General features: G+C 40.8%; 11 protein-coding genes across 20 annotated transcripts in view; 7 read left to right on the top strand and 4 right to left on the bottom strand.

The window, feature by feature from the left end:
- Positions 1–11,983, top strand: part of LOC115764398 (cyclic AMP response element-binding protein B) — a 15,697-nt gene extending 3,714 nt beyond the window's left edge. The window contains exons 1-6 of one of the 8 annotated variants that reach the window (XM_030707384.1): positions 5,569–6,273; positions 6,868–7,316; positions 8,274–8,459; positions 8,621–8,789; positions 11,167–11,328; positions 11,436–11,983. In XM_030707384.1, coding sequence (XP_030563244.1) covers positions 7,002–7,316; positions 8,274–8,459; positions 8,621–8,789; positions 11,167–11,328; positions 11,436–11,644 — 1,041 coding nt within the window. In that variant the 5' untranslated portion in view covers positions 5,569–6,273; positions 6,868–7,001 and the 3' untranslated portion in view covers positions 11,645–11,983. Of the gene's footprint in view, positions 1–5,568; positions 6,274–6,643; positions 7,317–8,273; positions 8,472–8,620; positions 8,790–11,166; positions 11,329–11,435 lie in introns of those variants that run through there. The other 7 variants (XM_030707382.1, XM_030707378.1, XM_030707383.1 and 4 more) reach the window with 7 other exon arrangements.
- A 2,467-nt stretch (positions 11,984–14,450) lies between these two features.
- Positions 14,451–17,206, bottom strand: LOC115764362 (protein-serine O-palmitoleoyltransferase porcupine). Of its 2 annotated transcripts, none has more exons than XM_030707322.1 (2): positions 14,905–17,206; positions 14,451–14,648 (listed from the first exon to the last, which is right to left on the bottom strand). In XM_030707322.1, exon 1 carries the CDS (start codon positions 17,017–17,019, stop codon positions 15,373–15,375), a length of 1,647 nt encoding a protein of 548 aa, XP_030563182.1. In that variant the 5' UTR covers positions 17,020–17,206; the 3' UTR covers positions 14,451–14,648; positions 14,905–15,372. The 2 variants fall into 2 exon arrangements, with proteins under 2 accessions (XP_030563182.1, XP_030563184.1); XM_030707324.1 differs by having other exon boundaries at positions 14,451–14,643.
- A 1,612-nt stretch (positions 17,207–18,818) lies between these two features.
- On the bottom strand, positions 18,819–19,611 carry LOC115764371. The gene has a single exon (XM_030707332.1). The coding sequence runs from the start codon at positions 19,469–19,471 to the stop codon at positions 19,259–19,261; it is 213 nt and encodes a 70-aa protein (XP_030563192.1). The 5' UTR covers positions 19,472–19,611; the 3' UTR covers positions 18,819–19,258.
- Positions 19,612–22,799: 3,188 nt separating this feature from the next.
- On the bottom strand, positions 22,800–101,138 carry LOC115764261 (mannosyl-oligosaccharide alpha-1,2-mannosidase IA). Of its 2 annotated transcripts, none has more exons than XM_030707181.1 (6): positions 62,860–64,210; positions 24,058–24,670; positions 23,771–23,995; positions 23,435–23,573; positions 23,109–23,370; positions 22,800–23,038 (listed from the first exon to the last, which is right to left on the bottom strand). In XM_030707181.1, the coding sequence occupies exons 1-6, from the start codon at positions 63,568–63,570 to the stop codon at positions 22,892–22,894; spliced, it is 2,097 nt and encodes a 698-aa protein (XP_030563041.1). In that variant the 5' UTR covers positions 63,571–64,210; the 3' UTR covers positions 22,800–22,891. The 2 variants fall into 2 exon arrangements, with proteins under 2 accessions (XP_030563041.1, XP_030563043.1); XM_030707183.1 differs by lacking the exon at positions 62,860–64,210 and adding an exon at positions 99,850–101,138 and having other exon boundaries at positions 22,801–23,038.
- On the top strand, positions 25,340–25,924 carry LOC115764262. The gene is made up of 2 exons (XM_030707184.1): positions 25,340–25,650; positions 25,708–25,924. Exons 1-2 carry the CDS (start codon positions 25,429–25,431, stop codon positions 25,786–25,788), a joined length of 303 nt encoding a protein of 100 aa, XP_030563044.1. The 5' UTR covers positions 25,340–25,428; the 3' UTR covers positions 25,789–25,924.
- An 823-nt stretch (positions 101,139–101,961) lies between the features above and the next one.
- On the top strand, positions 101,962–103,909 carry LOC115764279 (activating signal cointegrator 1). The gene is made up of 5 exons (XM_030707208.1): positions 101,962–102,076; positions 102,157–103,242; positions 103,319–103,440; positions 103,497–103,691; positions 103,748–103,909. The coding sequence occupies exons 1-5, from the start codon at positions 102,009–102,011 to the stop codon at positions 103,816–103,818; spliced, it is 1,542 nt and encodes a 513-aa protein (XP_030563068.1). The 5' UTR covers positions 101,962–102,008; the 3' UTR covers positions 103,819–103,909.
- Positions 103,910–104,126: 217 nt separating this feature from the next.
- LOC115764276 (migration and invasion enhancer 1) lies at positions 104,127–104,812 on the top strand. The gene is made up of 2 exons (XM_030707202.1): positions 104,127–104,391; positions 104,463–104,812. The coding sequence occupies exons 1-2, from the start codon at positions 104,366–104,368 to the stop codon at positions 104,722–104,724; spliced, it is 288 nt and encodes a 95-aa protein (XP_030563062.1). The 5' UTR covers positions 104,127–104,365; the 3' UTR covers positions 104,725–104,812.
- On the bottom strand, positions 104,746–107,151 carry LOC115764275 (cactin). The gene has a single exon (XM_030707200.1). The coding sequence runs from the start codon at positions 107,113–107,115 to the stop codon at positions 104,827–104,829; it is 2,289 nt and encodes a 762-aa protein (XP_030563060.1). The 5' UTR covers positions 107,116–107,151; the 3' UTR covers positions 104,746–104,826.
- Positions 107,152–107,504: 353 nt separating this feature from the next.
- On the top strand, positions 107,505–110,347 carry LOC115764274 (molybdenum cofactor sulfurase). Its single transcript, XM_030707199.1, has 3 exons — positions 107,505–107,727; positions 107,799–107,943; positions 108,002–110,347. Exons 1-3 carry the CDS (start codon positions 107,517–107,519, stop codon positions 110,124–110,126), a joined length of 2,481 nt encoding a protein of 826 aa, XP_030563059.1. The 5' UTR covers positions 107,505–107,516; the 3' UTR covers positions 110,127–110,347.
- Positions 110,348–111,920: 1,573 nt separating this feature from the next.
- Positions 111,921–120,797, top strand: LOC115764314 (small G protein signaling modulator 1). Its single transcript, XM_030707252.1, has 7 exons — positions 111,921–112,021; positions 116,420–117,075; positions 117,144–117,858; positions 117,917–118,216; positions 118,279–119,698; positions 119,772–120,049; positions 120,588–120,797. Exons 1-7 carry the CDS (start codon positions 111,958–111,960, stop codon positions 120,674–120,676), a joined length of 3,522 nt encoding a protein of 1,173 aa, XP_030563112.1. The 5' UTR covers positions 111,921–111,957; the 3' UTR covers positions 120,677–120,797.
- Positions 120,798–127,282: 6,485 nt separating this feature from the next.
- LOC115764380 (small G protein signaling modulator 2) lies at positions 127,283–142,696 on the top strand. The gene is made up of 9 exons (XM_030707341.1): positions 127,283–127,411; positions 136,976–137,441; positions 137,911–138,130; positions 138,198–138,915; positions 138,988–139,287; positions 140,306–141,369; positions 141,436–141,740; positions 141,814–142,091; positions 142,157–142,696. The coding sequence occupies exons 1-9, from the start codon at positions 127,393–127,395 to the stop codon at positions 142,243–142,245; spliced, it is 3,459 nt and encodes a 1,152-aa protein (XP_030563201.1). The 5' UTR covers positions 127,283–127,392; the 3' UTR covers positions 142,246–142,696.
- The last annotated feature ends 1,483 nt before the right edge of the window (positions 142,697–144,179 follow it).

Raw genomic sequence — 144,179 nt, 5'->3', positions numbered from 1 at the left:
ACACGTAACTGTACATCAGATAAATGTTATCTCTTAAATGCTGTTCAACTATCTAATGTATCTACCATGAACCGTTTCGGGTGCTCTCTGATAATTAGCATGAGCATGACAGTGTATTCCGTTGGGGGTCTTTTCTGGCTCGCATTAAATCTCTTGTTCTAAACTCTTTTATTTTTGTTTTAGTTTTAGTCTGTATTTTTAGTTTCTATTAGTTTTTGGACTTTGCGACTTCGTGGGGGGGGGGGGGGGGGGGGTTGAATGGGATCGACTTTGTAACTTCGGTAGCACTTTCAACATTGTCAATTTTACCCCCAAACAACGTCGGGCAATTTCTTTCAACAACAAAGCGATTCTTCATTATATTCATTTAGGAAATCTCTATCTAAGATAAACATAACTATTTTAAAACCTTCCCTAAAATCACCTGATACTATAGGGCTACATTATTCAGTTCAAGTATGTTTAGTAAAGTTTGAATTAGAAAACGTTGGAGAAGTCACTTTTTTACGATATTGCGATAATTGAATATTTACCTTTACAGTATGGTCCCTTCTTTACCCTTCTCATTTATAGTTAAGCTCATTTGAAAGTACATTAAAATTCAGATTGAAAAGTTGCTTGCAACAGTTTTCCTACCCATTTCCCATCATGTTGCCAGCATTTTTTGGCATTCAGCTTAATCATCAATTCGTCAGTCAGCTAGTCCTTTCGTAATTCCCAACACTTCTTATCGGAGCCCTGTCTAGTGCTGCATCAGGTTAACGGTAATTGATGTACATGCATAGATCATTGAACGTGTGTGTGTGTGTGTGTGTGTGTGTGTGTGTGTGTGTGTGTGAGTTATTTACATGCTTTGGTCGCATCATGTTAGTCCCTTATTCCCAGCACCAATTAAGCTGCGAAGTTGAGCTGTTTTCCCCGCCCAACCGAATACAACACAACGCTGATAACGTTGCCTCCTAGCTGATAACAAACACACATACGTATACTTATGCATTTATATGTACCAGGGCTGCAAAAGTAAACAGACATCGGTTCACGGTTCGAACTAACAATCCATCTTTAGGTTCGGTTTGTGAACCAGGCTTTCGATATTCATGAACCCAGTTTTGGTTCCAAATTGAAAGAACTGGTTCTTATATGTACATACATGCAGGCATGCACATATACATACATATATTGTATTTAGACCCTTTTATGTTTGTGTAGCCGCGAAACGGTTGTATTATCGAATTACTGCTAGCTAATAATCCGCACATAACTGTTAAGTGGCTGGTGCAGGCAGAGGGGGTCGGTGGGCATGTGCAACCGATTCTGGCAGCAATTGTTGCCTCCAAACAATTGGTTTGTTTTGTTTCTTTTTTTTTTTGACAGCGACACCTGCCACGCCCATCTCCCACGGACTCACAGTGGCACACACATAACCGTTCCCGTTCCCATTCCCATTCCCATTCCCATTCCCATTCCGTTTCTCGTTCCCGTTGCCGTTCTGATGGCAAGTATTAACTGTTTTCGCTTATGATGGCTATTGTTGCGATTGCTTTGCTGTAGCGCTCTCATTTTAGCTTTAATTAATACAAACAAATACAGCAGCATTCGCGTTAAATGCAGTGCATGAGGCGATTTAAAAATAAATAATGCTGACGTCACATTTTGCGTATGAGCGAGCGCGAAACGCTAAGAAGGAGACGGCCCCAGCCACAGAGTCACAGTCAAACTCGCAGCCAAAAGCGAAATGCGAAATGCGAAATGCGACTGATTGGAATTGATTAAAATGCAGCAAACAAATGTTGCCGTTGCCGTTGCTATTGCTACGGCTTGTCTTCGTTGCGACTTACACACATACGTACATACTGCTAATGTCAAAGAAAACAGCAACAATAATAAAGCCAACGACACAATTTGATGTGGCGCATGTTTTGGTTTTTGGGCTCGCGTAACCATAAGCCGCGATGATGTCAATGACGTTGATGACGTTGCCAGATTTTTATTTATGCTTTCTGCTTTTCGACTTTGTTACTTTGTACGCTTTCGTCATTCTGCCTGTCCACCGTCCGAGAGAAAATGTCTCTCCCTCTTCTCTCCTTCGCCCTGTCGCCATGTCTCTCTCTCTCTCTCTCTCTCCCTCTCGCACTGTTTGGCTTTTCGGTGTCAATTACCTTTCTGAACGGTCACCACAAGTATTTTTAAGTTGCGCTTACGCAGTGATGATAAGCACAACACAAAAAATAATATAAGAAAAAAAAAAGGCGAGCTTGTGTAGGTGGGGTGAAGTGATTGTACAGCGGGTGGGTGGTGGAGGCATGAAGCAACAGCAGCAGCAACTGCAGCGACAGGCACAGCCTCGCTTGCTCGGGTTGGCAACCTACGGTGTATAGTGATGATCGCGTGACTATCGCTGCGCGATCACGACAATTAAAGTAAACATTTTGAAGTGAAAAGATCAAAAGCTCAAATTGACTGCCTGAGTCGCTAGTTAATAGTTATTTATTCGCACTGTCATGCTCGACACATGTAACTGCACAGAATTAACAAAGCTGTATGACAAAAAAAAAAAAAAGAGAGAGTAGCGACATTTCACTGCTTTATGACTGTTATTCGCGATGAGCACGTGAAGCTCACGCAAGCCTTAAAGTGATGAATTCTGTTTTCGCATGTGATCATTAAAGCAAATGCTAGTTAACAAGAAATTAAGTTTCGTTTACTACTTGCGAAGCCGTTAAATGTAATATTCAACTTTCAAATGGAATCTGTGTTGTGTCTACAGCTAGCTAAATATCTAATAGATAAATGTAAACAGAAAGAAAAAAAAACAATAGAAACCGAAATTGTTTCTCGTCAAAATGGCTGTTAATTCTGACAAGAGCGCAAACAACTATAATTCGTTATGCCATGCAATTAAATCAGATCAAAGTATCAAAAAGAATAGTATGCTCATACTCATAATACCTACTTTTCTCAGGTACAAATATGTAGCATAGCCAATAGACGACCGAGAGTTGCTCAAACACATTCGCTATTCTGAAATGACATCCAAATGAAATGCGTATCAGACTTGTTGCGGCGGCCCACGCACTTTAAGGTTGCGTGCGTGTCACGCGCTCATCCCGAACATTGCGAGCAATCAGCTTGGAGTGAATCAGCGCACCTCTCTCTTCCACTCGCAGCATCGTTAAATTCGCCAGTATTTTAACTGCAGCGTCACTGTGCTCAATGTTTTATGCTGTCTGCCTGCAGAGCGGGTGCAGTGCAACAAACACACAAAATTTAATACTTAGCAACAACAACGCAATTTTAATCAGCTGCGAACAATAGCAAGTAACAGTGATTTAGTCTGGAGTGTTCCACTTGCAGATACCCTGTACTGCATGTATGTACATACATACATACATACATATGTACATATGTAGGGTGCAGACACAAACATGCTTTGACACATGCATGCGCATGCAGAATAAAACACACATGCACACACACAAGCACGCGCGCCGCATACGCTGCGACAGTGCTTCTTCTTGCCAGTTAGCTTCAATAACCTAATCTGAAAATCGATAGCAGTCGAATTATTGATGATTTGAAATAAAGTTTATGTGCAGGTGCAATTGACACAGCGCCTTCTGCCTGTCAGACACTAGAAACATCATACCCGTTATTACCCATTTTCAATTGGCACAAGGGTATGAAAAAGTCTCCTTGAAGCTCGCTTTAAGAGCGTGGCGACAAGCGAAGGACAACACCAACTAAAACAATCGAATTGCAGTGTATCCATGCATTTTAATTGCCAATCATTGGCATTCGTGTTGGTCATGCATGTATGAATGCATGATTGTAACTATCATACACACAAACATGTGCACAGACATGTATGCATGTTGTATGCATGTTCGCCTTTTTAAATGCAAAACCTATTCAACTTGCAAATTCTTCTAAAATTTAAATCATTTGCACTTGGCTGATGCTGAGAGTTTCTTTGAATTGTCAAAAAAAAAAAAAAAAAGAAAAAAGAAAATCGCAAGCATCAATTCAAATTACCTGTTGAAAGCGAGTTATTGACGTTTTCAGAATCAGATTTTCATGCTATTCATATTTGGCGATATTTTACAAGCCAAAAAACGAGTCATGACTCGTGCTATAGTAATAATTTACGAAATCTTTAATAGCCATTATTCATCGTAACAGTCATTAGTTTCGTTTCGATACCCAGCTTTCTGTCTAATAGCTGTTTCATAGGATTGATTCAGCTAATTGAAAGTGTGCTATTAAATGAATTTACAATTACGTTGAGGACGTCACGTCAAGATCGTTTCTCGTAACCAATTTTCACCTAACACAACTTACTAAGAAGAGTATAGCAGTCGTCGGTAATGGCCGTAATGGTGACTAACAAGGCGAGTCCGTGCTCAAGACTTGGGCAAAGTTTGGATGTTGTACTGTCTAGACCGGGGGCCGCAGTAGCGGCTGCTATTCATAGTTTAGGCTTAAAATGTTCAAATATAACTATAATAATAATAATAATTAAACACCCATACTAATATATTTGCTGTATTTGTCAATTGGGTATTTACTTGTTTTAAATTTTTTGAACAAGCGGCGCCAATTTCGTTCGTGTTGTTGACCAGTTGAACAGTTGACCAGACAACAACAACAAAAACAACAACAGTAACAAGTAAAAGGCCTGCATTGAGTCAGTCAAACGGTTACGCGCTGCCCCTCTCTCTTCTTCTCACCCACTCGTTACTCGCTCCCTCTCTCTCCCTCTCTCTCTCACACACTTTCATTCTGACTCGTGCAGACAGCACGGCGTTGTGTGGGGCTGGGTAAATGAAGCAAGAGTCACAGTGGGATGTGCCAAAGAAATGCGTGCAACGGCGCAATTAGTGATAATAGAATTTTTTGTCCTATTGTAATTCTAGATTTGCACATCTTGTTGTTAGCCAAATGATTTTCGGTTTAGTTTCTTCTTTATTTTGGCAGTGTTAAGCTATGAGCAGCACAGAGCTCCAGAAGAGTTAGTAACAGCATTAAAAATAACAGTCATGTGTTTTGAACAATAACGGCTTAAACAATTTTCTGGCATTTACTTTTACTACATACATAGACATACATAAATTACTAATTTACTTGCAGTTGGTTGCCGCCAACTATTTCCTTAAATACCTAATGAATAATCGTTATTTAAAACTGATTAATCGACCGCCAGAATGGCTTGACATTCCAGCCCTGGTGCCAGCAGTGTCGCACGACCGAACAGCTGTTGGCCGTGCTGCCAGCTCTAGGCAAACTCGCCGCGCGCCTTTTTTTATACAATTATTGGATTGTCTTATTTATTCAAAATGTATTCAATTAACACACAAATTAATCATTATTTGTGATTTATTTCTTTGTATTTGGTTTTGGCTTGTGTTAATAATGTTAATAGGGCAATTATCAGTGCCCAATTTGTATGGAAACTATCTGGCAACACTCGACTGTGAAACGGGTTGTCGTCGCTGCGTGCGCATGCATATGTGTGTTTCATAGTGCGTGTTCTCTATGTGTTTGTGTGCATATGTGTTTGTGTGTGCTGTAAGTGAGCTTGTGTATGTTTGCGCCAGTACTGAGGCAGTGAAGCAGCGCGAGCGAGCGAGCGAGCAATACAAAATAAAATTTTGCGCAAAAAGGGCCAAGAACCTGATCAATAAATTGTAGTTAAAGTTGAATGTGACCCAAAACGCGTGTGCTAAACCAAAAATAAACAAATTGTGTCCTTATACTCTGCCATTGGCCAAGGCAGCTAACAAACAAATCGCTCAGCGCTGCTCTGAAAAAAGAACGTAAGCAACGATAACAGCAGAAAATTTTGGTGTGCTGTGCGCGCGTGCTGCCAACTGTGTAAAAAGTGTTTTGCCTTTTATACCGCCTGCCTGCCGCTGTCACCACCTCTACCGCCAATCGCCAACCAATCGAGTCCAATAACAAATCATTTGGCTCTGCAGAGAATTAGGACCAAATTCGCGGCCACTAGCGATGCCCCAGCAGCAATCAGCTACGTAGTAGCGTGAAGCAAACGGAGCTAGCTCTCTGCTCTGCTCTTGTGTGTGGCGTGCGTACAGTTGAATTTTTCAACAAGTTGCCAGCACAGCGCGCAACGCGACACAAACACACGTACACAGACTCATATACACGTTAATATATGCACACAAACACAAGCAAGCGCGCGCAGAGAGAAGGGAAACCGAAACGGCAAAAACAACAACAAGAGGAGCAGCAACGTTTTAGTGATGTCATCAGAAAGTAAGTTTGCTTTTTTTTTTTTTTTTTTTTTTTTGTTTTGTTTGCCTATAGCACAACGTCGTCATGACGTCATTTCATAAAAATACACACAACAGTTGAGACAGTATGCTCGTTGCTGTTGTTGTTGCTTTGTCGTTGTCATCGTCGTCGTCGTCGTCATTTTTGTAGCAAGCAAACAAAACAAACCAAACAACAGTTGCAGCAGCAGCAGCAGTGACAGTGACAGTCAGCGAGTGTGTGTATGTGTATGTGTGTGCGCGCGTTTGTTTTTGTTTTAGTTGTTGTTGTTGATGATGATAATGATGATGATGTTTGTGAGTTGTGTTGTTGGAACGAACAATTAACAATTAGCAATTACCAATCAAGCAATATTGTAACCAAAAACCAATGAAACCAATTTTGTGCACATCTCTCTTTCTCTCTCTCTCTCTCTCTCCCTATATTTCATTTTCTGTGCCTGTCTCTCTATTCTCACTGTGTGTGTGTGTGCGGCGCGCGCGGTCCATCTCCTGCATTGCTTTGCCAACCGACCGCTCCGGCCGCTCGTCCGCCCGCCTGTCCCGCTCGCATGTGCGTCGCACGACTGTGGTGCAGCAACAGCAGCAGCAGCAGCAGCAGTAGTCATCGTCCAGCATCATTTAACTTCAAACTGGCAAAACTAAAACGGAAAAGACGCCAAACTGAAGCACTTATCGGAGAGCGTAACGGTGCTGCTGAAAATCGCTAAAATGGACAGCATCGTCGAGGAGAACGGCAACTCGGCCTCCAGCGGTAATGTCAACGATATTGACATCGCAGCAGCCGCCGCCGTCGCCTCTGCCGCGGCGGCAGCAGCAGTCGCAGCATCGGTGGCAGCAACAGGCGGCCAACAGCAGCAGCAGCAGCAGCAGCAGCAGCAGCAATTACAACAGAACCAGCAAAGTACAACGAGCGGCGTCCCGGCGACAGTTAACACGAACAATGCCAGCGGCACGGCCTCCGTGTTGACCACAGCCGCCAATTGTAATATACAATACCCTATCCTAACACAGCACGGCCTACAGGTAAGCTCCGAGTCGACCTTTTACGCACTTTCACAAGATCAATTGACAGGACATGCAACAGGATCCACCAGTCCGATTTGACCCAAGCTTCTAACCAATGCAATGCCAATAACTTGATGGGATCCGTTCTCAGTAAAAAGTTTTGTTTAGCAACAGCTATGATTATGTTCACTTTGCTTTCACTAGGATTCAACAAAATGTACATCCTTGAAGGGTTCCGAGATGTCTGCTTCCTTGGATAACATCCATCGAAAGGAGTTTCGCATGCATAGCTCATAGACACACAGGCAAATGACCTAGGATTCAACAAAATGTACATCCTTGAAGGGTTCCGAGATGTCTGCTTCCTTGGATAACATCCATCGAAAGGAGTTTCGTATGCATAGCTCATAGACACACAGCCAAATGACCTGGCCTGGCGAGAGTATTTCGTGTTTCGATTTGCTTTTGTGTTGCATTCGTAAACGTTTTTCTGTTTCATATTTAATACGCTAGTTCATTTGAACTTTGCTCGAAATTAACCAGCTGGTATTATCGATACAAATAATTTATTTATGCACGAAATTGGCGCAATTAGACTGGGAGTTCTGTTTGTTTGAGAGGCTCTATAAAATTCCGACTGCCTTCCATTTGAAGAAATGCAAAATTTACGCCGATAATTTTCTCTCTAATGAAAATTGGTTGTCGTTACCTCAAGGTTAAAGCTGGTTAGTTTTGTAATTTAAATATTAACCAACAATGAAACAATGAACAGCAAAAACTTATCAGGTTGTCTGTTTAGTTATTTCAAGAACCTGCCGGCTTTAGCATCAGCAGACTTAGCTATCGACGCTTGGAAAACGCCTTGCGTCGTTTGAACTTGTTGAGAATTGTAAGGGCGTCCATTTGCTGCGTACTTTTGATAGGAAGACTTTGATTTGTAATGAGTTAAACGTTTTTTTTATTTTACTTTCACAGGTACAATCCGTGATACAGGCGGCCAATCACTCGGGTGTCATACAAACCGCTGTCGGAACACAGCAGCAACAGCAGCAGGCGCTGGCCGCCGCATCGGCGATGCACAAGGGCGGCAGCGGCGTCGTCTATATGACCAAGCCGGCAAATACGACGGTCATCCATACGACCACGAGCAATGCAGTGCAAGTGCGTAACAAAGTGCGTAGCAGTCGCTCACAAACACATATATATGTATAAATGTATATACACAATCAGACTCTCACACACACACTAACACACATACATGCATAAATACATTATATATATATGAGACTATTCGTGATGCTAACCGATTTAACATTTTGCAGATCCCTCCAAATTTTCAATGTAAGATCAAACCCGAACCGAATACCCAGCATCCGGAGGATAGCGATGAGAGTTTATCAGACGATGATTCACAGCATCATCGCAGTAATCTGACACGAAGGCCATCGTACAATAAGATTTTCACCGAAATCAGTGGACCCGACATAAGCGGTAATTTGTTTGTTAACAACAATCTAGAACGCCATAACTGCCAAGCCTTCCTATCTCAGACTTTGTATCTACATATATCTATCTATCTCTGTTCTGTACTCCTGCTCTATATCTCTTCTCTCGCTATATCCATGTCCTGTACATCCTGTCAAGCATAGTTGAGTTCGATTTGGACTCTGTTGCAGTTTGTTTTCAATATTTTCTTGATAGCGCTACAGATGCACACACACACACACAGCAGCACACATAGACAAACGCACAAATTTTAAGAAATATTTATGTAAAATAACATACTTGAAATGTCAGAAAACCAGCTTATCGTTAACATAGTGTTAGCGTAATGTTAACTTTATACCCTATACCCATTTGAAGTGCTTAACAAGCGGCATGATAAACCTATGCAAATGTATGCAACAGGCAGCAGCATAAATATTCGACTTCTTAACTTGTATAAACTCCTAATCACAACGAGCCGTGCGCAATGCATAAGATATTCGGTTTGGAATCGTTGTACTCTTATGCATTTAGCCTCTGATTCTTAAATATCGATTACCAGCTGAGCAAGTAGATCACAGAGATAGTTTATTTAACACCTAGACCTGTTGAACAAACATTGTATTTCTTGATTGAAGCACTTGAGTTTTGCACCTGTATTCTTATACACATCACCCATAAAAAATTGCTAAAAAAGTATGCATGTATGCATGTCTATATAGTCTTGATCCGGACGAGAAGCGGATTGGGTTAGCGATCTAATTTACTTACTTTTAATAGGTCGTTCGCTTTTCATGATATCGATAAAGATCGAATTTGAGACATGGTTTTTAAGGGACAACTCGATAGTTATAAGACCTAAGGCAATATTTTACCTTATGGATACCTCAAACTGTTCCCCCCAAGATTGAAAATATATCATTTTTAACGGCAGACCCCTGCGCCTTGGTAGATATATACCCCAACAATTTCGATCAAGATAGAACTATAAACACCGAAGTTAATAAAGAATGCATTTCATATGCAAACATAGTGAGGAGAAAAGGCACAGAAGACAGTTGGTCAGGGTATCTTCTAGTCGGACACTCCCGACATGTTTAAGTGTTGCTTTGTGGTAAAAGTTTAACGACCATGTCATATTGCTCCTTCCTTATGTAGGTGCCCCCCCCCCCCCCCCCCCCCCCCCCCCCCCCCCCCCCCCCCCCCCCCCCCACGCATCTGCAAATAAATATGCATACATCCATTTTTCATCAAAACTTTAAGCTTATAAATTTCCTGTTGTGTTAGTTGTTGCTTCTGTTGTTCTTTGTGTTTATGTATAAACATCATCAACATTCACACACACATGCGTGCACACACATATATACCCACATACCCCCACACACACACACACACACAGATAGACAGACAGACTTTGAGCGTGGCTAAGGAGTTGCTTAAACTCTGTTTTCCTAGATAATCTATCTCTATATCTACTCTGTCTCTTCCCCTTTCTCTCTCTCGCTCTCTGTCTTTCTCATGTACATTTCTCATGAGTGTTGTGGTTGTTGTTGTTGTTGTTGCTTCATACATATGAGAAATCTAAATTCAATAAGTTTTTTAATAATTAAATGCAAAAATGCCATATGCAATTGTTGCTAAAGTTGATAAGGATGATAACGCGCATCCTTCGTAGGTTTTTCTCTTCTTTTTTCCTTTCTCTTTGTCTGGTTGTACTTATTAATACTGTAACTGTAACTTCACACACCTACACAAATGCATTGTGCATATTTATTCGTTTGTTTTTTATCGCGCGTCTCTTATAATTTTTGTTGTTGTTGTTGCTGCTGCTGCTGTTGCTGTTGCTATTATTATTGATGTTGTTGTTGTTGCCGCTGCACATCGTTTAGGTAAAAATACAAACGCACAACAAACACCCCCTGCTGCCCACTCCAACCAACCACCCAACCACCCAGCCACCCATCGCTCATATACATACCAACATACATATGTACTTATATAACAAACGTCGCCCGTTGCCGTCGCCGTTGCTGTTGTTCAAACTAACCAAATATCGCCTCTCTATCTCTCTCTCGCTCGTTCGATCGTTCGCTCGCTCACTCGCACTCACACCGACACTCACTCAAATGTACAAACAGACAAAAGTCCGAAAAACAAAACAGAAATGTGATCTCTTATAATTTTTATTGTGTTTTTTTTTTTTCGTTTTCTTTTTGACTGGCCGCGAAAAATTCAAAAATCCAATAAAATCACGCAACGAAAATCAAATGACAACAACAACAACAACAACAACAACAACCCCAACCCCCCTACAACCATAATCCCAAATATATAATTGAAAACCGAAAACCCGAAACTCGATCAAATCTCCTGGCGATGGCAGCGGGTGGAGCACTGCAAATGCCCGACGGCAACGTACTCAGCTCACAGCTGGGTAGCGGGGCGGGGGGTGGCGGCGGCGGCAACAACACATCAAGCAGTCCCTTGCTGCACATGGCGCCGGACTCGGCCTTCTATTTATCCAATCGGATAGCATACAATGCCAGTAAATGCAACAAACAGGCCACAAATCCAAGCAAAAACCATACTAATTCTTCCTCTCTCTCTCTCTCTCTCTCTCTCTCGTTCTCTCGTTCTCTTATACATATGTAGATAACAGCGGCATTGCGGAGGATCAGACACGCAAGCGAGAGATTCGACTGCAAAAGAATCGGGAAGCGGCGCGCGAATGCCGGCGCAAGAAGAAGGAGTACATTAAGTGCCTGGAGAATCGTGTGGCGGTGCTAGAGAACCAAAACAAAGCGCTCATCGAGGAGCTCAAGTCGCTGAAAGAGCTTTACTGTCAGACCAAGAACGATTGAACGTGGCCCCGTTGCTGGAATGGGCAGCACCGGCGGTTGGTTCTGGCAGCAGCAGCAGCAGCGGCGCCGGCAGCGGCAGCAGTAGCTTTAAGTCTACACTGGCTTGGCAATGACAATGACGCGAACGACAATGCTGCTGGATGCAGGACGGGGGCAAGGACGAGGGCAAGAACGCGGACGAGGACGAGGACAGGGACGGGGACACGGACACGCACTGAGACAATGACTTTGACGGTGACGACTGCAACCAGCCGCATATCATGGTTTACATACATAACAAAAACACAAACGCTATATGTAGTATAATTTATATACAATGATCATGTTGTTGTTGTTGTTGTTGTTGCCATAACACACACACACACACACACACACACACACACGCCACACAGACAGACACACAGACACATACACAGCGAGTACTGTTGGCGAAATGTTGTGCACAACATTTGCGACACAACAGGAAACAGCAGCAAACACGACTCTCAACACACACACAGGCACACGCACACACTGACGACACACACACAGACAGACAGACCAACACACAATGTAATTATGTTTATAATTTAAATGTGTAATATTATTTTAAAGCTTATGTTTATGCTTTAGTTGTATTTGCTAATTAAATTATGCTACACAGTAATTTTTACTGTTTATTAATTATTATTTGTATTTTACATTTTTCTCTTATACCATTTTTTTTTGTGTGTTTTTTTTTTTCTATTATATACTACTTTGTTATATATTAAGGAGAAAATTGAATTGAATTTAGTGCATTGTGCGAAAAACAGTAAACAGAAAGTTATACTATATGAAAATGTGTTTAGCTAAATTTTAAAAGAGCATCTAGCAAAATTCTCTCAACAGCCAGCAACTTGTAACAGAAAAACAAAAACATAATTAAAATTAAGTTTTAAAGTTTGTAATTTGTAGAAAGAGTAGCATATATATGTGTATATATATATATATATATATATATATATATATATATGCATGTGTATCGATGATGAAATGAGCTTTTTTTATGTTTTGTTGCATAATTTTAGATATGGCCGTTTCTTTGAAATAAACAAAAAACAACAACAATCTGTCTAAATCAAGCCCGAACCCCCGCGCCCCCTTCATCCTTAGCATAGGCTACACAATTCTTTTCCTCTGTGCGCACGCGATATATATCTATATATATATGTATATATATATATATAGATATGTAAGATGTAGTTAGCGAATAATTGTACACTATTTGTATTTTCACTTTACGTTAAGAGCTAAGCGACAAAAAATTAAACAAAAAATTAAATACTGCAAAAACAATTATTCTATAAGTTTTTTGAGGCGCTTCGCATGGGCCAAGGCAGCAAAACAAACAACAAAGAAAAGAAAAAAAACAACACAAAATTATGAAACAAACACAAAAAAGATAAATCAACGAAAGCTTCAACATATTTTGTAAATGTAAAAAGAAGTGCAACAGAAGCGACTATGAAAATGTAAACAAAACAAAAAAACAAAAAAACAAAAAAAAAAAACATACATATAAAGCAAAAACTCTCGTTATCTCTTGTGATCAACTCAGTTGTTGTTATGAATGAAAAATGATTAAGAAACAAAATATGCGCAGGCAGAGAATAAAATATGCAAAATATATGAATGCATGCAACTTTTTTTTATATATATATATATGAATAAAAAAGAACTATGTCGAGATGCATAAGGAACGGAAACGGAAACAATGTCAAACACAGTAAAAAACAACAATTTATATACATATAAAATATACATAAACACTTTAAATTGCATAGATATATATATATGTATAAACAATATATATATATATATATATATATATATATATATACACACAAACAGACACACACACACACAGATATATATGTATATATCTATCTATTTTTGATGTCAAATCAAATGTGCAACAACTTTTCTGAATATAAAATGGGGGGAAAAAAAGCAGCGCAACTTTTTAGCAGTTCATGAACGTGTTGATTGTAATTAACAACCAGGCGAAAATTGCATAACAAATATTTTTATTGTCATTGCATAATTTTTAAGGTAGTAATTTTAATATTTAAAACATAAGCGACAAAACAAATAAAACTGACAACCGAAAACAAATGCAAATAAGTAAAAACAAAACAAAAATCAACAAAGTAGTAGTTACAATATTGTTATAAATATTTGTCTCAATGAGAAAAACCACAAACAAACAAACAAAAAAAAAAAAAAACAACAAAAAACAAACAAAAAAAAATCGACATAAAAAACCAATAAAAAAATAAAATTTTATTTGGACTTTTGTTCCTTTGACATTACTGAACTTCGTGAATTGTGCTTAAGAACAAAAAAAATTAACTGACATTACCCGGCTTTGCCCGGCTTAATCGCCACATCGATATATTTGCCCCTAAATTGTTCATACAAACTGAGCCCAAGGCTCAACGAACAAGATTTAATCGAAGCTGATCTTGCCGTTCACGAGCGGAAACCACTTTAGAAAATGGAACAATCCGTGTTCCTAATCTTCAAATAGCTGCGATAATGTTGCATAGTCAAAAGTATTTTATACTGAATGCTCTTTGTGATAATATCACATTTCATAAAGATTCTCTTATGACTGGAACAGATCCATATATATATTTTTTTAGTTTTCTGATGATGAGTGCTTAAAAAAACAAATTAAAATAGCAGCACAGAAAGCAGTCGCGATTACCATGCTGTTAGAATGCGAAGCAGACGCGCATGATTGTGTGTGTGTGTGTTCATGGATACAGAAATTCTTGAAGGATTTGAAGTTAGTAACTTTTTCTTTGTTAAATCAATTGAAATAAATTCACAAATTCCATCCGGGCAGCAAGAGACCTTGTGTGTAGCTGTGTAGTCGGGAGACGACAGCTGGAACGCTCCAGAGTCCTCCAAAAGCCAACGTGACGATTCAGCCTGAGAACCCAACGGGCTTGGTGCAACATCATCTTAGCTAACTATGCTGTCATAAAAATGTATGTTATGGATTGAACATTATAAAAAAAAAAATAAACGAATTACATTCAATTTAATATATATGCTATATTCTATATATATACATATATATTCTTTCAGGTGTGTCACAATATTTTCTATCAAAGCAACGTTTAAAAAATTGACAATGATTCATTCATTCAATATTATCAAAATGAACGTTTAAAGGAAAACGTAGATTTCATAGATATAGAGACTCTAGCAGCTCCTGAAGTTTTCCTTACCCAGTTTCCACAGGAGTACGGAGATGTGAGTCGAGTCATTTCCGACAGATGCTTGGATCCAAGTGAAAGCTCGTCGCCTTAATATATAAAAACGTTTAGTTTACATTTATTAAGTACAGATGCACAGACATACAAATGTTACATATATATATATGTGTGTGTATAAATAATAGCCAATCGGTCACAACTACGTGGTAAAAATACAAATACAGTTTACAAAGAGATTCACAGTTGTTAAATCAGTTCCGTTTTTCCTATTGCCAGATCCACAAAAAGCCACACAGAAAACATGTGCGGCTGGAGCGAATGCATTTATAAATATAAATATGCATATATGTATATCATGTCATATATGTTATTAGTGTAATCACATGGAGCAGCTGCCAGTGCAGACAGTGGTCAGCGTCGGGAGCGAGGAGCAAATGGTGCAGTCTCTCTCAGGCAGTCTTTAGATGGACTGGGTCCAGTTTACGATATGAACAGATACAGCACAAACATGCCGATGCCCACGTAGTGGCTGAGATAGCCCGCCGATGCCCAGTGGTAGAGGAAGGGCAGCTCGTTATCCGCTTCCATGACGAGTGTCTCGTTCAGCAGCACAACGCCCAGATAGGCCAGATGGAATATGGCAAGCAGTGTAAAGGCCAAATTGGTAAGCCCAACCAGCCAGGAGCTCACACAGAGCCAGCCACGTTGCTGCGGGCAGTGGGCATAGCGACAGCGTTCAGCGCCGGGACAGGGATTGGCAGCGACGCAGGCATTACAAAGCCTGGCCAGATGACGACGCAACATTGTCTCGCCCTCGGCAAAGGTGGCCAGCGAGAGTAGCACCAGATAGATGCGGAAGTCCATGCCGTGCAGCAGAGACGACACCACATATGTGCAGAAGACGGCCACTATGGTGTTTTGGCGGGAGCGCTGCTCCAGCTTGGATGTCGAGTAGACGTAGCGCTTGAGCCACTCGTGCATGGGCACATTCCAGCAGCGCACCAGGGCACTCAGGGAGCGCGGCCATTCAATGTGCCACGGACGCACGACCAGCTCACCGAGCAGCTGCTTGGAGCTGCTGTGCGGCGTCGTTGTTGTGTCCAGCTGCTGACCGGCTGCCGCCAGCTGCGCTTGGCTGAGAAAGCTCACAAAATAGTGGCTGGTCCGCACGCTCATCGCGCCCGTGTACATGAGCAGCCAGTGTGAGAGGTCGCTGTGGCGCGTCGTGTACTCCACCTCCGGCACATGCAACTCGCCCAGGGCGGGCGCAATGCAATTGGAGATGACCAGCGCCACCAGGCTGAGCAGCACGTTGACCATCATATGAAACAGATTGCGCCGCAACGGCGGCTTCTTGTGCAGCGAGTCCAAGTAGCGGGCGTAGCTTAGCCAGGGCCCCAACGCGCAGCTGGCCGGATTTAAAATGTAGCCCAGGTAGGCGGGAATGCTCGGCATGCGTAGTCCTGGCGCGCCACTCGCCGTCAAGTCGAAGGCCAGCGATATAACCTTCATGTTGGTCACCATCTGCAGTCCGCGCAGCTGCGGCCAGTCGTCGCGCTTCTGCCAAATGGCCAGCTCGTAGAGGAATTGACTGCCAATGCTGAGCGCAGCAATGGCCACGGCGGCGCGCTGCCCTTTGCCCAGGCGCACTAGCTGCAGCAGCACAAAGCTTATGCCGCTGAGCAACAGCAGAATCAGCATCTTCTGGCCCAGTGTCGCGTATAGCACACCAGCGCCGCACAGCGCGTTGATGAGGTGCAGCGGCGCCAGCTTCAGACTGTTCGCCTCTTGCCAGCTGCAGCTGGAGCTGGTGCCGACGCTGGCGCTGGTCACGAGTCGTGCGTGGCGTGCATAGAGCGTGCTAAGCAGCCGGCACAGCAAACAGCCCAGCAGCAGGGGCACGATGTAGCTTGTCACCTGGCTCAGCGAGGGCAGTATGCAGTGCTCGTAGCTTTCCCACAAACGATTCGCCACATTCTCGAAATCGTCGTCATCGTAATCACTGTTGGACTGACTCTTCGTGGAGTCTTGGTCAACGTAGACAACGTCGCTGCCGACGCCGCCGCCGCCGCTGCCCTCATCCTCCTCATCAGCATAGTCTGGCTCGTCGTAGTACTGATAGTCCATAATGCTGGCTCTTCTTGTTATTTGCCGGCCGTTCGGCTACACGTTTGCAAAACAGTTAACTGGGCCACGTACTTCAGTAGTTGCACCTGCTGGCAGCAGCTTTCCAACTAAGTAGGTCTCTTCTCAGCTCAGCTCAGCTTTTGCAAAGTAAATTTCATCTTAATGTTCACTATTCCGCAGCGACGACATGGTTCATTGCGAACCACTCGTTCCAAGGGCTTCAACGCTAGCCGGCGATAGTTTTGTGAACTGGTTCCATTTGCCACGTTTCCACTGCATTGCGTCCGGTTCGCATGTGTAGCTTAACCGTTTTTTCATGCCTGCCAGTGCTGCCAGACCGTTTGCACAAATAACAAAACATTGATGAATGCATTTTTTACTTTCGTTAGCTGAAAATTTATTTAAAGTTGCAACTCCTAACCATTTTATGAGTTGATTTAAAATTGGTTTGTTTTAAGAGTACAAACAAATAAACCTTATCAAATATCCTTCTTAAAACAATAGACATTATGTATACCTTATGATAGATTCTTGCAGTAAAGCGAGAACTCCATTCGATTCAAGAAAAGTTTGAATTATATTGTGTGCTCTTATTAGTTAGAATGTTTGTGTGGGTAGTTGTGGGGCCTCTCGATAACGCAATGTTCACATGTTTATGTACATGAAGCGTAATCGAGGTAAAAATAGCGGCCATAACTTTTAATTAGGGGCAATACTTACCAATTTCTAATATAATAAGCATACAAACATAATGGTATGTGTGTGCATAGGTACTATTTATGAAGTTACCATGTATGTATGTATGTATGTATGTAGATACGACAGCAAACCTAGTCTGGCGATGTTACTTTCAGTTTTGCGCACCCGAAACGATAAGAACAAAATGATGTACATACAAGCATACATATATACAGCCTGATATACATACACACATTCATATACTATGTACGCTTGTATGCACGTGTTCTTATGTATTTGCATCTGGAGTGCAGAGAGCTCTATTGTTCTGCGTGTGTGATAAGGTGTGATACTTTTACCGCTCCTTCTAGCAGCGACTAGCGGTAGTTCGAAATACATATGTATGTACATACGTATGCATGCATGCCGGCACGTACATACATACATATGTATTTATGCACATACACATGTATGTATGTATGTGTATTTGTAACTGCGAGTGCGTATTTATTTTTGCACTTAAGCAGTTTGTTGAACTTTGTCACCCATCCTCAGACAACTCTCTTGCATTGCAGTTGCGTGCGGCAAGCGAGCTAATTAACCCATTGGGGGCCACACGAGAAATATAACAACAACAATAACAACAACAAAAGAATGAAAACAGCGTAAGACCCGAATTGAAAACCGAAAATGCTGGATTAAATATGTATGTATGTATGTGTGTATGTATGTATATATGTATGATTAAATTCTGCTGGATTGTTCTGTTTCGTTTCATGCTTATCGCGGGTATGCTTGAATTTTTAATGCCTCTTGCCGTTGTTGCTGTTGCTGTCTACTGACCTTGAATACTGATAAAAAGCAGCGCACGATCCGGAACAACAACAACAACAGCAACAACAACAACAACAGCAGCAGCAGCAGCAGGCAAACAAACAAGTCCCAAAAAAGTGTGCCGCTCAAGAAAACAAACCACACACACATCGATGCATCTGCTCATATTTGTGCGTGTACATATACGTATGCATTCGTGTGTGTGTGTAAAATAAACTTGTTTTTATATGCGTCGTGCGTTTATTTTGTTGTTTATTTTTTTTTTGATTTTTTTTTTTTACCAAATTTAGTTCTCAAGTCTAAAAAACACATGTGTAGAAAAATCTTAGCTTAAGCATTTTAAATGTAAAAAATATATACGTATATTTATATACAATGATATAGTATATAGATCATGATACTTATATGCATGTAGATATCATTGTGATTGGCACATGAAACAAAAACGCAAAGTAAATGACGAGCAGAAGGCAAACACATACGAAATTCTTATAAGAATACAAATCAAATTCTAATTCGATATATTTAAAAGCTGCACTCATCGCGGCTGGCCCACTTGAGATAAGTTGGGAGCTCCACTGTCATTGTGAGTGGTTCGGTGTGGCTGGTGGTTGGTGATGTTTATGTGGATTCGTGAGTGGGTGACGAGTGTTTTTGGAATGGGTGGATTCAGTGCGTGGCCCATGTCATCGGCAAGGTGAAAAATGCGTGCAATTGGTAGCTCCATTCAATCCTTACTGATGTCGCCCACATCCTTGCCAGCTGCCTTGCAGTGGGCACAGTAGCGATAGGACACCGGCTCCGGTGGCTTGTTAACTGGCGCAACCGTATCGTTGTTGCTGCTGCCAAATGGCGCCGGCTTGCTGTCAACCGGGCTAATGGGAAAGTGCTGCCAGTGTGGGCAGGGCATTTGCTTGGGTGGATGTATGGGAAACGGCATACTGCAGCTCTGGCACTGACACGGCACTTGCGAAACCACACACAACAAAACTAAGATGTAGAGAAGAACAAACGCTCTGGACTTCAACTGAATGCAACCGCTGGAGCTACTGGCGCTGCTGCTGCATCGGACGCTCCGACTCGCTTGAAACCTCGCAAACAACTGTGCGGTTGCTTGAAGCGAGGCCGCGAACGTCAACGACCAAAACAAAAACACAAAGGCGTAGTTTGAGGGCAGTTCGCCGACTGTATACTCTATACGCTGATGTCATAATGAGCTGTTGTAATACATGTACTGTATATGGATGTGATATATGATGAGAAATTGTTATTCATCCGCTTTTAATGCTTGATATATATATATATATTCATGAATAAACATATAGTTTTATTTATATATAACAAATAAACAATACAATTACATTACACTGCAAGTAGCCGCAGTAGTCTGATTAGGTTAGGGTATAACAGCAACAAAAATCAATAAGCGCAGTCGCTGCGACCGGCAAAAAGCAACTCAGCTGGTCTGGCGGGCTCGTCTAGCCAACAAAGAAGAAGCAGCAGCAGCAGGAGTAATGCGAACAACAAGAACAAAAGGGAGCGCAAAAGAGCGCTAGAACGAGAGAGAGAGAGAGAGTGAGAGAGCAACAGCCAGTGAATGGCTTCGACTGCAAGCGCAGAGTTGTCTTTGTTTGCGCTCCGCGGCCCGCGGGTGGAATGACTTTTGAATCTAAAGTCTTATACACTCTTGTTTTTTGTTTTTTTTTTCTTCATTTTCTTTATGAGTGGGCGGCGACTAGCGTCGGGTGGGCTTCTTGTTGGCTTTTATGGTTATGCTTTGTTTGCCCAGCCGTTTGCAGTAGTCTCTTATGCTGTGCGCTTCGGACTTTGCCCGCTCGCATTGCAAGCTGGAATTGGCGTTCCCGTTCCGGGTTCTCCGCCAAGTGTGAGTTTGGGTGCGAAATGTTGTTAACCTCAGAGCGCTTTGTTCGCCTTGTGCAAGTACTTACATATGTATATGTACATATTTTAATAGAGAAAATCATGATGCAGACCGGCAGTTAATTGAAATTAATACATACATACATACATACAAGTTAGCTGGAATAGACCGCTCGGGATTTTCCATGCGTATGCAATTTCGGGTAAGATTAAGATTTTCAAATTATAAGCAAATGTTCATCTCAGAAGAAGGAAACCAAAATGGGAGTAGGGGATATGAAAACCTCAAATATGCTGTTTTTCCAAAAATTGTCATTGTCAAAGACTTTACCCACCCATTAAGAGCATGATAGAGATTGTATTCGCTGGGTTTGGTTAAGTTTTCTTGAAAAACAGAAGAGAATTTCATTGAAAATTCAATTTTTGCAACAGAAAGACGGATCTATACGAAGTTTCGTAAAGACAAAGGGATAAACACGCCGGGCAATTATCAACGTCTCGTGCACTCTTCGAGCAGTTCTTTAGAATCTTCTACAAAAAGAGTTAAATCATGAATATTCAATATTGCTTGCCCATCATCAGATTGGGGCTTAAGTAATACTAATAGTGTCTAAAAACTTGTTCAGATGGAATTAAACAGTTACATCGATTCGGGTAAAAAATTAGGAATTAACATGCATATATACCATTTTCGAATAGGTGTCTATGTCGTATGAATATACGCAATATAAAATCGATAAAGTATTCCAGGCATGGTACAAAACTTAAAATTCATTAACCTATTCAAAAATGTCGCAAAACAGATCGCATTTGTTTTAATGTTATTCATTAGGTTTTTATTAAACTAATGGGTTAGTCCAATACAATTATGTTTAAGCATTTCTTAATATCCACTTGCACTGTCCCTAGGGAGAGTCGCCCACCTCGTCGTGTTCATCTATCATGCATTTACAATTTTATTAGACTCACAATTATACAATATTCACGTTCTGTCTTACAAGTACGTTGATATAACATAAAAAAAAATATTTATTTATATTTAGATATATATATATATATATGTATATATATAATTTATATAATGATAAAACTATGTGTTCACCTTAGAAAATGTATATTTTCGTAATGCTCTTCATTATTTTTATATTATAATTTATGTGTATGTACGTATATTTCTAATATGACTTCTCACAGCTCGAGAGCTGATACAAAGCGCTGAAGATTACAAAAATTTAACATTTTCGACTTTGTGTTTGTTTTCTTGTTATTTATATGTGGTTTTTATTTAATATTAATATCATAATTATCATCATATCTTACGCTTAGGATTATAAAAAAAAACCCTTTACATTGTTAAAAATAAAATTATTTCGCTTGTTGTATAATTGTATAAATATTTAGTTTAAACAATTGCCTACATATTTGTTTATGTGTTTGTTTTTGTTGTTGTTGTTTTTTATGTGTAATATATATATTTAAGATTCGTTTCGCTTGATGCTGATGTAAAGTAATATGCGTTACATTTGTTTAAAGTATGCTAGGTGCTATTACAATAATTATTAATCATTATATTTAGACTACAACATAAACAATAACTTGACAATTACTTGATTTGTAAACCTTCTCATTGATGCCTTCATTTTGTCGCTAGGGAAATATTTACAAAACAAAGCTCTTAAATATGTCGATCCCAGAATGTGCCACTGAATGTTGAGAGTTGTGTCATATTCATATTCAAAATGCAAGTTATTAAGTTACATACAGGGTGCTCTACACAAATATGCTATGTAGATAGATAGATCTAGTACTACAGACAGAGATAGAGATTGAGAGTGAAAGTGAGGAGTCTGAGAGAGTTAGACAGAACGATATTGAGAATCCAAGTTGAAGAGTTTTCAAGCTGATTCCGTTAACGGAGACAATGCAAGAAATCATAATTCGAACACCTGAGTTTACTTATATAAATCATCTATGGGTGTGTGTGTGTGTGTGTGTGTGTATGTGTGTTTATCTATATATACCATATAACTGTTAGGGTTTTCCTTTTTGTCAAACACCTGAAATTGTAATTAGCCAAGTGCAACCTACAAATTGGTGTGAAAAATTGTTTTGCCTTTTAGCTTGTTGTTTGAAAAATTGTGCCGAGCGTATTGAATACGAGCTAGAGGATGTTTACCATATAATAACTACTTGGGGTTCTTGTTGCTATCGTTAATAAGAGTTGCATAAATATGTTACATAGAATATGGTCGTCCGTTGATTGCCCGGCGAACTAAAGATCAAAATTATATAGTTGTTGTCATTGTACATTCAAATAATGTAAGCATACACACATTAAAATATAAACTAACTAAAACAACAGACAAATAAAAATTAAAAAAAAAAAAAAAAAAACATTACAATATTTAAATAATAATCATTATATTAAATGATATATAGTCAATTAAAATGACGCGGTCATCCAACTGCGCCCAACTGCTTATGAGGCATTCGATGCGGGCAGCGGCACCGGAGCCTTGCGGTAATAAATGTTGGCACCCTTGATGGGCAATGGATGCGCCTCCGTGTTGAACACCCATTCGTCCAGAGGCAGTACGGAGTCGTCTGAGAACAGCAAGTACAGGTACTAGGGCATAAGAAAAAACGTTTTCAGTTAATTGTTTCCGATTTAAATTTCCGTAGTATCAGCTAAATACCTTGAGTGTTTCAGCCAGGAAGAAGCTCTGCTGCACATCGTCCTTTTGGGGCTCCTGCTGGTAGACATTGCGCAAGCCGCAGTAGCCGTGCGGTGTACGGCAATGCTTCTCCAGCGCCAGCACCGCCTCCCAGCCCCAGTCGCGATACTTTTGGTCGTGCGTGAGGCGCCAAAGCACGAAGTAGCTCTCAAATGTCTCCGGCCTGAGTATATAGTACTTCTCCTGCGAGCGCAGCGCACGCGCCTCTGCCGCATCGCTGAAGCTAAAAGGTAACTCCAGAAGGATTAACATATAAATTAATGGATTTGCCTGAACCGAATACTAACCGGAATGCCTCCGGTCCCAGTTGGGTGGGCGCGCGTATATAGCTCTCGTGGCAGGTGTTGGTAATGCCCTTGCCCACTTCCATGTACTTGTCCGTGTGCTGGTTCTGGCGCGTAGCAGCGCCCAGTGCAAAAAGTCCGCCTGCGAATTGAATTTGGATATTTAATATGTCTGTATAAATATTAATAAAAGAGGTTCCGGGTGGAAACTGAAATGGGGTGCTCTGTGAACGCGACGCTCTGAGCCTGCATGGCTTACGAATCGAGCGTCGGACTAGCGAGTGGAATGTCGCCGGCTCGAATCGAGCAGCAATTGTCAAATATATATCAATAACTTACCCGAGAAGCATGCCAGATGATCCATTTTATGCTCCAGTCGATCAAACTTCAGATCAGATACATAGGTCAGCCCATTGGGACTGGTGCGCACCATTTTGTCCATAATGGCCAGCATAGCCTCATCGTACATTTCGCGTGCCTCCTCGTCCGTCTGGCCGGACTGAAGCCATGCCTTCAGTAAATACTCGTAATAGCTGTCACCCAGAGCGCCCAACGACATGTGCTCTGCAATGGTCACAGGAGTTGGGTGAAAATGTTACTAATCGAAAACAGTTCAAGCTACTTACGCTGGCCCCATTTGCCCGTCTTGGGATTCAGGAAGTTGGGATAGAGCCCCTTGGGCTTCTCGATCTCCTTGAGCACTTGGCGTATGGTCTGCACGCGCTCCCGATACAGCGGATTGCCAGTTATATCGCTTAAATAGGCAAACTCCAGATGCAGTGTGCCAAACTCGGAGAGAATCGAGCTACCACCGGATGCCCAGCCATAGTTCTTGGCCATGCCAGTTTTGGTGTTGACCAGCGCATAGGGTATGCCCGTGGGCGTTTGAAAAGCGGGCAGCAGCTTATCCGCAATATGCTGCGCCTTCTCCTTGTACAGTGGATCCCCAGTGAAGGCGTACAGTGTTAGCATGCCGCCCACAAAGCGTATATTTGTCTCGAAGACGGACAGCTCGGCGCTGATGTTGTCCAGCGAGAATCTGCGCTCAATCCAGTCGCGTCCCTCCTTGTACTCCTTCTCCAGGCCCATTATGTACAGCGTGTCCAGGCCATCTACAATTGTGGCGCCCAAATCATATGATCCAAATATGCTGCCCGAGTGCGGACGCTGCGACAATGGACGCAGCTCGTTCTTGCCCCAGGCATACAATTTATAGTTGTGCCAGGCGTGCTCCATCATCTAAAAAAAAAAAAAAAAAAACGGTCAATTGATACGGAAAGCATTTTAGTATTGAATAAGTTGCAACAAACTGCAGCACACAGGCTTCTTTGAATAGGAGGCAGCATATAGACAAAGAGTTTGCCCCAAATCCCCCCCTATCCAGCACCAAGGACAATAGACCGTCTCGGTCGCAGGGCTGTTTCCCTTTTCTTTTCTGTTAGACTTCCTTTACATTATTATTACAGAAAGCGGACGCTGTTTATCGTTGCTTTGTAATTCGCAACAAGTTTAAGCTTCGACAGTTTGCTGCTTCTTTTCTCTGGTTAAACATGGTTTCTTGATTGTTAGAGCATAAGAAAAGAGTAAGAACACTGCAGTCGGGTCCAGCCGACTGCTTAATACCCTGTGCTAAGAAGAATTCTTCCCGTTTGACTTATTGACTCTAAGACGGTAATCAGCGAGCAATATATTTCAAACTATTATTATGATTTGTGTATTGTTCTTTGAAGGAGCCTTCCAGACGCCATGTATGCATAAATGTACATCAATGTGTACAGACATTAAATTGGCATTTGATAGTAGCTTAGTAGCCTGCTAAAATAGCTTCACCTGGCGTTTCAGAACTCCCTCGTACAATCAATCAGTCATCAGTCACAGTCTAAAATTCGTAGTGAGCAAATAAGCATAAAACAATACAAAATTTAATAAAAACATCGTTTGTACATTTTACATAATTCTTTCTTGTTTTCCTTTTTTTTGTTTACCAATTTTTTTCTATGGACCTTTTGCCAAAAATGTCGGGCAAGATCGATAATAGCGATAGCGTCGAGAGCAGCATGCGTTCTCAACGGAGTCAAGTCACGCACAGCGGGTTTCTTAACTTTTTAACCGAATTCCGGGAACTGCGCCCCGATCTGTGGGGCAAAGAAGCGATCTCTTTTGCCGTCAATATATGGCACACGCTCCAGCCACCCGAGCGAAACGTTTTCACCGCGCAGGTAAGTTAATCCTCCGTCCGCGCAGCGCTTCTCTAATGGATGCCAACTTTCACACAGGGCGCGTGCAGATATCAGCAAATTGCCCACTGGATATTTAGGGCCAATTGTTCGCTGGCCAATCGCAACGATGACTCTTAAAAGTTGATAGCTATACGACAATTCTGAAGTACGATGCATATTAAAAAGCTATTCATGGATCAAACGCCATAATTGTAATATTTTTATATAGTTTGAAATGAAGCAAAATATAGGCATCTATTTGAAGCCGACTATCGACATTATCTCGGGCTTAAGTTTTATTCTTAACTTTTCTCAGTGCATTGCAGTTTCAGTTTGCATTTAAAGCGACTTTAAAGCACGAGCTTGGCTCGAAATTTTATATATTTTTAGAATTTTCAGCTAACCAATGCAATGGAAATTGGACACACACACACACACACACACATCGTTGGAGAAATGTTAATAAAATGGACAACGCGAACGTTGTTGGCCGTTTGTTTATTTTCAGCCCAAAACAGCGCTACCTTTGCCTGCCGTTGCATTACCTACACGTTATTCGACGCCTGCACCGTGCCACATGCCACATGCAGCACCCCCCGGAGGCCTGTGCGCGGCGGCACCAGCACAACATAATTTGGCATTGCATACTTTTGAGCGCATTTTTTTTCCAGAAATTAAATTTCGAGAAACACGACCAAAATATGGAAAAATGAAGGGAGCAAAAATAAAATGGAGAATATATAAGAAACGTTCTAGTCGAGCATGACCAACTAAAAGATACCCTACAGTTTGCATATTGTGAATTGAATACTTTCCACACCAATATCCATACTTGGATGCTTCATCTTTGTAAGGATACTTTGCATGGATACTTTCTGGAAGCATTTGACATGAGCACTTCCCTTTAATGGGAATTGAGTCAAGTTTGTCTCATATCGTTTATATCTATATTTAGTTATGTTTATATTCCATTTGATTGAGCAAAAAGGAACTTGTAAATTTGATTTATATCTGGTCTGCTCTCAAGAGCTTCAGTTCTTTAGGTACTCCCAATGCTGGTTTGCCTGTTTACAGGGTATATACGCCTGCTGGGGACTACACCGATTCGCCATGGCCCCGCGCCGCTTGGCGGCCATTTGGTGGCGCCTCGCGTCGCTTTCTGGGCCTCGTTGCGCTCTTTGTGTTTGCTTAGCGGATCTACTGGTTCGGTCGGTTCGGTTGCGGCGCTTTGAAGGCAATGCAAATATTAACGGTATTCCGGTAATTAATTAAAGTCGGACACATGCGCATAACTCGTTCTAGTTGGTTTTGGGCGGCCCACAAGGAGTTCAAGGCCAGCCGCCTATTGTCAGCGGACACTATGGCAATCCCCAGCTGTTGTTGTAGCTGCCAAACACTTTCAATTTCTTAGCCGAAAAACTACGCACACATAAAGAGATTTCACATTTTCAATTGGAAAATATTTAGTATAGAGTTTTCAACAATTTCTTCATTATTGTAAAGGTATCAAAAGTGTTCGATAGATGTCAAGGTAAAACACAAAAAAAAGAGAGAGAGAGAAAAAAGAGGAGAGAAGAAAGAGAGAGAGAGTACCCAGCGCCGAGCTAGCTTTTAAATTTGACTAGCTCGTAAAGTTTAGGAGATATGCCCAAATAAGATATGAATATATAACTCATAACTCTGAAAAATTGGGAGATTATCGATATTGATTATCGACAATTCGAACTTGGATACTCTTGCTTATAAACTCTCTGCTAAGACCTGTTATGTGTCTTCTTTACAAAACTAATATGCCGTTCTTAACCTTTTTACTTGAGAGTAGGATGAACTAATTAAAGACTATTGATAGTGGGGCAGGCACTATCGATACTTATCGATACTTCTCTCTAGTCGGTTTCCTTTTTTTTTTGTGCAGTGCCAAACAGCACTAACGTTTTCGCTCAGTGTAATTTTGTCGCATTTTTTGCCTTGGTGCTTAATGAGTCGCATCTAATTACAAGCTGGACGGTAAACTTGGCTGGGGCGATTTCTTGATGTTTATTTAGCCAATTCCGCAGTTCAACTAGCCACAATTAAATGGAACTAAAGAACGGGTGGGGGGGGGGGGGGGGTGTGCGGGGTTGGTAATGGTTTGTGTGCGACCTCAACATGACCTGCTCCACATGAGGGCAGCAGCAGTAAATAATCAGCTTGACTAATTTAACGGAAATTGCTTGACGGATTTGACTGATTGATTGAATGTTTTTCCCAGTATGGCAGGCAAAATGGAGTTAAGCGCACACCAATGCACACGCACACACACACACACACACACACACACACACACACACACACGCGCACGCACGTAGTTTCAGCTTGCACGTCTTCATTACGAATTTAGTTACATCCTTGAAATGTGCAAACGTCGCACGAAACGTGCCGCGCTAAACGTGTGCAAGTAGTTTTTTTTTCTTGCCTGTGTGTGTTGTTGTGTGGTTAGTGTGGTTGGTGTGGTTGGTGTGGCTGGTGTGTGTGTATGTGCGTGTTAAACATCATTTTCGAGGAACGCAACGTGAAAACGTGCAGATCAATGAGGCGCGCCTCGTCATATGTCACGCATGCCCCAAATGCCTCACATGCCGCACATAGCAGTTGCATCCTTCCGCATGCCACATGCCACATGCCACATGCCACAGGCCACACGGCAAACCGCTCCACCTCCCCCTCCACTCCCCTCAGGCCCATTATTAGGCCAGCGAACGGAACGTGATCGTTGAGAATTGTTTCTTTTCGGCTTTTACGGCTGATTTAGTACTTGACCGGGCAAGGTCCATGCGGCTGCTGCAGCGGATGCAGCTGTGCAAACTTGGCGCCAGGCAGGTGGCAGGTGGCCCAGTCATTAATTTGATCAGCCTTTATTTGCCAATTCTAAACAGGCGATTGTCGCTGCGATTTAGGCGAAAAGTTCAAATTGACTCAAAAAACGCAGTAGCCAGCGCACCAGGGGTGTAACGGGTGTGTGTGTGTGTGTGTGTGCTTAATTTAATGCAAATTTTAAATGCAACTTTAACAACAGCAAAAGTTTTTGTCAAAAACTTTGCCGCTTAATGCCGCAGGGCCGCAAAACAATGCAAATGGCAACGAACTAAATAAATGGAACCGAAGGCAAAAAGGACAGCATGGCTGGGCTGAGGAGGCGTGGAGCAGAGCAAGGGGATAACTTTGAAATTTTTTGTAAAATTATGCAAACACCAACACCAACAAACACACACATATTCAAGCACACACAAACGCCAGCAGTTCGCACAAAAGTTTTTGGCTAACTCTTTGGCCGAAGCTAAGGGAATATAATTTGCTTAAGGCCATAAAATAATGCAAAAGACGACGTCGCTGCTGTTGAATATCCTGCAGAAGAAGAAGAAAGACGAGAGAAGCACACATACACACACACACACACACACACAATCCAACTATTTGCCTGATTCAGGGAATTTAGCATGCTTTCCAGGAGAAGAAGTCGAACTTGACTGAAAAAATGAGCAGCAACAACTTTGTGTGTGTCTCTGCGTGTGTGTGCGTGTGTGACAGGATGCAAAGAGGAACTGCCAAACTATTACGAAAATATGAGATTGTATTGAAAGAACAACAGGGACAAAGTTTGCCAAATGGAAATACCAGCTAAGAGAGTCATGAACTAGAGATTGAGCATCGGATTGCTGTAAAAAACAAAACATACCAATATGAGAGGACAGCAGAAACTCCACAAAAAAAAAACAAACAAAGATTTTTAAAGCATACCAAAGATATTTAGTTTTCTAATAAGAATATATATATATATATATATATAAATTGAACAGCAGCACTAGATTGATCAGAAGGCTTTTTACGAAATAAATAACCATATTAGAATAAACAAAATTAATGCAAATGTCACTTGGTTTGAGTGACATTTTCAGTGTGACATTAATATGAAGCTTGGCTGACACTAAAGGTCAATGTTAACTATTTATATATTTATAATAAGGTATGCTATATAAATATTTTTGCATGCACAAAACCCACGCATACAATAAGCTACTAGCTCTAGCTATTTCTGGAACCTTTCTTCAACTTCAAACATATTGCCTCTGTTTCGCTTTAACTTTTTGAGAATTAAAGGCGAACTCAAACGAAAGATTGCACTTCATTCTTGATGTATTAAAGTCGGGGACAAGCGTTTAGTTAATTACTATTTAAACAAAGGGAAAATAAAATTGAACCATTTATATCGATAGTATCGTATATATATTACAAAACTATCGTTGGTTGCTCAAGACTGATTTTAAAGACGGAAAAAAATAATGCCTTTACACATGAGACCTCAAAAATTGAATGAATTTCATCATACACACATTCAATATTAAACTAGCATCAGCTCATGCTAACAGAATGCGTATATTCTATCTTATTAAAATTGTAGATGCACAGGCTGCTTCTTATGAGCTCTCTAATGCTAACTAGATTACAATACGGACTATTTGTACGTACATTTCTGAATAAACTGTAAACTAATCTGCAGTAGAATGTGCCTGGTGTGTGTTGGCCGAGTTGAGTTAATGCCACGTACGTTCTACGCATTGACGGATTCCCAATCCCGTGACAATGCCAAGCCGCATCGATGGCCGTTTCTGGCCCAGCCAGGCTCAGACGCGGGCGTCCATTGACAATGAAACCGGGCGAACTGGCAAACGGTCAACAGCGTTGACCAAACAAAAACAACGGTCAAAAAGTGGGTTATTGTCAACGTCAGCGTCAACGTCAACGTCAGCGTCAGCGTCAATGTTGTTCTTGTTGCCGCTCCACGGTATTGCATTGCCAAACGCGACATTGGCTGCACAGTGGGGCCAGCCGTTTTTTTGGCCGTTTGGAAAAACCAAACCAAACTGTTCACAAAAATTGCAGTTCCTTTAATAAAACCCATTTGAGCCGAGCTGGTTCAAACCCACTATTCGAATTTACGTTTTAACCATACTCTAAACTTTGAGTATAAAAACTTTAATGGATAATCAAAGCATAACTAGCGTGAGTTCCAAACATTTCATTTATCTAACCATATTTGTTAGGAATCAAATTTAGCCCGCATCTTGTATATGAAAATATCTACGGCGCGCAATATTTTCAGTACAACGGGCAATTATTATTTTTAAATTGAATACAAATTTTGAATTTCGACCCAAAGGCCAGCTGTACGTGCCGAAACTAGAGACAGCGTGCTGGTTCAAACCGTGAACCTTTGGCTGGCTTCTCTGTGGACAGCGATGCGACCACTGTTCAAATTATTGTTATTGTTAGTTGTTGCACTTTTTGGCGGCCAGCTAAAGGGGTTTACCTTGAATTTGATGCCCGTTTGGACTGCAGGTTGGGCGAGAACAATGCGCAGCATTGAGGAAAACTTGACATCCGTTGTTGTCGCGGAATGTAAAAGCGATTGCCCCACAGGTGTAAAATAAATCAACAAGAAAGAAACGAAAAAAACAGAACGGCAAGGAAACGCAAGGAAAGGAGAAAAAGAACGAAACATAGTTGAAGCAGCGAAAGACCCAACGACTGACAGATTGAATGAATGAAATTCGATTATTAGTACCGAGCATGTTTGCAGCAAGGTTTCAACCCAAACCCATTATCAATGTGAGCGCCCACTCCCCCTCAGACCTACCTGGCTAACGTGCTGATTAACTTACCATTACCTTTACCCAGTTGTACAGGTACTGGAATTGGCTGCCGAAGTGTTTGGCAATTTCGTGTAGCTGCGTTTGCCATTTTAACTGGCAGTTAGGTTTAGCCATACATCTTAAGTGCTGACAACAACAATCGATGTTACGCAGCTCAGCGCAGGTGTAGTTGGCGGGAGCGGGGGGAGCGGGGGTGGTGCCTTGCTAACGGCAGTGTATGCCATTACATTAAATGAGCCACATTCAACAAACTGCTGCTGCCCCACCTACCCCCTCGCCCAGCTGGCTGGCCGAAATGTGGCATGTGAAATGTGAGGCGTATCCAATGTTTGAACATGAACATTCATGAATCTTGTACGCATTCGCAATTGAATAAACAAATGAATATATTCAAATTCGAAGGCCGAATCGCCTGCTGCAGCTACTACAATTTTGGGCGTATGTGTGTGCCAGTATATGTGTGTGTGTGTGTGTGTGTGTGTGTGCGTACAGTCAACAAATCGTATTACAATTTGTTGACATTTAAGTATTGATATTTTGGCGATATTAACTTGATTTGTGAATTTAGCTCGGCTTTTAAGTTAAATTGGCCAAAGACTTAAACTTGAACTTTTAAGAACAATAACATGCAGATTTTGTATACTTTTGTTTTTTTTTTCAGAAAATAGATATTGTTAGCTTAAAAGACATTATTAGCTCAGCTTGTTAGCATTTATGTATATTTGTGTTCCTTAATTAAATATTGTTTCATCTTAAAGCTAGAACATTCGTTATTGTTTGTATAAAATATATAAATATTGCTGCCCAAATATATAAGTATGCAAATATAATAGGTATTACGTTTTGTGGGGCATAAGTTTTCGGAACTAAATTGTTGGGAATAATCAAGAAATCGTGTAAAACAGACAATATATAAAAAATAAAACTATATTATTATTACTTTATGCGATATATCTGCCTTCCGCAGGCTGTTGCCATAAAATCCTCACAGTTTATCTGATGCCAGTATATAACATAAAATCTTTTTTTCATTTTGCGAAGAAAGTATTAATTAATACAATTGCAAGCCAACTATGACTGCTGCAAGGGGGCAAAGGGGGCAAGGGGGGCAAAGGGGGCACAGGGCCAAAGGGTGGTTGCAGAGGCAAATATTTGAAATTGTTTGTTGCGGTCATAAAAGCCAAATGCTGGGCAGAAAATAAATCGCTTTCGCGTATCCTGGCAATGCGGTTATTTATTGTTATTGTTATTGTAATTGTTATTGTTGCAGGTTGCAAGTAGCTGGCTGCTGCTTGAACGAACCTTCTTGTTGCAAGTGCAATTGCAATTTCTTTAGCGCCTCGTTGCGCCAAGGTCCCAACACGGCACTCGAGCCGTGAAAGCGTAAAGCAATTGAGGGCCTTCCGCATCCCGGAGACGCCCCTCGCCATGTCGCCAATTGCCATTGCAATGGGCCAACAAGCCTGTCCTGGGACAGGCTGTTGACTGGCTGCTCGTAGGCCTTTGCCGGTCGAGCCGAGCACCAGGTTAGCCAAGTGAGCGTAATAAACGTGAAGATTTAGACCACAAACTGTGGACAGAGCAGTTGTAAAAATGTTTCTGCTGGTGCTGCTGTTTAGGCCTTTGTTCTTTAACTATGCTGTGACGATTATCACTTCAGACAACAATAACTATTATTGCAATGCATTGCCAGATCATATAGCACCTAGTCGAGGATTACATCCAGTGAGAACCGCAAGTTTTCATTAGATGAACAGAATAAAGCAGTCTCAGACATATGCTCTGATAAGAAATTGAATACAATGCAATTGGCCACGAGATTTGAGATTTTCATGAATTAAAGTACAACAAAATTGTCATTATATTTTATGTAACATGTCATTTTTATAAAGGAAACTCTGTTTTTGTCTTAGCTGCTTATGCCTTCCATATTCTTTCTCTGTCTTAATATAACTCGCTCTCTCCTTGGCTTAGCACAAGTTCCCATCCTTATGTTGAGATTAATAATACTAGATAATAAAGGATAAACATATGTCAGTCATATAAACAAACCAACCCGCCAGAAAGCTACATTTCTGTCAGCCTCTTATCTGGAATCTGAAAAATGTCTAAGCTAGTTTGCAATTCAAGTTTTGGTTCGCATATTTAAAATCGCAGTATTTTTCCAACTGTACCAATTGAATTTACACTACCAAAATATGAGCTAAGCTCTGAGACATTTGAATAACTAAAATATATATTGAAAATGAAATACAATGGGGAGGTAAAATTTTGTTTTCGGCTCCTTCTCTCTCTGTCTCGCTGTCTTGTTGCCTCCCTTGCTCTCTTTCTCTCTCACTGTCTTAGATAAATATTCATGACCTTCCGGTCGCATATTTTCCTTGTTTTTTACCTGTACCCTGCACTGTGACATACACTCTTGCTCATGCATAAGCACAAAAAACAACCAATAAGGAGAACTTGAATCTATGAAAATCGCATAGAAAGGTGGCATTGCAAACTTTAAAGAGACCGGAGTAGACATTCGTTTTCGGATACCTTACTTTTGCCTGGTCCATTAATTTTGTACATCACATTTTACAGGAAAATATCAATTAGTTGCCAGCTATTTTTAAACGCCAAATCTTACACTCACAAATTTTATTTAACGATTGCAATTACGATAACAATTTCTCATTTAAGACAATTTTGCGTTAAGGGCTTCACTGACTGATTTAATTTGTATTATCAGGGCTTTCTTTTATTGTCGTTTCGCTATGGAATCTACACGTTTTCGTTTTATGGTAAATGAATCGCCCAGCCCTGGGCTGGCATGCCACACGCTTGTGTCAGTCCGTGTGGCATCAACAGCTGCCACATTGCCTTGGGGCCGTGACAGGCCCCCAAAGGTCCGACATTTGAAATTGATACGCAATTGGAGCTCAGCCCCCTACGGCCACCCCCATCTCCACCCGGACACACATACAACCAGCCCGCGTAACTCACCTTGACGATTTGGGCGCGTTTTTCGTAATCAATCAAGCTCACCGCCTCGCCGCCGGGCGTGACCGTTGCACCGCCCAAGGGCAATGCCAGCGTTGGCGACTTCATGGGCTCGTCGAGAAATTGAGACTTTTGGCCATCTCGCCAGATGACCGCCGACAGTTTGGGCTCCGGCACAACGGAGGACATCTCATGCCGTATTTGCTCCAAGCTGCGACTATCGCCCGCCTCGTTAGCTTCGTTGTTGGTGGGCGTGGCATCTGGTAGCTTGGCAAGCAAGTTCTTTGGATGATTGTTAACGTAGTTGAGCTCCTTGATCTGATTATCATTCGCACTGACGCTGTCGCTGGCCACCTTCTCGTTCAGCCGTATTATGTTCGACAAATTGATGTTGTTGATCAGGGTGACGCCCGTGATGGCCACCAGTATGATGACGAACACGATGCCGCCGATCAGCAACAGTGGCGTCGTTTTCGACGTCTTTGGGCACATCTCGCACAGCTGTTGCGATTTTTATAATTTACGTATTTACAATTTTCACAGCTTTCCCTTTTTATCGAATTGTCTTTGGCGCTGCGGCCATCACATGGTCGCGACAGGGGACTTCTATTGATTTATTTTAATTATTTCTTAATTGAACATAAAACATTGCGGCACGAGACAGGCACGCACACACAGACACACACACACACACACACACACACACACACACACACACACACACAGTTAAACCCATACAATCGCGCACATATACAGTCTTGAGTGTAGGCAACAGTTCAATGCGATGGAGTTAAATAGATTTCATGTAGTTGAGGGGACAGCAGTTAGAATATTCCGCAGCTCAGGTTTTCAAAATGTTAGGATTATTGATAGGTTTTGTATTATTAGATACAAATATTCACTGTGGACTATTCCACCCATATTACGCCTGTGAAGGTCGATTTTGCCAAATCAATGAAACAAGAGCCAATGTTTCTTTCCCACTTGCCCATCTTTTCCATCATGGAATCCGCGAAAAAGTCTCGGTTGACATTGACATAACAGCTTTTCGCGATTGTAATTCTTATTTTCCTTTTCTTTGTTTGAAATGAGTTTTAAGCTGAATATTGAGCTTTCCCCATGCAATCTTGGAGCACCCTCTCAGGGGTTGTCTATACCGAAATTAAGTCAATTCTACTGTCAATCAGTCGATAAGAAATGAATATATATGTATGTACACACATATATATGGATATATGAATATTTCAGACATTTTTTTTATTGACTGTGCTTTCTGAATACCGAGCCTGTGACTCAATTTAGATTGTGCGCTTGGCGTTTACTGCAATTAAAATGCTTTACAACTTAAAAATAGTAATGTGCACATTTCTAAGAATTGTTTATAGCTGCAATGTCTTGATGAAAGTCACAAAATGGAATGCAGTCTTCCTGATTAATAGTTTTGTTATTCTTATGAATGCTTCATGCCTCGCTTGCTTTTCTTTTAGTCAAAGTCAAAGTTAGGTAAATTTCGTTGCTCGCTGGCGGAATATTTAAGATGATTTGCAAAAGTTGAAGTTAAGTTGAAAACTTCTCAGCCAAAAGTTGGCCATAATACCAAACTACTTTAAGCAATGTAAGTAGAATAAAATATTGTTGTAATATAAGCTTCTTATCAAATATTTAACAGGGGCAGCGATGATTAACAATAAGACGAACACGAACATGAACATTAAAACATCAAAGTTGACAATATGTTAAAGTGGTTTTTAACTTTCCAAGGAATGGGCGAACGTAGAAAACTGGATTTTAAATTGAAGTGTATCTGGTTTTCAATAGTTTATATATATATATACATATATATATAGAATTTTGTTTGTTTTTTATTTATCGCTTTATAATTGTTACGTGACAGTTGACTATTGTCTGGCCCTACAGAATGCCATTGGCGCTTGAAGGACGCTGACGCGTCGTGACTGTCTGACGGTCATAATGGACAGTTAAACACCCACTCTAGGCAGCAGAAAGGATAGTTGTCCTCCCCCTCTTTCATCTGAAAGAGCGAGAAAGAGGGAGGGAGAGAGAGAGAGAGAGAGAGAGAGTTGCGCTTGTTTTCAATTGATGACATTTTTGTGCCCATTTTTGAATTGATGAACTTTAGCGATTGTTTCCGTTTCTATAGATGTTAGAACAAATTCTTGAAGCACACTCAGACTCGAAGACAAACACACACACACACACACACACACACATACAAGCACATCATTAAGTATAAGTGTGGATGCGTTTGTTTGAGTGCAGTTTCCACAAATGCACTTTTATTCAAATAATCAATAGCTTGGCTGACTCTATGTGCTCGGCTTCATAATAAAAGCACATATTATGCCATATTACATTGTAGTACATATTATTATTCATGCCCCATTCCCACTCTATGCAATTGGCAAAAATGTCGCCAAAGATATTGCGTATACGCATCATTTATGCAGCAGAGCTGCAATTTGCTGCCAATTGGGGATTGAGGCGCCACATGAACTTCTGGCTCTATAGTTTACTGACTGAGCTTTGAACGGGCTAACAGTTTTAGGGCCGGCTGTCATTATGGATAACTCAGGAAGAGCGAGGTGTGAGTCATCATCAAATCAAGTAGTATTTGACTTTGACTAAAAGCAACATCTGTCAAAAGTAAAAGCCGCAGCTCTGAGCACAATTGTATTTCATTTATGTGGCAAACAGCCGGCAATCGGCAATCGCCGCGCCAATCGTTTGCCTTAATTCAATTCACATCAATTCATATCAAAATGTGGCACGCAATTCGTAGACACGGCCATGGGAGGAGGGAGGGAGAGAGGAACGGGTGTGTTTGCCTGCTTGAGATATTGTCAGCTCGCGCAAACAGCTGAATTTCAAAGTAAATGTATGTGCATGTGAGATTTGTGCTGCTGTTGATGAGTATTTTCTTGTCTTTGCTTATTTTTTTTTGCGCTCAACTCTCGAGAGATGCGTTTAAATATAAACACTGGGCGAGATGCTGGCTAAATGCTCAAGGACATGGCTATGCGGCAATTAAAAGAAAACAAGCAAACGTGCTCCAGTCGGGTGTGTCCGACTAGCAGATACCCTGTACAAGGGTCAATCAAAAATGATAGAAATACGAAAATATACTATGTATATACGCTAATTCGGCGTCGATATGCTCAAAACTCATGCGGCTGTTATCGATATTTATCGATTTCGAGCAGTCGAAACTCTTTGAGCTCTACAGGGTCACACGCAAAGACTGTACTGTTAAGACTATATATATATATATATATATATATATATATATATATATATATATATATCTGTTCGGATATGCTTCTGCTTATGAAGTTGTTATCGATATTTATCGATGTGGATAATGACTCGTTCACACGCCAGTGGAAAAGACAGACAGACTCGACTGGCCAAGAATATATACATATAGCTTATGGTATTTACCCGTTACATTCGTTTGCACACAATGATTATACCCCTTTCTCAATGGGTTCTAGGTATAAAAATATAAAATAACGAAACGCAAATAAAATATAAACAGACAAACTCACACAAACGCGCGCGCACACACACACACACACTCACCCACGCATACACACAACTTGCCCAGGAGGCTGTGCGGCAACGGCCAATGCTTTGGGAATGGAGAAGAAACGTGTCAAGCGGCCCATGTGCTTAAAGCCAACACTAGAAGTTCCCACCCCCACTTTACACCCCCTACTACGCAGCACGTTTGCTAGCGCACCTTTGGGGCTGCTCATGCAAAATATGAGTTTACTTTTGTTGTTGTTGTTGCTGCTGCTCTTGTTGTTGATTAGTTTGTGTTGTGCATAGAAAAAAAGATGTGTATGGAATTTTATGCCACCTGGTTGAACTGTTGCGCGTACACCCACCCACACACAGACACACATATGCACACACATACTTAGGCAAACTTCAAAACTTGGTATAAATAAAATTGTATACGTGTGTTTGTTGTTTTGTGTTGCTGTCCTCTACAGCTGTTTTAGACAATATCAATTATTTAACAAAATACGGCGTGATGCGCGTGTTTACTTTTATTTTATGTGCGTATTTCTTTATTATTGTTTCACATTGCGAATGCTTCGTTTTGTTATTGTTTTTGTATTTGTTTTTGTATTTGTTGTTGTTGTTGTTGTTGTTGCGAGCAACGCGTGGCCATAGCTGAGCAGACAACAGGCGAGTGCGGTAAGTGGAGCCAACTGTCCAACTGTGGCAGAACAACGGCAATGGGATTTGCCAATGAGAGGGCAGCGAAAAGCATAGATTGAAACGAACGGAAACGAAACGGGATGAAACCCCAACAGTTGAGCGTGCAAGCACAAAAAGCGTGAGCGCGGAACGTAATGACATTGCAAGAAACACCAAAACAGAGCAGCAACAAACTGAAAAACGAAACGCTTGCCACTGCAAAAGCTCTCTTGAGTGGGGTTGGCGGGCAGGGTTTGGGTTTGGTCGGGTCGGAATGGCTGTGCATCGGGAGTAAGCAAAACTTGCACTCGCGTTAGCCTTGACAAAAATTCAAACATGCGCGAAACAATAACAGGATCAGCAATCCATTGAGCGATCCATTGAGCGAGCGAGAGTGCGTCGACTTAACCGTAAACGAAATGAGGAACAAATGAGTTTCAATTATTTACATGAGTAAGCGAATCCAAATGCAAACAACAACAACAACAACAACAACAACAACGGCAAGAACAACGGCAAACAGTTTATTCATGAATGCAAGTCAAGGAGCAATGCAAAAACAAAAAAAAAAAAACAATTGCATTGAGTGTGCGCGTGTGTGTGTGCGTTTTTTTTTTTTATTTTTTTGCTGCTCCATTTACATTTTAATTATGCCTAATTAATGGCGAGCAGCAAAGGGCCACTTAAAAGGCAACGGTAAATGTGGATCAAGTATACGCAGTGTGTGTGCTCGTGTGTGTGTGTGTGTTGAATGAATGAATAAAGAGAGCCCGCTAAGCCTTTGCCACCTGCATCAAGTTTAACTTTTAATCGGGCCAAGCATATCCTGTAATTAAATACTTTGAATTGCAAACAATTAAAATAATTGAGTAATCGCACAGATTAAATGAACAACAAATTTAATTAGCCAGCTTTTCACAAGTACACAACTTTAGGCACAATCAATTTCTATTTGATTGTGGCATAACAAACGTATCTTTTTAGTAAATTGTTTACTTGGAATTTAGTAAGCAGTGAATTTAATCAGTTGTTCTAATTGCACATATTAATTACATTAGCTTATCTTGTGTGTAGCATTGTTTGGCATGAATTGTTATTAAAACACTTGCTAAATCAATCAAGTATTTTTCATATAATAAATCCAACTGCAAGCAATACTTGGACAAAATTAATGAAATAACTAATGAAAACATTTGAATTAGCCCTATAAGCATTTCGCTGTAATCACACTTGAGTTTCAATGGCTCCAGAGCATTTCAATGCTGCAGAATTGCAAATAACTGAAAATGGTCGCGTGTCGTTTTGTGAGAAAAAATCAAATTATAACACATGACAAACTAGCTTCTAATACGCCATTTACACTGAAGTCGCAACGTCGTCACAAGCAAAAATGTCTTGCATTAGCCTCTATTTGCCTCGCAGCCCATGCAAAAATATGACAGTTGCGTTTCGAATTGGCGAAAGTTCTGGCAATAAAAAGTTTCCAGGGCCGACCGATACATTATTTTGCAAAAACCTGGTAACTTTGTGGTGTTTTTTCTATTGGATGTCATTACTAATTAAAGCAAAACCAAGGGATTTGTACAAGTAAACGCCAAGTGTGCTTTAATAAGAGGCCTCATTCGGATTACTTCTGAGTTTTCTTCATTTAAGAGACTTTACAAAATTTGGAAGTCACCTCCTTTTGAATTGCCGCTTGTGCAGTCAGTGTAAGTAGCCTATAAAAGTGGGCAGCGTATACGTAATTTTTGTGCACATTTTATGCAGTACATTTAATACCCTCTTTGATAAGCGCTAAGCCTTTCGATGTATATCGATACTCTTGTCCTCTCAAGGGTAGCACAAGATACGAATATCCATAGTAGAAGACTACGCATCGATATCAAGATATTTCCATTTATTTGGATTATCCTGCTCAGACGTGTTAAATGTTGTTAAGCACGAGCTGTGCCACGAAGAAATACAAATATCTTTTAGCCCAAATATAAATGCAATTGTTTTTCAACTAACAACTGTCTTTACACATTTTGAAGCAAGAGCATATTTGAGATGATGCGTTCGCTCTCTTTCTAACGCACGGTTCATCTTTCACCTTGTGTTCTTTCTCTTCGCTAGCAAAATTACTCCATTTGCATTCCGTCAGGCCCTGACTTCTAGCTAAAGCCTTTCGCAACAAGAAAAAAAAACCTTCAGGCATCATTTTCATATTCATTTTTTTTTTTTTTTGTTTTCTACAAAAAAGAAGACGCTTGCGTAAAGGATGCTAACTGTTGTTATTGCGGGCGCTTCGCTGCCAAAAATAAGACTGGGCCGTTAAGTAAGTACGAAGGATTCTTGCACTTGTCACTTGCTTTGCGCTTCGGTGCCTTTCAGCTGACAGCTGACGAGGACATGACAACGGCAAACATGGCACAAAGTAAGACAATAAACAACCATAACAATGCCAACAACAGCAAAAACAACACCATCAACAACAACAACAACAATGAGGAACACAAAAACAACTGTAGCTGCTTTCCCGGATAATATGCGAATCGTTATTGTATAGCAGGGAGGGTATCAAAAGGCTGTGTATGTCTGTACGCACATGACGTCGAAATCCGTTGATTATCCGGACGATACGGATAAGCGGATACGGACACATAAATCTCGATTGAAAAAATGTCATAGTTAAGCATTGAAAAATGTATAAAAACTTTGTATTTCTTTTTAAAAAAGGATTCATTTGCAAGAAATGGATTAAGATATAGGTCAGTGCTTGATTTTATACCTCTGTTAAACATTATTATGCGTAATTATTATCCGTAGGATAAAGAGCAAGCTACTGGATATGAAGGTTGGTTTAAATAAACCACTTCGAATCCCGGTATATCGAAAAGTTTCCGGTTAATAGAGTTCCGGAAATTTAACTGTATTGCAAATGGTTATCTTTCAAGTGATAACATTTTCACTGCCACATAAAAGCTTGCCGATTTCCGGGTTGGAAGCAGATGCTGTTATTAAATTTGACACATTGCCTTTTGCAAATTTGAGTTCACTTTCAATAATCATATCACTTGCTATAGATAGGTTTGAAGACGTGTCCACAATGTCTTCAATGCTATGTCAGAGGCATATGTGACGCGTTCAGCGACATGTCATCGGTCGTGTCGTTGAAGAATACTTAAAGACAACGTGCCTGGCATATTATGAAAAGGAATATGGAATGAATTTCAAATGATCTCACCTCAAAAAACAAACATTAGAAGATCAATACAAAACATCTTTGCAACAAGTTATGTCGCACTACATTGTAACAGGGTATAAACTAGGCGACTACTCTCGAGCGGTGTCTTCTAAATTTGTTGTAGTTGCTTTTTTTCTCGATGGCTTCCACTCTTGAGTTGTTGTCTCAGTTTTTTAATAAAAAAGGTAACGATGACAAAAGCAACTACAACAACAACAACAACAACAACAACAACAACAACAAGCACAACAACAAGTGTTTTTATATGGCGAGAAGAAAAGAAGAGAACAAAACAAAACTGAACGGAGGCTGCAATGTTAGATATTCGAGGGCGTAACGCGACTAACGACAATAAAATGCGTACAGAAAGGAGAGGGGCGGAGGGAAGCAGGGGGGCGGGGCGTGGTCTCTAGCAGCCACCACGAAAGGGCCCGTTCGTATCCTTTTGCCTTTGTGAGCCGTTGCCGCAAACAATGGCGCCAGAATAAAAACAGTTAATTAGCTGGCGACGGCAGCGATTATGAAAAGGAAATGGCAATTTGTTGCTTTTGACGCTCGCCGCGGACCAGCGAAAGAGGGGGGGGGGGGGGGGGGGGGTGGGGGAGGGGCACAATCCAATGCACTTCGCCGTCCACTCTAAAGGCAAAGGAGGAGGCTTTTACTATGACCTTAAAGCAACGCATCTTAACGAAGCATTTCCAATCTTCATCAAATTTGATGAACATTCAAGAACAAGAGTGCATCAGTCGGCAGTGCCTTACATGAAGATACCCTATACCTATACAATTAAATTTGCTTATTATTTTTGGGTATTGCATTCTTGAATAACAACAATGTTTAAAGTCGCATCTTTCAGCAGGTGAACCAAGCCTGAAAGAAATTTAATAAAAGATCTCTACCTGTGCTAGAAAGGGATGGGGGTATTCACAATTGGAGCCTGGATCGATGTATACCCTCTACATACAGAATTTGGAATCTCTAGCTGTAATAGTCTTTCAGTTATGCCTGAACAAGCGTGTTGTGTATGGAATGTGATCAATATATAATAAAATTGGTCTAGGTATGTTTCACCAGGACATATATCTAATTTGAAATCTGTAAATTCTAAAAATTTCAAATATTTGCTCGTTTTTATAAGCGGAAATGTCTAGATTGACGCATCTTGTCGTCCTTATCAAGACTATGCTCCTTCTGCCTTCTGCATTTTCCCCTTATATCAGTATATTTTTGCCAATGAATGCAGGGCATAAAAATACATTTTAAATAATAACATTGCATGAGGTATTAAAACTTTTCCATCAACTCTAAGAAATAATGGGAAGAGACTTGAACTTTGCAGCTCGATGGCTTGCCAGGACTTCAATTATCTGTTAACAGAAAACACGAACAAACTTTAAAAAAAAGCTTTTAAAAATGCATTTTAACGTGAAATTAAAAAGGCTCTTATTGAGCTCAAAGTATGTTAAAATTCCTATTTCGAGACATTTTAAATAGTCTGCGAATAAATATGTTTCAGATATTCATGAATATTTATATGTATATCGCACATTTAGAAAGTAAAGTTTAGCAAAAGAAAGGATTTTGAAGAAACAAAAAAAAATTAAGAGCTATGTTCAACCGATAGAGCATACTTTATCCCCATTACAGTACACAAACAGTTCTATCAATATCTGTAGCAAAAAGTTATATAGCATATATATATTTAAAAGAGGCTTCATAGATAATATGACTAAATATTCTTAAGGTTTACGGGCATATTCAGTCCAGTTAATTCCATGCGAATCAGTTATCATGCAGTTAAGGGCGTGATATTGCCCGCAGTCCTCGGAATAAGCCACATTTCAGTTATTTGCGGTGTAGGTAAATTGCAATTAAGTGCTCAGAAAGAGGGCGTGGCTATGCTGGCGGCTAAGCCACTAATCTGCAGTACAATTAACTATAGAGGTCACTGGGGAAATACTGTGACACGTCCAGGCTCGTAGTCACGCCCATCTATGTCAAAGTTCGCCAATAGGCAAATGAAATAATATGAACTCGTGTCTGGCCCCAAAGCTCAACGTGGCGTATACGCAATATTGCAAAGACAAACCCGGCGTATTATGAAGGCGGCACGTGGCGGCAACTTAAAGGGATATCTTCGGTTCGCCAATAAATTTCGACATTTTATGAAGTCGCATTTCTAGCCAGGAGGAACAACAACAACAGCAACAACAATGCCACATGCATGTGTTGAAAGTATTTATGAATTTTTAAAATGTTTACATTATGCTCTTCATTGATAACGTGCAACACAGCACAGTGGCTGCAAAATGTTGCTGGAGCCTGGAGCGAGAAGAGAAATTCTGCAGCAAACTAAATTGTATATACAAGGGGCAATGTTTGCAGTTCAGTGTGAACTCATATTATTGTCGGTTAATAATTGAATTATCCCTGTTTTTAAACTTAATATTATTATGGTTATGTGCATTGCTTTTGTTACTTTGTTTAATTAAAATTTTATTTGAATTATTTCCCTCGCAGGCATATTTATTACAGAGTTGGGCTGCATAAAGTTGAATTTCATTTGTAACAACGAGTTTTAGGAGATGAGCTCTCTATCGAATAGGCAATGAAGAAAGGAGGAGGGGGATCCCAGTTCGAATCTCACGATACCTGGCAGCAGGTAATATATACTTTACTGTCATTTTACATATAAAGTTGGCAGAGTAATATTAACAATAATAACAAAAAATAATAATAATAACAAGAGCAACAAAGAATAATAATAATACTATGGTTTTGGCGACCTTTGCACTGTTAAAGTATTTCATCTTTTCAATCGCGCAACTTCAATTGTCTGCTTTACAATTGAAATCCCGCATGACCACTGTACAGGCCAATACTTCAGGTTTGCGCCCTTCCCTACTCGTCCTTCCCTACTTCCCCCCCCACCTTTCCGACGCCTTTGCTCCATCATTTACAACAGCATGCCTGTGTGCTGCTGCATATTACACACACATTAAATTTATGGTCCGGGCAGAAAAAAAAAAAAAAACTCTTTACAACAAAAAGCACTAAACATTATGCCCACTCCAGGCGCCATTTGGCCAGGCCCCACAGCCACGCCCAACGGGCACATTGCTGATGTCTGGGTATGTGTGTGTGTGTGTGTTGGCATGTGAAATATGGCAAATGCAGTTGCTCGCTAACTGCTGCTTGGCCAAGGAAGGCCAAGGGAAGCAAGCACCAAGTCGAAAACAAAAGGACACAATCTGATTTTATAAAATTTACTGAAGCTGAGTGCATTGCAAACTGAGAACAGTTGTGTAAACTTTTTAGCAATCGCTTTATATATTGTGCACATATTAAGGGCACTTAATGCATGTGAAGGATGCAGCAGGCCGCACTGGCCGCACGATGTGACATATGTGCGGCATCTCAGCATCGGCAGTGGCCAATTGACAAAATCGGGCCATAAACAAAATCGGTTAATATGCAATAAGCTCATTAAAAACGAGCTATTGTAATGGCATGCCAACACATGGAGCCCAAAATCATGAGTATTCTCGAGTGGGCGTGGAGGCGTGGCACCATCCACTTTATTTGCCTCATTAAACGCGCAGTCCTCGAAAAACTTGGCTAGCGAGGAAAACTCTCGAATGAAATTGTGCTCATGATTGCGATTACGGTTATGACTGCCAAGAATTATTGCCGGGGCCTGGTTGCTGCCCAGATGCCAGCGCCAGGGCCAGGCTATATTGGGGGCGAGCGAAGGGAATTTGACAGGGGTTGGGGGGACGGTTGCTATGCCGTTGTATTGGTTAAAGTTTTTCACAAGGTTCGTTAGACGCAACCAGGGCATCCAAATCTAATTACCAAGCTCTAGGCCAAAAGCTGAACCAAGGAAGTCTGTTGCCACACACACACACACACACACACACACACACACACACACAAACACACACTGCCACACAGCACTGGCCATGCAATTAGAGCAGCCATACGAGAAATCATAGCGTTTACTCTTTGGCCAAGGTCTACCGCCCCTTATCATACCCCTTTCCCCAGCAAACATCGCACAGATAGGTGTTGAGCGTTTCAGCCAGCAAACTGCTAATTGTCACGCTTATTGATGCAATCCGCTGTAGAAACTAGAAGATTCTGATTTCTCGCATTCGCTAATTGAAATTGCAAACGAAGTATTCTAAACTAAGTGCTAGCCACTATTTATAAATTTATATATGTGTATGCACACGCACATATTCAAGAGAGCTTTTAGTGCTCTATTCACAGGGCCACATTATCAAATTCAATTTAGAAATTCTCAGAAAAGCGTTGCTGTTAAAAAAAATAAACTCATTTCTATGAATTCTGTGGCAAACTTTAGAGCAGAGAGGAATTTATTTTTGCTGCCCTTTAAGATTTAAAGGAATTACCCCAAAAGCATAATTCATATTTTTTTTATGTAATTGCTTTTGCTTTTAATATAAACATAATAAATGAAATTTCTCCGTACATGAGAATACAAAACGGCTATATTTGCCCTCTTCTTTGAATTTTTGTGCATCGATAAATACCGATTTTGCAAGCAGTTGTTTTAAGCAAAACTCGGAGACTTTTCGAGCTAGAAACACCAAAATTGGTAGGTAGAGGAAAAATATTGCTCTTTTTCTATATATACAGAAGTGTTCAGTAATTATACAGACATACATATGGCAAGGGCTGCTTTATCGACTTTGAAGATCTTACTTATATTAAGGAACTCTTTGAGTAAAATCCAGCAGCAAAGTCAAATTCAATTTAACTCCAACAATTGCATTTATCCAGACATTTTTGGTAGCTGTATATTTGTGATGGACATGAAAATGTAGCCCGCATTTTGGATATGAAAATATTTACGGTCAGCAACATTTTCAGTGCAACGGGCAATTGTAAATTAAAAAACTTTAAATTGTTATTAAACAAAAACAAAAGGCATATTCACGAACCGAACCCAGAACTGGAACATTGATTGGAACCAATGCAGCAATAATTGATAATGACATTTGATTAAAGCAATGTTGTTGAGAATTAAATTAATCATTATAATTTATGCAAGTCGATAAGTTTCCAGATATTGCAACACGCAATTGCCATTAGCATTAACTTAATAACACTCAGCGCTATTCAATTGGGGCTGAGGCTAACCTGAATGGCAGTGTTTGAGTTGTTCTATCGCCTATCGTCTATCGATTGGATTGCCAGCGTGTGTGTGTCTGTGTGTGTGTGCGTGTGTGTGTGTGTGTGTGCGACATTATTGTCGGGCCTGGCGGGGCTGGCCATAATTCGTGCCCGTTTGGGCATTGGCGTGCAGCTTCCCAACTCCACCAGCAAAACTCGCCGCCCGCATTGCTATGTGAGATATATGTAGCGGGGCCCGCATTATCATTTGAATCATCATTATCATTGGCATTATTATCATCTGTATATTTATTGTTGCAGCGCTTGTTGTTGTGGCGTGGCTGGCGTGCGTGTAAAGCCAATTTTTCATCTTGTGCCCGTCGAGCCATAAACTTTTGCGTATTATTTTTTATGCGCTGTCATAAATAAAAATATGTTTTAAGTCTGGTCTAGTGCGGAGGGGTGTTGCAGCGCGGGGACAGCCCATTAAAGCGTGCTAATATGCGATTTAAAATGAATTGACAAAAGAAAATAGATTTCACGCCCAGCGATTTTGCGCTGTTTCAGGCTTTAATATGTTTACAGCATACGCTGCGTATACGTAATTTCCACTCTGGCATTTGTATCGCAACACCCATCCACCCACCTGCACACACACCCATATGCCGCGTAATGCCTTTTATACTGGCATCAAACTCAAAGTCAAACTTAATTTATGAGTCTCAGCAAAAGAGCTCTGGAGCGGGCCACGAACAGCAACAAAAGACTGTGTGTGTGTCTTGCGAAAGGAGAGGGGGGTGGGGGAGGGGGGGGGGCTGCTAAATTCAATAAACTTATGAAGTTACCGCACATCAAATGCGCTCATTTCACTGCCAACCAGCCAGTGCCAGTGGCAGTGGCAGTGGCAGCGCCTTGTCCGATGAGAGTCCTTGCCGCGCACAGGACGTGCACATGCCAGGCACTCGCAATATTGGCAACCTGTTGCCGGTTCCTGCTGGAACCTGCTCCTGTTTCATGTTGTTTAAGAAACTGCTGTCAACTTATTGTTAAAATTAAATTAGGCTTTGCACTCATTCACCTCGAAATTGCACGTCGTAAAGTAAAATGAATATCGCAAAACTGAAAAACAAAGGAGAAACTGGTGCTGGTCGGCAGTGATCGGCCAGAAGATGCCCTCTACTGCGCACTTTATGCAATGGCTGTGCTTCTTTGTGCCTTTGCCTAAGAGACTATGTATAAGAAATATATTCCTGCTAAAGACGATACACACATGTGTGTAGATGCAAAAGCGCAAGGCCTAGCCCTATTCTTATTGCTTTTTGTTTGGGAAGGTATCAAAAAAGGATTCTAGAGCTGTGTATATTTTGCGAGTTATGATCAAGTACCCGGTCTCAAAATCAATATTTAAAGGCGATAGCGAAATAGAAGAATAGATACGTTTTGTCTATGGCATACATTTAAAATTTCTCTGGTCTCTAGCTTTCATAGCAGAACAACGAAGGGATATGGCTAGATCGACTCAGCTTGTCGACCAGATCAAGAACTCATACTTTAAAAGACCGTAGATTCTTCCTTCTGTCCGTTACATAAGTTAGCACAAAACCAGTGTACCCTGTGCCAGCCATTTTCAATGGATATAGGGAACAAAAACCAGCGTAATTGCATACTATATACTAACTGGTAAATATCAATACATCTAGCACATTTTTGACATTTTTATGGTTTCTGAACAAATACAAATATAAATAATAATAACAAAAAACGAGCATGCGAGAGATTGTTTTATGTGAGTAAATAAATGGCCTGCAGCATGTAAATAATTAATATTTAACGGATATTTTAAGAACAAGTTATTGTAATACTGCAAATAATTGATTGTTAGCATATTACATATATATTTATATATATATTTAGCTATACATGTAAAATAATTACTAATGAAACTTTGTAAAGCTTGCAATGTTTAAGTTAAAAGACATTTAAGTTCCTCTTGTAACAATGTGAAAATAATTTTCTATAAATTATGAGCTGAACTGTTTGATTATAATAGAATTTGGAAAATATACGAGAGCAAGCCAGTTTTACGAGCCGCATCCAAGAGCGGGGACTGGTTCGAGCCAATAAATTCAAATAAGAGAAAATAAATAATAGTTTTAGCTGGACCTCTATTTATGTCATCTGCATTTCTGTACAGCATGCATTGCACATAAAAACTGATTTATTGTAACATTTCCAGCACTTTCTTTCTGCTATTTTGCATGTGGCAAGCGCTTTGCCATGTGGCTAAAACAAGTTGGGAAATGTTTTAGCCTGGCAACAAATAAAATATCTGTCGAAAATGGCAGACATTGTCATTTATGACTGCGTTGAAGATTTCTGCATTTCAACTTTCGATTCAGATAGATTTCCGGCGAATGTTAAGCTAAAACTTTACGAAGTTCGTTTAAAATAAATGTACAATTAATAAATATAAAAAAAATAATTAAACTTTACACAACGCACAATTGTGCACTTGAATTTATATTTCATGTTTAAATGCAGTTACTTTTGGGGACTGCATATGTATAAAAATGGGGTTATACCTTCAAGCCATTAAAAGGGGTATAATGTATTTGGTTTTTGATTAAAGTTGCATTTCGTTTTAAATTGTTTAAAGTGCAACAAAATAGCTGTTCATGATGACGTTTAATTGGAATTTACTCAGTATTAATTCCTCATTTCTAAGAAGATTCCTTCTATTGTTGAGGTGTCTGGAAAATGAAATAGATCTGAAACCGTATTGGCTTGACAAGATCGAGAACCTGTCATGTACAGGTTGGCATCCATGCAAATTGAATGCTTGCTCGCCTGAAAAGCTATGAATCTGATTTATTGCGCTGCAGCTATCCATGTGCGGCACATGCATTCGCATATGAAATTTCTAATTGCAGCGTATGCCCCAATTTGTTGTCCAGCTGGCCAAAGGGAGACAGACAACAGACGACAGTCGACAGACAGGAGTCGACAGACATTAATGAATAATATCGCATGTTATTTCGCTCATTAAAGCACAGAATCGAGCTGTGTCCAGGGCCAGAGCGGGCCATGTCGAGCCGCATCAATGCAACCATCCGGCAGCCAAGCGAGCCGATGCCAGCCATATTCAAAATGTTCATATCCGCCTGGACCAGGCAGCGGCATTATGAATATGTTTCCTCCATATGGCAGGTGCAGACAATACTAACACGGGGCACACAGGGCAGTCGAGCTGCTGCTGCTGCTGCTGCTGTTGCGGCGACAGGACATGTAATTCAATTTATTTCATTGCCGTTGCTTAATGCTGTTGTTGGCCAGCCAGCAATTACATTTAGCATTACATGCGAACCGCTGACCAAGTTGGCCCAAATGCCAGTTACCCAACAACAAAACGTCAGAGATTTCAGGTGCACAAAGGTGCATTATTGCATGTAACTTATGGTCGGGGAAATGAATTGCGATTTGGCACAGCGATTATGTCATTAATTATCTGCGCTATTTCGAGTAATCGGGCAACAATAGTTGCTCTCGCGTTCGCGAATCATTCGAATTCCCAAATGTTCTAATATTACAATGCAAAAATGTTACGAGTTGTAGTCAATGTTAATTTTATATGCAATTCATGCGAGTGTTCGTCAACAAAAATAATGTTAGAAAAGAAAAAGATATGCTTATATCAATGATAACTTAATTTTAACTAAATTATCCACGCGAAAAATTAATCACACCTCTTTAAAACGGAAGATAATACTAAAAAAAATAAACCAAAAATAAAGCGAAAAATTAATAATATTTTCTTGGTCTCAGCCTAACGCTATATCATTATATATCATATTGAAATTTCTTTCTTTTATATTTTAAGGAATGTTAAACTTACAAATGTAAGTTAAATTCATGTAAACTTGCATTATTTTGATTTTCTGATGAATATTCTCGATCCATAAAAAGACAACAAATAACAAATTGAAATCTCTCGACTGTTCGAATACTCTCTTACCATAACCGGCATACCCTTTCTGACATGACTTGATATCGTTATATCTATATGCCAGGCTTGGAGTCTTTAAGTACTCAATATACTGCGCTTGCCATTGAGAGTATACCTTAGGGAACGTTTTAGTTTCCGAGGGATCACTGTACTCCATAAATAGCGCACTTCTAAAGATATATGATAACAAACTCAGTTTGTTGTATATTCAAATATTGCCTTTGTCATCGCAGGTTCCTTCATGCCTAATATAAGTAATGAGCGTGTGTGTGCGTGTGTGTGTGGGCGTGTGTGTATGTTGTTAATAACAACGTCAAGCCCAAATGTTTGTCAGCTAGTTTCTGGCTGTGTGTTGTCCTGTCAATCAAGTGATTGAGCATCTGGCCACCAACCCAAGGCCGGCAACAGTAAACACACAAGCACACCCACACACACTAACATGCCAATGGTTAGCTCTTCTTCTTGCTCCTCTATTGCTATTGCCACTGCGCTTCCTTCCGCTCCTTGATTTGGCGTTTGGGCAGCCGGACGTAAGCAAAAAGATTCCCAGATAGCTCGAATCATCGTCCTTATCCCGGAACGTCCTGGCTGGGCGCTTTCAACGATACTGTCAGCACAAAATTATCAAAGAGCCAACCTTTTGCGCGTAGCCTGCCGCCTGTCGCCTATTCCCCTCAGCCCCACTGCAATCTCGCAGTCGACGCCCACGCTTATCAGGCCGCAGCTGACCTTCGCAGCCTAAAATTATGCAACATAAACTAGAAATTAAACAGCCGCTGAACGCAAAACAAATATTTGCTTGATAGAGCAATTGGGCAGCAAGGGGTGGAGCTGGGGGCGGCGGGGGTCAAAGGGTATTGTTGATATTTTTCATTGACATGCGGGCGCTGCTGCTGCTGCTGCCAGAGCCCAAAAGTTGCCCTTGTTACTGTTGTTGTTGCTGTAGTTGTTGCTGTTGCTGCAGCGAACAACCACAAAACCAGACATAAACACTTCACTAGGAAAAGTTTTCGGAAGCACAAGACAACAACAACAACAACAACAACGACAGCTAGTTGAATTGTTGTCTGCAATGCGTGGCATTTCTTGACTAAAAACTTCAAAGTTCTCAGTTTCCCAATTGTTGTTGCTGTATCTCAAAGTTTTGCAGCGAGAGAGGGGAGAGAGATTTTTCGGCAAAAGCAGCAGCAGCAGCTGTTCAAGTGGCGCCCGTAAACGAAATTCCAAAGCGATCAAAATGGGCTTATTGAAGTGTGTTTTCTATGCGTGGACACGACTAGCAAATACCCTGTATTCCAATATATATATAAATATATTACCTAATAATTAACAATATTATACACAATTAATTGCTACACATGCACGGGATATGCTTAAAATATAAGCAAAATAGTATGTTAGGGTCGGAACTCGACTAGCAGTTACCCTGTATTTAACAAATCTGATGTTATATTGTTATTCCAATTAACATTCGTAAAAGCCTTTGAATATTTGATGCAACCGTCTTAACGTATTTTTATTGACAGTATTCGACAAGCAAATACCCTGCACTGAGCCCTATAGTATTACATGCTACTCCGTAGAGATTTAAAGGGTAAACATACGTATACATGTGCTTCAAAGCACAGACAATAATATTCACATTGGACGAATATTTCGTATAGCTCTATATGAAAAATCGGCCGAAAGTAAAGTAATTTTGGCACAATCCTTTGAAGCCACATCTCTGCAAGGGTATTTAAACTTCGGCATGCCATCTACTTGTTTTACGTGAGGTTTGGTAAATTAATAGTTTGATCAACTTGTCAGCTTTCGGGGCATTCGATTTGTTAAATCGGACAAAATGGATTGGAATTGCGGCGCTGATGTTGCGGTTAACACTAGACCCGCCGACCGCCCTTGTGTTTTATTTTTTGTTTTTGTCCGTTTCAAAGTCTGTTATCGTGTCTCGGTTTTTAGAAGTCTCATCACATATTTATGAAGGCGACACGCTTTATACGAGAATCCAGAGATTGCCATGAGGTCGGCTTTCAAGCGAGTGGGCGTATCGCACTTTTATAGACTCGCTTCGACGTGTGTAATATTTGCACTGAATGTTGTAAAAATATTGTGCTGGAGCCCGCCAAATCGCAGCAGCTGCTCGCCAGATCCCAGAGCGCGGGGCCTAATTGGACATTTTTAGCTAGTCAATCGTGAGAAGTACTTGTCGAGCGGAGCTCAGCTGGTGCTCAAAATATATATCGGCTTTTGGCAATGACTTTGAAGGCGGCAGTACACTTAGGTTTTTTGTAACTGAATTGAAATCATGGCACGGCGGGATATTCAAAGTTTCAGTACAAGAGCAAACTCAATTGATTAGCTTCGTCGTCAGCTCTTGGGCTTTAAGTGCTTGGCCTTTAAGAAACTGCCGGCCAGGCGGCCAGCCTTTCGGCTTTTATGGCCAATTCATAGGCAGTTCTTGCAGGCAGAAGAGGTGCGCCACGTCGTTTCTATGCCGCAGTCATTGGCAACTCGAGACCATAAAACATTTCTTTTTATCGATGGCAATTTCCCTTGTGCTAAACACGAACGGAACTCAAACTGTCCGATTCTGGCCGGGACCAATAATTTAAGTGCGAGCGCTTTACTTAGCCTCCGTTGATTGGAGCGTATTGGCTCTAGAGCGGAGCGCTTGTCGTGTTTTTAATCGTGACACGAAGCAGGCACGACCAAATCAAGGTCCCAATATTTAGTAAGCGAAATTTTGGGAAGGTACAATTTCAATGTATGCATAGGACAGAAATTAGCTATCGATATTTATCGATGTTGAGATTAACAGATTCAGATTAATTAATACGAAAATACGAAATTAGGTATATCATTTATAATACGAATTATGTACTCCTCACAGAAAACTTAAGAGCTACAGCTAAAAATATATATAAATGGAATCGTTGGGAGTTATCGAAAGTTGCTGATCCCAAAGGGGTTGACCCTTGCTTTCTTTTAGTCTCTGAGAGCCACGAGTTTTTCAATTGGTCAAAATACGAACTAGTTTGATTTGTTGCCGATGCTGATCAAGAATATATGCATAAATATATGCATATTTGAACATGCAAATGCCACATTTTTAAATAGAGCTTGATTGAACGATCTTGAAAGTACAATCGAAGCAATGAATTTTAGAGACAATATAATTTTGTAACATTTCGTACTCTAAAATTATAAAACTTATTCAAATAAATACTGTATAGTTCTTTATTTTTATAAACTAGCGATTCTAGATGCGATTTTATTTAACTAATGGTAAAATAACTTATTTTTATCTTTATAGTTTTGATCACACCACTCTAAAAATAATGCCCTAATTATACATGGATATTTAATTTATTTATATTAAAAATTATAAAAAAAGGTCGTGAGTGTCGTGACGAGTTGATCGAAATTTTTGACCATTTGCTGAAAAAATCCCCCCATCTCTAATGGGGACATCAGGGACGCTTTCGACCAGCAGCTGGCAATTAGAAACAGTCGTAAAGAAAACGACAGCCAAATTTTATTCCATTCTTGTTGCTTTTGTCCTTTCGGCCATCAATTGCAGCGTAATTTGTAAGTAAAAATCATACGAAAAGTTTCGGTTATCTGTTTGAATGATGCATGTTTGTGGCATGGTTGCCTTGAATGATAAATGAGACATGTTCTGGCAGTGAATTGAGAAATTGCCTCAGATTGCACATGAGTTATACCGCGGTCGAATCTAAGCCATTACATGAGCTAGGGGTATGAGGGAAAGTATATCAGAGGGTATAAATACTTCGATATTATGATAAGGATCAAATTGGTCAACTATCCATCTAGGTAAACGCGTCGATCTCGAAAATTACAAAAGCTAGATATTCGATATTATAAATATATATTGCCCTATACGCAGATACGCAGAACGAGCTTATTATGTTTCGATATCTTTTCCCATTTTCATAGTATCGATAAATATCGATTTTACAATATTGTTTTTCAATCATAGCTCTAACATTATAAGAGCTAGATACACCAAACTTGGTATATAGGGTTTCGATTAGTATTCACAGATCGAGAATAGTTTTGGGTTCCACCTCCTATTCCCCACAATGCAGAATAAGCATGTCTTTAAAGGGTACAACATTTTTAAAAATATCAGACAATAAGCAAGACTAAGAGAAGCAGAGCCGCGATGTCAAGTGCGCAGGGTATTTCGTCAAAGGTAAAACTTGTTTTTTTTTTTTGTTTTTTGACCGAGATTCAAACAGCTGCCTGGGGCATACCAAGTTGTTATCCAGGCACAAACTTCAACATTCAACATTCCAACAGCTGAGCGTAACTCCCGGACAAACTGTACTAAATAATTGAGTGAAAGGGAGGGCCACTTGATTGATAGCCAAAAGCTTTTTATGCTATCAAATAGTTAACGAAGCGTAACAGGTAAGAAATACCTAAAACCACACATCCTTGGCCATGTGTGTGTGTGTGTGTGTGTGAGTGTGTCTGTCGAGGTGTGTCGGCGTGTGTGTTTGCCTGAGAGTGCAACACAGTCACACAAATTGCAGTTGCACTTGCAGCTGCCTCAGGACACATCCCAATATTGTGTTAGTGCTTGATATGCTGCACTTCATATCCCATAGCAAGAGACCTGTCCCTAAGGACGGCAGCGGCAGCAGCATTAGGTAAAGGTATTCGGCTTTTGCCCTTAGCTTTTGCTTCAGACTTGCACTGAGCAGCAGTGTTGCCAGCTTTCTTTAGAATGAGTTTGCAGTTTGCGATCGATATTTGTCGATATTGGCACAGTAGGAGAAGATACCAAAAGATATATAAAACTTGTTGTGCATATGATATAAGGGAAAACTCGCAAAATTCAAAATCGTAGGTCTCAAGCTGTAAAATGAGGCAGTTTTAAGACCGACGAACTTTGACAGAGGCTTATGGCCAGATCGATATTTATTGGCGGGAACTTTGAATCATCGGTCATGAACTATCGACCTGCTGAATTAAGGGACTAGGACTTAGTTATTGACTTTTGCAATGTCTCTAACCACTGTCAATGGCACAGAAACAATATACCCAAGTATACAAATTTTAGAAAAATAATGTTCCTAAAACTACACAATTTACGCGCAGCACTGACGAGCTGGTCAGGTGTGAGCAGCAACTTCGATTGCCATAAGGTAAAAATGAAAATGCGGAGCAGCTAAGCCGACCAGAAGGAGCTGTTGCCAAACAGGCTGCAACAACATGAACTGAGCTTTGGCAGTTACATATCAAAAGCTGACTCTTTAGCGGTCAACTATACATACGTATAGCTATAGAGAGTTTTCATCCAATGGGATAAGAACTATACAGAGAAGACCCAGACGAGAGATGTGCAAGCATTTGAGTTTGTGAATCTTTTTAACAATGTCGCTATTCATTCATTTGCATTTAAAAACGTTCAATTCATTGTGAATTTGCTTTTATATTTTCATTTTCAGTGCAGACAATTTTTGTTTGCTTAGAGCTTGAATCTTTTGCGTTTTACTGCTTCTGCTGAAAATGTGTTGCAGCCATAGTGCGTTATTTCCATTAAACATTTCAACCCAAACCAATCAGTGTTCAAATGCGTGCACCAGAAATGGAACTATCTGAAGCCACAGCCACGGCACAAAAGTGCTCCACATTGGGGCATATACATATATGCCATCATTGGAGGCAGCAACAGCAACAGCAGCAGTAGCAGCATCTGTTGGTCTCATCTTCGTTCCGCCTTTCGGTTGTGTTGTCGTCAACGTCCGATGTGCCACGTTCTTGTTGGCTTTCGGCGTCCGATGTCCTTAAGGACATTTCGTGCCGCCTGTCTGTTTTCTGTTTTCAGTTTTCAGTATTCAGTATTCAGCTCTTTGGCCTGTTTTGTACACGCTTCATGTCATGCGGAAATTGAATAGTTTCCGGTATCGAACAATGATTACTTTCGGCCCCCGAGCTACCCCACCCACCGACTAAGACAACAGGCGAGAGAGAGAGAGAGAGAGAGAGAGAGAGAGAGAGAGAAGCGCCAAAGCAATGTGCAACAAAATTGGTTCGCCCTGCATTTTGGCATGAATTGTCCGACGACCTCATAAATAATAGATAGATATATATCTGTACACACTGCAATATATATTCCAGATCCAGACGACGAGTTGCTCAGTTTTGGAACTTAGTCGAAATTCGATTTAATGTAGGTTGCGCACAAAAGATACGTCAAATGAAAGATCGATCGATAACTATCGATATCATTAATATTTGTGTTTATCGGCCGAACCGACCATCGCATTAAAAGACCGTACGTAATTGAAGTGTTTAAACCCTTTTTCTTAAGTTCTCTAAATTTTTTATTAAATTACGAAATATTATTTGGTTAGGCATCGATTTAAAGCTGTTTAGCTCTCGATAATTATCAATAGTTATCGATTATAATCGATATTTTTGTATTACACTGCTTTAGTTTAGTTAGTTAGTTTTTGGCCTAAATGAGTAAAAGCTTTATAATGTTCTTCTAATTGGGCTTTCTGAACTACTAAACTCTGGGCTTACTATTGCACATACTCCAAATGGAATCGATTCTGAATATGGTAAACTATCGATTTTTATCAGCACAAAGAAGAGGTTATTGCTGCTTGGACTACAGTACCAGTAGCTCTTACTTATTGCAACTCAGCTCAACTCAGTTCGTCCTTCGTCCGAATTTAAACTCTTGTCGCAGTTCTTGTCATAAATTTACAAAAATTTTTCCCTAAGCAAAATGCGTGTCAACGATGGTAAAGCCTTCCAAAAGGCATATCCCATTTTTTTTTGGAGTAGTCAGAAGCTGCTGTCTGTCAGCATAATTGAAAGCGTTGGGGCGTTAGCTAACGCATTAATCAATGGCAGAAAGAAACCCAGTTTTGTCATTTGGTTACCTAGGATGTCACCTCTCTTTGACATTGGAGCGTCAGTGTCCTTGCAATATCCGCTTTGTGCCAAATTGAAGCTTATTATACCAACCGTCAGTGGCATGAGCTCCAATTTCCGCTGCCCCTGCATGGCCAGATTTACCAAATACCAATCCCCACCTACCTGCCACGATAGTGCACTAAAAGTGACGCTTTTTATCAGAGAGAAGCCGAAACATTCGAGGTAGCTTTTACTTATGCCACATTTTCCGCTTCACAAGACACGGTTGCAACTCACCTGCAAGGAAAGAGAAACAGAAGAAAGAAAAACATCAGACAAAATAAGGATTCAGTTCGATTCGGTTCGGTAAGCGGGCGCGTGTTTTACATTTAAAGAGGCTGTTTTGCATTGCAATTGTTGTTATAAATTATGCTCCGGCATGACGGATGCGGATGGGTTCCGCACTGATGGGGCAAACAAAAAAATGGCAGCAATGAAACAGGAAACAGCAAACAGCAGACGGGAAAACGGTTAACGGTACCAAGAATCAGCAAGACGACCTATCGCTGGGAACAAGGTTTAAACATACAACATGACCATAATAAAATAAAAACATGTATGGGATTGTGTAAGGTTTAACTCGCAACACAATCGATAGTTCCGATCAATAGCTGACTAAGCTGATTGTATCGATTGTACGCTCTGCGATTTTTGCTATCGATGATTAAACATACTAGTCAAAAGTAATCGTAGTGATTTGTATACCCTAAGCCCACGGAAAATGGGTAAAAATCGTATTATGTATTTGTGCAAATGTATGTAACAGGCAGAAGAAAGCATCTCCGACCCCATAAATTATATATATGCTTGATCAGCATCAATAGCCATGTCCGTATGTCTGTCCGTCCGTTCGTAAGTATGAACGCAAGGATCTCAGAACCTGGAAGCTCCAAGTGCCCGCGCAGTACGAGTTTGTTTCCGATAATCGATAACTTGGCCCGTTTCCAAGCAATCGATAATTATCGATATTTCAATTCTGTTCTTTGAGCAAATCTCTTGGGCTTTAAGAGCTCGTCAGCAAATAGAATAGTACGTATATTCATTATATGTTATATACTTATTTTAAGAGGGTTCAGGGTATCCCATAGACGGGAACTATTACGACTATAGCCTCTTACGTGTTCTTTGATTAAATTAACCTTTTTCCTTTAAATTTACCTAGTATTGTGTACTTCAAACTATATATTTTATATAGCTCTCAAAGATAGTTGATAATAAAAGCTCATATGTAAATTACATAGCTTATTGGTGATACAAAATATATTCAATTCTATAATTTAAAACTAGTTTTGCTGACTGTTAAATAACACGGTTTTAATTAAATGCAATTATTAATATTTATTTCCTCTCTCATTACAAGCGCTTGAATATAAATTGCGTAAGAAAGCTGTTCATTGAATTGGAGAGGCATGCGAAAAGGAGATGCGTTCGCTAATTCTAGGCATAATTTAAAATTAAATAACAGGATCATCGTTTAGTTCATTTCACCCCCTCCCACCTGAATTAGCACGTGACGAGCCGACGGCGTGTTGAGAGCGTTAGGGAGTGCCCGGCAAAGATTTGAACACAACCCCCTTGGGCTGCAATGTGATTTTGTATACCTAAAAGTTAAGCAATTTATTATTAAGAAACTTTTACAAGCCCTCACGGCACAGAGAAAGTCGACCGCGCCTCAATTTAATTGCGGGGCTAGTCAGAAAAACATACAATATAATTTAATGGGCTAAACTTTGTATGAAAAATGAGCATATTAAGTGAAACAAAGCGAGAAAGTCCGTGCAAGGGTTAAGAGAATTATGAAAGCCCCTATAAGGTCTGTATATAAAAACTATTTCGCCAAACAAAAGACTGACTGACTGACAAAATGATTGATTGATGAACAACGCACAGACTGAACCGTACGAGCTAGGAAGCTAATGCACGGCAAGACGGATTCTACAAAATTCCACACTTAAGAGTGGAAAATGAATGGAAAACGATTGCGTGAAACATTTTGGTTGTCATCAGATCGGTTTAAGTGCCCTTTTTAAAAGTACACATTTTAAAACATTCCAACCGCAATAAAGGGATAATTTATCATACGATTCGCTTCCAGACAATTTTCATTTTTATATTAACATTTTGCGTAAAATTATTGGAGATTTCGTTTCACGTTTTTCGAAAAATCCACCCTATTGCGTTGGAAATGGTCCAAGTGTATGAACTAAAGTTCCAATTTGGTTCAATCAAATTTAGAGAACTTTTTGCAAAGTTGTATATAAAAATTTGCCAGGTCGGACAAAGGTTGGAAAACTAACCTATGAAATTATTTTGTTTTTCACACGGTCAGCTTTAAACCCAAAGATCTATGAAAAGGTTCAATGTATCGCATCTTTCAAGAACCTCTCGAACTACATAAAACTTGGCAATCAACGGTTAAGCTGAGAGCCTTGAAGATTGAAGACAGTTTTGAACGGATATGAGGTACTAGATGCACCCCATTTTCCGCATAAGAAATACACAAAAGTTGTGAAAGAAAATTTGCATGAAATATTATTGCAACGCGAAATCGAACTTGTGGAACTCAAGGAATTTAATTGTGCAACTGAACTATTGGGAACAATCTAAGTAAGGAAAGGGTAAGCGTTAAAATTAGTGCGCGTACATTAATAAATAACCCATCAAAAATTCATCAGTTTAATTTGTTTGTGTATCTTCTCCCTCTTAACACAACAAATAACAACAACAGCAACAACAAAAAAAGCAGCAGCCGCACAGCCATGCATTAAAACAAAAATTCAAGTAATTAATTTCACACGGAATAAGTTTGCAAAGTTAATTGGCTTAGCGTTGGCTTTTGACTGACTGACTGCCTGGCTGCCTGGCTGGCAGTCGGATCGGTTAGGGGGGTCGCGGGGGCTGGGCGAAGGCAACAGTACGGTTCGCAGCGTTAAGCTTTTTCGCATTAAACATTCAACAAAATGCACTCGCCTCCGCCTCGCCCCTCTCGCTGCACTTAACTTTGCATTTGCAATTGCATTCGCAGCAGCAAAAGCTTGAGTCTGAACTTTGCCATGGCGCCAACAAAGAGCAGCAGAGAGCCAAGAGGGAGAGCGAGAGAGAGAGAGAAAGAAAGAAAGAGAGAGAGAGAGAGAGAGAGAGAGAGAGAGAGAGAGAGAGAGAGAGAGAGAGCGAGATGGTTGAATAGAGAGATGTAACTTTCTCGCAGCAATCGCATTAGGAGCTTTGGAAAAATTTGCGATTTAAGAGAGATTTTGTGGTCGTGCAACTAGAATGCAATTGACATTTGTTTTGTTTTTTTGTGTGTGTTTTTTTTTTTTAGCTTTTTGCTTATTTGTTTTCCAATTTACTTTTTGCCAAGTGTCATTAAAACTATGTTAATTATTGTAATCAGCCACCAAGATGAGGAGAGCGAGAGCGAGAGCCAGGGAGGCTCGTATATCATTTATAGAGTGGTAATTTATTTTTGCTGTTGATTCAGTAATTGACAGCCTGAAGTGCAATTACGCTGTGCAAAACTTTTTAGTAAAATGATTCCAATGAACTGGTTCTCTGGCGCTGTCCGGTGTCCGGCGGAGGTGGGATATGGTAGGGGGGAGTGCGTGAACCGTTTGAGAATTGCATAGCTGTTCTCGATCAGCGATCGGTTCAAAGCACTTGCAAGCCCGATTGCATTTGTTTTCAACTTTTATTTTATTTACTAATAAATATGCAATGCATATATAAATATCAAATGGGTATAATGTTTAGTTTATTGAGTTGTTAGACAACAAATAGGCAAGAAAGTATGCTCACAAAGATTAAATACTTTTTAAACAGGCTAAATTACACATATGTACGATATATGAATCTGAGCCGCGATGTTTTTGGCGCAACCTAATTTTCTGATTTTCCTATGCGAACTTCATAAATGAGAAACTTTTATGGGTAGGTCAGATCAAGTTTCCTAAAGCTCTTCAATTTTTACTGTTCTCAAGTTTCGCCAAAATTTGTGCAATATTTTATAATTTGTGAACAGTTGATTTGGTTAAGATATAGATCATTTTATATTTCTAACATAATTTAAAAGGAAACTTGACTTCTAAAAGATTTTTAAAATTGTTTTATTTTTTTTCTATAATAATATCACCCAAATCGGCTATACAGAAGTTCGCCTATTATGCATATATCTATATAAATGTGGCAAGAGAATGTGCATTTTTATAAGGAAACATTCCCTAAGATGTCTAGGGGTTAATATTCATACAAAAAACATGATCTATGCATCGGAAAAATCTTAGGGAATGTTCACCTTTCAAAAATCAATATTCTTTTGTAATATATATTGTTTTTTAATGCATGTGGGAAATACAAATCTCAAGATCTGCTTTTAAGAATCCAGTGTCGGACCGCAACTAGCCCCATAGTGTAACAAGTTGTTCGCTGTTTGAACATTGTGAACAGAGTATTGCGCAGTCGGTTGCATGCGACTGTAACGATCTAGCTCAGTTACGTTTTGTCACGACTATTTAACAAATAAAACGATTTGATACAACAAGTCGGCTAAAACTTTGCTAACTTGTTTAAGAACTGCCGTTTTGTGCCGTTACTCTATAATGACTGTACATTAGCTAAGCCATAAACGTTTAACACAAATAATTTAAATGCTTATATGCAGCTGGAAATATTTGCTTATATGTAGAATATGGTTCTGTAGTTTATCGCGTTCGCTGCTGCTGAATTGTTGCTGCTGTTGTTGTTGTTGTTGACGTGACAATGCATTGGTGATGATTAGCGATGCAACAACAACAACAACAACAACAACACAACAACAGCAATAACAGCGACAAACAACAATAACGCGAGTCAAACAAAGGGCGCATCAGAAAAATTGAAAATTAAAATTGCCGGCAAATCAACGAACAATGCTAAATGGAAGCTATAGATAGTAAATCTTCCCCGGAGGGGGCGTGCCATATGACGGAGGCGGACTTTGACATTACCTGTTTGACGTGTGCACGGCGCTCAAATTGAATGCCCGCCGGATTATGATCGGCAATGCCCAAGACGAGAGTTGTGCCAGCTGTTGTTGTTGTTGTTGTTGTTGTCTCATTGTTGTTGGGTCTCATTGTTGTTGCTGCTGTTGTTGTAGTTGCAGTTGTTGTAGTCGGTGTCTGTGTTGCAGCTGGCGCTGCTGCTGGCAGAGATATAGAATCAACATTGCCCTCCATGAGCGCATCCGCTGCCTGCAGCATATGCGGCATGGGCATTAAGCTGGCGGCGCCACTGTCGTTGATGTTGCCGCTGCTGCTGCTGCTGCTGCTGCCGCTGTTGCTTCGTAAACCGATCTCGATAACAATCTTGTTGGGCTGCGCTGACTGCTGATGCTGCTGTTGGGGCTGCGCTGTCGCTAGGAAACGCTGTAGATTCTTTGGATGCGTTGCCGCTGATATGTAGTTCAGATCGCTTTTGGACAAATGATGCTGCTGCAATGTCGAGTACTGCTGCTCAACGAGCGCGGCGCGTGTCTGGGCAGCCTGATGGCCGCCATTGGCCGCCGCCGAGTCGCTGGCGACCTTTTCTCGCAATTTAACGATATTCGATATGTTAATGCTGTTGGTTAGGGTAATGCCTGTAATGCAGACCAGCACGATGGTCAGCAAGACGCCGCAGATGACTAACGTGGGCATGCGGAAACATTTTCGGCTGCACATTTTGTCTGAGCACACACTCTGTAGCTATAATTGAAGTTTATCGTTTATCGATTGACTGTTATCGTTATTTTTATCGCCGAAAACACATGCGATATGTGTCTGGTTTTTTTTTTTTTTTTTTTTAGTTAAGCACAGTTTTTTTTTTTTTTTTTTGTTTGTTTTGTTGTCTTTTGTTATTCGCACTTTGGCCCCGTCGCCTGCGATCGCATTTGGCTTGACTCGGCTCGGCTGGGGCTTGACTTTGGTTTTAAGTTCGCTTCGCTTTGATTCGCTTTCGCTCTCTGCCGCCCGCGGTCGTCAACGTCTGCTGCGTTGCGCTGCTGAAACTCGAATGCAACTGCAGCGGCGCTGCTGAACTCTGCGCATTGCTTTGACACCGTTTCGCTCTTCGCTGCTCCAGCGTGCGCGCTCTCTTGCTCTCGCTATCGCACTAGCTCTTGCTCTCTATTGCGATAGCTTCAGCTGCTGCACGTTCACCTTGGCGCCGGCGCTGCTGCTGCCGGTGGCGTTGGCGTTGGCGTTGGCCGCACAGCCGTCGCAGCTGCGCGCTGCGCCAAGTAAGCTTGCATGACGTTACTGTTGTTGTTGTTGTTCTTCTTCTTCTTCTTCTTGCCTTTTTTTTCCTTCTTGTTGTTGTTGTTTTCGATTATATTTAGCTGTTGGTATTGTTATTGTCTTTGTAATTAGTTCGTTTATGCTTTGCACAGCGGCGCATTGACTTTGCCTTTTGTCTTCTGTATTGTTGTTGTTTTTTTTTTTTTTAGTTGCTTCTCCTGCCAAAGGCAGCAAACAAAGCGAAATGCGCAAAAAGTAAGGTAATAAATAAAACATACATAAAACGACCACAACAAAAAGGAGCCAAAATATCGTTTGGCTTGCCGACTGCGTTTCGGGGTGCGCCAAAGGAATTCAAATTATTGTTCGACGAACATTTGAATGCCCTGCCATAAAAAGCTCTCATCTCAAAATATCCCAACTCAGCTTTAAGCACTGTGTGCATCAAGCTCACGTCAATCGTACATATATCAAGTATATTACATGCAAACTAATTAATCAGTGATTGCACACTAATTAAAATGCCTTTAGTATGTTGCATTGAAAATGTAATCCCTTAATTCCCGAAACGCGCACTTGCCGCACATACTTCGAGTTGGGCCGCGCAGTTGATTTCCAAAATAGAAGTAGTCGACTCATGAGTAGTCGACTGGCAGGTACCCTGTATGACTCAAATCGGTTTCTTTCTAACCCAAATACAAAAGTAAAGCTGTTTCTATTTACTGAGCAAACTGTAAATGCTGATAAGCTGTAAATTTCACAGTTGTTCTCTTTTGGTAGAACTTTGGCTGATTGAATCTTAACTTATTCCCAGTGCTTAGTCCTTGGGATGACAATAGCACTTCAAGGTTAAGTTTCCCCGATCGATATACAAGGGGTTCTGTAGAAAAAACTTATTAATTTGGAGTATCCACTTTTAGGTATGGAAAATGAGTAGAAAACAAAATTTCAGATACGCTCTTTATCCGGATAGAATCTCATCGGAAAGCAATGCCTGGATCTTTGTTAAGCTTATCGTTTTGTAATATCTTATTTAAATAATAGTTTTACCTATGACATACATGACCATCAATTGTTTGGGTACAGGGTATACAAGCACCCAAAACATGTTTGACCACTATTGAAGGGCTCCTTCTTTCAAATTAATTAAACAACGAAGACGCAGCTTCATTAATTGAAATAAATAGAAAAACTGAAGATTGCGACACAAGCCGGGCGAGTAGAACGTGAGAAAACTGGGTGAAGTGGGTGCGTGTATGGAATGGGATAGAAGGGGGGTGGGTTAACGGGGAAGCCGAGGGAGCTATGTTTTTATTGCTCGTCGATGTCGTTCGCTCGAAAATATTTCGCCTAGGCAACAGGCGTTAATATTCAATTAAGCGAAATTCTTTGCGTTATGTGTGTGTGTGTGTGTGTGTGTGTGTGTGTGTGTGTGTGTGTGTGTGTGTGTGTGTGTGTGTGTGTGTGTGTGTGTGTGTGTGTGTGTGTGTGTGTGTGTGTGTGTGTGTGTGTGTGTGTGTGTGTGTGTGTGTGTGTGTGTGTGTGTGTGTGTGTGTGTGTGTGTGTGTGTGTGTGTGTGTGTGTGTGTGTGTGTGTAAGTGTGAGTGCGTGCGAGTATGTCTGTGTTGTGGTTGGAATGATACATTCGTGCGTGTGGAAGCGTGTCAAAGCTCTCGCATGCCGCTCAATTAAATCCCCAAGTATGCCCCAACCACAAATATTGCCGAAAGCCGCATGAATCCGACTTCAATTCCACAACTGAGGCTTTCGGGCGGAGACAAGAAGCGAGCCCAAGCGCGTGTGCTGATCCCATGAAAATAAAATGAACGCTGAGCCAGAACAAAAGACTGAAGAAGGTGAAGGTCACGGATTTGCAAAAGTTGGATAAATTGTATTCCGTTTATACAACAGCGCAGCCAGTTGATAGGAAGACACGCAAAAAAAAAACGAAAAAGAAAAAGTTATTACTTACGTATATTCAAGAACTTATCACAAAAATAAAATGTATTTTCCAGACACAATAATGCATATTATATCAAGAGAAAAAGCTGATATCTTTGACCAGAACAAGATGCCAATAGAAAGTGCTTCCTGGATATCTTATTTGAATTAGCTCCTAAACATTTTTAATTATATTGAATCAATAATAAATAAATATATTTTCATTTAAAATGTTTCGCATTCTAAATGTCCGAAATTCCACAAACCAGTTTTAGTGCTTGTGTTTATACTAGAAGAGAGCACCTGTCAAAATGTCAGCATGCTAGCACCTGCCATTAAAGCTGTCAGGACCAACTGTTATATATATATATAAATGCACACTGTCTGTATATATAAAGTAATTCACAGCCCAGTGTGGAAATTGGGTGAAAAACTGTTGCACAAAAAATGCTTTTTTCATCGATACGAATCTGTCTGTTTTATCTATCCAAGACACACATTTTGCCACATTACAATATTATTTTTCAATGCTGCTTGTAAATGGCAGAGCTTTAGCACAAGTAGAACACAAAGAGTTTTGAGCTTAAGTACTTTTAAGAAGCATTTAAATCATTCTCTGATTATTCTCTCATATATATACATATGCATATACTCATGCACATCTGAACCATTTAATTTGACAATGCATGATAGAGCTGAAAGGCTCTCAGATTGAAGTACATATGAATATAATCATCATATCAGACCCTCCCGTTGAACATGCTGCTTCGACTGAGACGCGGCTTTGTGCGGCGGGCATGAAAGTTGCGCTCGTCTTTTAAGTAATTATTTTCAACAGCTTTTCGCTGGCGCAGCTCAAGGCGACAGACCAGCAAACAGATTGCATTACAAGACATAAATTCCAAGCAACCACGAGATGCCCATTCGCTGACTTGACAACAGCAACCAGAAAAGTAGAAGAATACGTTGTTGTGCATTTAAGCTGAGGCAGTGTGTATGTGTGTATGAGTGTGTGTGTGGATGGCAGCTTTATTAAATTAACGCAAGTAAATTGCAATTTTGCATAGCACACTTTTCTGCGTCCGCCATTTAATGGCGACGCTGCAGCAATTTCTCAGCGAAATACCCAGAGGACAATTCCAAGCCTTAAATTACTTCGGTAAAAGTTTTCTTAAGCTGCAAATATTCTCAGTCACTAATTTTTAGACCATTAATAATTTTGATTTTAGCCAGATTTATTTCCGTGCTTATGAACTAAACTGGGCGTGTTATCAAGTTAAATTGATAATAATAAAAAAGTTTTTAAGGAACTACTAAATATCTCTATGAAAGAACTACGAGAATTGTTTCCAACTCTATCAAAAAATAAAAAAAGCATTTTCAGTAAAACAACAAGTTGAAAGTGATTTATCAACAAAACCAATTTGGCTTATTATTTGAGATTTTATTTAAAAACTTTTTCCTCTGCTACTAACGTTGTTTTTTTTTTCTTTTTTTCCGAGTGCAAAAGAAAATGTTTCTTTCATTGCCGAAGATACAAAAGATAATCAAACAAAGGAACCCACACTCCAGGCTGTAACAAATGTGCCCTTTGGCAAAGGCAAACACAAAAATGTGGCTTAGCTTTCGTGTTTGGCCGACGACTGACGACTGTCAACAGGGCTGACATATCACATGCACGTTAGATTATTATTAATTATTTAATAATTAACTAACTGATGTCTCTTTCATTAGCGGCAACAAAGCAAACAGATGAGCTACAACCAACCACTAGACGCAGACCAAGTTTGTCAATAAATATTTATAAATCCTGTCCGTCATTGATGTCATTAATTATACGAAGTGAGCAGCAGCCAGTGCTAAAAAGAATGAAACAACAATTTCAACATTGACAACTTTATATTCGCAATTTCTTGCTCAGTGAACTCTAATTTACGACCTCTTTAACTCGGAACACATTAATTCAAATGTATTTTCAAATTTTACTTTTAGAAATTCAAAGGTTTTTTTAACATTGTCATTGACATTCCTTATATGCTTGCAAAAGGCATCTTGATTGTCGGGCACACTATGTAACGTTCTTCTATAATACATTTTTTTTCAGGATATCCCGAACAGACTCATCTATATTGCACTATATCCTGTCGTGCATATCTGTTTCAAATCGAGCTAATGTAGAATATATATGTAGAATATCTCACATTCAAACTGTTGAGAAATTAACAATATTATTTCAGGTTGAAGGTGCCACGAAATTGTGTTGCTTTAATTAAGTGCCAGGAATCCAAATTAATGCAAGCACAACACTTACTATTTAATAAACTAAAAGCTTAATCATTGTTGATATTAAGTATCTCAAAATGAGTTCAGCCTTTCACGCATTACTTAGAATCTGTAAGCTAATTGCGTCCATATAGAAATGGAGGAGACAATATTTATGCACGGCAATTTTGCTTGACATTTTGTTGCTATTCGTGTTGGGCGTATTGACAGCATCTGAAGCCTCATTATAATTATTATGCTTGATGCTGTGTGGATGCCGCAGCTCTCGAGAAACTGTGTCAGCCGCCTAAGATTGCGGCCAAGTGCAACACCCAAAGGGCTTTTGTTAGAGGCAACGTGAAGCTCCACTAATTAGAGCTATATATTAAGCATAAGGCTATTTCCATAGCTATGTTTATGTTGCGTTGGTTTCAGAGCAATTCGAAGCGCTGATATTTGTATTCGCCCTGGCATTTGTATTCGCATTTGGATTCTCAAGCAGGGACTGCAAATAGCCAAGGACGTGTCGTGAGTGTGCAGCCTTGGATGTAAATCAGCGCACCAAAAATGGGAAACATCTGCTAAACACAAGCCAAAAGCGGCCCTAAGCCTAAACGGAACCGATGCAGCCGCTACAGACGAGGCCAAAATGAAATGCCAACGAATTTCCACGGCCAAACTACAAAATGGCTAAAAAAAAAAATGCGTTCAGGCGGCAGCAGCAGCAGCTACTGCCAAATGAAACACAAGGAACGTGATAAAGATGGCAAAAAAAAAAAAAAAAACAGAAACTAGTAAGAGTTATTTAAGGGCCTTGATAATGTATAATAAGACCAACTTTTCTTATCTTCTCTTGTCCCTGTTAAAGTGCCTGTTGAAAATAAAATCTACGGCAATCGCTTAACAAGTTAACTGACAAATTTAACATATGGTTAGGAGGAAAGAAAAAACAATAAAAACATCAAAAGGATTTTCTGAAAAATTACTGCTTTGTTCCAGTTTCTGGGCCTTGATAATCCAATTTACATAGTCGTAACTGCAAGATAGGCATAGAAGTGCATCTGTCCTTGCTAAAGTGCCTGTCAAAACTGAAATCTAAAGCAACCTCTTTAAAAGTTAACTGACAAATTTGACATATGGTTGAGAGGAAAGGAAAAAACAATAAAAACATCAAAAGGATTTTCCTAAAAGCAGCTGCTGCGTCCCAGTTTCTAAGCAGTGATAACGTAATAGCAAATTTACGGAGTCGTAACAGGCAGTTAGTAACGGTCAGTCAGTCGTCTCTGTTAAATTCAACCAAAAGCTAGCGCATTTAAGTAAAACTGACAAATTTGACATAAGGTCGCAGAAAAGAAGCCAACTATTAAAACATCAAAATGATTTTTGTAAAAGCTACTGCTTTGATCCTTTTTTTTAGGTCAAAATATATATAAAGCAGACCCTTTTTATGTAGAACTGGCAAATTTGACATATGGAAAGCAGAGAAAAGAAAAGTAATTACCACACATATACTGCCTTAGTTTTACAGAGTTCTGATTTTAAAGCCAAAATCGTTATAACGCACAGTTTAGAGCTTAATGCTTAGACAACTATTCTGATCTGAAGAATAACGATATCTTCGATAAGCAGAAATAAAGATTATCTGTGCGATTCTGTTATCTGATCAAAACCTAAATTGTTAAACATTAAGCCTGACTAAGAGATAGCCTATTACCCGAGAGATCTTTGTCTTGAAGAGACCCTAGACTCAGTGAGTGCTTAAGCTAAGGATATAATATACCTAGAGATTGCTTGAGTAATAGAAACCTCTATATCCAAAGAGTGTCTAATTTGCAGATACCCTACAACCTGAAAAACATTCTATACATAGTGCGTGTCCGGTTTTGAGATATCATAAACACATAGCTTCATTTCTCATCACATATCCCATAGCCACACAGTGCCACAATTGGAGATATTCGACATCGATAAGTTACTTTAATAAGAGATACCCTAATTACCAGAGACATATCCCAAACACAGTGCATGCCTGACTTTAAGATACCATAAATACAGGGGTTCACATAGTATAAGATGTACATTGTTTGAGAAGATTCTCTCTTGACTAAGATATACCCTGTAAGCACTTACTGCTTAAGCTAAAGATAGTCCTTAACCAGAGATTGCTTGAGTTGCAAAGAGTTTTTAACCAACTACAAGATACCCTAGAGCCACACACTGTTCGACTCAGGGCATTCGATATTCAGAGAAACCTTACGAGATAACGTATACCCTAACATTTATTAGACGCATGTTGTGCTATACGCAAGCAGAATGAATTGATTCTACGAATGGTAGAGATCAAGTTTAGTGAGAAGAATATCTATTTTAACATATGGACTGCGGTGTTTGCACAGTCAGAAAGCCGCCTTGGTCTGTATAATTCCTTTTCGCACCTACTTCAGCATATAGGGTATACAAAGGAACATAGACTCGTTGCACTGCCATGTTGACAGCTGCTCATGCGGTCGAGTTTGAGGTGCATACGCTTCGCTTGATGGGACGTTCTGTTGCCCCGCATTGCGTATACGTAACGTGCGCACATTCAGTGTGGTCGGTGTAAATACAAAACAAAAGAACATTTAATGCGACAGGGAATCGTAGCTGGGCAACTAGCAGCTAGCAGCTAACAGCTAGCTGGCATTCGGCAGTCTATTGCAGCACTTTGAATTATTAAAACTGCACCAAAGCAGGGCAGCACAGCACGAAACAATAAAAAGCCATAAGAACAGCGCAGGCAACAATGACAACAACAACAACAACAATAAGGAGTGGAAAGCAAAAACCTAAAGTAAGTTTTGTGCATGTTCTTCTGTCATGTGTCCTGCATTCAATTATCCTGCTGTGCTGCTGCTGTCCTGATGTTCAGCTGCCCTGCTGCGCTGCGCTTTTGGTTTGCTCTGCATTAGCAAATACGATATTTTGTTCAACCTAATTCGGATTCGACAGCCACCTCCCAACTATCCAACCATCGAACTATGCAACTATCCAGTGCAGTTGCAGGCCTTGCACAAAGGTCAAAGTTGGCAACAAAAGATGTGCGTCGATGTTGGTCCAATCAAAATCGATATAAAACCAAAATAAAGCGCAGCGTTTAATTAGTCACTGTCAAGGTCAAAGCTCAATGGCAACTGTTAAAAGCAGCAAAATCTAACTAATTAAATATTTAAAGAACAAAAAAAAAAAAAAAGGCAAGAGTGCTCTAGTCTTTTAATTATGGTGAGAACTGGAAAGCTCTGCACCTGCTTTAGGAGAACCTTATTGCCGAATATTGCTTAATCGAGTCGGTTGCTGATGCTAAATTGAGAATGGATATGCTTTAAGGTATTGAAAAAACTATCTTCCAAGTGTTACATATATTTGCCAAAAAACAGTATACCCCGTTTTAGCCGTTTGGAATGGGCTCAGTTCATACAAAATTGATAAAAATTATCCACTCTAAGTGTGCCCGGCATTTAAAGTAGACAGTTGAGTCCCAGCTGTCTGAGTCCGAGTGGCCAAAGTGCCAGACATGTCTGACAAGCCTTTCAGTCCACGTGTCCTGACTTGTCCGTTCCGCTGAGTCTCGCTCTCGCTCTTAACCCTTTGAGTGTCACATTTGCATATGTTTTCAGTTCTGGGCACTGTAGCCTGCCTATTGACTGCAACGTAACCCTGCCCAGACACGAGTAAGCCGTGTCTTGTATGCAACATCATGCAGAGCGTATTGCGCAACAAATCGAGAAACATTCAAATAAAACACGATAGCTGAACTGTTTGTAAGGTTAAATAGCAGCAAGGGCCCAAAGAAAACAGGAGATAATATGGAATTGTGTTTGTTAGAGGTATTACAAGTTTAGCAATATTTCAATATTTCACTATATGTCCTGTGTTTACACAGCACAGCAAAGACTGAAAGGATGTCGTTTGCCATGGCTTTGCCCTACCTTCATTTGCTGCTAGGTATTTGGCGACTGTCAAACGGAGACCGAAGCAAAATTGCATTAAACGTTAACACGGAGAGGAAAACGAAGAAGCGTTCCAGCTTGTGGGCAATATATATACTATATAGGTTCAGGTGCAGCTATTTAACCTGTGCATGCTATTCTATTGATAAGCGCCTTCACCTGTATAACACTTTTTTTTTTTTATTTTCCATTTCCGCAAAAGTGGCAAAGATTTGGATATATATATTGATTCAAGGAAATGAATGCATGACCACCAGTTAGGTGATAAGCAAATGGGTCGTTGCAGCTAAGCGTGTTTATGGGCAGACCGTTGCAGCGAAAGGCGAAAGGTGAAAGTTCATCTCTAGCCAGGTTTCATTATGCGCATCCCACGTTACAGTCGGTAAATCGTAGAGCAAACTTTATTGTGTAATATTTTTAGAAATAAGCGTAAGTAAAGTGAATATGAAATTGAATTTAAAATTTTAAAATGATGCAAAAGCCAAGGCAATTACAATTTACTTTTTTCAAGGTTTCTTTCGAACGGAAACCAATAAATGTACGAAAATATGAGATTTGATATTCCTTCAATATACAGCTCAAATCTAATATTATGTTACATCTTTAAACATTTCAATCACGTTTGCCGTTCTTTGAGCTAATAACAACACAAAGTTTTAGGAAATTTCAGCTACAAGCGTGGAAAATTAGTGAAAAGTGAACTAAACAGAAATGCATTATCATTGTTCATCATCTGCTCGACTGTAAGCTCATTTTCAACAATCTTGGCTTTTGCCTTTTACAAAAACTAATCGATAGGCCAAAAAAAAAACGCGAAAAAACAAGTTAAAAATGTTCTTCATCAAGTCGCGAACGAAACTCAATTAAAGTTATTTAAAATTTTGATTTAAATTTGGTTTTATTTGGCATACAAATACTGTGTTTCCAGTACATTTCACTTGACATGGCTGCCCATGGCAAGCCATTTATCCCTTTTGGGTGAGTCGAGTAAAAGGATTTTTTACGGGCTGCAACTGGCAGGCCAAGACCAGGCATCAGTTTGTTGAACCAACTGATGGCAAAGGACAGCTGCCACCACAAAATAGAATAAAATAGAGCTTGGCAATTAAAATGCAACCAGATACGTAAAAAGAAATAGAAGAAAGCATTCAAGAAAATAGACCAAAAGTCTGGCCAAAAAGTCAGCGAATGATTTTTACAACTTGTTGTCCGCTGCAGTCAAAAAATAAATAAGCAAATTGCATGACAAACAGCAAAGGACGATAAAATTGGCAAGGCAGAAGACAAGCACGTGTTCCCGACTAGGGGATACCCTGCTTATGGAAAAAATCTAAACAGTTTCGGTTCCCTTTTCGGGTTTTGGCGTGTTAATATATACAGACTATGTAGATAGACTCAACTCGTCGTGCTGATCGGACTTGTATATACTTTGTGGTATCGCAGCTGTTGCCCTCTGCCTTTTGCACAAAAACATAACAACCTTTTAAGCAATCACTGGATACAGGGTATATAAAAACAGAAACACACCGAAATTGTAACAAAAGTTTGGCAGGCTGCAGCGAAAATAATAAAATCAAATAAAACGAAACGAAACGAAAACCAGGTAAAAAATTTATTAAAAACGCAAAAAAAAAAAAAACCTGATATTGTGCGCTGATAAATTGTCGAGGTTGGTTTCCTTTTTCATATCCTTACAGAGTCCATTATATTTTTGCCACGAAATGTGCAGCAAATTTTTCATTTTTCACTGAAACATAACTTAGCAAAAAGGAACTTTTTTTTTCCTCCTGAAAGCTGAAATTTATTAATTTAACATAAAGCTGCCCTCGGCCTTAAATTGAACCGCATTGTTTGAAAACTGGGCCCTGATTTATGTCTGTAAGGGCATTTAATCTTCGGCACGCCTAAGATATTTGCTTTCTTGCTTGTTTTTCCTTTATTGTTGACCCAATTTTTATTGCATACTTTGAGGCGGAGCCGCAAGAATTATGACCGGGTGACAAAAAGGCGTGGAAAGCGCGATGAATGATTAATAACCAAAGTAACCAAAGTCGCAGTCGCACTCGCAGAAACTAGCCGAGCTGGGGGCAGAGCCCACCACAAAGTCAATAAAATGCAAAAGGCTTCTTAGGTAAACCACACGAAAACCGAAGCAAGCCAAAGTTTAGTGTAGTTTTTTAACTACAATAAATGTAAATTTGTGTTGACATCAAATCAAACGTGTCAAACTGAGTGCCGAGCACGGAAACAAGTGGTTAGGATCAGGCCACGTGGCCACATATACTCCTCCTCTGTCGATGAATCGTTTTTATTACGTGTCTTTTTATTTTGCAACCAGGTCAATGGCAGACAGCAGTCGGTAGTCGGTAGTCGGCAGTTGGGGACACATGTGCGTATATAAATGGGTTGTCTTCAAAATTCCAGCGAAAGCAATTTAAAAAAAGAATATATATATATAAATGTACACGTAAGACAAACGTTAGCCATTTGTATTGGGGCCCTCATGGACTGAAAGTATGCCTGCTTAAGGGTTTCTTATGTTCCTTGAGAGGAACTTATTTAGCCTCGTTTGAAATGGGCGTAATCCCATGGAGAGCCATGCACATCAGCAGCTTAAGAGAAAATATATATTAGCCATAATAATGAGGGTTTGAAGTGTTTGCACATACAATTCTATTAATAAACATAACAATCATTCTGTCGAACTCCGACGTGGATAGAGTAAGCTTAAGCGGGAGGCGAAATAACTGGTAAGAGCGCAAATATATATATATATATACATTTATATATATATATGAATTAAATACAAAAATGAGAATGAAGCAAGTGCTTCAAGAGTTTACGTAACCTGATTATACAAAAATGATTTCTTGAATCTGGATTTTTTTTCTTTTTTAAAGAAGTTAATTAAAATTCATCTATTTTAAAGTTTTATTCATATCATATTCAGATTTAATTTGCAGAAAATAAACTGAAATTGCTGAAGCATTCAGGTTTTATTCATTTGCAATACAATAAAGAAAATAACTGACATTGATATTTCATATGCTGTGTCGAAGTTTATTTAAAATATCGTTTTCAGCTGTTTGATGCAAACGCTTAGATTTGTTGCAAATGTTGAAAAAGCTCACGTTACGCATTTGAAAAGAAATACCAGAGCTCAATTAAATAATCGTTTCACAAAATGGCAACAAGTTTGATTGATTTTGAGCTGTGTCTGTGAGGAAACGTGAAACTTCAAATATGCACATGCTTAAAGTTGTGAAGTGGAAGGGCAGCAGTTTTGGAGGAAAAGCCCGTCAATTTGGCAGGTAGTCTAGTCATCTTCTTTGTATAAAGATCCAGCCAAACAAATTGCGATCGCAGCCATGCGCAACCTCGATATTATCAAGAGTCACAGTTTTAAAGGCACTGCCTTACTTTGGGTTTACAGACTTAAAGTCATGAAACTAATAACCAAAAAGTCTTCTCTCTGATTTTAAGCCTAACTACATTCTGACTAGAGCATAAGCTGATTTTGATTAAATAATTTGATTCAAGTACCTATTCCAAATCAGAGAACTATCAATTTGATCAATAATATACTGTCTAGGAGATATTCAAATAGGTTCTCAAATAAAAATATACATATATAAAATTACTGCAATTTAAATTTAAAAGTATCGATTCCAATTCGGGGCCAACTCACTAGGTATCGAATTTCTTCAATTTAAATTAGGCTTATTTGACTTTTCTTTAATTATCGACTCAAAAACATTGTCAGTTCGAAAGATATCGTTTACGCCATATGCCAACAAATAAATGTATATAGATTTTGCCAATTGAAATGCAAGATAATTTCATCAGAAGTATCGATTCCTAACCATAACAATATCAAAAAGATATCGAAAATGTAACAACAATCAAATTCATTTTAATTAATGAATTGGGCATCCAAACGGCAATCTATATGGATCTCAGACACTATCAAAAACATAACAAACCGACCTCGTTTGGTAATGTTGCTCATGTCGGTGAGGGTGTTGGTGTTGGTGTTTGTGTTGGTGTTTGTGTTGGTGTTTGTGTTGGTGTTTGTGTTGGTGTTTGTGTTGGTGTTTGTGTTGCTGATAGCGCACGTAGAGATACTAAGCAGACGAGGCCTGCATTTGTTGCATGCCACCATCAAGTGGATGTGACGCGGCATAGACCAACAGCAGCAACAACAACAACAACAACAACAACAAAAACGGCAGCGGCAACAACATCAACATCCCGCCATCGACTTAGCCTGGCTTACTTCCAGCGCTTAAGTGCACTTGAGTTGCCTGTGAACACACACGCGCCTCTAAGCGCGAGCTGTGGGCGTAACCACAGAGGGACGAGCCTGCTTTTGGATTGGCAGACATGATACGCCTTTCTTTTTTTTGCTATGTGCTACGCTCAACAGGATGCGGCAAGGGATGTGTATTCGCTGCGAGGTCGTAAGGCTGTTTGTTTCCGCTTTTCAACTTTGGCTCTACTTTAGTTCTTTGGTTTCAGCTTCAAATCAACCTGCAGCAGCAGCAGGCAGTTCGAGGCATCTGTATTTATTATTATGTATTTATTATGTTGCTCAAGTGAAACATGACTCATTATGCGGTACTGTTTTTTACTTTATGCGCTTATCCATGTGCAGTCCGTGTGTGTGTGTGTGTGCGTGTCTGTGTTTATTTGAATTTAGTAAAATGTAAGCCCTTGTGTCTAACACACCTATGCACATGTACAAAAGTTGTCTATGGCAGCGAATTTGCCGTGCGAATTCGTACGTTTTTTCAGAGATTTTTTTTTCTGTTTTGTATGCCCTGTACCCTTTTGTTTAATATGCTTAAAAGGGGTATACAACTGCAAGTCTATGTTACAGGGAAGAGAGCGGGGAGGCAGGGAGAGTATTGAAACACATAGCATAAACCTAACTAATTGTCTAATAATTAGTAGAACCGTAAACTGGTTTAAAATAAAAAAAAGTTGTCTAAGAGTTAGCAGAACCGAAAACTGGCTCAAAATAAAAAAAGGTTAAGCTAGCTGCATCAAAAAACATTGCGCTAATCTAACCATATGTGACAGGATGCCGATTTTGGGTAGAGCCCAAAGCAAGACCACAAGTTCTATGAAAATACGATAAAATGAAATTGTTTCAATAAAATTTTGTAAATATACGTAAAACCTGACTTTGAAGCAAAGCCAGGACCCAAAGATAGGAATAACCAGCTTCATAAACTGAGCTTAAAAAGGCAGCAAGCTGGTTCAAACCGCGAATCAACACACTGACAATATTTGAATGCGTAGATTACGCAGAGTTATTTCAAAATGTAATTTTCTCGTTGGGAGGCAATGTCCTACCGTATACAACACAAAGTACAGGGTATATGCTAGTTGAGCTCTCTCAAACACGCTTTTTTATATAATTTTGTCTTCCTGTATATTTAAAACAAAATTCGTGCGGGGCATTTTGCTGGCACGAATGTGCGCGAATATGAATTTTGTTGATAGCTCGGTTTGTGTCCCCGGGGGGCGGCATCATGGCAGTGCAGGCAAGTTGGATTTATATATCATATAACGCTTGCACGACTTCTTTTATATGTGATTTTTGTGCATTGTATTTGATTTTTTAAATTATTATTTATTTATTTTAGCTAGCAAGGACTTTGTATGCATTAATGAGTCTCTGATGTTGGCTCTCAAAACGAATTGTGGCACATTTGCATTGGAAAAGGGTTAGACAAGGTCTAGATGCTGCAGAACACCGAGAACTTATCGCAGATCACAAGATTTGTATTTCTAATTTCTGACATTGTTAAGTGAATGTCTCGCCAATCTCACCCAAACATTACACGACCTAAAGATACTTCCTCAAAGTAATGCGATCAGCTGATGTGTATTGTAAAGATAAAGATGTTACATATGCACATATGTACTAAAAGCTTTGAAGCTTAAGATTCTATCAAGTAGTTAATAATATTTATGTTCCACTTAATTGGTTGAGCATCTTGAACATTGTCGACTCGACAACTGGGCACATTTACAAATTGCTTTTGTCATTCGCTCAACAGAATGTTAACACTGAGAATAAACAAGAACAAAAATAAGAAAAAAAACCCACAGACACAAGTAAGCAAGGACTGCCCAAAATGGCGTCATCAACACATTGCACATCCGTTTCCGCCCGCAGACAGCGGCAGCCATGCAACCTGCACGACCAACCACAATTAATACCAGCCAAACAATGGAGCCCGCATTGGCAACGCGCAGCGTCGGGCTAGGGCACAATGCTCCTCAGCGCATTGTTATTGTTTATTTACGCGCTTCAGGCCGGCCGAGTCGCCTCGAGTGGCGGCATTAAGACGATGCACAGCACAGACCAGGTCGGTAAATGAACGCGTTAACAGCGGAAAGTCTGTCTGGGGATTTCCTGGTTTCTGATTCTTGCTGCACAACGCTTTCTGTTTCAGTTACAGCCATTCATATTTGGTTCAGGTGCGTAGCAGGAAGCTGCCAATGCTGCAGCTAGCCTTGAACGCAACACGGGCGCAGACAACGCCAATAACAACGACAACGACAACGACAACGACAACGTCGACGATAGTTGCGAAAAGTTGCCCGATTGACATCGAGACGCGCGCGCGTGCGAATGTTGCGTGGAGTTGACGCTTTCAGTGCAGACGAGACATTAAACGCGCCAGAGCAAAACATCAACACAAGAAGCCAGCGAAGCAAACAGACGGACCGGCCATACGGCCATACAGCCATATAGCCAGGCAGCCAGGCGGCCAAACGGCGCCATTTGGGGCCAACGCTGGACGCCGAACAGCGTCAGCCGAGCGCCGTTCGGTTCGGAGCCGAGCAGCCTTCGTCCCAAAACGTATCGAGTCGAGTCGAGAGGCGAGTCGCAACGAGTTGCTGTTTGTCGAATGGGAGACAAGATACGCGTGCATACCGCAGCTCAAATACCCTATGAAGCAGCCTAACAAATGGGGAAAGAATTATTTTAAATATATAATACAGCTCAAATGCAACAAAAAAAAAAACAGCTTTTTACGCATAATTCGAAATGCATAATAGTTATATGATGTGCGCATTAAGTATTTAATATATTTCTATTATATGCATAGAGAAAAACATATTTGAAATATACCTTGTTAAAATAGCTTCCAAAGGAAATTGAAAAATTATTGTTAACATAAATTTTGGTATATTATAGGCATATATGTAAATAATTTATGAGTCAACTATTTTTTCACAATTACATTTTATAAACGTTAATTTGAATATAAATTTAAAATAATATTTAGTAAAATCGTTTTCAAATTCTTCTATTGCAAACAGGACAATTAAGCTAAAACAATATTCCGATAATTATATAAACATCACAACATTTGAATTAAGCACAAACTTAACTTATTAACTATTAATTAAAAATTATTTAGCAACAATGCAGTTTACTGTTTTATGCTGTAAATAAATCATTTTGAACTAATTTTTCAAGCTGTCGAAAATGTGATATGAACGCATCCAATCAGTTGAAATAATTGATATACCCGTAAAAATTACCTTTGAGCTTTCCCCCAAGCCCTCGAATTAAGTTGGCAGCGCGTGAGTTTTTGGCGCCAAAAAACAGTGCGCTTGTTAAAGCTGCCGCAACAAGCTTTCTTCTAAAGCTTCCACCTTGCCTGCGTTGCCGACGTTGCGACGGAATGATTTGGCATTGGAACGGGCTAATGTTCCATCAATACAGAAGCTTCTTGCACAGTTGCCTCGTCGCCGTACTTCGGAGCGGTTGACTCCGCTTGGCTGACGGCTGGCTGTGCAGCTTTCCAACTGGCTGTGGGCTTTGTGACTGAGGGGGATTGCATGTCTGCGATTTGAGCGGCAGCCGGGAAAAGGTCATATGGCAAACGGCGTGGGCGCATACCCAAGGGTTAGACGCCGTTTGGGGTTATTTGCAATACAAATTAATGTGGTTTAGCCTCGCCTCCACACATACATGGAAACTTACACACAAGCCAAGCCAGCGATCAGTTAAGATTCCAATCATCAGATGTTCTCAACTTATGAAATGCTTACAAATATATGACAAAAGTATGCAACCTCTGCTCTATAAAATAGAATGGTATTAGGGATAAGCATATACCTCGAGAATCTCAAGCTTTTCTAAACTATTCTTGCTTTGGTTTTTATCAAACTGGAAATTTTGCTGAAATGATAAATCGTTTTGATTTGTATACAAAGCTTTTGAGGCTGACAACTTGAAATCCCCATTTTTAACCATTTTTTTTTTTCGAAATCGAATGGACACCTTTCCAATTAGATCTTTGAAAATCTGTACAGCTAGATGAAAAGTGAAATGGTTATATGCAATAGTTTTTCACACGTTTTCCACCCTCGCAAGTAGAATTTGTTGAAAATCCATTGTTCTATTGTTCAGTTTTACTCGTAGCTCGATTTATCAGTTGGTACAAAAACAAATATACCTATACACATACATTCATCTACATATGTGCATCTATTTCTGATTCCGTGGCTTTCAAAGAAACTCTCTTCAACAATTGAGCTTTGTAAACTCTTCTAATTAACATTTGTAATACATATGTGTGTGGATGTATACAAATACACATGTACTTACAATGCAATTGTTTGTGGCAAGTCGTGTTTGAATGATGTTGCTGCTGGTAATTGACACACATTGCCTGACAACGCCGGACAGTCTATGCTGTTGCTATTGTTGTTGTTTCTATGTCTATTTATACACTCGTGGAGGGTACTATAATATTGTCGCGCGTTATGTAACGCTTAGATGAGGACACGTTAAACAACATCAAAAAATGTGTTAAGACCTTTTTATCACAGATCTAAGGAACGTACAGCCATATCATAAAGTTGCCATAGGAAGGATCGGTCGAAAATTAGGTTCTTATATTATCACGATAAGTAGCTTGAATGAACGTTCAGTCAGTTTTACCGAGCACCTCGTTAGTTATTAGCCAAATGTCATTAGGAAGAATCAAGTCATCTCCAGCGAAGTCAGCAATAACAATCACGAATTTGTACCTGTATCTGCGTCATCTGTCTAAAGGGTATTCAGTCTTCGGCCGTCATCAAACTTCTATTTTATTTGTTTGTATTTATCTGCATGCATGGCACGCATAGCATTTGTGAAAGCCAAGCCCGCCGCTCGCACTTGGCCAATTAAATGTCACCGACAGCTCAAAACAGACAACAATTCTGATTGAGCCCAATGCTCGTGCACGTCTGTGTGTTTGCGCAAATGTACGCAATGACTAAATTAACTTTGGATAGCCCACAAATTGGGAACGGGCCACGGACCACGATGAGTCGCACAAATAGCAACTGAGATGACAACAACAAAAAAACATCATGTGCCCCCCAAATCTCTGGTTAGTTATTGGTTAAAGCCCAGTGAACCCAAACAAAACAAAAAAATACTATTCGAGCTGCTTAACTTTGGGCTAGTTGACGTGAGCAGCTACAACTACACTTTATCGACTAGGAAATACCCTGTTTATACATTTGCTTAGACCTTAAGGCAAGCAGCCAACTACCTAGCTAAGCTTCACATTCATCCCAAAGGCCTGGCAAGAAGCCTGCTAATGAAGCAAAGGAGAAGAAGACTTAAAAGGACCTACTCAACAGTTCTAGCAACTAGACCTGGACCTAGACTAAACTAAGCCACAACTTGTGCATATCTAAACTAAGCAACTTTCTACCAAAACTATTGATAAGCTAAGTTAAGCAAGATCCGCACTCTGCTAAAATTTTCTAGTTCTTATTATTTACCAAAATTGCTCAAAACACAGGATATCGATATCGAGTTTTATCGATTGCTTGGAAACGGAGTAAGTTATCGATTATCGGAAGCAAACTCGATCTGCGAGGGAGCTAGGAGCATCTACATCTAAAATTTCTCTAGCTCTTATAGGTTCTGAGATCCTTCCGTTCATACATACGGACGGACGGACGGACGGACAGACAGACGGACATGGCTAGATCGACTCAGCTATTTATGCTGATCAAGAATATATATACTTTATGGGGTCGGAGTTGCTTCCTTCTGCCTGTTATATATTATATTATATATTATATTATATTTGGCTTTCGCACAAACACAATATACCCTTATACCCATTTTTAATGGGTTCAGGCTATTAAAAGCCAAACTTCGTGAAAATCGGATGAGATTAATCTAGAGGGAAAACCATGAAGAAAAATCCAAACTTCGTGAAAATCGGATGAGATTTGGCCGAGATATGGAGATGGCAATTTTTGACCCATGTCTATATACGAATCTTTGGGGTAAGATTTGGACATGAATTTCGACTAAAAAATCGGTGTCGAGATTTGAATGCCAGATTAATCTAGAGGGAAAACCATGAAGAAAAATCCAAACTTCGTGAAAATCGGATGAGATTTGGCCGAGTTATGGGGGTGGTAATTTTTGACCCATGTCTATATACGAATCTTGGGGTAAGATTTGGACATGAATTTCGACTAAAAATTCGGTGTCGAGATTTGAATGCCAGATTAATCTAGAGGGAAAACCATGAAGAAAAATCCAAACTTCGTGAAAATCGGATGAGATTTGGCCGAGATATGGAGATGGCAATTTTTGACCCATGTCTATATACGAATCTTTGGGGTAAGATTTGGACATGAATTTCGACTAAAAATTCGGTGTCGAGATTTGAATGCCAGATTAATCTAGAGGGAAAACCATGAAGAAAAATCCAAACTTTTGACCCATGTCTCGATACGAATCTTGGGGTAAGATTTGGACATGAATTTCGACTAAAAATTCGGTGTCGAGATTTGAATGCCAGATTAATCTAGAGGGAAAACCATGAAGAAAAATCCAAACTTCGTGAAAATCGGATGAGATTTGGCCGAGATATGGAGATGGCAATTTTTGACCCATGTCTATATACGAATCTTTGGGGTAAGATTTGGACATGAATTTCGACTAAAAAATCGGTGTCGAGATTTGAATGCCAGATTAATCTAGAGGGAAAACCATGAAGAAAAATCCAAACTTCGTGAAAATCGGATGAGATTTGGCCGAGTTATGGGGGTGGTAATTTTTGACCCATGTCTATATACGAATCTTGGGGTAAGATTTGGACATGAATTTCGACTAAAAATTCGGTGTCGAGATTTGAATGCCAGATTAATCTAGAGGGAAAACCATGAAGAAAAATCCAAACTTCGTGAAAATCGGATGAGATTTGGCCGAGATATGGAGATGGCAATTTTTGACCCATGTCTATATACGAATCTTTGGGGTAAGATTTGGACATGAATTTCGACTAAAAATTCGGTGTCGAGATTTGAATGCCAGATTAATCTAGAGGGAAAACCATGAAGAAAAATCCAAACTTTTGACCCATGTCTCGATACGAATCTTGGGGTAAGATTTGGACATGAATTTCGACTAAAAATTCGGTGTCGAGATTTGAATGCCAGATTAATCTAGAGGGAAAACCATGAAGAAAAATCCAAACTTCGTGAAAATCGGATGAGATTTGGCCGAGATATGGAGATGGCAATTTTTGACCCATGTCTCGATACGAATCTTGGGGTAAGATTTGGACATGAATTTCGACTAAAAATTCGGTGTCGAGAGTTGAATGCCAGATTAATCTAGAGGGAAAACCATGAAGAAAAATCCAAACTTCGTGAAAATCGGATGAGATTTGGCCGAGATATGGAGATGGCAATTTTTGACCCATGTCTATATACGAATCTTGGGGTAAGATTTGGACATGAATTTCGACTAAAAATTCGGTGTCGAGATTTGAATGCCAGATTAATCTAGAGGGAAAACCATGAAGAAAAATCCAAACTTCGTGAAAATCGGATAAGATTTGATCGAGTTATGGGGGTGGTAATTTTTGACCCATGTCTCGATACGAATCTTGGGGTAAGATTTGGACATGAATTTCGACTAAAAATTCGGTGTCGAGATTTGAATGCCAGATTAATCTAGAGGGAAAACCATGAAGAAAAATCCAAACTTCGTGAAAATCGGATGAGATTTGGCCGAGATATGGAGATGGCAATTTTTGACCCATGTCTATATACGAATCTTTGGGGTAAGATTTGGACATGAATTTCGACTAAAAATTCGGTGTCGAGATTTGAATGCCAGATTAATCTAGAGGGAAAACCATGAAGAAAAATCCAAACTTTTGACCCATGTCTCGATACGAATCTTGGGGTAAGATTTGGACATGAATTTCGACTAAAAATTCGGTGTCGAGATTTGAATGCCAGATTAATCTAGAGGGAAAACCATGAAGAAAAATCCAAACTTCGTGAAAATCGGATGAGATTTGGCCGAGATATGGAGATGGCAATTTTTGACCCATGTCTCGATACGAATCTTGGGGTAAGATTTGGACATGAATTTCGACTAAAAATTCGGTGTCGAGATTTGAATGCCAGATTAATCTAGAGGGAAAACCATGAAGAAAAATCCAAACTTCGTGAACATCGGATGAGATTTGGCCGAGATATGGAGATGGCAATTTTTGACCCATGTCTATATACGAATCTTGGGGTAAGATTTGGACATGAATTTCGACTAAAAATTCGGTGTCGAGATTTGAATGCCAGATTAATCTAGAGGGAAAACCATGAAGAAAAATCCAAACTTCGTGAAAATCGGATAAGATTTGATCGAGTTATGGGGGTGGTAATTTTTGACCCATGTCTCGATACGAATCTTGGGGTAAGATTTGGACATGAATTTCGACTAAAAATTCGGTGTCGAGATTTGAATGCCAGATTAATCTAGAGGGAAAACCATGAAGAAAAATCCAAACTTCGTGAAAATCGAATGAGATTTGGCCGAGATATGGAGATGGCAATTTTTGACCCATGTCTATATACGAATCTTGGGGTAAGATTTGGACATGAATTTCGACTAAAAATTCGGTGTCGAGAGTTGAATGCCAGATTAATCTAGAGGGAAAACCATGAAGAAAAATCCAAACTTCGTGAAAATCGGATAAGATTTGACCGAGTTATGGGGGTGGTAATTTTTGACCCATGTCTATATACGAATCTTGGGGTAAGATTTGGACATGAATTTCGACTAAAAATTCGGTGTCGAGATTTGAATGCCAGATTAATCTAGAGGGAAAACCATGAAGAAAAATCCAAACTTCGTGAAAATCGGATAAGATTTGACCGAGTTATGGGGGTGGTAATTTTTGACCCATGTCTCGATACGAATCTTGGGGTAAGATTTGGACATGAATTTCGACTAAAAATTCGGTGTCGAGATTTGAATGCCAGATTAATCTAGAGGGAAAACCATGAAGAAAAATCCAAACTTCGTGAAAATCGGATAAGATTTGACCGAGTTATGGGGGTGGTAATTTTTGACCCATGTCTCGATACGAATCTTGGGGTAAGATTTGGACATGAATTTCGAATAAAAATTCGGTGTCGAGATTTGAATGCCAGATTAATCTAGAGGGAAAACCATGAAGAAAAATCCAAACTTCGTGAACATCGGATGAGATTTGGCCGAGATATGGAGATGGCAATTTTTGACCCATGTCTATATACGAATCTTGGGGTAAGATTTGGACATGAATTTCGACTAAAAATTCGGTGTCGAGATTTGAATGCCAGATTAATCTAGAGGGAAAACCATGAAGAAAAATCCAAACTTCGTGACAATCGGATAAGATTTGACCGAGTTATGGGGGTGGTAATTTTTGACCCATGTCTCGATACGAATCTTGGGGTAAGATTTGGACATGAATTTCGACTAAAAATTCGGTGTCGAGATTTGAATGCCAGATTAATCTAGAGGGAAAACCATGAAGAAAAATCCAAACTTCGTGAAAATCGGATGAGATTTGGCCGAGATATGGAGATGGCAATTTTTGACCCATGTCTATATACGAATCTTGGGGTAAGATTTGGACATGAATTTCGACTAAAAATTCGGTGTCGAGATTTGAATGCCAGATTAATCTAGAGGGAAAACCATGAAGAAAAATCCAAACTTCGTGAAAATCGGATAAGATTTGACCGAGTTATGGGGGTGGTAATTTTTGACCCATGTCTCGATACGAATCTTGGGGTAAGATTTGGACATGAATTTCGACTAAAAATTCGGTGTCGAGATTTGAATGCCAGATTAATCTAGAGGGAAAACCATGAAGAAAAATCCAGACTTCGTGAAAATCGGATGAGATTTGGCCGAGATATGGAGATGGCAATTTTTGACCCATGTCTATATACGAATCTTGGGGTAAGATTTGGACATGAATTTCGACTAAAAATTCGGTGTCGAGATTTGAATGCCAGATTAATCTAGAGGGAAAACCATGAAGAAAAATCCAAACTTCGTGAAAATCGGATAAGATTTGACCGAGTTATGGGGGTGGTAATTTTTGACCCATGTCTCGATACGAATCTTGGGGTAAGATTTGGACATGAATTTCGACTAAAAATTCGGTGTCGAGATTTGAATGCCAGATTAATCTAGAGGGAAAACCATGAAGAAAAATCCAAACTTCGTGAAAATCGGATAAGATTTGACCGAGTTATGGGGGTGGTAATTTTTGACCCATGTCTCGATACGAATCTTGGGGGTAAGATTTGGACATGAATTTCGAATAAAAATTCGGTGTCGAGATTTGAATGCCAGATTAATCTAGAGGGAAAACCATGAAGAAAAATCCAAACTTCGTGAACATCGGATGAGATTTGGCCGAGATATGGAGATGGCAATTTTTGACCCATGTCTATATACGAATCTTGGGGTAAGATTTGGACATGAATTTCGACTAAAAATTCGGTGTCGAGATTTGAATGCCAGATTAATCTAGAGGGAAAACCATGAAGAAAAATCCAAACTTCGTGAACATCGGATGAGATTTGGCCGAGATATGGAGATGGCAATTTTTGACCCATGTCTATATACGAATCTTGGGGTAAGATTTGGACATGAATTTCGACTAAAAATTCGGTGTCGAGATTTGAATGCCAGATTAATCTAGAGGGAAAACCATGAAGAAAAATCCAGACTTCGTGAAAATCGGATGAGATTTGGCCGAGATATGGAGATGGCAATTTTTGACCCATGTCTATATACGAATCTTGGGGTAAGATTTGGACATGAATTTCGACTAAAAATTCGGTGTCGAGATTTGAATGCCAGATTAATCTAGAGGGAAAACCATGAAGAAAAATCCAAACTTCGTGAAAATCGGATAAGATTTGACCGAGTTATGGGGGTGGTAATTTTTGACCCATGTCTCGATACGAATCTTGGGGTAAGATTTGGACATGAATTTCGACTAAAAATTCGGTGTCGAGATTTGAATGCCAGATTAATCTAGAGGGAAAACCATGAAGAAAAATCCAAACTTCGTGAAAATCGGATAAGATTTGACCGAGTTATGGGGGTGGTAATTTTTGACCCATGTCTCGATACGAATCTTGGGGGTAAGATTTGGACATGAATTTCGACTAAAAATTCGGTGTCGAGATTTGAATGCCAGATTAATCTAGAGGGAAAACCATGAAGAAAAATCCAAACTTCGTGAACATCGGATGAGATTTGGCCGAGATATGGAGATGGCAATTTTTGACCCATGTCTATATACGAATCTTGGGGTAAGATTTGGACATGAATTTCGACTAAAAATTCGGTGTCGAGATTTGAATGCCAGATTAATCTAGAGGGAAAACCATGAAGAAAAATCCAAACTTCGTGAAAATTGGATGAGATTTGGCCGAGATATGGAGATGGCAATTTTTGACCCATGTCTATATACGAATCTTGGGGTAAGATTTGGACATGAATTTCGACTAAAAATTCGGTGTCGAGATTTAAATGCCAGATTAATCTAGAGGGAAAACCATGAAGAAAAATCCAAACTTCGTGAAAATCGGATGAGATTTGGCCGAGATATGGAGATGGCAATTTTTGACCCATGTCTATATACGAATCTTGGGGTAAGATTTGGACATGAATTTCGACTAAAAATTCGGTGTCGAGATTTGAATGCCAGATTAATCTGGAGGGAAACCCATGAAGAAAAATCCAAACTTCGTGAAAATCAGATAAGATTTGACCGAGTTATGGGGGTGGTAATTTTTGACCCATGTCTCGATACGAATCTTGGGGTAAGATTTGGACATGAATTTCGACTAAAAATTCGGTGTCGAGATTTGAATGCCAGATTAATCTAGAGGGAAAACCATGAAGAAAAATCCAAACTTCGTGAAAATCGGATGAGATTTGGCCGAGATATGGAGATGGCAATTTTTGACTCATGTCTATATACGAATCTTGGGGTAAGATTTGGACATGAATTTCGACTAAAATTCGGTGTCGAGATTTGAATGCCAGATTAATCTAGAGGGAAAACCATGAAGAAAAATCCAAACTTCGTGAAAATCGGATGAGATTTGGCCGAGATATGGAGATGGCAATTTTTGACCCATGTCTATATACGAATCTTGGGGTAAGATTTGGACATGAATTTCGACTAAAAATTCGGTGTCGAGATTTGAATGCCAGATTAATCTAGAGGGAAAACCATGAAGAAAAATCCAAACTTCGTGAAAATCGGATAAGATTTGACCGAGTTATGGGGGTGGTAATTTTTGACCCATGTCTATATACGAATCTTGGGGTAAAATTTGGACATGAATTTCGACCAAAAGATCGGTGTCGAGATTTAAATGCCAGATTAATCTAGAGGGAAACCCATGAAGAAAAATCCAAACTTCGTGAAAATCAGATAAGATTTGACCGAGTTATGGGGGTGGTAATTTTTGACCCATGTCTCGATACGAATCTTGGGGTAAGATTTGGACATGAATCTCGACTAAAAATTCGGTGTCGAGATTTGAATGCCAGATTAATCTAGAGGGAAAACCATGAAGAAAAATCCAAACTTCGTGAAAATCGGATGAGATTTGGCCGAGATATGGAGATGGCAATTTTTGACCCATGTCTATATACGAATCTTGGGGTAAGATTTGGACATGAATTTCGACTAAAAATTCGGTGTCGAGATTTGAATGCCAGATTAATCTAGAGGGAAAACCATGAAGAAAAATCCAAACTTCGTGAAAATCAGATAAGATTTGATCGAGTTATGGGGGTGGTAATTTTTGACCCATGTCTCGATACGAATCTTGGGGTGAGATTTGGACATGAATTTCGACTAAAAATTCGGTGTCGAGATTTGAATGCCAGATTAATCTAGAGGGAAAACCATGAAGAAAAATCCAAACTTCGTGAAAATCGGATGAGATTTGGCCGAGATATGGAGATGACAATTTTTGACCCATGTCTATATACGAATCTTGGGGTAAGATTTGGACATGAATTTCGACTAAAAATTCGGTGTCGAGAGTTGAATGCCAGATTAATCTAGAGGGAAAACCATGAAGAAAAATCCAAACTTCGTGAAAATCGGATAAGATTTGACCGAGTTATGGGGGTGGTAATTTTTGACCCATGTCTATATACGAATCTTGGGGTAAGATTTGGACATGAATTTCGACTAAAAATTCGGTGTCGAGATTTGAATGCCAGATTAATCTAGAGGGAAAACCATGAAGAAAAATCCAAACTTCGTGAAAATCGGATAAGATTTGACCGAGTTATGGGGGTGGTAATTTTTGACCCATGTCTCGATACGAATCTTGGGGTAAGATTTGGACATGAATTTCGACTAAAAATTCGGTGTCGAGATTTGAATGCCAGATTAATCTAGAGGGAAAACCATGAAGAAAAATCCAAACTTCGTGAAAATCGGATAAGATTTGACCGAGTTATGGGGGTGGTAATTTTTGACCCATGTCTCGATACGAATCTTGGGGTAAGATTTGGACATGAATTTCGACTAAAAATTCGGTGTCGAGATTTGAATGCCAGATTAATCTAGAGGGAAAACCATGAAGAAAAATCCAAACTTCGTGAAAATCGGATAAGATTTGACCGAGTTATGGGGGTGGTAATTTTTGACCCATGTCTCGATACGAATCTTGGGGTAAGATTTGGACATGAATTTCGACTAAAAATTCGGTGTCGAGATTTGAATGCCAGATTAATCTAGAGGGAAAACCATGAAGAAAAATCCAGACTTCGTGAAAATCGGATGAGATTTGGCCGAGATATGGAGATGGCAATTTTTGACCCATGTCTATATACGAATCTTGGGGTAAGATTTGGACATGAATTTCGACTAAAAATTCGGTGTCGAGATTTGAATGCCAGATTAATCTAGAGGGAAAACCATGAAGAAAAATCCAAACTTCGTGAAAATTGGATGAGATTTGACCGAGTTATGGGGGTGGTAATTTTTGACCCATGTCTCGATACGAATCTTGGGGTAAGATTTGGACATGAATTTCGACTAAAAATTCGGTGTCGAGATTTGAATGCCAGATTAATCTAGAGGGAAAACCATGAAGAAAAATCCAAACTTCGTGAAAATCGGATGAGATTTGGCCGAGATATGGAGATGGCAATTTTTGACTCATGTCTATATACGAATCTTGGGGTAAGATTTGGACATGAATTTCGACTAAAATTCGGTGTCGAGATTTGAATGCCAGATTAATCTAGAGGGAAAACCATGAAGAAAAATCCAAACTTCGTGAAAATCGGATGAGATTTGGCCGAGATATGGAGATGGCAATTTTTGACCCATGTCTATATACGAATCTTGGGGTGAGATTTGGACATGAATTTCGACTAAAATTCGGTGTCGAGATTTGAATGCCAGATTAATCTAGAGGGAAAACCATGAAGAAAAATCCAAACTTCGTGAAAATCGGATAAGATTTGATCGAGTTATGGGGGTGGTAATTTTTGACCCATGTCTCGATACGAATCTTGGGGTGAGATTTGGACATGAATTTCGACTAAAAATTCGGTGTCGAGATTTGAATGCCAGATTAATCTAGAGGGAAAACCATGAAGAAAAATCCAAACTTCGTGAAAATCGGATGAGATTTGGCCGAGATATGGAGATGACAATTTTTGACCCATGTCTATATACGAATCTTGGGGTAAGATTTGGACATGAATTTCGACTAAAAATTCGGTGTCGAGAGTTGAATGCCAGATTAATCTAGAGGGAAAACCATGAAGAAAAATCCAAACTTCGTGAAAATCGGATAAGATTTGACCGAGTTATGGGGGTGGTAATTTTTGACCCATGTCTATATACGAATCTTGGGGTAAGATTTGGACATGAATTTCGACTAAAAATTCGGTGTCGAGATTTGAATGCCAGATTAATCTAGAGGGAAAACCATGAAGAAAAATCCAAACTTCGTGAAAATCGGATAAGATTTGACCGAGTTATGGGGGTGGTAATTTTTGACCCATGTCTCGATACGAATCTTGGGGTAAGATTTGGACATGAATTTCGACTAAAAATTCGGTGTCGAGATTTGAATGCCAGATTAATCTAGAGGGAAAACCATGAAGAAAAATCCAAACTTCGTGAAAATCGGATAAGATTTGACCGAGTTATGGGGGTGGTAATTTTTGACCCATGTCTCGATACGAATCTTGGGGTAAGATTTGGACATGAATTTCGACTAAAAATTCGGTGTCGAGATTTGAATGCCAGATTAATCTAGAGGGAAAACCATGAAGAAAAATCCAAACTTCGTGAAAATCGGATAAGATTTGACCGAGTTATGGGGGTGGTAATTTTTGACCCATGTCTCGATACGAATCTTGGGGTAAGATTTGGACATGAATTTCGACTAAAAATTCGGTGTCGAGATTTGAATGCCAGATTAATCTAGAGGGAAAACCATGAAGAAAAATCCAGACTTCGTGAAAATCGGATGAGATTTGGCCGAGATATGGAGATGGCAATTTTTGACCCATGTCTATATACGAATCTTGGGGTAAGATTTGGACATGAATTTCGACTAAAAATTCGGTGTCGAGATTTGAATGCCAGATTAATCTAGAGGGAAAACCATGAAGAAAAATCCAAACTTCGTGAAAATTGGATGAGATTTGACCGAGTTATGGGGGTGGTAATTTTTGACCCATGTCTCGATACGAATCTTGGGGTAAGATTTGGACATGAATTTCGACTAAAAATTCGGTGTCGAGATTTGAATGCCAGATTAATCTAGAGGGAAAACCATGAAGAAAAATCCAAACTTCGTGAAAATCGGATGAGATTTGGCCGAGATATGGAGATGGCAATTTTTGACTCATGTCTATATACGAATCTTGGGGTAAGATTTGGACATGAATTTCGACTAAAATTCGGTGTCGAGATTTGAATGCCAGATTAATCTAGAGGGAAAACCATGAAGAAAAATCCAAACTTCGTGAAAATCGGATGAGATTTGGCCGAGATATGGAGATGGCAATTTTTGACCCATGTCTATATACGAATCTTGGGGTAAGATTTGGACATGAATTTCGACTAAAAATTCGGTGTCGAGATTTGAATGCCAGATTAATCTAGAGGGAAAACCATGAAGAAAAATCCAAACTTCGTGAAAATCGGATAAGATTTGACCGAGTTATGGGGGTGGTAATTTTTGACCCATGTCTATATACGAATCTTGGGGTAAAATTTGGACATGAATTTCGACCAAAAAATCGGTGTCGAGATTTAAATGCCAGATTAATCTAGAGGGAAAACCATGAAGAAAAATCCAAACTTCGTGAAAATCGGATGAGATTTGGCCGAGATATGGAGATGGCAATTTTTGACCCATGTCTATATACGAATCTTGGGGTAAGATTTGGACATGAATTTCGACTAAAAATTCGGTGTCGAGATTTGAATGCCAGATTAATCTAGAGGGAAAACCATGAAGAAAAATCCAAACTTCGTGAAAATTGGATGAGATTTGGCCGAGATATGGAGATGGCAATTTTTGACCCATGTCTATATACGAATCTTGGGGTAAGATTTGGACATGAATTTCGACTAAAAATTCGGTGTCGAGATTTGAATGCCAGATTAATCTAGAGGGAAAACCATGAAGAAAAATCCAAACTTCGTGAAAATCGGATGAGATTTGGCCGAGATATGGAGATGGCAATTTTTGACCCATGTCTATATACGAATCTTGGGGTAAGATTTGGACATGAATTTCGACTAAAAATTCGGTGTCGAGAGTTGAATGCCAGATTAATCTAGAGGGAAAACCATGAAGAAAAATCCAAACTTCGTGAAAATCGGATAAGATTTGACCGAGTTATGGGGGTGGTAATTTTTGACCCATGTCTCGATACGAATCTTGGGGTAAGATTTGGACATGAATTTCGACTAAAAATTCGGTGTCGAGATTTGAATGCCAGATTAATCTAGAGGGAAAACCATGAAGAAAAATCCAAACTTCGTGAAAATCGGATGAGATTTGGCCGAGATATGGAGATGGCAATTTTTGACCCATGTCTATATACGAATCTTGGGGTAAGATTTGGACATGAATTTCGACTAAAAATTCGGTGTCGAGATTTGAATGCCAGATTAATCTAGAGGGAAAACCATGAAGAAAAATCCAAACTTCGTGAAAATCGGATAAGATTTGACCGAGTTATGGGGGTGGTAATTTTTGACCCATGTCTCGATACGAATCTTGGGGTAAGATTTGGACATGAATTTCGACTAAAAATTCGGTGTCGAGATTTGAATGCCATATTAATCTAGAGGGAAAACCATGAAGAAAAATCCAAACTTCGTGAAAATCGGATGAGATTTGGCCGAGATATGGAGATGGCAATTTTTGACCCATGTCTATATACGAATCTTGGGGTAAGATTTGGACATGAATTTCGACTAAAAATTCGGTGTCGAGATTTGAATGCCAGATTAATCTAGAGGGAAAACCATGAAGAAAAATCCAAACTTCGTGAAAATCGGATGAGATTTGGCCGAGATATGGAGATGGCAATTTTTGACCCATGTCTATATACGAATCTTGGGGTAAGATTTGGACATGAATTTCGACTAAAAATTCGGTGTCGAGATTTGAATGCCAGATTAATCTAGAGGGAAAACCATGAAGAAAAATACAAACTTCGTGAAAATCGGATAAGATTTGACCGAGTTATGGGGGTGGTAATTTTTGACCCATGTCTATATACGAATCTTGGGGTAAAATTTGGACATGAATTTCGACCAAAAAATCGGTGTCGAGATTTAAATGCCAGATTAATCTAGAGGGAAAACCATGAAGAAAAATACAAACTTCGTGAAAATCGGATGAGATTTGGCCGAGATATGGAGATGGCAATTTTTGACCCATGTCTATATACGAATCTTGGGGTAAGATTTGGACATGAATTTCGATTAAAAATTCGGTGTCGAGATTTCAATGCCAGATTAATCTAGAGGGAAAACCATGAAGAAAAATATAATACAATATACCCTCTTATACCCAATTTTAATGGGTTCAGGGTATAAAAATAGTCGGAAGCATTTTATGCTCAAGTTGGCCTGAAAATGCTCGTTAAGCTTGTAATGGACAGCTAAAAGCAGCTACAGATGATAGCTCTACCACAAATCGCTTAATTATATATATTTTTCATTTGTTTGTTTTTCCATTTGTTTGAACGTTTCGTTGATCTACCTGCTGATGAGGTGGGGAAGGGGAGTGTAAAGTACTTGTAGCTGACCAAATTTCACATACATATACCTGCTGACCATGGGCTATAGGGCCTGATCCTTAGATATATATAAACGATCATTAATTGAGTTCAGATTTATTACATAAATACAGCGCTGCTGTAAGCGATCAATAATATTCGATAGCAACAATCTGGGGTACTTTCATTTTGTCGTGAAGTGTGTTATATAAATATATATATATATTGATCAGAGTCGATCGAAAAAGTTAAGATGTTAATTACAGTCATAAAAACAATCCATATAAAATTGAGTTACGTGAAAACGTACTTATTATAATTTTAGTCAATAACAAAAAAGTCCAAATTAACATTTAAATTTTATAAGCCATTATGCACATTCTGTAATTTATTAACAATTTTATAAATTGTTCTGCAGAACGTTTTTACAAAATCCGAAAAGCTAAAAACATGAAATTTGGTATTCAAATGCCAAATGTAGATTTTTAAGAGGCCAACTTAATATTTATTGATATTCAAATAATTATTTTACCCGCAGGGAATACCAAATTTGTGATGATAGTTTTTGTTGTAAGAATAAGCAAAATTTACATTGAGTAAGCTTTGAAGATATTTTATGGGAATGAAAGAACAGGTGTACGCAAATAGGTAGAATGGCAATTTTTAAAGTTTGAGCATTTCCCGACCGGACTTTGTACGCGTGTGTTTTGGGAAAATTACCCGTCGTCGCCGGGCTGAAAATGCAAATGTTACCGAATGTCATTCGCCTCAACTTCACAAATATACATACATATAACGTTTATACTTGCAAATGTCTTTGATGTGCTTCTGGCCGCACTTTTGCTCCACACCCGGCCAATATATAAGAAAGAAATCCATTTAAACGAACCTTAAGCGATTTTGAACAGATGTCTGCATAGTCAAACAATTGATCAGTTGCTAACAATAACAATTGCCTTTTCTGATCAACGAGCGGCAAACTGGTTTAAGTCTATTATAAAGCTCGCATTCGCAACAGAACGATAAATTGAGTCAATTGGGAGGCTCTTTTATATCGCGAATATTGAAAAAATAGTGAAATGACAAGCCCGAGACGAGCTGGGACTTCTTAAAGTGCGACATGTGCAGTGCAAATCGAATTGATTCACGTGTGTCATAGCGTAGCGGAATAAGTGCATAAGCTAAGCCATATATTGTAGCATGTAAGTGTGGGTAAGTGAACTCTTCAGTTTAACCCCAATAAATAGCTGATTGACCCAAGGTCAATAGGCGTCTACAAGTTCTATCACCAGCAAATATGTCCATCAACTCTCGATTTGCAAGCCGCTTGTTTCTCCCACAAGGTTTCAACCTGTTGCGAATTACAACGCAAAGTTGCCAATCTGTCAAAATGAATTCATCTATTTGGCAACGACAAACATACTTCCAGAGTTGCCATCTTAGCTAAAAGTCAGGTGGACTTTTCATCAAAATAAGAAATACCCATTCATTCTAATAGACTTCATTCAATATAGACTTTACTCAAATATTCGATATTCCAACTAGATCTAACATTATCTTTTAACTTCATAGTTCGACAATTAAATGCGCGATCGCAAATTTTTGTCGCCCATTTCCACTAAGGAGGAGTGCATTTTGCGAAAAGTGTGAAACAGCCCTCAAATTGAATTGAATAAATGTATTTGAAAGTGAGTTTAAGGCCGATCGGATGGAAAACAAAAAAAGTGGCATACAAACGTTTTTCGCGAGTTTTCCACACATGCGGTTGGAATTTCCCGAAAACCCACCTTAACGTGCACCTTTATCATATAAGCTAACTACAGGGTAAATTTTAGCTTCCTAGCTTGTACGATCTGGGCTGTGCGTTAATCATCAATCAGTCAGTCAGTCAGTTTGATATATAGAGATTGAATGTCTACTTTATAGTATATGCTGTCCAACTATATGTTTATTTGGTTAAATAATATAAAAACGCGCCAAAATTCGTGTATCAAGTTGTTAACTGCTAGTTTAAAGATTTTTGGATCAATGCAAAATGGAACAGAGTCCTTAAAATGTTTGGCATAGAATCTGAAGGATCTATTTTTGCACATTTCGCATGAGCCAAGGCTTGGCTCGTACTCACCGCACTATAAATAAGCCAGAGAGAGAGAGAGATAGAGAGAGAGAGAGAGAGAGAGAGAGAGAGAGAGAGAGAGAGAGAGAGAGAGCAAATAGCCCAAGGCAAGGTCGTTAACGGGTTTTGTTTCGCTACGTCTATAAGAAAGCGAAACCAATGAAAACTGAATGCGGAAATGGTTTGAGGCACAAGTGTACACGAGAAGGCTCTCATAGATAAGCAAAGGTAAGAACACAGGCGTCTCTTTTTTTTTGTTCTTTTTTCGTCTATCGTGATCGTCGATCTTCTGAGTAAGATGATAAAAAAGAAGAATGAAAAAAAAGAACACGAACAGAATCGCTTTTAATTATTACCTATGAGAGTATCGCAAGATTCGGTTTCTACGAGAATGCTGGGACATGTATTGTGCGAACGCTTGAGCAAAACAAACAACAAGAAAAAGTGCGCTGACCGACTAGGCGGTACCCTGTGCCCCTTAGGAAATAAAATAAGAGCTTTATCGGTGAAACATGCTCGAAAAAGGAGCGAAAAATTTTAAAAGAACGGGAAGAGTTTTCAATCAACTCAGCTCGTAGTCCTGATCGACATGAACTAGGCACGATTTTAACTTTTGTCTGCCTAAAACATTGGCACTAACTTATGCTACCCTATTGAGTGGGCACAGGGTATAAAAACAAAGTCCAAGTCAATGTGCCATTGTTGCCATGTTCGCGATCTTTGCGGTTGTCGTTGTTGATGTCGTTGTTGTTGTTGTTGTTGTTGTTGTTGTTGTTGTTGTTGTTGTTGTTGTTGTTGCCTAGATTGCTGAATCAGTTCATAATGATTAAGAACTTTTTTTCTTACTTAATAGAGTTTAGCGCCTAGTGAAATTCTGGGTCAGTGGAATAAGAAACGAGAAGAAAAAAAGCAGAAATATGCCAACAAAAAATCATAATAATGAGTAACAAAGTGAAAGCACATCAAAATCAAATATGTTGTCAGCTTGGCATCAAAAAAATAAAGGCAAGAACAAGCGCAATATGTCTTTAAGTTTCGGACAGCTGAGCTGTTCCCCAACAGTTGTTGAGCAGTTCATTTATGTGCTTGTTACATATTTATATGTATATGTTCCATTTTATCAGCAGCAAAATATACTGTCACCATTCTACATTAATTTAGAACATGTGTAGCTACACAAGTTCGTGTGGGTGTACCCAGGAATTCCATTGAAACATATAACATCCCGATTGGGTCTATAACATTTCATTAGCGCTATGTTGTGTGTTTGGTATCAATGCCACATCAATCTCTCAATTGACTTCAGGCTATCAAACGTTATAAATGTGAAAAACATGTAGATGATGGTTGGTTGGATGGATGGAACGAGGGGGGGGGGGGGGGGGGCAATCTGATTAGAATTTCATACTGATGTACTGACTAATTGGCATTCAACGTGAAGCCCAACTGAAGAATTGGCAAATTCCACGCACTAGAGTGGATGATGAGCGGAAAACTGTTGCATAATACAGCTTAGCCACGTTTATCCGCGATGCTCGGCATCGAGCTCATTACGGCTTATCGAAATTCTCGATTTAATGAGCCCACAAATTTATACATTCAAAAAATGTTATTACTTTTATTTACTGTAAACAGGAACACATGTTTCTACAACTATAAATACATATCCGAATATAAACAGATATCTAATTTTATTCCAAAAAATGTAGTCCGGCTGTGTTTGATTCGATACATTTGGTAATAAAATTATGATTACCTCTATTATCCAAAGAGAAAGCTTACGGATAATTGACGTAAATCAAGGTTAATAGAGCTAAATAATCAATCTGTCAGTTTCTTAACAAAGTGTCGGATAATCGAGGCTCAACAAGGGTATTCGATTGATTGAATCAAAGACTGATAATTCAGATTCAAGAAAAACCCTGAGATTTATCTATGCATTCCATTTATAGATATGAATGTGTATAGTTTTTTAAGATCAGGGTTCCCATATAAATGTAAATTCGTATGTTGATGAAAAACAAACACGCACACCACGGAAGCCCCTTCCCCTCCCCCCTTCAATGCCCCACAGCCAAACAAGCCATGCATCAGAGCACAAAATCCACATTGCCTAACCTAACCTATAAACGCAAGCCAAAAGAGAGCATGCGAACCAATACACACGTACGATTCGCTACTTGAGAATGTATTTGTGATCGGCAACAGCAGCTTTTGTTATTGTTCTGAATGTTGAATTTATTCTTAATGCATTGTTGCTCTCGCTCTCTTTCTTCCTCTCTCACTCTCTCTAACTAACTTACAAACATTGCTGTGTTTGTTCAAAAGCACGAAGTTGGCTGTGCGACAAATCGTCGAGAACTTGAAGATGTCATCGCATTTACCGTAATGCCAGCTTTCGCAGGCAGTATATGTACATATGCATGTTTATGTATTCGCTAAGAGCTATCGGCGTCAACGGCGGCGTCACAGCATCCGTCAGCGCCAGTGTCGCTGACGGCGGAAGTGCACAAACGTGCAGAGGAGGAAGCGTAAGACACGAGGCCGCCGCCACCGCTGATAGAGAAGCACGGGCCAAAAATGTATTTTAATAAGCGAGAGATACAACAAATCTGCCATTAGTGCGAAAGAGAGACCGCGCAATTTGTGCTTATCAGCGCTGATCGGATTGCGCGTGAGGGAGTGAGAGGGGAAGAGAGGGCCAGAGAAAGCCCCACACAAGTTTTGTTGTTCGGTATTACGAAACACATACGTACATATTTACTCACCTCTTTGACTTTTAGACGCTTCTCCTTTATGCCGGCATCCGCATGCTCTGCCGCTAGCTCTCTGCCCATGCCCATGGGTAGCTTAAGCTGTTGTTCGCCATGGAGCGGATTGTTGTTGTTGTTTAGGATTGTGTCATCGGATGCTGGCATGGACACTCGATGATGAGCTGCCATCTCTGGCGGTGCCTCCTGTTCCATGGGCTGTTCCTGTTGGGCAGCCGGCACCGGCGCCGGCGCCTGTGCAACCGCATCGGCCGCCGCCTGCGGCTCATCGAAAATGTCGCCCAGTTCGGCGATGATCTTCTGCTGGAGGCGCTGGCGATCGCCCATAAAGTGAGGATCTTCGTCGCGCGGCGCATGCGCGGCCAGCGGTGGGGCCGGGATAAAGATCTCGGGACCGGCCTTCTGGAAGTGCTTGTAGACGCGCAGCACGCGCTCGCTGCCAAAGTTGTCTGGCAGCAGGAAAATGCCGCCAAAGCAGAGGAAGCACAGCGTAGCTAGCACGAGTCCAATCAGACATTTCTCGCGCGAGTGGAAGTTGGATTTGCGTCCAATTGGGCCAATTCGATACATTTTCGCCTTTGGTATTGTTGTATGTAGTTGTTTGGTGTGTTTGTAGCTGCGTCCCAGCTGTTTGACCGCACAACCGTAATGCCGGCTTTAAAACACATTCACGCACATAAGCACCGAGACACACACACACGCATACACACAATGACGCAGGCGCAGGCAGAACTTTTTAATGCTGCAGCTGCATTTTTTTTGTTATTGTTCTCGTTTTTACTCTTTTTTGTATTACTTGGCTATTTTTGGCAAATCATATGACACGTAAGCGCAGGCGGAAAACTACTAAATACAATCCAAAAAAAATTACTAGCAACAAAATCGAAGCGCAGCGCCGTCGCTTACAAACTGCGACGACGGCGTGGCGAATTACTATGCGAGCGAAAGAGATAGAGAGAGCGAGCGAGGTTTGCTAGCAGAGACGCACGCAATTTATAATCAGCAACAGCAACAATATTAGCGGCTCTAGTTATTACAGAATACCGTTAACGCGAATGTACCGTACGGAGAGCGCCAAAGATGCGAAAAGTTTCCCCCAAGCGAAGGGGCGTGTGACAAATGTTACAGCTGTGCGAATATGAATGCGAATGCGAATGCGAATGAGGGTGGCTGCTGCCTCTGCTGCTAAAACTGTCTGGACGTAGACTGAGGCGTACCCGCCGCTGCTAGCGCCGTCGTCGCCGTCGCCAGCGCTAGCGTTGACGTCTGCTTTGATTTTTTTTTTTTTTTGCAACTGACTTTTGTTGCTGTTGTTTTTGTCGCCGTAGTTATTGTTGCTGTGTCAGCAGCACTTTCTATTTGACAACAGCACAAAAAGACAGGCACAGATTTTGTTATAACCTGGCACTTATGATTTGTTGTTTACAACAATTTAAACACATATACAAACACACACACAGGCACACAAGCCAATTAAATAAACAACGCGTCTTTGTCTTATATTACTATTAAACTCGCACAATATTTAATTTAATATACATTAGATCACAGTCGGAACAGCAGCATAACACGAACGGGAGCGGCAGAGCGTTTAAAATGTTTCCATTCCTTTCACGAATATTTATTGTATTTTGTTTTATACTTGCATTTCGCATATTTTTGTTGTCACGGCGTTGCCAGATTTTATAATTTCTATCTGGCCATTAAGACGCTGTCTAGCACTGTTTTTTTTTGTCACGCGTTTCTCGCAACATGCATTCGGTAGCCTCTTAAGTTAGTGACGCCACCAAGCACTCTCACAAGTTTACAGTTTCTTAGCCCAACTTAAAAACTTTTAAATTTGAATTTCAATCTTTATAAAAAGTAACAAATAATTATGTTCAAATTAATGAAGAGTTTTGGATACTTTTCCATGAGCAGACACTTTACTATATGCCTAGTTTCATAATGGATGATATTAACAGTTAGTTTTAACGAAAAGCCTGAATACAACCTTCATTTCGGCCAATTCAACCATTTTACTCGAATGTTAACGCGCCGTTTTTCGTAAATTGCTTATCGATAGCTCATCTATCGATAGACAAAATGTAGGTTTCAGTTTTTGTTTTGCTTTGAGCTGACGTTTCGCATAGTTTGTCAATCCCCCAGCTGCGATCATGGAAAAGTGGCTAAGTGAAACCTTATCCAAGTGCCTGGACTGTGTGGTCACGGATCAAATGATGTCGTGAGTGTGCCTAGATGTTATCCGAGTGCATTTTTGTTTTAAACTTAAATCAAATCTGTCCGTTCTCATACCATTACCAGCACCATTTTGGCGATCAGAGATGACCAGGAGTTCGACAACTACTTCGGCAATCTGCTGAGCGAGGACATCGAGGAGCATCGCCTGTTTCTACACAACTGCCGCCGCATGCTGCTCAGCGGCAAGCAACCACGCAGCAATGCCAAAAACAAGTCGCCCGTTACCACAAATGCTCCACCCGTCCAACGGCCCGGTGGCGGGGCGGCCAAGAAGCAGGGTAAATTTGTGAGCATGTATGCTGGCGATGGTAAACTCATGGGCGACACCATTCTGCTGAAGGGGCGACGCAGCTGCGACTGTCAGGCGGCGGAGCACACGCTTATCAACAATTGCCTGGGCTGCGGGCGCATTGTGTGCGAACAGGAGGGCAGCGGGCCGTGCCTCTACTGCGGTGAGCCGGTTTATACCACCGAGGAGGAACAGCAAATGGCGAAGTCCGCAGCGACCACGCGTGCCAATACCAAGGGCCAGGCCAAGGCGCTGAAGAAGCAGCAGCCAAATGCAGCGGCCGGCAAGTCCAATAAGGAAGCCTCGCTGCAACAGGCGCTGGCACAGCGCGATCGTCTGCTGGAGTACGACCGGAACAGCGAGAAACGCACGACAGTCATTGATGATGAGCTGGACTACTTCCAGGAGAACTCCGTTTGGTTGACCGATGCCGAACGCGAGAAGTACGAACAGCTGAAGAGCGAGATGCACGAACTGAAGCACGGCAGCCGGCTGAAGCGCAAGATCAAGGTGGACTTTGCTGGACGGGAGCTGCCCGACGAATCGCTGGTCAGCAAGGAGTACGAGCAGCAGGTGCTGCGCCAGCTGGCTGCTGTTAGCAAGGCTGCAGCCATAGACCAGGGCAGCTCGCTGACCGGTCATTCCGCGCTTGCGCTGGCGCCCAATCTGGGTGTGGCCAAGCCACCCGTGTTCAAGGCGAGCAAGGAGCAGAAAGCGTGGCCCGCACAACCTGCCAATGACGGGCTTGAGCGCGTCTACAATCGGGTGCAGGATAAGGAGCTGCTCGAAATGCAGGACATGCGCCAGTGCCTGTCTATGCACCAGCCCTGGGCATCTCTCCTGGTGGGAGGCATTAAAAAGTATGCACTTCGGCGGATTACGCCAAATGTGATCAAAGCTTTTAATAATGTTTGTAATCCTTTTACTTTTATCCAGGCACGAAGGCCGCGTATGGTACAGCGAGCATCGCGGTCGCCTGTGGATTGCCTCCACCGCCAAGGAGCCGCATGCCGATGACATTGCCCAAATGGAGCAGTTTTATCGTGTGCTCTACAATGGTGAGTTCGCCAAGCAGGCAGAGATCAATATCGTTGGTAACGTTTGCCATTTTCAGATGACAATCTAAAGTTCCCATCGCACTATCCCACAAGCAGTCTGTTGGGCTGTGTGAATGTGGAAAGCTGTTTGCCCCAGGAGGAATACCGTGAACTCTATCCCCAGGGCGAATCCGACAGTCCCTATGTGTTTGTGTGCAGTAAACCGGAACAGTTGCCACTGTTGCTGCCAGTGCAGGGCGAGCACAAGATCTGTAAGTATTCCACACAGGATAACGCTAACAAAACCCAAACCTCTTCCGCTTTCCAGATGAGCTGCCGCTTAAGACGCACAACGCCGCCTGCAAAACAATGCTGCGTGCACGCGCCGCCAAAGGTTGAAATTCAAAAATTAATTACATGGAATCCTGTTAACATTTTACATTCTAAGGAAACTGTTTTGTAAAAACTTTTTAAGCATTTCAATTTAAAGTTTCAAAAATCGCATTGCCGTTATTATCGCTTGGGCTGGGTTAAAATATCGATAACATTTTGCATTCAAGGTATTCCAGCTGAAAGATAAACAGATCGAACGCTCGAATTTAAGAGCTTGTAGATAAAAATGATGTAAGAATTAATCTGCCATGCGTTTACAATCAAAATTCTTATTTCGGAAATTTTACTTGTTTTTAAAAAAAACTCATAAAATTGTTATTGCAAAATAATAATTTTTAAAATATCTTTTTTTTATACAAATGAGAATTTGTAGCACTCTCATTAGCGTTCAGTACAAATAGGAAAAAGTCGTTTATCATTAGAGTGAACCCTCTATTTTGCGAAATTTACAGTATTGTGTTTACAGCAATTCGTTTTATACAAATAATCAGCTGGCGGAATACCCCTAATATTTAGTTTGTTGTGCTTCACATATGTTTGGTGCATTTATGCAATGGTCAATGTGGACGTAGAATACTGGTTAGCTCAGGATCAGCTGCCTTATGTGGCCTGTGTGTGTAGTTAATCCATGCTTTTCCACATTTTCACAGCGGAGCCTGTAACTTTTCGCTGCAGTGCCAGCTGCTGCGGCAGTTTCTGGTGGATGCGGCGCCGGGCGTGCAGGTGTCCTGCCGTCAGGGACGACGCGGCTCCTTTGAGGTGACCATAGACGATCAGCTGGTGCACTCCAAGCTGGCCAGCTTGGCCTTTCCGCAGCATCAGAGCGTGCTCGACCAGGTGCAGCGGGCGGAGCGCGGCGAGCCCCTCGAATCAGTGCAGGCGGCGCCCATCAAGGATTGTACAGTCATGTAGCTCGGGAAGAATGCGGAGCAAATGAGTTTTTAGAGACAAATATATTTATTTTATATTAAAAAAGAAAAAAAAACAGCTAAAGGACAACACAATAAAGTGGGCTTAGCGCCTATAGCGATAGCGTTTGAAGTGGAACCAAAGCTGAAAGATGTTGTTGTGGAACTGGCAACGGAAACCGCGCTTGTAGCTGAACTCCCACTCGCGGTTGACGATCTTGAAGGCGATGTCTTCGTAGGGTGGACCCGTGTGGAAGCGGAGCACCGCAAAGTCAGCATTGTCCGCACAGGGGGTGAGAAAGTATTGCGGCGTCTGCGATTTGTCCATGAGATCCGGATAGAATATGTTAAACTTGTAGCCCTGCACAATCTTTGGCGGCGGATTGTCCATGTCGTAATGCGTCTGATTGTATTTGTTCCACTCAAAGCCCGTGTGCACGCGATTAAAGTAGCGCGGCTTGCGCGGCCGATACTTATCGGTGGCCAGCTGAGGCACTGCATCCAGTGTGGTCTCCACACTGAACTCAGCCTCGTCGCCCTGCATGCCCTTGCGCGCCTCGCCGCGCATGCGCAGCTCTTGAGGCGTCAGCATTGCCAGGTCTACGCGTTCCGGATGCACGAACAGCAAACGCTGGCGCTGCACGCGCCGCTCATCATCGCTGTCCGCGTACAGGCCGCCATCGATGTTGTCCTCATCGGCGGCGGTCAGACGGCGACCGCTGAAATCCTCCTCGCGTATATAGGTGGGACTATAGTTGAGCTGTTTGTAAATTTGGCACGAGTTCTCCAGCTCCCTTAGCGGGCTATCAAAGTTGTGCTCGTCCGCCTCTGACGTCTCCTGTTGCTGTCCAGCCTCCTCCTCGTGCTCCTCCTGCTCCTCTTGGTCCGACTCTTGCTTTATAGACAGCGAGGCAGATGGTGAGACGATCTCAACGACATTTGGTGGATCGTTGTCACGCTTCAAAAGCTGCAGCTTCTCGCGCAGCAGTGCCTGGTGACAATCCCGCAGACGGGCACGTGCCATGTGCGCCTTCAGCTGCGAGAGTAGGCTCTCCCAGTAGCTAATGTCAACGCCATCGGCACGACCGCTTATCTTGGCCTCGATGCGGGCGCGCATCTCCTCCAGCTGTTTGGCGTTCTTGCCGCGAAAGATGTCCGCCACATCCTTGACAACGCTCTGGTGTATGCCATCGCGACGCTGGTTCAGCGAATTCGCCTCGCTCTGCTGAATCTTGTGCTGCTTCTGTAGCTCATCCTGCACAATGGTGACCATATCGTTCCAGAAGTCCATGTGCTTGCCCTGCTCCAGCTCCTCGTACACCTTGATGTCGACCAGCAGATCCTCCAGTTCGTCTATGTTCAGGCCGTGCAGCAGCATGTATGGCTCGTGCATTTGCATCTCCAGGGCATCCTCCAGTTCAGCCTCTGTGTTGGTAGCGGATACGTACTGGGCAAGCAGATCGATTGGTTTGGCACGTCCGTCGCGTATGCGAATCTCGCTGCGCAGACGCGCCTGCTCCAGATGGAACTGGTCCTCATGACGCTGCCACTCGCGGAATTGAACCGCTTCCTTGGCACGCTGCTGTTGCATGGCGTCGTCCTCGCGCGATTGCCGCTCCAATTCGCGCTCTTGACGCAGCTTTTTGACCTTCTCCAGTTCGCGACGATTCTCCAGTTGCTTCTGCAGCGACAGCACTTCGACCGTCTTGCTGGATAGATTGGACAGACCCTCGACCTCGAGTTTCTTGCCCCAGTGGAAGGTGGAGGTCAGATTGGAGTCGCCGAATGGGTTGTCCTCGTTGGAGTACGTTTGGTACTCGTTATCCCAGCCCATGCGCTGGCGTCGCCGCTGCTCTTTGGCCTGCTTTTCGCGCAGGCGACGTGCACGCTTCTCCTCGGGCGTCTCCTTGGCCTTCAGCTCCTCCTTTAAACGCTGGCGTTCCTGCTGTTCCCGCAAGCGGCGCTCCTCCAGCGTTTGTAGCAGCTTTATTGAATTCATTTCGGGACTGCGCTTACCTACTGCTCTTTCGCCTGCAGCGCGATCCCGTCGCTTAGACGCTGACGAGGACGACGAAGCTGATGTGGACGTGGATGAGCTTGATGATGAGGAAGACCGTGTCCGATGCTCTTTGCGTCGTGGCTGCTTCTGCTCTTTGTGCCTCCTACTGCTTCGATCACGGCTTCTGCTGCGGTGCTCTCTCCGCTTGTGGTGATTTCTATCTCGTTCTTGTTCCCGTTCCTTCTCCCGCCCACGTTCGAGCTCACTTGTGGATCTGTCCCGATGCTTGTCGTGGCTACGTTTGTGCTTGTGCTTAGAACTGTGAGTCCGTGAGCTTTTCCTGTCCTTGCTACGACTGCGACTGCGACTGCGACGTCGCGATTTTTCCTTGGGCATATTTAGGTACCGAAATGTTAAACGTTTGTAATAAACCACAAAAAAAGCGACGCTAATTGTGTTTAGATTGCGGTGGTCCTTGTGATGGCAAGATGGCAAGAGAGCAGCAGCTGCTTCTTATCGATACTATCGATTACACTATGCAAGCATATAATGTGTATATTAACCAACACTCACGATTGAGCGGCAAAAACTATATTAATATTCAAAATATGCATAAAGTTGGTATCGTGACGCTATAAATTAACGCAAATTAAAAACCAATGGGAGACTGCTTATGAGGAGCCTTCCCCCTCAGTAATATAAAAATAACTTTCGGCACATTTACACTTGCAGTTGTTTTTTGTTTTTAAAACTTCATAGTGACGACCTCTAATGCACAAACATGTGGCAATGTTGTAATGTATCGATGTGTAATATATCGATATGTATATGTGATATCGGAGTCGTGTGACATCTTATTGATAAATAATTACCGGTTGCTTTTCAAGTTGTGGCCGGCCATAAATACCGCTGAAGCTATTAACAAATGCGCAATAATGAGCGAGTACACGGCGGAGTTCAGTGCTGCAGAGCAGGCGCTGATCGATAAAGAGTTTTCCAGACTTGCGGGTAAGTGGTGAAATAGGAACCAATGCAACTGATAAGAATCTAATTGAGATCTACGTCATGCACTCAACCAGATAGCACCTATCTCGACCATGCAGGCACAACCCTCTATGCCGAAAGCCAAGTGTCAGCTGCAGCCCAACAGCTGCAACGCGATGTTATTTGCAATCCGCACACCTGCCGCGCCACCGGCGACTATGTGGATCAGGTGCGCTACAGGTAAGGCTATTGTTAAAGGGCATACGATATATTAACCTAATGATGATGCATGATGCAGAATCTTGGAGTTCTTCAATACGAGCGCAGACGACTATCACGTAGTTTTCACGGCGAATGCGACGGCTGCACTGCGTCTGGTGGCCGAACATTTTGACTTTGGCAAAGATGGAAACTTTCACTACTGCCAGGAGAATCATACCTCGGTGCTGGGCATGCGTCAGCTGGTAAAGGCCAAGCGCATCTATGTACTAAACAAAGACAGCATTGTGCTTAACGATGTGGAGCAGCCAGTTGCTCCAGCTGCAGCGACTGGGTCAGCACATGGCAACTCGCTGGTCGTATTCTCGGCTCAGTGCAATTTCAGTGGCTACAAGCTGCCGCTGACCGTTATCGAAAAGATACAGAGTCGTGGCATGCAGCAGCTGGGCAAGTGCATCTGGACAGAACCGGCAGGAGAACGCGTGAATAACACGAACAACAACAATTATTATGTGTGCCTGGATGCCGCCTCCTTTGCCGCCAGCAGCCCGCTCGACTTGCAACGCCATCGGCCGGACTTTGTGTGCCTTAGCTTCTACAAGATCTTTGGCTATCCGACGGGCGTGGGCGCCCTGTTGGTAAGTCAGCGCGGTGCGGATGTGCTGCGCAAGCGTTATTATGGCGGCGGCACCATCAACTACGCCTATCCACACACCATGGAGCATCAGTTGCGCAGCCAATTTCACGAACGTTTCGAAGATGGAACGCTACCCTTTCTGTCCATTGTGGAGCTGCTGCAGGGCTTTCGTACGCTGGAACGCCTGGTGCCCGGCCGCAGTATGGAGCGCATTTCAAGGCATGTGCAGGGCTTGGCGCGCTACTGTGAGCAGCAGCTGAAGCAGCTGCAGCATCCCAACGGCGCACCGCTCGTTACGCTCTACAACCATGCCGGCTATGGTGATCGCACCAAGCAGGGCGGCATTGTGGCCTTCAACGTGCGCACCGACGCTGGCGATTATGTGGGCTTCGGTGAGGTGGCCTGCGTGGCTGCACTGCATCGTATACTGTTGCGCACGGGCTGCTTCTGCAACTTGGGCGCCTGCCAGCACTTTTTGCAACTGAATGAGGATACAATGGATGCCATTTATAAGCGCGCCGGCCGTATCTGCGGCGATTACTATGATCTGCTGGATGGACAGCCGACGGGTGCGGTACGCGTCTCCTTTGGCTACATGACGCGTCCCCAAGATGTTGAGCGCTTGTTGCAGATGCTGCGCGCCAGCTATATACACAGCAAGCCGCAGCAGCGTTTCAGCTTCATTGAGCAGCAGGCGGAGCTACTACCCAAGGTGCTGCAGCAGCGGGCACAGCGCTTGCGGCCACGCTTGCTGCAGTTGGCCATCTACCCGGTCAAGTCATGTGCCGCTTTCAAGATCGAGCGGGACGCCGTTTGTTGGCCCTTAACTGATCAGGGACTGCAATACGATCGCGAGTGGATGATTGTGGACATTAATGGCATGGCGCTAACCCAAAAACGCTGCACGGATCTCTGCCTGATACAGCCACGCGTCGTTAGGGATCAACTGGAGCTGCACTTCTGTGGCGCGGATACCGAGTCCTTTTGCTCCGTGCCCCTCTCGCTGAACGTTCAGGCCATCAACTCGGCACGCTGTCGCAGCAAGGTCTGCCGTCAGCCCATTGAAGGTTACGATTGCGGTGATGAGGTGGCCACTTGGCTAAGCCGGCAGCTCGGCCTGGAGGGGCTTCGCCTGCTGCGACAATCGGCGCAGCGCAGCGCACCGGGCTCACAGCAGCAGCAGCTCAGTTTGGTCAATCAAGCTCAGTTTCTGCTCGTCAATCGCGCCTCGGTGCGTTCGCTGCAGTTCGAGGAGGCGCTGGACGAGACTGTCGATCGATTCCGTGCTAACATTGTCATTGACACGGGCATGCCCTTCGAAGAGCTGGCGTATGCGCAGCTGCGCATTGGCGATGTCCTCTTCCAGGTGGATGGCCCCTGTCAGCGCTGTGACATGATCTGCATCAATCAGCGCACCGGCGAGCGTTCTCCCGAGACGCTCACGACCATTGCCCGCATGCAGAGCGGCAAGATGAGGTTCGGCATCTACATCTCGCGTGTACCCAGTGAATCGGATGATAAACAGAAGGAGCAATTGGCCTGTGGAGATGCCATTGTTGTTAGTTAGCCATTTGAATTTGTTAGTTATTTGAAATATGCATCATATACATACATTCCAAAAGATATGTTTAAGTACAAAAGCAATTGTATACAGTCTGTTAGCTTGCCAGCATTATATAACTATAAGTTGTACTGAAATGTGGATATTTTATCGCTAGGAAATGTATGTTGTTTACATTTGGATTGTTTACTTTGATATATATTAGAATTTTTCATGAAAACTGTCTGGTGTTATTCGAGTCCTAATATAAATAATCTCAACAAGTCGGGTCGCCGCGACTTGTATAAACTTGTGTAATACAAGCCATTTCTCTGTCGCACACTGTTTATTTCTCTTTCTTTGAAAAGTTTATTTGCTTTCTCCCTCCTTTTCTCTCTCTCGCCTGGTCTTTCTGTCTCTATTTCTATCAATCTCCGCACTCACTCTCAATCGCGCCCTTTCACTTACTCGCTCTCGTCTGTGATTTTATTTATTTCGATAGAGAATTCGAAAACTTCGATACTTATCGATTCGCTGTCTGTTAAAACACGGAATTAAAATATTAATAGCTTTACAGGGAAGTTACATTAAAGAAGTAAAGTCTATTAAATTACAAACATATTCCAGGCTAATAACATAAACATATTAATGAGAGCTTAAAAAATCTTCAATATTCGTTAAAAATTAAATGGAATTGAAATTATTCAAAAAGCGCGCTATTTAGCACTGATATATGTATCGACACCTATCGATAAACGGTGCCTGTGGGATGCCTGGCAGCGACAACAGCAGCGGCTTGGCGTCGTGAATGTAAATGTCAATAAGGTGCCGTTAGTACACAAACGGAGCTGCTGGGAAACGGACGAGAACAGCAAACAGACGGAAGCGGGCACACACACACACACACACACACACACACACATAAACGCACGCACACAGTGTGGAGGCAAAATGGTGTGAGAAGGAGAGCCCAAGAAAGTATGCAACACAAAGGACTGTGCATAACGGGCCGCCCAGCAAATTATTCGTCCGTTAATTGTGGCAACAACAAATTGAAGGGCAACAATAACAGCGACAACGCGCAAGCAGTTGAAATGTAAAGCATCTGAGTTAAGTGTTGTCTATGTGCACATACATACATATGTAAATACACATGCATATATGCACATATGCCAAAATGCGTAGTTCATGTTTGACAACGCTTTTGCAATAACAACACCAACAAAAACAACTAAACTAACGGCGGCTAGCAGAGCAACAGCAACATATGTATGTATATGCATACATATATGTATTTGCATGTGTGCGCCTCCGTGTGTGTGTGTGCGTAGTACAACTTTATAGCACAGCTAAAAGAATAACATGAAGTCTTGGAAGAATTCAAATACAACGAACATAAATTTTTATACAATTTAATTTTCTGCATAATAAACTTAATATATTAATATAACCATAAAGACAACTTATATATATATATATTAACATATAAATATATATATACATAAAAAAAAACAACAGCAGCTGGGACAACGAAAGAACGCAATTGAGAGAGTGTACCAAAAGAGCGGAAAAGACAGAGAGAGCGAGGGAGAGAGAGAGAGAAGGAGAACGCATATCGCAGGGCGAATGATAAAGCGAGAAGAAAAACTAACAACGACGACGCATAAACAAAACTGAAACTGAAAATATTTGCCCAAAGAATAACACAAATACAGCCATACACATATATTTCAGAAAGTGAAGAGCAAAAGCAACAAAAACAGCAGCAACCAGCAGCAGCAGCGGCAGCAGCAGCAGCAGCGGCAGCGGCAGTCGGGAGCCTGCTTCACAGCGAGGCACGTACCACGACCGTCCAAAAATGAATATGCTACACAGTTTCAGCGGCGGTGGCGCCTCCAATGCCAACAGCGATGCCACCAGCGGTGAGTGAGAAAAAGCAAAAGTTTTTCAGGTTTTTCCCGTGCGTCCCAAGCCGCAACAGCAGAAAGAACAACAACAATGACAACAAGAGAGATAGCTATGGCAATTACATATGTATGTATAATGCGTAGCTTAGTAGTATGTATGTCTGTGTATGTCTATACAAAACGAGAAACTTATATATGTGTTTGTATGTGTGTATGTGTGCGTGCGTGTCTGTGCGTGCTCCCCATGATTAGAAAGCGTCGCAGCTGTAGGTGAGAAAACGAAATAATTTTACGTTCTGCAAGACAAATGCAGAGTTTATCGAAACTTTCAGAACAGAACTTTTGTAATTCTTGTCGGCTGTGTGTGTGTGTATGCGTGTGCTTGTATGTATACGCGTGTGTATGTATATGTGATGGCATGATATGTAGAGTCAGGGCTCGGAACTTCAATTCCCATGCCGTATTGATACTGGGCGGGTTTTTGTGTAGCATACTTTTGTGGGCCCGGGATAAAGTAACTACACATTGATTGAATTAACAGATTATTGATACGCCAACGGAATACATAAATTAATTAATATCATTGAAATGTAAATAGTTTCTTTATAAAGAGCTTGGCGTTTTTTTTTTTAATATAGCTCTTGCGCCTGTATCTGAAATTTCCTCATAACTTGCAAGGCGAGAGTTTCGCGGCATTTTTTCACCATGTAGAAAACATGCTTGAAACTTAAATATTACTATTGCCGCTTAATGTTTAATTTCTTACTGTTGTAAATATATTACCATGCTTAGTTATTTTTATTAAACGAATAGTCAGGCTGGGGCCACGACGACCCTAAAAAGGTCTTTTGTACCATCAGCTCCCTGCGAGAACAAAAGCAACTCCATTTGGCTAATGAGGGTGAGCAGGTCTTTTGTCGAGGCAGTCCTAATCCGGGCAGACTCATTACCACTGATTACTGTCTCCACTTCCAGAACAAAGCTGGACATTCACAAAAAATGTGTTTGTACTTCTTACTACTTAATGTCTCCCAGTTGGAATCACATAGAGTGACAGTAAGAACATGTACCTGAAGCACCGAATTATCTTTATTATCGTAAATGCGCTCACATTTGTTATTTCCATACGGACAGCTAATTAAAGAATGCTATAAAAGTGACACGGAGTACGCGGCTTTCGAATTTTACCTGTTCGTTGTTTTCTCAATTCCTTTAATAAGATCCCAATTAATGTTTAATAAGTTGGGCTAGACGTGTACTCTTGGGCTTCACTTTATAAGTAGCCTTAGCTTCTCTTAAGGGCAGCATAATAATGACATACTAAGTGCTCGTTAATCCGCTTACTTGTTTGTGTGCCCGCATTTACCTGCCAGTTATGGGAGCCTGCGATCCGCTGCTTAGTCGGGCTCGCAATTCCAAATGCAAATTGGCCACTAATTGGCATCGAGTGCTTAAATGCACTTTGAAGAGGATGCTTTATCTGACAAGCCGTGTACGCGCACGTGCGCCCGCACCGACGCCCAACCCCCATTACCCGTGCCGCTTATTGTGGCGGCCAATTAAATAACGCACCTGACGTTTAGTTCGCTGCAGCGTCAAAGTAAAAAGCAAAAGTTCAGGGCCACGCGCACAAATTTGCATTCATCACTTCCACGAACTGGCGTGTTGTGGCGCGTGGCCTGTTGAACGCAGCTCCGCACTGTCTGTGCGGCCGTCCGTCCGTCCGTCCATCCGTCCGTCCGGCTGTCCCTGCCAGTCTGAGGATTAACTGCGTTGCCTTTGTCGCGCTAATTGAGTAAATATCGGTTTTTAATGATTGGTTCGCCGACCAGCACTTACATTTGCGCTGCTCGCCTGTTTACGTTCAGATTATTAAAAGAAAACACCAGCTGAAAAAAGCCGCCTTCGACCAGACCAAATGTTTCATATTCAATGCCAAGAGTTTTACTTGCGTGTACAACAAAAAAATCACAGAAGTTATTTAAAATGTCGCTTAAACACATGACAAATTCAGTTTTACGTCGATTTTTAAGAGTGTGCATAAGGAGCATTAAATAAAAATCTCCTCCCTCCTCTGCTGACTTTCTGTCGAGAAAAAATACGTAACGAAACAAGGAAATACTAAAAGAATATTTAAAAAAAAAAACTAAGGTTAAAGTTAATTTTTCTTTTTTGAAAATGGTTTGAAAAGATTTAAGATTTAGTTTTTCTTTTGTTTTTCTACATAATGAAAAAGTCCGAGTAATATTAGCTTAGTCCTTGAATTGCCCATAAATATATTAAGTTGCCATTACTGAATCCTTCAGCCAACCTGTCTGCCCTAACCTCTGATCCTTCTCTAACAGATGGTCCTATTTAGCTACAGAATTTTAGATAGGGTTCAAGTTAGTTGGAGAAATAGTTGGAACCAGCCTGATTTGCCGGCAATGTTTCAAAGTTGCCAGTGCGATTAGCCTCCCCAGTTCCCACATGAGTGTGCTTGTGTCCGTGTGTGTGTATAATCCTGTTTCAGTTGGGTGGCAAACATATGTTTGGGTCCAGCTTCCATTTACAATATGGCGCGGTCAAATGGCATGGGGCGCCTGCAGAGCGCGGCGAGCTTGGAGCTGACAGCAAATTAAAGGAACACGAGCAAAGGCAAGGCACAATCCTCATGTTTGTCATCCCTCCTCACGTTGCATTCTCCGTCTCCCTCTGCCACTGCCTCTGCCTCTCGCTCTATTTCTCGCTGTGCCTTACGTTGTCCTGCTCTCACGCCTCGCATACTGCGCTGCGTGTTAGTCGTCGTCTCGCTCGCACCCAGGCATGCTTTTTGTGTTTGCCTGTCATCAGCTGTTTTATGTTGTTCAGGGTCAAGAGTGTGCGTCGCAGGTGTAGCTAACAGCACGCACCCACATCCAGTCTCACCCCTACACAGACCCAACCCCCTCCCCTCCTCCAACCCTCCACCCCTCTGTCCGCGGCGAGGCCAACGGTACACCCTACGCTGGGTACACACATTGTCTAGTTTACGATTCACGCAAGCTTTTCTTCGTTTTGCTTTTTCATTATTTCTTTGTTGTTGTCTCTTCCTCTTCTTCTGCTTGTTCTTGTTCTTGTCCATTTTCCCCTGTTCCATTGCCATTGGCGAGTCAAGGTTACCAGGCCCAGCCCGGCTGGCGGCTCTGCGTAGTGGCAGCCGTCTTGTTTTCTTTTTAATTGAATTGTTTAATGCATAATTCAAATGGACGCCAACTGGGCAGACCGCAGCTACTAAATCGCACTTAACTAAATACGCGCATGTCTAAAGATTCAATATTTGCCAACTCTGTTCAATCTTGTCATGGAATCGTTTCCAATTAGAATGAATCAAATACCTAGGCCTGGCTTATGGCTATAATGTTACTTATCAAACTATAATACTATACAAGGCATAATCCAGATTAAACTGATATGTTTCGACTTTTTAGATAGTTTCAAAGAGAGCTGATTCGTTATAGATTAAGCTTTGAATTGTTTGCTATTGAAATGTGATTAAAATATATGAGAAATCGTAGAAAGAAACCAAACACTAAGTTCAACCTTGCTTAAAATTCGAACCTTTATTTAAGATTCTCTAAAATAAAAGCGAATACGGTATTTACGTTGAAACTCACTTCAGTGATCAAAGCTTACCAATTCCACCCCTGTTATCGGAAAATCAGTGAAAATCAGTTTGCAGACAGACACTAGCTCTGGGTTAAATGAGCTAACACTTAAATATCTGATACTATTCTTTTGTAGATGATTTTAATATATGTATATATGATTTATACCTATATTCTAAAATCATATTTAAAGGAATCTTGTCAGATATTCGTTTGGAATCTACATGAATTGCAAAATTTCTTTGCCTAAATGTAATTCGGAAAGCTTGAAAATTAAAGTTCAAGCGTTAGTTTTGCTGTTGTAAAAACAAACGAAAAGAAACCCGCTTCAGAGTCTGGTGAAAATATTTGAGATGCGCTTAAAGATGGAATATGCCATTGGGTTGCCATGTCACGTTGCCGCTGGGCCAAATCCTTTCCATTCTATTTGCATTCTAATTAGAAGCGCGCCTTTTGGGCTCCTTTTCGTATGCCATTTGCATATTTGTGAATACATCCATGAATAGTATACATACATAAATAGATTATCGTTGGTAACAACGATTTGTTCCGGAACAAAATTGACAGTGATGGCCAAATGATTGACAGCGGTCTGGCCTCCAGTTCAAATTCAATTCGGAGGGCGGGCGGTGCGAGAATATAAAAGTGAACCTAAGCTACACATGGAGCAGCTTCTGATATGACAGTCATTGTAAGGCTTGAGGACCGGCATTGGAATAGAGTTATGCCAGACTTTAAGACTGGCTTTCTGACATTAATTTGGCCAAATCTGTGCTGGTTTTTGCAGAATGCGAGCTGAAGGAGCGCCTGATTGCGAGCGTTAAGAAGGAGGTGAAGCAACTGATGGAGGAGGCGGTCACCAAGAAGTATGTGCACGAGGAGAGCAGCTCGGTGACATCGCTTTGTGCCGCTGTCGAAGCCTGCCTCAGCCACGGCCTGCGTCGTCGCGCCCTGGGCCTGTTCAAGACCTCATCGACGACAGCGCTAATACAGAAGATAGCAAAGATCTGCCCGGAGGCGGACTATGTGAGCCGTCGTCTGTTGGAGCTAGAGCTGGCCCAGGAGAGCCATGCTGTTAGCGGCAAGCGCTCCTCCTCCAGCAGTGACAGCATCATCAAGCCGAAGCTGCTCAGCAAGGGTAGCGGCAGCAGCAGCTCGGTGACCACCATAAATACGGTTGTCGCCTCGGTGGGTGCCAATGGTGCGGCGGCGCCGCTGGGCAAATATCTGTGGATACGCCTGGCGCTCTACGAGAAACGTTTGGCCAAGATTATTGAGCATCTGGTGGGCAATGCTCAGAGCTATTACGATCGCGAGGCGCTGGTCGCTGATCCCGATTATGGTTCCATACTCAGCTCCCTGCTGGTGGGCCCCTGTGCTCTGGAGTTTACGCGGGCCAAGACTGCCGACCACTACTGGTCCGATCCCTGCGCCGATGAGCTGGTAATCCCGAAAGCACTTGCATCAATATATAACTGCCTAAGCTCTTCGCTTTTTCGATCTGCTTGCAGGTGCAGCGCCATCGCATCAGTTCGGGCAATCGGACGCCACCCACCTGTCATCGGCCCATTATCAATTTCAAGCGCAGCCTGCACACCAGCTCGGAGGACACGAGCAGCGGCAGCTTCAAGGCCTGCTCGCCGGCGAGCGTGGCGAAGGACTATGTGGAGTCGCTGCATCAAAATTCACGGACCACCCTACTCTATGGCAAGAACAATGTGCTTGTGCTGCCCAAAGATGTGGCTGAACCGATGCCGGGCTACCTCAGTCTGCACCAGAGCATCCAGTCCCTGACCATCAAATGGACGCCCAATCAATTGATGAACGGCTACAACGATGGCGATGGCAGCGACAAGAGCTTCTACTGGGGCTACGCGCTTAACATTAATGTGGACGAGATTGTCTATGTGCATTGCCATCAGAATCGTGGCGGTGACACGGGCGGCACCATTATTCTAGTTGGCCAGGATGGCGTACAACGGCCGCCCATACACTTCCCGGAGGGCGGACACCTGCAGGCGTTCCTCAGTTGCTTGGAGACGGGTCTGCTGCCACATGGCCAGCTCGATCCGCCGCTCTGGTCGCAGCGCGGCATTGGCAAGCTCTTTCCCTGGCCGAAAAGCGTGCGTCGCCATATCCTGCCCTCGGTCATGGAGTCATCCAGCGATGAGACACCCATTGACTATGTCTTTCGTGTAGTCAGCAAAAGCCAGCACGAGGAGTTCCGTAAGATCTTTCAGCGATACGAATGTATTTGTTAAATATCTCTGCTGATTCCTTCTAGTGGCTACACATCCCATACTGGAGCTTGGTCGCTCCAGTCCGCGGCGCAAGCATCTGGGCAGCTGCTCGACCACCGGCAGCAGCGATTGCTCCAGCAAGAGCTTGTCCATTGACCAGAGCAGCAACCCAGATCCGCCATTGATACAGGCCAGCCAAACGGCCAGCATTGAACTGGTCTGCTCCACAATGCGTCGCCAGATAATCTCGCGCGCCTTCTACGGCTGGCTGGCCTACTGTCGGCATTTGTCCACGGTTCGCACCCATCTCTCCGGTCTGGTCAATGGTCGCATAACCCCAGATTGTAAGTGAACGTTGGCTAATTGAAATAATCTTCCAATACATACTTCCATTCCTTCGTTTCAGTGGCCGCTGACGAGCAGGGGCTAACCAGCCAGAAATGGCAGGCAATGAATGTAGATGGCATTGTTACCGGCGAATTGGAGCTCTATCGTCTGGTCTACTTCGGTGGCGTAGAGCACGACCTGCGTAAGGAGGTGTGGCCGTATCTGCTTGGCCACTACGCGTTCGGATCGACGCCGGAGCAGCGGCAAAAGCAGGACGAGACCTGCAAACACTACTATGAGACCACAATGAGCGAGTGGCTGGCCGTGGAGGCGATCGTGCGGCAGCGTGAAAAGGAGAAAACGGCCCTGGCTGTGGCCAAGATGAGTGCGGAGCAGGCACGACTGGCAGCCAATGCAAATGCCCTCAGTACGGATGATCTGCTGTCGAATAGTGGGGGGCAGCTGGAGCTGGACAATGGTGAGCAGGCCGAGGGCGAGAACGATGTATTCGATGACAACGATTTCTCGGACATATCCGATCCGGGTGACGAATACGATGAGCAGCCGCTATTGGAGGAACAGCTGGCACAGGCACAGGAGGAGGCGGTGGAACATGAAGAGGAGTCATCGGATCCGTTGCCCGTAGCACCACAGCTAAGCGAGCAGTTACTCTTGGAGTCGCAAAACATTGATGGCATGGAACCACTGCGCTTGCAGGATAACTGTTTTGGTGACTCCGAAGCTGAGGGCGGTCTGGGCTTGGATGGCAGTGGCAATATACTTTTGCTCAGCATTAAGAGTTCACCCTCCACCAGCAGCTACGAGACGGTAGGCAACGAGTTTGCCGATCTGGCCGATGTTAAAGTCCTAGACGAGGCGGCCGCGGAGGCGGAAATAGCTGTGGATATGGACGCGGAGCCCTACGGTCAGTTAAGCAAATTTCACAGCGCCGATGACGTGCGTCACGATGAGGAGCATCCAGCAACGGCAGTCATCATTACAGAAGCCGCCTCGCTGGATGACCTCGATGTCCAATGCAATGACGACGAACCCACCGAAGAGTTCACCTCACGCAAGACCAGCCTCATGTCGCCCCTTAACGAGGACATCACTGTTGTCGCCTCACTGGATGCCCTGCAGGAGCCAAAGTCCGCCTGTGTCTCGCCCGCCAGCTCTAATGGCGGCGTCTACAGCGTCGAGCTGCTGGAACAGTTTGGCCTAAATCTGCATCGGATCGAGAAGGATGTGCAGCGTTGCGATCGAAATTATTGGTACTTTGCCAGCGAGAATCTGGACAAGCTACGCAATGTGATATCGACGTACGTGTGGGAGCACCTGGACGTGGGCTACATGCAGGGCATGTGCGATCTGGTCGCTCCCTTGCTGGTCATCTTCGATGATGAGTCGCTCAGCTACAGCTGCTTCTGCAAGCTCATGGAGCGCATGATCGAGAACTTTCCCAGCGGTGGTGCCATGGACATGCATTTCGCCAATATGCGGTATTTATCTGTCTATCTATGCTATCTTGAACGGATACTGACCTGATCTTTTCCCGCATCTCATCTCTTCCAGCTCGCTCATTCAAATACTCGACTCCGAGATGTACGACCTGATGGACTCGAATGGCGATTACACCCACTTCTACTTCTGTTACCGCTGGTTCCTTTTGGATTTTAAGCGCGAGCTCATCTATGACGATGTCTTTGCCACCTGGGAAGTCATCTGGGCAGCCAAACATATTGCCTCTGGGCATTTTGTGCTCTTCCTGGCGCTGGCGCTGCTCGAAACCTATCGCGATATCATTTTGTCCAACAGCATGGACTTTACAGATGTCATCAAGTTCTTTAATGGTATAGTCATTTATATATTTTAAACTGTTTATTTTGACCCACTGACTGACTGACTGAATGACTGATGATCAACGCTCAGCTTTTTACTTAAGTTACCTTTTGTGATGAAGTTGTAAGAAAGGGGTTTTGGGAAATTTTAATCGCTAAACGGTTGAATGCTACTTAATAATGGATTAATGGGTGTAGTTTCGGGTTCAAACTCACTTCCAAGGATCTCTATGAAAATTCATAGGAGACGTGTCCTACTTAACTTATTTTTAAAGATCTTTGTTTAAATTCATTTGATTGGTGGTTCACATCCTTCTCGAAATCTATCCCTATATGGGGTGGAAATGGGGGTCAACGATTGGTGGGTAAAGTTTCGGGTTGAAACCCATTTCCGGGGTTTTATATGAAAGACCATTTGAGACGTTTTCTTCATTCGATATTTATCAAATATTTAAGTAAAATTTAACTCTAAGACAGTACGGGTAGACTTAAACTGGTTTTGTGTATACATATTTTCATAAATACTTGTGCATATTGTTTTTAATTTCAGAAATGGCCGAGCGTCATAATGCACAGTCGATACTGCAGCTATCTCGCAGTCTCGTCCTGCAATTGCAGACAATAATTGAGAACAAATAAGTTTCACAGGGGAACACAATTTGGAGCAACTCACTCAAAATGAAACTGGAAAGAAAATGGGAATCGGAACTGGAACTGGCTATGTAGCTCACCTAGTTGCATGTGTGTGTATGTGTGTAATGTTTGAGTGTGCGTGTGTGTTTGAGTGTTGGCTTTGCTTGTGAGTGTGTGCGTGCATGCGTGTCTGTGTGTATGTGAGCGTGAGTGTAGTTGAGTGCGGTCCCAAACGTTTATAAGCTAGCACATAGTAGGCTCAACAAATCGGTTAGCTCTCGTTTCTCAGTCACTTGCAATACATAGCATCCGTACTTCCTGAAACAGTATTGGAGTTATATATATATACCATATGTAGTAGTGAGCACTTAAGTATTGCATACTAATGTAGATTCTGGTTGCAACTCAAAAAAACAGGGGAGTAGCTGCTAATAAACTATTTGGTTGAATATTTATATATATGTATATATATGTACATATATGCATATATATATATATAGAGAGAGAGAGAGAGAAGTAACTATAGCTGTAGCTGTATAAAATGCACCGTTAGGACACCGAACGCTCTTGGGGCAGTTGTTAGTTAGTTATCGATTATCGATTATCGGTTATCGTTTATCAGTTATTTACGAACATTGCGATTGTGTAGAAATGAACAAGTTTATGCCCACTTGACGGGCTGTTTTGCAATTTTTGAATAAGTGGTTGGGAATCGTTTTAGAAGCGCGTCAACTCAGCTCAGTTGTAAGCAAGAATGAAACAAAACAAAAAATACAAAAAAAAAAAAACAGAAAACTTATATAAAATAAACTTTATTAAGTCAAAGACAAATGCAAAACAAAACTAAGCCGTAAAGAAATGTAGTGACCTGAACATAAAAAGCGCTAAACATGCTGTTAACAAAAACAAAACATAAAACAAAACATATTATATTTATACTTATACAATATATACATACATAAATATATATATATATACATAAATATATATAAATATATATATATATATATATATATATATATATATATGTATATATATATAAAGCTATATACATATATATTTATATTAATACATACCTATTTAGAGGCAGTTACAATGCATATTTATACGTTTTGTATATTCAGAGATGAGAATATTGTAGTGTATATACATATATACGCATTATATATATATATATATACAGACACATACATTATACAAACATACATAAGTACCAACTGCAATGCTGTGCGGGATTTTGGGGCGGGTTTTAGACGAAGCAGCTACTGTTTCCATAATTGTTAACATAATTAGTATGTTAGGGTTTGTCATAGATCAACCAATACACACACACACACACAAAATACATACACCACGTACACGTAGTGCATAGTTATACTACATACATATATATATACATACATACATATATATTTATATAACAAGTACTAAATGTTTCAATTGTTTGCGGGGCAAGGCAATTGGTTGGTTTGGTGCTGAGCTTTGTACTTGAGAACGGGCCGCCAGTTAACATGGATCTAGCTACCCACATAAGAAACATTTTTGACTAGATCTAGAGGTAGAGGTAGAGGTAGAGAGAGGGGGGGTGGCATTGCGGCCAATGCGAATAGATAATGCAGCTCGGCCTAGTTCGAACAACTGTAGTGTATTATGAAGTGTTACGAATATATTGTTTGCTAGTTACAATAATGTATGATATATTTATATAATGATAATGACGGATCGATGGAATGCCTGTCGTAATATACAACACATAAACATATACATATTAGGTGTATGTATTTGCATGTGTATTTATATATATTGTTATAACCAAACAAAAGCAAACAAATGTTTTCAATAATCAAAACAACTTAAAATTCTTTCCGCCGATTTCGATGGAAATACTCTCAGGCATACTTATACCCTGTAGCCATTCAATTGATCAAATTGCACATAGATAAATCTTTCTGATGTGAGTCCGTTTGTAATATCTAAAAATATGACTACAACACAATGAAAAGGCGTGCTTAAAATTGTTGATATCCTACCTATGAAATTCCTTACCATAAATAGAAGAACGAAAAGAGGGTTCAAAGCGTAGCTATGCACATTTGCAACAAAGAAATATGATAAAAGGTTTAAAGGAACAAATTGCAAAACAGTTACACAGATTGACAGGGTACAGGGTATACGCTAGTCGAGCCCACGCGACTAGAGCACACACTGGTTTATTATTTTTGTTGTGCAGGCGCACCAAAAACTCCCTCCATTGGGCTTAAATAAAAGGTTTGTTGTTTACACTCATGTAGTGCATATATATATACATATAACATATATATACATAAATCCAATTAAGTAAATGCGAAACGCACGCTTTTTGTGTATAGAAACACCCTTCCCCTCAACCAAAGGACAAACAAACAAACAACAAAAAATATATAGAAAAAAAACTTAATGTGATTTCTTGTTGCTTCTTTAAATATTGATATTTTTGTAAGCGCTATGAAATTATACATAAATTGATACAATTATAATTTATATAAAATATAAAGGTCGCATAGGGCTAGGTTCGGGTAAGAGTTTGAATAATGCCTAGAATACGAGATGCAAATGATTTCAAGATTTGATAAAACTTTTGATACACATATTCGACGAGCGGAAATTGCAAAACCAACAACTCTTAGGTCTATCGCGTTATTATTTCAATATTACCTGAACTAGTTATATATATATATACATACGTAGAGAGCATTAACGAACACATGTAAACATATATATAATAAAATATATACACGCATATAAGTCAATATATACATGAATATTATGTTAAGTTTTGCAGCTAGAGCATAACCAAAGCTCTGAGCATTTACTCGTTAATACATACATATGCGCACATGCATACACACATGTGTCGACATACACATGTGCATGCATATGTGTACTCCAAAATGTACCACTACAAGCATACACTGAAAAAAAGTTAGCAAAATGCCATTATATATATCTGGGAGTGAAAATTAATATATGTATATTCATATTCACAGAAACACTGACATACATACAGACATACATTTATTTGAAAACAAAACGAACAATTGACAAATGATACAAATAAATGTGAAATATGCAAAATTGTTTACAACACCAAACAAATAAATTGTGTTAATTTCAAAGTGAAGTGTTCAATTAACTAAATACCGCAGACAAGCTGCTCGAGCTCGATTCAATAGATCCTTTGGTAAGTATAAATGGCAGAGAAGTTCAATGCCTGTTCAAAATATTCTTCACGTGATTATAGCAATATTTTTGTTGAAAAAAATCGCACTAAAATTAAATCAGAATATACAATTTTTATTTCGATAACAAGTACAACATTTTTTCCTTTTTATGGAAATTTTAGAGGAAAAGAACTCTACGAATTAAGAATCCGAATTTAAAGCTTGCAGTTCAATTAAATGCAGAGAATATATTCTTGACAAATAACAAAAATTTTAAGCCATTTCAATAATTTACGATTAATAATATACAATATTACATTCACAATGTTACATTCACAATGCTACATATACGAATATTACAATTTCCTTCTTTTATTTTTTGAAAAAATATTGGTTAAGCGCTCACATTTAATTAAAATTTCAACAGCTAACTAGAAATTTATAAAGTCCATCAGAAACATAGATTAGCACTTGAAATTTTCAAAGTTTTTTTTTGTGAAGTTCCAAGTTTTGTCCGATTTGCTTTAAACTTATTTTCAAAGCTTTACATAAGAACTTAATGAATAGGTGTTTCAGCGAGTGGGAAAATTTCACCCGCTACAGTGGTAAATTGGTGGAAAATGGTTGTATGATCTTTGAGGGAATTTATTTTAAAAGTGCCACGGGCAAAGCCGGGGGTTCCCGCTAGTATATATGAATAATATATATTTCTATTATATTATATTTTTTATATTTTTTTTACTATTTAGCTTATAAAATCATAGATATATTTTTTGTAATATTTCTTGTAAGCTTACAAAATATTTCTGTTAACAAATTTTTACACATAATGCAAATTTTAATTTTTCTTATGTTGAATATTGTATCAAAAGCTAAAAATTTTCATTTTATTATTTATTTATTTTTATAATATTTTCTAATAATATTTGAGAAATTTATGACGATAGGAAATTGTTGTTTTCTAGGAGCATTAAATTCTATGTTATATTTGCATATACAAAAAATGAGCACACCTTTTGACTGGCTTAAAATACTTCGCACAAATCCGAGAATTTTCAGGGAAACGGGGATTTGCGGTTTTATTTTACAACTAAAAAGTAGTTGGCAGCTTTCTTGCGGTAAATACACGGCAAAAACATTTTTGTGTTCTTTTGTTTGACCTATATTTATAACACACGTTTATGTTTCTTACGTTGACCTATATTTATGATATATATATTATAATTTGTACATTATGTATTATGTATAAATCCAAACTCTAACCCTTAACATACTTAACAATAGTGGATCAGTTTGCACAGGCGAGTCATCGGCTTGTTGATCTAGTAGAAAAGCGTAAACCATATATGTTTCGTAGTTTGATGATTTTGAAAACTTGAAATATTCTCCGTAAATCGATAATAGGCTAATGGGCTGATAGCTAGAATTTCGCACAGCGCTCGAAACATTCTGATGACAATTGTGGTTGGTTTTGGGGGCCAGATTGGATATTGGGCACACACGAAACCAGAGTTGGGCAGGTTAGGCATCCGGGGCCAGTGACGCCACGGCAAGCAACAGGAACAGGAGCCGGAGTAGGATCAGGGGCGCTGCGGGTTGGGGTAAGCGCAGCGCGCAAACTCGCCAAATGCGAAGCAACAGTAGCAGCAGCTGCCCAATTTGGGGCAGGAAGTGAACAGGGCCGGGACCAGAGCCGGGTAGCTTGTCCTGTTGCTTGTGGCAAGATGTGTCAAACAGCGTTCGACGTCAGCAACGCACAACATACACAAACACAAACAGAAACACACACACATACACATGCACATATAAACACACACACACAACATAAAACAATAACAGAAACGCATACAGATACCCAAAAGTATTCCACACGTGCAAGCGAGACGGCAAGGGCCAAAGGGCAGCGATTTCAAAAAGCTTCAAAGCAATGTTGAAAGTGATGGAGGGCCGAAGAGCTGACGCGGTAGCAGAACCTTAATTGCTCCCAATTGGACTATGGGCCAAAAATCAAATTTTTCGGCCAAAACCCTAACATTTCTACAAGCAGGGATATAAGGACATATTTTTTATTTCAAGTCTCAAGCACTTAGAGATTTTGACATTCTTGCGTTCATATATACGGACGGACAGACAGACGGATTTATATATATATATATATACATATTGAAATATATATACATATTAAATGAATATATATATATATATATATACAAGAATATGTATACTTTATGGGGTCGGAGATACTACCTTCTGCCTGTTACCTATTGGAATTCTTACAAATTTGGAATAGGGATAAATATTAGCTTACTTATATGAATTCTCGGTGTACTCAATGTGATTAAGCAATCAATTAATCGTAAGGAAATTGTTCAATTTGTGTAATATATAGTTTTTTTTAACATTATTTACGGAAATGAGTGAAAATCCGGAAAAATGCTGTAGTCGCACGCCATGGGGAAATAAAAATATCCTATTAAGGTTAAATTCCACTTTGGACATCCTCAAAGCAGAGTACTCAACAAAATTGACAAGTTTAAACATTTTTAAGAAATTTTTGGAAAAAAAAACTTCTACATTTCGTTAAATTAATTGATCTAAAACATTCTTCGATAATTGTTTTCTTCTTTTTCATTGTTTTAACATTATTGTTGCCATTGAGTTCTGTCCAAAGTTCGTCATCCCTTGCCCATGGTGCATAAGCTGGCTGGCACGGCATGCCGATATATGTAGGCAGGCAACAGTAACAGTAAGGGTAACGGTAACAGCAACAGTAACGGTAACAGCAACAATAACAGTAACAGCAATGTGAGTAGTAACAGCTTCGTGGATTTGTGGAACGCAACGAATGCTAGCTTTCAGTTGAATTTTTGAGCTGGTCGCGTGCAGACGTCACGCTTTCGCTAGAAATTATTATCACATATATCACATACACACACACACGCACACACACACGCAGACGCACACACGCTCACAGAGAGACGGACGCTAGCACACACAGTAATAAGAATTCAAAAGTTTTCCTCATACAGTAGTAGAGTCATTTAGTTAAGCTCCTGCTCTAGCGCCTCAACCCTCCGACCGCAACTCTTTGCTCTGGGGCACTGGTTTCTGGCAATGGCAACAACAGCAACATCAACAGCAACAGGAACAGCAGCAGCAGCGAGCGTTGCTCCCTAGCGGCAGCATGCCAAATTATTTATAAAACTCAGTCAGCCAGCAACTAGTAAATAAGCCAGCCGACTTGAACGAGTGAAAGTGAAAGTGAAAGCGAAAGTGAAAAGACTAGCATTATTATATGTAAACAGAAGGCAGTTAACAAGAAATTGCGTATACGCAGCGTTAGCCCTAGACGGAAACCGCACACACAATAACAGCAACAGCTACAGAAACCAACAATCAGACAGACTACATAACATACATACCTAGATATATATACATATATAGAGATATATATATATATATATATACACTAAGCGCGCGTGTGTAAACGTTAAAAGCTTCACAGCTTTGGGTGCTGGCAAAATGGTGCAAACAACTGCAGGTACTTAAACGAGATAAATTCATAAGCATACCCCAATATTTATATACAATTGTACAGCAAATAAGTATAGCTAAATAATGAACAGCTTATAAAAGTATATATATCTATATAAGTCATATTTAAATGGCAGCTATCTACAATTGGCGCAATTGTTCCCTCATTAGTATTCACTCAATTGGTATATACGCTTCTTAAGTGTAGTTTGTCTTGAGCTTGTTTGCTAGATTCGTTGACTTGAGTCCACTTAATTGGAGCATCAGCAGTAACAAGCAACCGTTTTTTCTCTAGTGGTATAATATTTCTGCACTGCGCCTGGGTGTATGCAACATTATTTTTAATGCGCTGCAACGACCGCAGCTGAGTCGAGCCTGTGATTGGCTTGTCATTTTTGTGTGCACTGGGGCTAAGCTTGGCGCAGTTCTGTTCGCATTATTAGCCATAGCAACGCGAAGCCCTTTTTTAAATTTTTTTTTTTACTATGTTCTTCAAGTGAAAATAGGTATATTAGTTAAACGCAGTTGAAGCAAAACTCATTTACGCGTCAGACAAAGTGCTAACAGTTTTGGTCCACCTATCTAATCTTAAAACAAAATAAAAAACCTTAAACTCAAGTTACATCCCTAGCAACTGGCTAAAAGGGTGATACCATGACAATAAATTTAGAAAATTGGGCATTAATAATAGTATTAAGGTTATTTGCACATTAAATGCACATTGGAGGTGCCATCTATCGACCATCTATGTATTAAATAGCTCGAGAGAACGGCAATCCTAAGCACGCCGAAGATTTAATACCCTTCTAGGCCGATTAAAGTTTAAGCTAATAAAGCTTGATAATGGTATCTTGAAAGTATAGAAATATATGTTATACTTGGTTTTGCCCGATTCGTCCTACAAAACTATTGGCTATAGTACTCTGTTGTTGGTAAGACTTTTAATGCATAGGGAAACTAGTTTACAAGCCATAACTTTATGTTTGTCCAATTATTCCTTTGGCAGTTGCATCCGATTCCTTCGATTCCATCATTACCTGTATTACCTGCAACATAAAGTTCCATGACGTGAGCCTTAAAACTGGGCGACGAGTTTGCATAGGAACAAAGAGATGGATCAGCAATTTAAATACCTTTTGAGATGTGATAGTCTACCTCTTTAGACGCATTCCGTGACAGAATTGTTATGCCCTCGATAAGGGTATTAATAGCGCAGTGCCATCGGATCGGTTGTAGCATTCAATTGGCCATCATTTCCGGCAACGGCGGGATGCAGAAAAGAATCCGTCAAGTGCTTGGCGTGGGCACTGGCTGTGAACTGGTCCAGTGTGAAGCTGATTGCACTCGGCAATCTTTTAAGACTAAGCAGCAAATAGCGCCTCAAGCAAAAGCTGCTTAAGTGCGAGATTAAGTCCTGAATGCGTAAAACTTTTATGAATGGGAAGCCAATTGGCAGCATAATTGAGCTAAAATACGAGCAGCCAACTGCATGTGGGCGTTTGTTTATGTTTCTACTCAACTCACGGCCGTGGGTGTTACTACAAGGGCAGCAGAAAACGCCGACAACTTATACACTTACACACACACACACACACACACACACACACGCACAGCACCTGAAAAGCCAAACAGCTGAGCTTGGCTGCAGTTAGTCCGCTATGCTGCCTTCGCCATATTAGAGGGAAATACTTTAATACAAATGTTGCCCTACAAACTGTTGAGTGGGTGCGTTCAGTCAGGCATGAATTTGACATATTTCTTGTCTTTTCTTTATTGTTAGCGTCAGACGCATTCCACAGCGACGACCTGCGCCAATAGTCGGCACCAGAAATCATTTGAGGGGCTTTTATAAATTATCACGAGATATGCAACGCATTGAGCATAAGGTCAGGAAGAAAAGCTCTATTGATATATCCATATCCGGCTGTCCATTTACTAGTCTATCTGTCTGTCTATCTGTCTGTCTGTCACTCTGTCTCTCTATCTGTCCGCCCTTCCGTGTGTCTGTCTGTCTGTTTGTCTTCCTGTCTATCTATCTATATATCAAGTTTAATGCTTAGTCTCTTATGAAACTTTATTTATTCTTTTGTTTACCAAGAAATCATAATCAACTTCGTCAGTTAAGCGCTTTTTTTTTGCTGCTAACGTGCTGAAAAATGAAACTTATTGACATCAAACTAACATATCATGTATCTGCCGCAGGACCAATTGCTTCGAAAGCGAAGTTTTGGTTTCATTAAATTTGCCTTTTTGTAGATATCTTAATCTAACTAAAAAAAAAAAACAAACTTATTCTAAAAACGGCCTTTGTTAAACCGCCTTTCGCTTAATTAATCAAAATAATAAGAATGATAACAGATATAAAACAGGGACAACTATTGCATAAAAGTCCCAAATTAGTTATTGTATCTAAAATATTTCGTACAGAGTATCTTGGGCATGCTGATAAGTATTTCAGCTGCACTGCGAACTCTCCATGTGCTGAACAGCAGGGAGCCTTTACTTCATATCGAAATATTCGCATGAATAGCGGGCCTGCTACCTACTAGACTCTTATTCAATAATTTTAGCCAGAAAATTCTTTATGCCTGTATTATAATCCCATTATGATGCCAATTTTGCCAACATGCATATGCTGACATTCCGCACATCATCTCGGCATATACATTTTGTCATGCTACGCTCCTTTGGTGTGTATTCATGCAGGCAGGACCCCAGCTGACAGTTACAGAGCACAAAGCTAATATGAGGCAAATGGTTTCGGGGTTGGGCATTTCGGAGACGCTGGCACGATTTGTGGCGCGTGTGCGTCCAACAGCCCATAAAAAGGCAATGCAAAAATATGGTCTTACTGTCGTCATTCTGTCTTACGTGTGCCGCCGAGTCACATGTCCTGTCAACTCCAGTACCAGATCGATGACGTTTAAAATGATGCCGAACGCTTCAAGCTATTTAAAATGAAATGTCCAATGTCTAGCTATCATTAATTTAACTGCTCCGCTGACAGCTGCCTTGCAGCATGTGTCCAAGAAGAAGAGAAAACAAAATAACAATTAAGCGTGCTCCATTGTAGACAGACAATAGATATTGATACAGCATGCTTGCATATATCTTTTGCAGATTATAGAGGTTCATCATCTTTTATGTCAAAGCTGTCAAAGCTGCCAACCTGCTGTGAAGCGAAACGTTTCGAGGGCGTCATTTTCCAACATAAGTTTAATTTATCGGGCTTAATAACAAAACATAACTTTAAAGTGAGCTCAAGCGCCAAAGCATAAATTACTTTGGCCCCAAGCATTGCATTTAGCAACTTTTGTTAAATGCCAAGCTTCGGTTGAGATCAAATTTAGCCCGCATCCTGTTTGAGAAAATATACATGGCTTGCAATATTTTCTTAACAACGGGCATTTGTTAACTTGTTAGCAAACTTTATAATATTTAAACCAAAACCGGGTTAACTAGCCGAATTGCTTAGGTTATTGAGTTGGCTCGAATCAGCGACTATTTTCCTTTAAGGTACAAAACCAGGCTAATATTGCCCTGACCAATACTCTTTATTAAAGAGCTCCACTGAATACATATGTTGCCCTAGTGAACGCTCGCACACGCTTTAAAAGTACCTGGATTAGTACCTTTCAAACTATATAGTATACACGCACGTATGTTGACGTTAAGCCATGCAATGGTGTAACAGAAGGGCCTCGCGTTTGATAGATTATTCTACGAGTTTCTTGGAAATGTATTTCATTGTTGTAGCATTTTTATATTGAAAAGAGAATTTTACAACATATAAGTGCGGCTTCCGAGAAATTTTGCTAGCGCGCTTAGTGTTTCAAGTTCAAGGTGAACATATCAAAGTAAAATTTGTTAATGCTCGAGTGTTAAATCTGCTGCTCGAAGGGGAAATTGTTATTGGTTTGAGCTTAAATTGGGGGCAAATAATATTGTAGTAAGCAGCTGGCAAAATATTATTGGCAAGTTCCAAGAATTTCAAATATAATGAAATATTTCGTGTATTGTACAAACGAGAGATACGCATGATATTTATGATATTTTCGCAAAAAATGCATTTGATTTGCTTTGACAATTTTGAGCAAAAATATGCACGTAATGAAATATCTTTACGCTCAAATTCATACTGCACTTTGACCTATAAACTGCAAATATATAAAAGCAAAAACCTGCAGCATAATACCCCATAAAATATAATCTAAATGGCAGTCTTATGCTTGGCAACTGCTTTGGAATTCTTAATCCAGATGCCATATTGTGCAGCATTCTAAATGAAATTGTAATTGCAGCTAGCGCACACAAGCGTACAAATACGCAAACACAAATACACAGACACAAATACAGAGAGAAAACTGAATTTCTAATTAAGCCAGGCAAATAGTGAAAATGCGAAATGAAATGGAAATGAGCATGAAAATCACAGCAAAGATGCAGTTGAAATATGCGTGGGTCGCCGCTGTTGTTGTTGTTGTTGTTGCTGCTGCTGCTGCTGCTGATGCTAATGCTGCTGATAATAATGATGCTGATGATGATGAGCAGCTAAAGCAAATATCTGACATTTATCTGTAATAGCTGTCGAGCCGGGAACTTTCAAAAGAATTGCCTACATTCTTGCCCAAATAAGTAGGCAACATTTCTTGAGCTTTCATTTGCGCAAATGTTAATGCAGACACAAAATATATACATATATGCATGCAACTATATAAATGTGCAGTTCCATATATACATATATATGTGTAATTACAGCCATATTTATAGCTCGAACCCAATGAAAGTGGGAAGACTTGGGTATACTGCTTACAGGCAGACGGAAGCCTTCCCGAGTCTGTGATATGTTAATATCATTTTTTGATCTTAATCAAGAGGACGAGCTGAGTTGATTTAGCCATGGCCATCTGTCTGTCCATCTATGTGAATACATTAATCTAAAAAAGTATGTAAGCTGTGGACTTGAAATTTGCACAGAACAAGTTTGTCACGGCTTTTCGATATCTCCCCCAATTTTATAATATCAAAGCAAAGCTCGAACATTTGAATGGTTCTTGTATGGTATACACTCATTAAGTAGATTTCACTTTTTGGTTGCCTAGTCGCATGCCCCCCAAAATGGAAAAAATACTCATTTGTAAAGGAAGAGCTTTGCGCTTTGATATATATACACAATTGGGTGTCATATTCAATCAGTAGGCACCAGAAGTATATAATATAGATTGCATTGCCCATAGAGTGTAACGGCTGGTAGAAGAAGTATAATTGTGTGTGTGTGTGTGTGTGTGTGTGTGTGTGTGTAGGAATATAAAATGGTGCTGATGCTGGGCTCAGGGTATCAACCAGTCGAGCACTCTCGACCAGAGACCGCTTGTTTATGTACATATTTATATAAACCTTATACACATGCCATGTACTTTGGGGCTCCAATTAATGTGCGCACACACGCACAGTCGCATTTGTGTGTGCGTGTTGCCAGAGTTCGTAATTTGAATGCGGGTGGGTTTATTGCGGTTGCTAGAGCTGTTGATAGCATTGGGCAGCAAAAACTCATTTGGCAAACGTACAGCATAAACAGTGTCGCAGACATTAGCGATAAAAACAGCAGCAACAACAAAAACAACAACGACAACAACAACAACGACAACAAAAACCAATAACAGAGAGCAACAGTTGTCCCGGACGCGGGACCCGCACACAGTTCCGGAGCACGGCCTTGGGTCCACGCCTGCGCCAGTTTGTGCCTAATTAAGTGTTTATCTTAATTCTATAAAAATAGTTGGCAGTTTAATAAAACTCACGGGGCACATAGCACAAGCAAATAAACAGATTGTTACAGAATGTGTATAACAAACATATCTAGATACAATCCAGACATCTATATATATGCGTTATTATATTACATTATTGTACATTACATTATCGTACACACTACACTAAAGAGTCTAAAAATCATTACGAATTGCTGAGAGTCTCGTGGCTTAGCCAACATCTGTTGATATTAGTTAAACACTTTGTCTGTTATTTATTATACTTCTTATCGGACAAGAAATAGAGGGACAGCAACTGCTGCACTAATGTCAAGATCTAATGACAATATTTAAATTTATTATTATTAATTTTTATTATTATTTTCAAAAGACAAAAAAGTGGGCTAGCATGAACTGTACTTGAGGCAACATTTGTTAATATAATTCATTAATTCATTTTATTATAATATTATTTTTAAAATACAAACAAAATAGCGCTAACATCAGCTGCTGTTATTCCTAATTAAGTTAAGACAACCTCCGTTGTTGTCATTTAAACACTTTAATTTTATTTTTAATAGACAAAAAAAGAGAATTCAAATCAGCTTTTGAATATTCTAAATTCTAATTTAACAAATTTTATTTCTTAAAATAAGTTCTCGTTAGACATACATAAAGATGCAGAATAAACATTAAAATACTTAAATTTTGAATTGATTCAATTTTTAAATTTTCAAAAATATAAAATTATTTTATGTATATATGTATATGTTTCATTTGGACATGGGGGCTCGAACCCTAGATTTTAGTCAGGCGACTTTGAATGTGCATAAAATATCAGAGGTTCATATAATATTTGATTTTTATTTACCAACAATTTGATGTCATCTGCTAATTGTTTAGCTATTCACCCAGTGAAACGTTATTTGCCTGTGCAGCTGGCAAGGTCTGTGAGTCGGGTCATGACATTCAAGGGTCAAATCATTTGCGCCGACAATGCGCAGCAGCCCAAAATAAAACGCCACAGCAGCCGCCTGCTCCTTGCTGCTGGCTACAAAAAAAAAAGAGAAAAAAATAAAAATTAATAAAAAAAAAAAAAAATGGAAAATAGCGCTAACGCGCATTAATATAGAAATATGCGGGTTTATTTTTAAATTTTGGCATGCTCGTGTCCGTGCGCCAATTAAATTCCTCGCCGCAGGCTCGCAAATGCGGTTGAGCCATTTGAGCCATTAATTTGGCATTTTGTGCGGTGGCCTAATGAATTTACGATGACTACTAGTTAAATTGATATTTGGCTCGATTTGCAATTAAAATGCGCAGATTCTGGACTCTTCAGAGCTGGCCTGAAATTTAAGTTAGTGCTGCTTCTATGTGAACAGATTGTTGAACTTAAGAGCTTGCCTTCACGTTTTCGACATTAAGCATACGCCCCGTGCTGTCCATTGGGATTGGGCTTGGACTTGGACTTGGGCCTGGCAGTGTCGCCCCTAGTCCAAGGGCCAGGCGCTATGGTATGTTTTGTTTGTCCTCGTGCGAATGTCGTCATAAAAAGATGTGCACATGACATTCGGCTACCCGACAATTATCTATTTGTTATTTACATTCATTTGATGCGCAAACAGTGGGCAAATAAACAAATAAAAACAAACCACAAGAAAATAAAATAATAAATAGCAAATACAAGCAATGCGAACTGTAGCAAAAGTTGATCTTTGACCCGACTCTAAACATCGTGCGCATTTGTCTAAGTGACAATGTTTGCCTCTTACTAAAAATAAGTTTATTAAAACTTTGTCCTTTGCTGTCCTTCATTTAAATACTAATTACGCGTGATAGAAATTGTTGCAAATGTGGATGGTGCAACAAAAGAGCAGCAATTAAATAACCACCCACGCACTTCCACTCTCGCCCTCCGTTTCTTTTATGATGGAATGACGCCAGCCAGCCAGTTAGCAGCATGTTGCACTCATGGCATTCGTGTACGCATTTCATTTCAGCATGTGGCACGGACCGCACTGCCCTGTCCCGGCCGTGCCCTGTCCTGTCCCTGCGCCATTGCATACCAGACAGGGTATTGTCGCCAGACCGGCACATAATAGCCGCAACACCCTGCTGGCAGTGTCCCACTGGCTTCCCAACGTATGGCTGCCCCCAGACGCAGCTTTAACTGTGTACTTGTGGCAGTTGCAAGCTGTCCGTGCTGTCCGCTTAATAAGTGCGAAATGTTTAGCAAATACATATATGCATAAGCATGCTGCGTAGCGTTTGTTGTGGCGATTTATTTAGAGACCTGCAAAGCAGCAGCTGCCGCTTGCCGCTTGCCGCTTGCCCCTTGCCGCTTGCCCCATTTATGTCTGCTTTAATTTCTGCAGTGCGAAATTTCATTTCGCACTTTTTATTACGTACATCCTCTGTTATGTCTTAGTGTAAATTATATAGATTATATTACGGCTGCTGTAACTGCATCCTTCAGCAGTTAATCTCTTGATTGTTTCACCTGACAGTTTCTCTTCAGCCTGTCCACTGGCACTGAAAGCAATAATAGAAAACAAAAAGAAAGATTAAGAAGAAAGATTAATACTCTTCCAAACATACGGCATAGTGTTTTGCAGACTTGTTAGGACACTTGTGAATGCAATGACGATTGCCAAGTTCTCGATTAACTGGAAAATTCTAAGAAATGTCCATTTATCGACCCATTTATCCTTTAGGGCTACTTGATATAGTAGGAGCATGGTATATAGATATCTTAAGCAACAAAAAAGGTTTACATTGAGTTCATGACACAGTTATAATGTCATCAAGAGAGTTCTCCAATGCAATATGAAACAATGTTTCCAATCTGAAAAATTGTTTGATATTTATAATGGTTTTCTCATATTCCATATAAATACTAATATTATAAATTGTACTCTTAATATTTGTTTTCAAAACTTATCATAAATTGCAATATTCAATGTTTAAACAAATAAATTTCTAAAGCGTTTCAGTTTTAACATCATAAATTATATACATTTTATAGTAAATATGCCGATAAGTTTTTCTATGAGTTTATTAAATTTGAGATCAAACTTCGTTAATGGTAATCAAAAAGCATTCTTATTTCCATAGAATATTATTATTTTATTTTTTATTTTCGACATATTTTTCTGATATAATTTGGAATTATAGTTTCTATATTATATAGAGAATTTTCTATGATTTTGAAAAGGATTAACTCAGATTTAAAAGCTGGACATATGTCCTTCATTTAAGAAGCTGCTCCCTTATTTTGCTCAGTGCAGATACGACAGACAGATTCAGTGTTTGCATCTCAATAGCTCTGGTCGCACTGGTTGGCATTTGCATTAGATGCTGTAGGTGGGGGAAATGGAAAACAATTAATGAAAATTAAATTATACGTAGCCGGAAGCCATCATGAATTTTTGAGTGCAAACGCCATTAGCATTTGCCAAGCACTGGATGTCCGCCATCAGCGTGGTGTTAGTTAGGTGTGGCTGTAGTCTGCCTAGCGACTGGGCACGTGGGTCGTCTGTTTTAATTTAATGTAGGGTGCTTGGTGGGTGACCGTTGCCCGTTGCCTGCTGTCCGCTGCCCGCCGCCCGTTGCCGGCTGTCAACGCATGTTGAGCATATTGAGTTTCAGAGCGTAATGGCGACAATGGGCACGCGGATGGGCGAGCGTGGTGCGGGGCAGGAGCATCAGTGCTGTGATTTCGTTTTAAGGCCCCGCGGGGTTTACTTTTATGAGATTCGCGTGGCATGCACAGTTGGGAGTCGAACGTTAATGTTGACTCTTTTGCCTGCTGGCATTTACAGATGGCGTCGACTATAAGGAGCGGCTCATTGCCAGCGTTAAGAAGGAGGTGAAGCAACTGATGGAGGAGGCGGTCACCAGGAAGTATGTGCACGAGGACAGCAGCTCGGTGACATCGCTCTGTGCTGCTGTTGAGGCCTGCCTCAGCCAGGGACTGCGCCGCCGTGCCCTGGGCCTGTTCAAGACCTCATCGACGACAGCGCTGCTGCACAAGATAGCAAAGACCTGTGCCGAGGCGGAGCATATCAGCAAGCTGGTCCAGGAGATCGAAGCTAGCGATCCCAACAAGCGTTCTTCGTCGAGCAGCGACAGCTTCAACCGGCCGCCAATGCTCAAGAAGAGCAGCAGCAACTCCATGTCGACCACCAATGCAACCACATCAACCGCATCCGGCTCCACATCCGCCTCGGTAACGGCATCGGTGTCAGTCAGCGCCAGCACCTCGAGCATGTCGTTGGTCACCATGAAGTGAGTAGCAATTCCCGGGCTTGGTAACTCTCTCTCTCTCAAAATCACCCTCTCTCTTTCTCACTCTCTTTCTTTATGATTCTCCAACTTCCTGTTTGTCTCTCCCCTTCCGCTTCCCTCTTCCTCTTTATCTTTCTCTTTCGCTATTTCCCTTTCGCTTTCCCCGTCTCTATTTCTAATTCTTCAACTCCCTGGCTCTCCTTCTATTCCTCTATTTCCTTTTTTTCCCCTGTGTCTTTTTCTCTCTTCCTCTCTCTGTTATTTTCTTTCTATTTATCTTTTTGTCTTTATATTTTTTTTCTCTATCTTGTTCTCCCCTCTCTATTTCTCTATATGTCTTCCTATATCTCTCTCTCTCTCTCTCTCTTTCTCTCTCTGTTTCTTTTTCTCTCTCTCTCACTCTCTGTTTCCGTTTCTCTCTCTTTCTCTGTCTCCCTCTCTCTCCCTCTTTGCTAATGTCTACTTGCAGATATCTATGGATACGCTTAGCTTTGTATGAGAAGCGTCTGACCAAGATCATCGAGTATCTGGTGAGCAACGCGCAGAGCTATTATGATCGTGATTCGTTGGTGGCCGATCCGGATTATGGTTCCATACTAAGCTCCCTGCTGGTGGGTCCTTGCGCCCTGGACTTTACGCGCGCCAAAACTGCCGATCACTATTGGACCGATCCGCATGCCGATGAGCTGGTATGGATCAGATCTCATACTGATCTCTATGTATAACGCATAATCTCTCAACCGATTGGCGTTCCAGGTGCAACGTCATCGGATCAGCTGTCGTCGCTCCTCTTCCACCTGTTCGCGGCCAGCGATAATAAACTTTAAACGTAGCTTGAACACCAGCTCGGATGATGCCAGCAGCTGTTCATTTAAATCGATTGCTTCAGCCACGGTGGCCAAGGATTATGTGGAGTCACTGCATCAAAATGCGAAGGCCACGCTACTCTATGGCAAGAACAATGTGCATGTACTGCCCAAGGATGTGTCCGAGCTGATGCCCGGATATTTGAGTCTGCACCAGCACATCCAAACGTTGACCATCAAGTGGACGCCAAATCAGCTAATGAACGGCTACAATGACACCGACGAGGAGGAAATCGACAAGGAGGCCTACTGGGCACATGCGCTCAACATCAATGTAGACGAGATTGTCTATGTGCACTGTCATCAGAGTCGCGGCGAGGACAGCGGCGGCACAGTTATACTGGTGGGTCAGGACGGCGTACAGCGTCCGCCCATCCATTTTCCGGAGGGCGGGCACATGCAGCAGTTTCTCAGCTGCTTGGAAACGGGTCTGCTGCCACATGGCCAGCTCGATCCGCCACTCTGGTCGCAGCGCGGCATTGGCAAAATGTTTCTTTGGCCGAAAAGCATGCGCCGTCGCATTCTGCCCTCGGTCATGGAATCGGTGGATGAGACGCCCATTGATTATGTCTTTCGCATTGTCAGCAAGAGTCGACACGAGGAGTTTGGTAGGTTTCAGGCCCATTGAATTGAATTGAATTTTGCTGATTTTTTGGTTTCTCTCTCGGTTTTTTTTCCAGCTGCTACGCATTCCATTCTGGACTTTGTCCGCAGCACTCCAAGGCGCGCTCAATTGAGCAGCTGCTCCACTACGGGCAGCAGCGACTGCTCGAATAAGAGCTTATCCATTGACCAGTATCCGATGGAATCCCCATTGCTGCAGCAGCACAACCAAAACACCAGCATCGAAATGGTCTGCTCCACGATGCGTCGTCAGATTATCTCGCGCGCCTTTTACGGCTGGCTGGCCTACTGTCGTCATTTATCCACCGTACGGACACACCTGTCGGGTCTGGTCCACGGACGCATAACACCAGAGAGTGAGTTTTTGACTGCCTAACCTATCCATTAGTTGAGTTGAGTAGTTGAGTTGGCAACATATCTAGGAAAATATTCATTATTCTTTAGGATAGATCACATTTGTCCAAAGTCTCAAACATTATATTTGGAAACCTACAAACTTGTTCTTTAAAATTCTTCCAAGATTCGGTTGCCTTTTTGGTGAAAACTATGACCATCTAAAGAGATGGAGAGTGGTTTATTGCTTTATATATATGTACACGTATAAGCTATGCGCCTTTTTGAAAAAATAAAAAAACAAACTTTTGGGCAAAACTGAGAAAATAAAACTGAAAGCTAAAAACTTTAATTTTCGTGCTTCAAGCAAAGAAACTATTTTTAAACTAAAATACGTTCAAAGTCGTTCGAGTGAAACACAAAAAGTTTGCTTCAAATTTTTTTTGGCCATGTTTCGCCAATTGTTAAAACACGTATTCATACATTTTCAAACGAAATTAATAATAATGCCTTGGGTCCCAATTTGCCAAGAAAATGCGAATCACGTCTCAAATATATGTTTATAAAAATCTTTAGGAATAAGTCTAACGGCGATTTGATGGTAAATATAAATGTACACAAGTATTTTCCACTTATATTCCACACTTGCGGGTGGAGCTTTCAGATTAGCCCATTTAGAGTTTCCTTATGTACACCTAAAATATTTTCTTCAATTTTGCAAACATTTAATTAGCCAAGTGTGGATCATAAATTGTAGTTTAGCATCTATTATTATAATTGATTATTATAATACCTCCGTTTTCCACTTAAATTCCACACTTGCGGGTGGAATTTTCTAACTTTGTGTGTACAGTACAAAAGATAATATTAGTAAAAGATTCAGCTGCCAAGTTGAATTTGGGAATAACCATTTGTTTATATACTACGCCTAGATAATCGAAAATCTTTTTTAATAAATAAGTATTATCGTTGCATAATAATGCGTTTTAAAGACTTATTATCAGCACTGTTAATTTGTTAGTACTTTTTTCCAATCAAAAGTGAAAGCCGACGAGGAGGGCCTGACCAAGGAGCGCTGGGAACTGCTCAATGCGGACGGTATGCTGAATAACTCTACGGAGTTTTATCGCCTGGTCTACTTTGGCGGGGTGCAGCCGGAACTGCGCAAGGAGGTGTGGCCATATCTGCTGGGCCACTATGCATTTGGCACAACACAGGAGGAGCGAACCAAGCAGGATGAGACGTGCAAGCACTACTATGAGACCACAATGAGCGAGTGGCTGGCCGTGGATGCCATTGTGCAGCAGCGGGAGAAGGAGAAGACGGCGCGGGCAGTGGCCAAGCTCAGCTCCGGCAGTAATAGCGGCAACGAGCGCACGGTACGCGCCGCGGATCTGGATGCTGGCGGTGAGCTGGAGAACGAGGTGTTTGAGGACATTTCGGATATATCCGATCCAGGTGATCTTGAGTTTGATGACGAGCAACGGCAGCAGCTGCAGCAGGAGACGGCCGGCGTCAGTGTCACGCATTTGAGCGTGAAGCCCATTCCCCGTGCCATGAAAACCAGCACGGATTCCGGGCATGTCGACGAGGGCCTGGATGACCTAGACGAAGAGGAGGAGGAAGAGGAACAACAGCAGCAGCTGCAGGAGAAAATGAAAAACAAGCAAGAAGAGAAATTAGAAATGCCAACAAACATGTCGGTAGCTGACAAGAAGATCGCAGCCCAGTCGCTGGACAAGGAGGCACAGGCAAGCTGCTCAACCTCAACCACATCCTCGTATGAGACCGTGGGTGGCGTGCCGCAGCCAGGCGACACCCGCAGCGTACTCAGCCCAGAGTATCTCAGCGCCGATGATCTGCAGGCCCAGCTGCCCGACGACGAGGAAGGCGTACAGCCACAGCAGGCAGCTGCAGTTATCATTACGAATGCTTCTGTGGACATTGCCAACTGGGAGCGCAGTCCCAAGGCAGGCGCCAACAGTCGGATGCCGCCGCTGAGCGAACAGCTTGAGAGCGGCGCCAATGCGCCCAATCTAGATGCACTGCAGCAGCCAAAATCTAGCTGCGCCTCACCAGCCAGCTCCAATGGTGGTGTTTACAGCGTAAGCACTTGCGCCCTCACATAGTCACACCCCTTCCAACCGATAATTGCTATTGTTTATTGACAGAGTGAGCTGCTGGAACAGTTTGGCCTAAATCTGCATCGGATCGAGAAGGATGTGCAGCGTTGCGATCGAAATTATTGGTACTTTGCCAGCGAGAATCTGGACAAGCTACGCAATGTGATATCGACGTACGTGTGGGAGCACCTGGACGTGGGCTACATGCAGGGCATGTGCGATCTGGTCGCTCCCTTGCTGGTCATCTTCGATGATGAGTCGCTCAGCTACAGCTGCTTCTGCAAGCTCATGGAGCGCATGATCGAGAACTTTCCCAGCGGTGGTGCCATGGACATGCATTTCGCCAATATGCGGTATTTATCTGTCTATCTATGCTATCTTGAACGGATACTGACCTGATCTTTTCCCGCATCTCATCTCTTCCAGCTCGCTCATTCAAATACTCGACTCCGAGATGTACGACCTGATGGACTCGAATGGCGATTACACCCACTTCTACTTCTGTTACCGCTGGTTCCTCTTGGATTTTAAGCGTGAGCTCATCTATGACGATGTCTTTTCCACCTGGGAGATCATCTGGGCAGCCAAACATATTGCCTCCGGGCATTTTGTGCTCTTCCTGGCGCTGGCGCTGCTCGAAACCTATCGCGATATCATTTTGTCCAACAGCATGGACTTTACAGATGTCATCAAGTTCTTTAATGGTAGAGTTCACATAGTGTAGTAGCCATATATATTTATTTATATATTTTTTATATATATATTTCAGAAATGGCCGAGCGACATAATGCCCAAGCGGTGCTCCAGCTGGCGCGAAGTCTGGTCCTGCAGCTTCAGATGATTATTGAGAACAAGTAGATCGATTTATAATGAATATTAAGTAGCAACAATGCTTATATAGTAGTTATAGATGTTTAATCCTTGTTTTGCCAAAAGCCACAGAACTTCCCAAGTAGGCACAAAAGAATACCCTCACCCCAAATTAATGTGTACAATAAGTATGTGCTAAGATGTAATCCGAAACTTTGACTCTAATTGTAACTGTAACTGTGACTGTTATTATATACATTTTATGTAAATGTTTGTTAATGTTATACCCACATCTCCGAACAACCAAAAAATGGGGCCGAAAACATAAAAGACTATATAAAGTGAATCTGACAAACTGTATCAAAAAGAAAGCAGCATTTCAAACTTTATATCGTACAAAATAATATTAGTAACAGGCGTATTTCTTTTTTTTTTAACCTTAAACTATCACTAACATGAATATTTATTTAATATACAATACATGTAGTAAATTAGAGTGCAATTAAACTAAAAATATCAAGAGGTTATATAAAGCAAATATATACAAATACTGTACAGAATATGTATGTACAACCCTATATACTACAACATATATACGTATGTGTGTGTATGTGCGTGTGTGTGTGTGTGTCTGTATCTGTGTATACAAATGTATATGTCTACATGTAAAAAAGTAATCGAAAAGTATTTAAAATAAACATATGTATGTCTGTACCAATCTGAAATTTCCTTCTGCGAAAGGCGAAAATCAAAAACCCAAACAGTTAATAATAAGTCCAAATACTGTTACAAGTACTATATGTATACCGTTCTGGAATTCAAATCAGGGAATGATACCGTAGACCTAACCTTGCTGATCTGAACTTTTCTCAAAATCCAATTCGAAACTGTATCCGATTTACCAAAAACATATTACAATTGTTGACCAATCCCATTGTTTTTGCGGTATCGTTTCGTTTTGGTTTTTTGGCTTTATTTATTTACCTTTTCCGCGCCCATATATATACATACCGAAATTTGTACAATATATATTACATATGTATGTATTTCGAAACTATCTTTGCTATAATTATAAATATTAAACTGAAAGTCATCCTGTGCATTTTCTTTATATGCAGTTGGGGTCTGGTTCGAACATTGGGTACCTTTTTATTTTAGTTAGTTAGGTTAAGAGCAGGTGAATGAAAATGAAACAAAGTGAGAGGGAGGGAGAACCAAAGAGACAGAAAGAAAGAGAGTGCAAGCGACTTATTTATATAAAGATATTAAATTGAAAACAGAGATTAGGTTTATTAGATTGCCGACACAACTATTTAAATTAGCACTTATCTGACTTTATGAGAATCGCGTAGTAGGGCGACATTTACAAAAACGTTACATTTTTAATTTGCAGCACAGCGGGAAGTAAGCTTTGTATGCGTTTGGAAGAATATACAAACATGCAAACAGAAACACACACATTCATGCACACGTACATATACAGACACACACACAGACATGCAACTTGCATTCATCCATATACACACACATACATACGTACATACACACCAAAATGTTAAAAAGACTGACAACGCATTAAAGCCTCCAGGGCTTACCTGAAATTATGAGAATCGCGTAGTAAGGCGGCATTTGCAAAGACGATTTTTCTTTAATTTGCTGCGCAGCGGTAAGTTACCATGGCCACTTATGCCCGATTGCTGACAAAATTCGTGATTAAAATAAATGCGCTTGAGGGGAGGCCTCCAAGAGCTGATCGACTAATTAACAAATATTTTAGGATTTAGGATTAGGATAAATGCAACAAATCTTGGTATTGAGAACATGACAAAAATCTTTGCGAATTTAACGTCGGGCCTATCGTTTACAACTAACAAATATTTTAATAGAGTTTCTATATATTCTTCTGTACACATTATAAAAATACGTATCTATCAATCGATTGATAGATTATGTGTTTACAAATGGTCTATCATTTGGAACAG

This window comes from Drosophila novamexicana, unplaced genomic scaffold, assembly GCF_003285875.2.
Source record: "Drosophila novamexicana strain 15010-1031.04,08,12 unplaced genomic scaffold, DnovRS2.1 tig00000820-arrow-pilon, whole genome shotgun sequence".
Lineage (NCBI taxonomy): Eukaryota > Metazoa > Arthropoda > Insecta > Diptera > Drosophilidae > Drosophila > Drosophila novamexicana.
This window is presented reverse-complemented; position numbering and strand designations above follow the sequence as displayed.

What these genes read in the sequence shown, in the direction of transcription:
- LOC115764314 (XM_030707252.1), top strand. Translation starts at nt 111,958, where the DNA reads ATGAATATGCTACACAGTTTCAGCGGCGGTGGCGCCTCCAATGCCAAC. An exon ending in AAGCCAGCACGAGGAGTTCC is followed by an intron (nt 117,859 to 117,916) that starts GTAAGATCTTTC and finishes GATTCCTTCTAG; the next exon opens with TGGCTACACATCCCATACTG. An exon ending in TGGTCGCATAACCCCAGATT is followed by an intron (nt 118,217 to 118,278) that starts GTAAGTGAACGT and finishes CCTTCGTTTCAG; the next exon opens with TGGCCGCTGACGAGCAGGGG.
- LOC115764380 (XM_030707341.1), top strand. An exon ending in ATGCATTTCGCCAATATGCG is followed by an intron (nt 141,741 to 141,813) that starts GTATTTATCTGT and finishes CATCTCTTCCAG; the next exon opens with CTCGCTCATTCAAATACTCG. An exon ending in TGTCATCAAGTTCTTTAATG is followed by an intron (nt 142,092 to 142,156) that starts GTAGAGTTCACA and finishes TATATATTTCAG; the next exon opens with AAATGGCCGAGCGACATAAT.
- LOC115764279 (XM_030707208.1), top strand. Translation starts at nt 102,009, where the DNA reads ATGGAAAAGTGGCTAAGTGAAACCTTATCCAAGTGCCTGGACTGTGTG. An exon ending in GTCACGGATCAAATGATGTC is followed by an intron (nt 102,077 to 102,156) that starts GTGAGTGTGCCT and finishes TACCATTACCAG; the next exon opens with CACCATTTTGGCGATCAGAG. An exon ending in TTATCGTGTGCTCTACAATG is followed by an intron (nt 103,441 to 103,496) that starts GTGAGTTCGCCA and finishes TGCCATTTTCAG; the next exon opens with ATGACAATCTAAAGTTCCCA.
- LOC115764275 (XM_030707200.1), bottom strand. Translation starts at nt 107,115, where the DNA reads ATGCCCAAGGAAAAATCGCGACGTCGCAGTCGCAGTCGCAGTCGTAGC.
- LOC115764371 (XM_030707332.1), bottom strand. Translation starts at nt 19,471, where the DNA reads ATGCCGTTTCCCATACATCCACCCAAGCAAATGCCCTGCCCACACTGG.
- LOC115764274 (XM_030707199.1), top strand. Translation starts at nt 107,517, where the DNA reads ATGTATCGATGTGTAATATATCGATATGTATATGTGATATCGGAGTCG. An exon ending in AGAGTTTTCCAGACTTGCGG is followed by an intron (nt 107,728 to 107,798) that starts GTAAGTGGTGAA and finishes GCACTCAACCAG; the next exon opens with ATAGCACCTATCTCGACCAT. An exon ending in GTGGATCAGGTGCGCTACAG is followed by an intron (nt 107,944 to 108,001) that starts GTAAGGCTATTG and finishes TGCATGATGCAG; the next exon opens with AATCTTGGAGTTCTTCAATA.
- LOC115764276 (XM_030707202.1), top strand. Translation starts at nt 104,366, where the DNA reads ATGGTCAATGTGGACGTAGAATACTG. An exon ending in AATGTGGACGTAGAATACTG is followed by an intron (nt 104,392 to 104,462) that starts GTTAGCTCAGGA and finishes ACATTTTCACAG; the next exon opens with CGGAGCCTGTAACTTTTCGC.
- LOC115764261 (XM_030707181.1), bottom strand. Translation starts at nt 63,570, where the DNA reads ATGTGCAGCCGAAAATGTTTCCGCATGCCCACGTTAGTCATCTGCGGC. An exon ending in GCCGTGCACACGTCAAACAG is followed by an intron (nt 24,671 to 62,859) that starts GTAATGTCAAAG and finishes TTTTTTTTTTAG; the next exon opens with ATGATGGAGCACGCCTGGCA. An exon ending in CTGGGACCGGAGGCATTCCG is followed by an intron (nt 23,371 to 23,434) that starts GTTAGTATTCGG and finishes GTTACCTTTTAG; the next exon opens with CTTCAGCGATGCGGCAGAGG.
- LOC115764362 (XM_030707322.1), bottom strand. Translation starts at nt 17,019, where the DNA reads ATGGACTATCAGTACTACGACGAGCCAGACTATGCTGATGAGGAGGAT.
- LOC115764262 (XM_030707184.1), top strand. Translation starts at nt 25,429, where the DNA reads ATGGACCTTTTGCCAAAAATGTCGGGCAAGATCGATAATAGCGATAGC. An exon ending in GAAACGTTTTCACCGCGCAG is followed by an intron (nt 25,651 to 25,707) that starts GTAAGTTAATCC and finishes ACTTTCACACAG; the next exon opens with GGCGCGTGCAGATATCAGCA.